The sequence below is a fragment of the Mercenaria mercenaria genome, chromosome 14 (genome assembly GCF_021730395.1).
Source record: "Mercenaria mercenaria strain notata chromosome 14, MADL_Memer_1, whole genome shotgun sequence".
NCBI classification, from domain to species: Eukaryota; Metazoa; Mollusca; class Bivalvia; order Venerida; family Veneridae; genus Mercenaria; species Mercenaria mercenaria.
Window position 1 is genome coordinate 34755271 of NC_069374.1, and position 122328 is coordinate 34877598.

Sequence of the window (122328 nt, forward strand, 5' to 3'; positions counted from 1 at the left end):
CAATCTCTTCCTGAAGTCGAATCAATGTCTATACATTTGAAAAAAAAACAAACATTTACTGCACATTATCCGTGTTAACATGAGTTTGTTTTACATGCACATTTTTAAATATCTAATGACGAAGCATTTTAATGAAAGATGCGAAATGGACTATTCGTAAAATGATTATTGTTTCAGAATACATTAAATTCGAGACATTAGCGGATTATCAAAGTAAACAAAGAACAACTGCTGCTTCTATTTAAAGGACAGAGGTCTAATAGAAATATTACTCCACCAAAAGAGAACAATACAGCTCTGTATGTATGTATGTCACTGTAAACGAAATATATCTATACACAAAAGATAGACAAAGTGAAACAATTAGGCAACAAAGCCAAAAAAAAAAGAAAGAAAAAGAAACATAGTAGAGCACCGTCTAGGAACGGACAATGGCAAAAGGCTTAACCCTGTTAATTGCACGTAAGATCTCAATAACGGGTCTCCGCGGCCGCGTGGTTAAGATCGCTGACTTCAAATCACCTTCCCCCGCACCGATGTGGGTTCAAATCTCACTTTGGGCGTTGAATTCTTTATGTGAGGAAGCCATCCAACTGATTAACAGAAAGTCGGTGGTTCTACCCAGGTGTCCGCCCGTGAAGAAATAATGCACGGATGGGTACTAGGGTCTTTTTCCACCATCAAAGCTGGGAAGTCGCTGTATGACCTATAATTGTGTCAGTGCCATGTTAAATCCAACAATTTTTCATTTCCGTTACATGGCTGTCGCGGTTGATAAGATTTAATGGATACTTGGTAATATATGTATAACAAGAGCATGATTTTGCTAACATGTAAGCTAAATTTATTTATTTTTGCATCTGACGTCACCTCTTACCTCTGTAACAAAAAGTGAATAGCTTGATGACTAATTATTGCTTAATTGTAAATGTTTTCCAAAGCATTCAAAGCATGAAAATAACGCTTTTTTATACCTTAAAAGAAGCAATGAATATTATCTTAGGTACATATTAATATACGTTTCTTCACGTCGAAATAACGGGCATAATAAACTACCCAGTCACAAAATAATGACATCGGACTGACCAGTCCTAGAACTTTCCCCGAAACGTTGAACGCTGAGTGAGAAGGCTATCATTTGTGCGACTTTGGTATTACGCGATCAGGGAGCGGGGCCATAACTTCAAGTACTCAAAGCGGACGCTCTATCACTATGCCACTAAGGCGTTGTGAAGACAAAGAAAATAAAAAAGGAACACAGTGGGACAGTCATTAGGACCGACAAATGCTTCACAAAAATGTACAAGATGAGAACAAACTCCCTGGAAGTATAGAGCACAGCAAGCATAGTCAGAGCCATACATAGCAAAGTTGGTCGGCCACTACAGGTAAGATAAATTACTTCAAATACCCATCAGTAAATATATTTTAATAAAGATATGAAAATGGGTTAAAAGTTTGGAAAGGAAAGGGAAGAGTAAAGGTATGTAAACAGGGGAGGAATCCATAATATGGATGGGGTATCAATCAGCATTTGATGAACTTAAGCGAAAATACAAACTCACTCGTGTTCCAAAGTTAGAGATCAATATAATAAATGCAAATCTCCCGATGGTTGACCATTACAAAAGTAATGACAACCCAGGGGGTACAATATATAGAATATACAAATCCTGATAAATATCCGAGATGAATTTTGCTTGATACACTCATACTTAAGAATATTCAAATTTCCACATGGAAAAGACAGAAATAACAAAATTCATTATACCGATCGGATTGGTAATTGAAAAGTGCAAAACGGAATCTTCTGCTTGCAGGTCAACCAAGAAGCCATGGGTTCGAACGGCGCCTGTGCCACAACCAGATATCATTGTTGCATTTTTTAAGTAAATCTTACTGAACTTATATCTTTGCCGTTCATTGCTATATTTTTTCTTCGGCTAATTATAGACTTCTCAAACCTTGATGCAATCAAAAACACTGTTACGGTGAAATTTCCAATTACTTTCTTTGCATTTATAGTACAAGCAACTATGATAATAGATATAAATTGTAAGTGTACGTCTTTTTATAAATTGATTATACAACCTCTATGCACAAAATTCATCGTTTAAGTTTAAGACAGAATTGCATTGACATTTAAGATATAATATCTATAATATGCAACAGCGAATGACAACAGGAGATTGTCACAGTTTTATTTTAAATATACCTGATAGTACCTGGTGATGGATTTTTTAGTGGTTCATTTCACTTATTTGGCCAGTATAAAAGTAACAATTTGACTTGATAAAGTGTTTCGGAGTTCATAAAACGAAGCGACTCGTGGTTAATTCACCAATCATATGTCTTCCAAACCACATGCGGGAGACAAAATAAGTTTAACCACTTTTGTTCAACTATGTTTACTTCCATAGCTTTGTATTTCACTGTGGTGATACAGCTACTAACTTGTCGCAGTAATGGGTCTTCTACTGTTTATGAAAGACAAACATCCATTTTGTAATGACCAATTATATGCCACTTGATTTATTGTGGTGAATACTTGTTCAGTCAATTAATGTGAAATTAGTTCTCTAATCAAATATTCGGCGGCATTCAAACAGCTCCCGCTGGATACGATGTCGTCTGGTTAGACGAAAGTAATAATTTAATGTCAGTAAGGTTTCGAAATAATAAACATTTTTTTAAATGGCGTAAGCATTGATCATAACTACGATTTAGTTTTCGAATATAGAAATGTCACATATTCGACTTCGTTTAGTTTGAATAATTTATATCTTACTATTTTTTTACCATTAGCGTAATAGTGTAAAACTGCCAACGCAATCGTAAAAAGATAAATAAATGTCTAATTAAGACTTTATTGTCATTATCGTAGTCTTTAATTATATCATGCTAATGAAAAATGCATTTATTACTGAGTTAAATTACGTTTGGTGATCTGATACATCAGATTGCTCTGATGATACTGCAGTTACATGCAATTATCACATTGCAAATACGTCATTTCAGTTTAGAATCTTATTTCCCGTTTCCCAGTACTCTAACCTTGTGTGGTTCGTTGGAATCATAGGGCCTATATTTCGCCTTTTTGTGTTATATGCTTCCAAAGGATCGCGAAGTAAAAAAATAATACTTGCCTTTATTTTTAAAATTTTGCATGTAAATTTCAAATATAAATTCCAAAATAAACTTTGACTTGGGAAATCTTCGCAATTGGACGCAATAATATTTCAGTAGTAAATTTGATAATAGTTTATAAAGTTCATATGGATATAGCAGATTTTCACTCATATAATTTATATATCATAACTTATTTTATTTACGACAAGAATAACCTAGACCCTTACACTACACCCATTTGCGTGCCAACACATACGGAGCTATTATCACAGTGATAATTAAAGTATGTGACAAAAAAAAAACATGCACTATATAAACAATACAAAGCGCATTAAAGCTTATCGTGCATTGAATGGTTACGTGTGAGCGAACTTTAACTTAATAAATTGCTGGAAAATTTCTTGAAAATATCAACTTCCAGGTAGTGGCAACTAACCAATGCTATCCCGGGAGAAAAATTAAAGTGGAGAATAGACTCAAAATTATGCGTATCACTTACTAAGCGTAATACATTTGAATATTTACATGAAACACTACTGAAAAATAACTGAAAGACGCGCCACAGAATAACTGTATTCTTTTGTACTTCCATGATGGTAATTATACATGCTTTGCATGAAAATAAAAAGAGAAATACAAGTATCTAGTTGCAAACTGACAGTGATATATGTTCGGCCAAGAAAATGTGTTTAATGTCCGAATATTCTGTTGAAGTAATGCGACAGTGTGTACGTTATTTGATGTATTAATAAAATCTGTAAATATGTATCAAGTTAAGTTTAGACTACACTTTATTTCTACAGTACAATACAGTTATCTTCGGTTTTAAATTTACACTGGAAAGAGATTGACTGAATAAATTGGCAGAGGACTTGAAATTGGCCTAAACTGTCCACCTGTCATCTTGTAGTATAGCTGTATTACACCAGCATTAAGAGAATGATTTTTCATGATGTTCATGTGGGAGGAAAAAGTAGGTCACTATAATATGATAGAATTTGATTTGTCTCAGATAAATGAATTGCAATGAATTAGTTTCCATGTTCTGCATGAACATATGAAAACCAATGATTTCCCAGTATTTTAAACTATTTATTTTGCAGTAATTATATCATGCCACTTATACAGTTTTCTCATTCAGTGGCCCATATGCTTTTATATCTAATTCGCTTTTCGGGCCTGTCTGTTCATTCTATGTCAGATGTGCTATTTATCATCTGTAACATATAAGCGCATACACCTCAAGCCAAAAACAAAACAACTACACAAAATGTTAAAACTATATTTTGAAGTATTTCTACGAAAAATATTTCCGAGCCTAATGGTTCAAAATTACTCTTTTACTCTTTTATTACACTAATTCCTCTTAGACACAGATTTACATGCTTTGATTCCTTTCAAATATTTGACATTTGTTTTAAAACTTATAAAAGGATTGGTTCGAAAGAGTTTGTAAATGTTAATTCGATACATTTTCCTCATTTTGTTTAACTAAAGCGATTAATTTGTTTGCTACGTAATTACATGTCTGTGAATCCAACAGATGTGTAAATATATCAATTTTCCCACTTTGCATTTCTATCAGATTTTAATTATTCTGTTTCAGAAAATGCATGACTTGATGACTAATAATTGCTTCATTGTCAATGTTCTCAAAACTCATTCATGTTTTGTAAATAGTGTTCCATAACTGATATGTTGAAAGTAATAAAAATGAAGTTTACATGCAAAAACCGCCTTTGTTTGCTCATGCCAGTTGTGTATGAGTACATAAAGAAATTCATAACAGTATTGGACTGTGGTTAAACTTTGAAATCCGAGCTGCGTTATAGATGCTAAAATACACAAAATAAAGTTGAATAATAATGACGTTTTCGAAAAGGGGCTAGGTCATATCAAACATGGGAAAACACATTTAGTGGTCAAGGAAACTTCTAGAGCAAAATATGTTTAAGCTCAGGCTAAACATTTGCGCCTATATTTCCGTGTTCAAAAAGCATCCGAACGTTCAGTTAAGAAAGGAGGTCTCATAAAAGTTAATTTTAGTAATTGGCAACGCCGACTGCGCCTGTTGTTAAGGCAAATATGAACAGACTTATATTTTGTGAATTTAAAACAGTAAGTAGAGTCTTATAAGTTAACCGGCGTTGAAGACTTTGTTCGCCTCTTTGACTAATTAACAAATTAACTAAACAAAATTTGAAAAGATTGATGTAAAACCAACAGGCTCCAGCGTAATATTCTTGGGTGTTTAGAAGTTACCATCAGGACGTCGATCCACCTTGATTACGGGTCGTATGCCAAGTTTATATTGTCGATATTTGGTCTAGATAAAGAAGTTCACGGCAACCCCACAACTGAAGAGACATAACTAGTCTTTAGAAGGTTTCACAAACACCATTTAATACATGTACGTGAAAGATCCTAGAAATAGTGCAAGTTTATTAAGTAAACAGACTTACCACTCAATATATTACACGAACAAATTAAGCAGTTACCAGTTTCAGACCAACAAGTAGAATTGGCTAGAAAGAGGGACCAAGATTTGCTATTTTTTTCCACCATCGATTGACATCTCTAAATTTGTTCTCGAATTTGTGTTACTAAAAATAAAATCCGTTTGAAGATCCTTTGGAATCATAGAATGCAACCAAGCAAAATAATAGAAGACCCGGTTTGATTGAGTCTGTTAATGAGATGTAATGAAATGTACAACACCCCTCACGCCCCCTAGCACCAGCTTAATCGGAATTGTATTACAGTGTAATTGTGTGGGTGTACTATATGATCCAAAAGGACCAGAAAATATAACAACACTGAGTCCAAAGTACGGGGAGACATTTTACAGCCGTAACACGGCACTTAAAGACTGCTGTCGTGATAGTAAAGAAAATCTGTTAGATCATTTGGAAGCATAGAATGTAACCAAGCAAAAAATAGCAGACCCGGTTTGATTGAGTCTGTTAATGAGAGGTAAAGAAATGTGCACCCCAAGCTTAAGCGAAATTCTATTACAGTTTAATTGAGTGTACTCCAGGAGCCCAAAGGACCAGAAAATAAATATAACAACACTGAGTCCAAGTACGGGGAGACTTTTTACAGCCATCACACGGCACTTAAAGACTGTTGTTGTGATAGTTAATAAAATCTGTTCAGAATAGAAATATTTATTTTATGCTAACTAATGAAATACTGTATTCTATCAGTTAAATATTTTTATATCTCATCACTCACACTGTGAAAATATGAAATCTATATTTTCACCCTGTGAGAGATATAGCTCCACCCCTCATACATTGTGTATAAATTATTTGCTTAAAACAGGATGAAAATTGTAGTCGCACTTTGTTCTTTATAGTATATTTCTCGATTCAAATTATTTTAGTTAATGAGAATTTCATAACGTTATGCAGCAAAAAATAAAATAAAATGGAACTTTATGTTGTGTGCGTCTTTCTAACGTCACAACACGTCTGACGTCATGTCTGTTTACGCGCGTCTGTTTCCCGCACTGAGATTAAAAATTGTTGCAAAATGCACATCTCAACGTAATTGACCATAAAATAAAAAGAAAATTTGTTTGTTTTTCGTGAATATTGAATATATTTCACCTCGAAGCTACGCGCTCGTAAAAATATTTGAATTTTTCTCACTTCTCAGTGAGATATATTCCATTTTCACTCAAATCTAACAAATATCCTCTATATATGCGGGCTGTAGCTTGATTTCTACCTATGCATGTCAATAAGATCAAACATTGGACTAAACACAGATTTCTGTCTATATACGCATATGGTTTCTAACAATGGACAAAACATGGTTCTTCTTCCTTCTATAAGATCCAACAATGGGCAAAACAACGACAGTTTTCTGCGTTATGTCTGTAGACAAAACATTGACTTTTATCCAGATAATTATATCTATATGTGTGTGCCTATAAAGTCATTTGATTTCATCTGTGCATGTCTGTGGACAATCTTAATTTGTGAAAACGACAAATTATTGGACAAAACCTCATCTTGTATATGTCTGTAGACAAAACATCAGCTTTTGTCTGAGTCTGATCATACAAGCAGTAGAGTAATCAAAGTTAAAAGTAACAGAAGAATCCCCGAGAGCACTCAGAAAGGTAGCTTGAGCCAACCACAGCAAAGCATGACTCAAACAAATAGGATATGTTGTTGGAAGATAAAACAGAGACGGATTGCTGCTTGTACTCAAACAAAATATTTTATTTATCATAATACATATCATGTGTAAAATATAGGGGTAGAACAGAGAAAAGGGCTTTACCATCAATATTAAAGACAAAATACGTCTAAAAATGAACAACTTCAAGTTTACAAGAACTGACAAAATAACCTCCATAGAATATGCGATATTCTTTAAATCTTTCGCAAGTATTACTGCTGTAGATTGTGGATAGTTTGGAGATTACATTCTTGGAGCGTTTGCGTTTGCTGTTGCTCAAGTAATGCGTACTTTACACCGCAACGAATTAAGTATTCTTTTCCTTTAAAGCGATGCCTCCAGATCGTTCGTCGTTCGACAAAAAAAAACAAAACAAAACAAAACAAAAAAAAAAAAAACAACAAAAAAAAAACAATTTTTTTTTAGATATCTTGAAATAAATGCTATATTTCTTAAGAAGGTTTTAAAACTTAATTACTGACTAACTTTACGTTACGGAAACACATGAGGATTTGCTGTTTTTACGACTTTTTACGATGAAAATCGAAAAGCGTTTGTCACGCTTAAAATTACTCCAGGTAAATTGTCTCGATTATAAATATCTATATTTTGAAGTCATTATTCACTATTTCAGCTATAGCGCTATTGGTTACGACGACGGGAAAATGTCTTTTTGCCGCGGCGGTCCGGGGTTCGATTCCCGTCACATCTTTTTTTCTTGATTTGAAATTTTTTAAAATATTTTAGAAACAAAAATTCATATTCTAATGTTCATAATATGACCAAACTTCAATTTGAAAGAAAAATTATTTTTTAGCCAAATCTGGAGGTCAGTGCCTTTAAACAGCTCATTCATTCTTAGTCACGGGTTTGCTTTCTACTTGATTTACAGACATTTGGTTGTCTAAATATAAACTTAGCAAAAGACTCAAGCTTCTATTAAGTATTTCTATAAAAGCTATGACCGGACATGTATAGTAACCTGTCCCAACCATAGATATTTTACTACATTACCGCACATCTCTAACTCTAAACGTATGCTACATTGAATCGAAAAATCAAAACTCTGATCTTGTGAGTTTTCAAAAGACATCGGGCAAAATTCTAGCGAGTTTGCCTAAATTTGAATGCAATTTCATGATTTCAGAAATAGATAATTTGATATAATGGCTTCAAATACTCATAAATATAAGTTATATTCCTATCAAACTGTCACAAAAATAATTTTATAATATATTTGTTTTGTTGAAATTCATTCTAGCATTAGGTTAATACTTTCTGTAAAATGTGCAATGGGTATTTTCAGTGAAATAAGCATATGCATTTAAGGTATGTCTATTATAAAATGTTTTAAAACAATTAATAAACTTTTACAAAGCAGATTATCAGTTTTATTAATATTTTTTTTAAAAATAACTGAAAAGCAAAAATTAAAAGTGGAACAAAACTTTTGGTCACACAATTGTTCTTAGTTTTTTTTCATCCGAGTGCCCATGATAACTGATGCATTGATCATAGCCTATTGTTTTCTATACATATATTGTCGTACTGAATTGACACATGCAGTACACATGTACAATACTGACCGGGTATTATAGTTAGAGTTATATACTATACACATGCACTTTTATAGTGGTTAGAAAACAGAGTAATGTGCTTTGTGTTACTCAAGTACTAAAAAGAATAAAACAGCATATAATGGTAGGAGAACACTGAGTGGCACAGTATATCAATGGCACAGAACCTATCTAGCTAGTAGAACTTCAATATTATGCAACTCTTACATTTGCAAGTTATACAGGAAAAGAAAAAGGTTAGATAGTTCTGCCAGTTGCACCGGGGTTGGGATAAGTGTTGGCTAAGTAGGGGTTTGTTCTAGTGATGTCGTTTTTACTTGTGTGGATGTCGGTGTTAGTGCTTGTGACGTCGGGGTAAGTTCCGGTGAACTTGAAGTGAGTTCGATATATATACTATAGTGTTTTCTGAGTTTGAAATATTTATAAAAACGAATAAAACTATTGATATGTAAGGTTTTAGGAAACATATGCAATAATTGTCAAAAATATTTTATGTAATAATAATATACTCACACCCTGTAGGTAGATTTGTTTTTAATTTTGAACTCTTTCCTCCCTGTGACCAAGCACCATTTTTGCATATTTTTATATATTAATTATCTACAAAGACATGTAAAATATTTTAATGCGTTACTGGGGGAAGGATGTTTAAAACGGAACAATGATTATTGTTCACATTTAAATAGAAATGGGAATGAGAAATGTCAGTAAAGCCATGTTTTCTTTTGTTCACAAACTTGTACAAATTACTAGAATACATCCAGAAATAATCTTTTACTATCTTTCTTACGCTCTTTCAGAAGTCTGGCCCTAGCTCAGCTTTCATTTATTGGATAGGCAATCTAAATATAAAAATGACCGATGTCCTTTTCGTTAATTTCAGAGAAATGTGAAAAAGCTGGAACAACTAAGGTTATCCCCCTTTTAATCACACGTAAATCAGTCTTAGACATAAGGTACAATTTTATCCGACAGCAAATCTTCATATCGTTTTGTATGTGTCAAATCCTCATGGCGACTTTTTTTATTTATTATTATCACATCATTATTATTTTGGAGTGGGGGTGTATTTACCACTATAGAACTCTAAACTTTGATACGTATAGTAGAAATAATTAGAATTGACAAGTTACAAAAATGCGCTGAATTCCCTTATAATATAATTTAAAGCAACATATTAAAAACAAGAGCTGCATGAGTATGTGTATTTGCCAGAAATAAGTGTGAAGCATCTGCAAATATTATTTTGTTTGGAACGTTAAAAAGTTTTTTTTGTATTATTTGTGTAACTTAAGTATTCCATAAAAGACAAGCAATTCCATACAAGAGGGTCACTGACCCTAAAGCGTTCACCTGTTTACAAGGCTTCAAGTGTGATTGTATAAGTACAGAATTAGGTTTCTTCTATGTTAGCCTATATTATATACATGTCACACACACTTTTGAACCTAGGGCAATAATTTGAACAATTACGGTAGACATTACAAATCTGATATCACGCGCCAAATAACCAGGCTCTAACTATTATTGATTCAGAGAAGAAGAATTCAAATTTTCTAATATAAAAGCCTATAGAAAATACATGTCAGACACAGGGGCGTGGCCATTTTTTTTACCTATGGGCAAAAATTATTCTAAAATCAGGCTAGAAGTTTCACACAAGAAGATTTTTAAAGTTTCCACTGTATACATATAGGTAAAAGTGACCACGTCCCCTGGCGGCCATGTTTTTTAACGAATCAAAATAATTTGAATAATCTTGGTAGAGGGTGACATAAGGACTATCTGCGTAAAAATATTTTAAAATCGGGCAAGCAGTTTCACACAAGAAGACTTTTCAAGTTCCACTATATACATATAGGGCAAAAGTGACCACACCCTCTGGCGGTCATGTTTTTTGATGAATCAATATAATTTGAACAGTCTTTGTAGAGGGTGTCATAAAGACCATTTGTTTGAAATTATTTCAAAATCGGACCATGGGTTTAGGAGGAGATGTCGTTTGAACATTTTTCTATTTTTATATTTTTAGCTCTGGAGGCCCCTATGTGCAACCAAGCGGAAACTTTTGAACAATTTTGGTAGAGAACCATCCAAGGAACATCCATGCCAAGTTTCATCAAAATCCATTCAGTGGTTATGGAGGAGATGTCTTTTAAACACAATTGTTGACGACGGACGCACGCACGCACGGACGAATACAGCGTGACCACAATAGCTCACCATGAGCATTGCTCAGGTGAGCTTATAAAACTAAATAATGAGATTCCCGATCGGAAAGTTAATTTTTCAACTCGGGAAATTTTAAAATTAAGTATTCTTTATTAGGATATTTAAAAAAGAGGAACGGTAAATTATAGTTCTTAAGTTTACATTGGTGTTATTTATTTAATGATACCATGCATATTCGTATGCACCGGGCCTGTTGAAGGAAACAAGTCTAAAAAATGGTGGTTTTAGATCGACTTCCCGAACAGAAAGCAAGTTACTTGATTTAATTTCGAAAACCCTAGTGGTTGACCTACCCAACAGGAAGTTCCCCTACGAAAGTCAAGAGACGTTCCAGTAAAAAGTTTAAATGGAAAGCCAATGACAACCTGGAAAGAAACTATATATATATATAATGCACATGATATTCCCTATATAAATGACACGTTTCGTTGTTTGATCTCGATATTTTTGTTTATGGAGCAGATGTTTTGTAGAAAATTTCACCGTGAAAACAACAATAAAGTGCTGATTAGGTAAATGATCTATGATCCAACCACACATGCAAGATATTATTTATTACATTTTGCACTTTGTCTTTTTAAGTCAGCAGATTGCATTGTAACATAAAAATTAAACGGCCTGATATACGAGTTTAATTATATTTTTATTCCACATGAAACGCGACATTATCTCATCTCTCTGATAAAATATATGCCCACGGCTTGTCCTAAAATTGTTTTTGACTAGATTTATACCTAAAAATCATAATGTTGATCTATATGATTGTGAAATTTCATAATCTCCTTATATGTGTATATGACGTCATTATATAACTGCCTCGTTTATATGACTGAAAAATTGTTGGAAAAGACGATAAACCCGAACACACACACACGCATTCATTTTATACACACCCTCAAGTCCAAAATAAGTCAACTACTTACTGTATTAGCATTAGTCGTAGTAAACCTCTCTGCCGCAAAAAAACCCAACAAGGATGAATATTCAACAGGGAAAACCACGCCTCCCCAAACGCAAACCCAGCACGCGGACGCGCAAAGTCCTCTTAAATAGCATTTTCTGAAAATGTTAAAATGGTCTTTGTGGAAAATCTACCCTTACCTTTTATCTTTTATCTCTTTCATAGTGGCAAAAACCGACAGGAATTAACCATAGAAACGTATTCTAAAATATATATACATGAAAATATTGAGGGGGTACACTTTATACCATTAGCCATGCCAGTTGGAAAACAGCGACCCTGACCCTATACCATTATTGAACTATGTATTGTTAAAAAGCTGATTGAAAAATATCAACCAAACATTTTAGTAGAATTTACAACAGACTAAAGGCTGTTTATAAAATATCAATACCTAAGTTTTATCTGATATCTATGCATCATTTGAGAAATTTTAAATATAGTTCGCTATAATAATTATATATCTGTATAGATACAAAACGGGTAATGCTATGAATAACGTGAGTTAACACTCATGAAAAAGCAGTGTATATGCTTTTTAATTATATCTCAATATAGTTAGTATTCGTTTAAGTAAGTATGAATATGTGTACTGGAAAATGTATATTTGTATTGTCATTTGTGTACAACGCAGTTGTAGATCTAGACATAATGATGCAACACCTGATGTTTGAATTATAACATATATTCCCCGTTACTGTAAATACTGGTGGCGTAATTACATTCATATCACACTATTGGCTTTAATGTTGTTATACGTTTTGCAAACTATCCTGTTTTCTATACGAAAATGGACAATAACACATTACTGGTTTGCCTGATGTAATACGTATTGCAAACTATCCTTTTTTCTATACGAAAATGGACAATAACACATTACCTGTTTGCCTGATGTAATACGTATTGCAAACTATCCTTTTTTCTATACGAAAATGGACAATAACACATTACTGGTTTGCCTGATGTAATACGTATTGCAAACTATCCTTTTTTCTATACGAAAATGGACAATAACACATTACTTGTTTGCCTGATGTAATACTTATTGCAAACTATCCTTTTTTCTATATAAAAACGGACAATAAATCTATTTATTTTTTAAAGATATCGGAAATGGTTTCGATTTTTTTATTCACTGCATGTTTGTGTCTATTAATAACAAATGTTTCACAGCAGTATCCCTTATCGTACCAAGTCGTTCTGCGGTTAGCAATAATAATCTAACATGAAAAAAGTTGAAATATTTATCCATAGTCAAAGGTGTATAGTTTGTAAAATATCGCCAGTTTTTCGGTCAAGTTAGGCACTAGTATCATCTGCGGATCAATATCTAATTTAACACTCGCTTAGCCTAGCAAGTTTTAAGTCAATTATTTTTACTACCGTATTTCTATACGTAGGAAAGCGTCATCATTTTCCAAAATAACATGTCTTAGAATTATTCCCGGACATTATTCTATTTAAAAAGTTACTCTTTCCGTGTAAAACACCGGCTCCTAAAAAGACTTTCGACTATAATATCTATTAAAAAGTGATCCCAACCAAACCTAACGGACAATTTTACTACATCTACAATACCCTCCATCGCCAATAGTTAACATTTTGATTGTACTACTACTACTGGTGCCGCTACTTCTATTGCTATTACTACATGTACTTCTTCTTCTTTTACTACTACTACTACTACTACTACAACTGCTACTACTGATACTACTATACCTGCTTCCACTAATACGTCTTGTACATCTACCTCTTCTTCTCCTGCTGCTGTTGCTGCTGTCACTTATTCCTCTGCTGCTGCTGCTGCTGCTGCTACTGCAACTGCCACTACCACTGCCACTACTACTACTACTACTACTACTACTTTCTATTGTTGCCGCTACCGTACTTTACTGCCACTGCTAAGTATTGCAACTTCTATTAATACTAAGTTCTATGCTAGCAGTTTCTTGTGCAGTTTTATTCTGAAGAATTACTGAAGAATTACTTCATACCGAAATTTGCAGGGATTATTGACACTGGTGTGTTTTGTGAACGTATTGTGAATTGTTATTTTCCTGAAAAAAATGTATACACCAAGATACAGCGTCTAGAAATAGAATCCCTTTTCCCGTTGCGGAATGCTCTGATTTCTGTGTCAAGTGATGTTATCTGGGGCTAATGGTCAAACGGAAGGACGGACGAACAAGGGCAAATCAATATGCCCCCCTCCCCCGAGTGGGGGGGGGGGGGGGGATAAAATGCAACAATTAGGCCTTAGATACATGAGTTATCACTAAATTTGACCAAATGACCGGGGGTCGTTTTTTTTATGGGAGTCAATATTCTACGTGAGGTTCAGTTTACTTCACGTGGGGGAGGCATAGTACTATGATCTGGAGGTCATAATACTATGACCGGGGGGTCACTTTTCTATAGAATAATGACCGTGGGGTCATTATTCTATGGGGGTCGAAATACTTCGTTACACCGGCGTCAAATACTATAAATTATATGTATTTCACAACTTTGTAGAATAGAATCGGGTTATTCTCTGTCATAGATTGGAGAACTATGATATTCAGTTTTAATGAGAAATATGGGCTTGTATGTAAACGGTAACGAGGTTGGACGCCGGTGCTGTTGAGAAGTGGAATAGCAACAGTTTCCTGGACTTTGGTCACCAAGGAATTGTAGAGTGATAGAAAAATAGATTATCCTGAAATGTACTACCATGTTGAATTACCTCCGGTTTTGACAATAGACACATTACATTGTTTTTTTTTTATTTCTTGCTGGATTGTGAGGAGGTTCGCTATATCAAACGACACAATATGAACTATGGACTGTATAAAATTGCGACATCATTTGTCATAAGTACATGTATTTCAAATGAAACATGCTCGTGTTTTCCACATCGATGATTTTAGCTTTGTTGGTTTCTGTTAGTTCAGGGAGAATCTTGCATATTTTGTTGCAAGTTTAATTTCTTAGCAAAAGCTAACTGATATGACTACTTTTTTTAGCTCACCAGAGCACAAAGTGCTCAGGGTGAGCTATTGTGATCGCTCACCGTCCGGCGTCCGTCCGTCGTCCGTCCGTCCGTCCGTCCACACCATCCTTTAAACAACATCTCCTCCTAAACCAACTGGCCAATTTTGATGAAACTTCACAGGGATGTTCCTTGGATGGTCTTCTTTAAAAATTATTCAAAGAATTGAATTCCATGCAGAACTCTGGTTGCCATGGCAACAGAAAGGAAAAACTTGAAAAATCTTCTTCTCAAAAACTAGAAGCCCTAGAGCTTAGATATTTGGTGTGAAGCATTGCGTAGTGGACCTCTACAAAATTTGTTCAAATCATGATCCCGGGATCAAAATTGACCCCGCTCTAGGGGTCACTTAATTTCACATAGGAAAATCTTAAAAAATCTTCTTCTCAAAAACCAGAAGCCTAGATCTTAGATATTTGACATGTAGCATTGCCTAGAGGACCTCTACTAAAGTTGTTCAAATCATGACCCGGGGTCAAAATTGACCCCGCCCCAGAAGTCACTTGATTTTACATAGGAAAATCTTCAAAAATATTCTAAAAATAAACCAGAAGGCCTAGATCTTAGATATTTAACGTGTAGCATTGCCTAGTAGACTTCTACAAAATTTGTTCAAATCATGACCTCCGGGATCAAATTGACCCCGCCCAATGAGGTTACTTGATTGTACATAGAAAAATCTTCAAAAATTTTCTAAAAATAAAAAGAAGGCCTAGAGCTTAGATATTTCACGTGTAGCATTGCTTAGTGGACCTCTACAAAATTTGTTCAATCATGACCCCCAGGGTCAAAACTGACCCCGCCCCAGAAGTCACTTGATTTTACATAGGAAAATCTTCAAAAATATTCTAAAAATAAACCAGAAGGCCTAGATCTTAGATATTTAACGTGTAGCATTGCCTAGTAGACTTCTACAAAATTTGTTCAAATCATGACCTCCGGGATCAAATTGACCCCGCCCAATGAGGTTACTTGATTGTACATAGAAAAATCTTCAAATTTTTCTAAAAATAAACCAGAAGGCCTATAGCTCAGATATTTGACATGTAGCATTGCCTAATGGACCTCTACAAAATTTGTTCAAATCATGACCCCCGGGGTCACTTGATTTTACATAGGAAAATCTTCAAAAATTTTCTAGAAATAAACCAGAAGGCCTACGGCTTAGATATTTGACGTGTAGCATAACCTAGTGGACCTCTACAAAATCTGTTCAAATCATGACCCCCGGGGTCAAAATTGACCCCGTCCCAGGGGTCACTTGAATTTACATAGGAAAATCTTCAAAAATTTTCTAAAAATAAACCAAAAGGCCTAGATCTTAGATATTTGACGTGTAGCATTGCCTAGTAGACTTCTACAAAAAATTTAAATCTGAACCCCCCAGGGTCAAATTTACCCAGCCCCAGGGGTTACTTGATTGTATATAGGGAAGTCTTCATAAATTTGCTAAAAATAAACCAGAAGGCCTAGATCTTAGATATTTGATATGTTACATTGCCTAGTAGACTTCTACAAACTTTGTTCCATTCATGACCCCCGGGGTAAACTTGGCCCCGCCCCAGGGGTTACTTGATTGTACATCAGTAAATCTTCCAAAAAAATTCTAAAAATCATCAGTTTGACATTTGAAACATGTAGCTCATTGTACTCTGGTGAGCGATCCAGGGTCATCATGACCCTCTTGTTTTCCGGACGTGGCTTTAACTGTTGGATATTTATCCTTGGCTATACTCTGATACTTTCCGTATAGTAATGAAACATTTTCTAGCCATTCCGAAGAGTACCTAAGGAAGATTGACTGAGAGATTTGTTGACATGTTATTCATATATTTACAAAAACATTATTCAATTTTGCTGCACCAAATGCGAAAAATAGAAATAGTATGTTGATAATCTTTTGACATTTATTAAGACCGTTTTAAACTTTTATTACCGGGCTAATACTGACTATATTAAAATGAAAGGTACATTTCAGAAACGTGCCAATTTAATTGACATAAACAGAAATATTGGAACAAATATTGTTTAATATTTGCCGACATTTGATGACTTCAAACGAGAGTTGCACCTTTATCATATTAAATTTCCATTTCCAGATGTCTGCTTTAGCTAAACAACGACAGATAATAGCAAGCCCGAGGCAAAAGTGAATGTTATTAACCCCTCCCCTGTTCCATATTATTATATTAAGTAGGCAGTTATTTTCGAAGACCACGTGAGTACTGATGTATAATAAAGAACGGTGGATAGGTTAACGAACAATATCACTTATTTTAAACGACCAGACAAACTGTCAAGCAGAATTTTTCGCGAGGATTTAATTTTCGGTAAATTTGCGAGGCCCTACATCTCGCGAAAATTAATCCTCGCTTAAATGTAAATATTCTCCATTAGTATAATTCAAATTCAAGTAGGATACTAGTACTATTTTAACAATTTCTCGAATATTAAACCTCGGGAACATACACAAAATTCCAAATTCGCAAAATTTTGACCCAGCAAAAATATGTGCTTTTACAGTATGTATTTTACCTAACGTTTGGATAAGAGTTCCGTGTATGGATGGTTTACACCTGGCACGTTAAGGAACCACGAAACTATCTTCTGGAGAAGTCGCCCATATGGTTTTCAGGTGTCGGCTAAAAATAAGCAAAATAAAGTTTAAGAACCATGATTAAAGTATGATGTTATCAATGTAATTATGTATACTATACCCATATCCTATAGTCTTCTTGGCATTGGTTTGGTTTTATTGCATTTTTCAGTTCTGTCATTTAATGTTTTGGTTTTGAATAACAGTCTATATTAGTGCTACGAAACCTCACTCTGTATTTAGAGCTTTGTGTTGCGAAGTAGTTGTTCATAAAGTATGTGAAAATGTTCTGGTTTACCCAAGTGCCCGAAAGTGGCTAAAATGATTCCCAGACGGTGCCTCCACCATTTTAAAGCATGAAAAGCACCGTATCTCATTTTATATCATCAAGTCAAATAACTCAAAAGGTTAATGTGAGACCATAATGACATACATTTTGTTTATATCAAACTTTACGTTTGTCTAACTCAAATATATCAGTTACTTTTCTGTATGATTTTACAAGAATTAATTTACTATCTTTCTATTACAGAAAGATCATGTCTTAATACTGGTTGTTATTGCAGCGTAAAGACACGTGTATTTCGAAAAAAAATGAGACGGGTATGGTTAATGTTTGCAAATGTAATAATATATTTTGTGATATTTGTATATTTCACACGTTCAGTATTTATAACATAAAGTATTAAAACGTGACATTATTGCTAATGTTACGTGGCGAGATATATATTAATGGAAATGGTGATCTGAGATATTCCGGAAAGATAACCATGCAGAATAATTTCGTTATTGGCAAACTGCTTGTTAGTGGTGCGTTCTTCCCGATTCCCCCAAACATTCAGTAAGAACCCGGTTCTTATTTCGTAATTTTTAACTGACAGGTTTAATTGGGAAGGTCATGACAGTGATAAAGGCAATTTACTAATATTTATCAGACTCATTTATTGTGGTGTACTTTACAGGAATGCAGTGACATACTGATATTAAGTAACCATATACTAGCGACGACTATATTCTCCCAAAAAAGGAGCATAATAATGTTTTGATATTTGACCAGATATCAGAAAAAATTAAATATCTACACCTATGCCGTCTTATAATAATTGATATAAATAATGATTTTTTGTTGAAAAGACATGAAACATTTAATGTATTTTTGTGACCTTTTAGTACTGGATGAAATATAATGCCGTTGCACTATTCAATTGAAATTTTAATATGAGCCGTGTCATGAGAAAACCAACATAGTGGGTTTGCGACCAGCATGGATCCAGACCAGCCTGCGCATCCGCGCAGTCTGGTCAGGATCCATGCTGTTCGCTAACAGTTTCTCCAATTCCAATAGCCTTTAAAAGCGAACAGCATGGAGCCTGACCAGACTGCGCGGATGCGCAGGCTGGTCTGGATCCATGCTGGTCGCAAAGCCACTATGTTGGTTTTCTCATGGCACGGCTCATATGTTCTTTATAATATTCAGTATAATTAAAAAATACAAAATGTATTGCTAAAAATGACGAGATGGCGTCAGAAGTTAGGATTAGTGAAGTATTATTTGTGTGTAAATTTAGATAAAAAGTTAGAGCTAAGTGATTTAGTGAATTTTGAGCATCCTTTATTTTGCAAAAACGATGTTTACGCTCTAACAATGTGAAGTAAAAAAGAAGAAATATAGCTAGAATGAATCCCATACATTTAGGCTTTGATACTGTAGGCATGTCCAATATTCGGCGTGAAATTTTGTCAAAAATGCGTGCTGAAAGATTTAATTTACAAGTATCGATTTAATAAAAGAAATATTTCATTCAGGCGAATAAAAACAACAACATTTTTATGAATTTGTGCTTCCCATGTGGAAACTGAGGACATTACTGTTGGAATATTTCTACTGATCGGGGTAGCATATGTTTAGTAAACCTTATGTTGCAATTTTCAGTGAGGCCCAATATATTATCGTTATTGCAACGGTAAATTATGCAAAATTGAATTATACATTTGTTTCAAATATAGATAAATGCATTCTCGATTCATTTAAAAGACTATTTTTCTGTTTCTTTGTGATTATTTAGACCATCTCATTTACTAAAATAGAATTCAACTAAATTCGGAGCTAGGGGGCGTAAGAGTAAAGGTGTCCATTACCACTCATGAACAGACTCAGTCAAACCGAATCTGCTACTATGTTGTTTGGTTGAGTTCTATGCCTCCAAGTGATCTTTCCACAAATTTTATAGTAATAAACTATTTTGATAGAATGCTAAACTCATATGACAAAACATTTTGCAAGAACCTCCTGTATTTATATCAACACATTGTAAGACAAGTACGTAGGCGCTTATTGAATTATACAGAAATACAGAAGAGCAAACAGGCTGACGCCTGATAGAGGATAGCTCTAGTTTCCTGGACTAAAGTCATCGCGAGCTGTTTGAAAATTGTTGTAATATGTATGGACCATGAATATGAATATTTATTTTTATTCGTCTAATGTTCGGCCTCTTTTCAATAACTATTAATCCGTCATTCATGATCCAATCTAAATTTAGCCGTATGCAGATAAGGTTGTGTGCGTATGAATTTATGTGTAACGTTTAAAGTTATCATTGTGTTGAAAATCATTATTCTTCATCATTCATTGTATATTGTCCATACTCTTCTCATGTTTCTTTGTCGCCGCTTATGTATGCATAGGCGAAGAACTGTATATATGAGCCGTGCGGTGAGAAAACCAACATAGTGGGTTTGGGACCAGCATGGATCCAGACCAGGGTCAGGATCTATGCTGTTCGCAAACAGTTTCTCTAATTCCAATAGGCTTTGAAAGCGAACAGCATGGATCCCGACCAGACTGCGCGGATCCCAAACCCACTATGTTGGTTTTCTCATGGCACGGCTCATTATGTTCATATGCCTAATAAAACATTGAATCGAAAATTGTTACTTCTATTTATTGGGTAGATGTTTAACAGTTGAAAGTTTTTTTTTTTTCGTAACTTTCAGGTTTGAAGCTTTATACAAATTTAAACAGATGTGTACATATACCATTTACTCCGTTACAAGAATTTGAATACGTTTTTTTAAATGAAAGCACATGCCATGATGCTGATTGGTGCTATTTGTAAATCAACATGTTACCGAAAAGTTTTACAAAATAAGATGAGGATGTTTGGTTTGTAAATTTGCGTATGTATCACTTTATATTGTGTTTTTCGTATTACTCGCACGTTCAGTAATTTATTTATGATATGAAGTAGAACTTCGTGATACTTCTGCTAATATAACGTGACAATATATAATGAAGGACATGACAGATTCAACAAAGCTGAGATATTTTGTATAGATATCCTTATGCGTAAAAAGGATATTATACAGCACCCGTTAATGTTTCCGATAGTGTGGCTATTTAACAGGTTAATGCGCGTTGGTGTCCAATCTCAGTCTTCTTGAATAGGTTAGCTGGCTTTTGAAATGAAAAACAAATCTGATTTTTGAAATGAAAACCAAAAGACGTACTTGAAGGACAAAGGAAACAGAAATATATTCGAGTTGTGGCTGTGTTTGGGGTGCTCTGTGCTTCCGGGGTGTCTGTCCTTGCCTTTTGTCTTTTGTAGCATATCATGAACATGCATGTATTCTTTATTTGCTATATAAATGAGGCATGTCGTTACTTTTCTGAATACTGTTTGTCATCAGGCTATTCCTACTAATAAAGCAGATATTTTGCAATCAAAGAACCAGTTAATTTAAAATGATATATGATCAAACCTGACATGCAAAGTATAGTTTATTACAGTTTCAAATACAGGCATTTACTCAGTCTTTTAAGCTGAGTAAAGGAAGAATATGATTTTGTGACATGTTTATCACGATATCCTGCTTTACATGCTGCACTTGCGTAGATTATTTATAGGTTTCTTCAATGCCAAACACATATTACTGCAGCTGCAATTACTTTACCACTCTGCTACCATAAAACCCCGAGTATTCGCCTTTATTTATTTTTTTTTTGCTATCTCTTCTTACCTAATCGTAATCTGATGGCAATTTTGAATTCACTATTGTCTTTCCTCCTGTAAAGGAACTGAACTGTATCTATATAAGTCACTGTGGAGAGTTTTGCATTAAACGATTGTTTACAGTGCTATTATCATGAAGAGGCAAACCGCTGTGTATAATACTAGTCGTTATGTGTGATATATTCCTTTCTAAATATAACAAACGTTTTTCTCGAGCGATATTCTCTTTACATATTTCATGGCAATGTGTATACATAGACAATACAAGATTGCTAAAGCAATATTAGGTAGGTAGATTACCATATATGCCAGCCTGATAGGAGACATTTAGCATATTCGTAACCAAAGAAGCCTAATTTCTAATAGAAAAAGCAACATTATATGAACGTAGTGGCGCATTACTAATCGAAGACCTGATACGTTTTGAGTACAGGTCCCATATGTTTAGCCATATATTTAATCATTATTTTAAAACAGACTAAGGGCGTCCGTATAAGGCTAATCACACCGTTACGTTCATATTTATGTACGATGGAATATAAGATTTTTAATAACCTTTACGCCTCCACCGTTAGTTTGATTTGAAAAAAATAAAACACCCATATGCCGTCGAAGACAGCAGATAACATTCTAAGCAGGCTTCTTATATCAGAAGAAGTCAAAGAAAAGAAACACGGTCTTTTGGACTCAGTGTTGTTATATTTTCTGGTCCCTTGGGATCATTGGGATCATTATATTTACTATACTAGAATTCCACTTAAGTTGGGGCTAGTGGTCTTGAAGGGTGTTGCACATTACCTCTCGGTAACAGACACAATCAATGCCTAGTTTCAAAGCTTCTGTAAAGTTGCTATATTGTTAGTGTGTGTTTTGTAGCGCTTGTGATCAAAGCAGCCGAGGCATATACCTCTTTGTATCTATGACAGAGTTCATGAGATCACCCATTGTTATTTTGACTCAAACGTACTTTATTTTTCACCATACTGCAATCAATGGCGGCTATATACACACACAATGAGAAAAGTATTTTGACTTTTAAAGTAAAGTAGCGCTAAAAGGGTTTACGCCAATATCAGAAAAAGCCCGGACTCATCAAACCCAGATACATGTATTTGGTAACTGTTGTAATATAAATGACCTATTTCCTTTTTCATCCGAGAAATAAAAAAAACTGAACTACTATACTATATCACTGGCTCAGATGGCTTAGAAACAAATTAGCACATTACAACGTTAAAGTTGTCTAAAGAAACAGAGTTTGAAAACAATTTATGTATCATGTCAGACATGTTATATGTATAATGTATTACTGTTGCAATTGCAGACATGTACTTTGTCTTTTTAAGTAACGTAAGGCAGCAAAGGCATGATGATGACAACAAATTTTGTATAATCAGTTACTTTAAGAATGTTGAAGCTGATCTCAAGTATGGGCTTCTTCCATGTCAGTCACATCTAAAGACAAATGTTTGCACTGGTCATGATGATACATGTATATGACTGATTTTTATAAACGTTTATACAATACATTTATCATCTCTGTAAGCCAACAATACACTGTGAAAGGTTTTAATAAACTAAGTGTGTCTTCAGATTCCGATGGTAATCTCAAATATGAGCAAATCGAAGCAATAATACCACATTTTATATATAATATTAATATATTCGCATAAGTAACTGTATAATCAAATCTATAAGAATGTGCGCTTTTGAAAGGAGTGTTTTGGGAACCTTTAAGAACTAGAAGCGACAAAACGATACAATGGCAAAAATGATGCTTTTTCAGAAATGTTCTGTGGTATTTTACAGACTGACTTGCAATGAAACATGTGGTATGTTTTATTCCAATGTATCTTTCCACAAATTATGTTTTATTCATGTACTTCTTGATGGACTTTTAGAAAAAATGTGGAAAATTTGAGATTAAATACGCGAAAGAAAACTTGACCTGAAGAGAGTTATAAACAACATGTGAACGTATCTAAGGAATAGTTTTGCATTTCGATAAATAATTGAACCGATTATACTGGATTGTAGTATGAAAACAAACGTGTAGGAAAAAATCATACAACACCAGTACACTATATAGAGGGCCTCAGTGGTAGAGTGGTGAAAGTCATTCAAATCATTTGCCCCTCACCGCTAGGGGTTCAAATCTCGCTTGAGTTGTAGAATTCTTTCATACAAGGAAGCAACCCAGCTAGCCCATGGAAGCTAGGCGGTTCTATCCACGTGCACGTCCGTGCCTTTAATAATGTCGGTGGGGTACCTTTTGTCTTCCTCGATCATCAAAAGCAGGAGAGACACCTATAATTGTTTTGTTATCACGTTACTTACATACGGTAGCTAGATAGATAGATTTACTCACATTTAAATGGATGGAATGAGTATTTACATAAAACTAACATAAATCAAAATTTATATGGACTGGAAAATGTCAATGGCTTCGTCCTGAATGCAAAAGTTCCATCAACTTTGTAACAACCTGACACTGCTTAAAGGAAACATAAAAACATAACAAATATTAAAAATCCTTAATTAATATATATTCCCTGACTTTGATCATAAAAACTTTCAATATTCATAGGGAACTGTGCCATAAAAAACATCCATTACACGCAAACGATTTAGAACTAAACCTTTTAGCCTTAGGTAAGGAAACCCCAACCTTTTACTGTAAAAATCTAACTTTATTTATCCAATTGTTGTGACACTAGCAGATACCTGTATTGTACAGACTGAGATAAAATGCTTTTTGTGTTCCTTCAGTATGCAGAATTCCTTCTAATGAGAAAGGTTTACAGCTGAATTGTGGGAGGGATGTCATTCTACTCAGGTGGCTCACTCGCCAGAAATACTACACGGACGGGAACCTTGCGTCTTTCTACACACGCAACCTGTCGCCATTTGACCTACTTGGAACCCATATGACACCTATAAAACTGATGGCTCACTAAGGCAACATGTAGTCGTTTAAGTTTTGTTCAACGTTCAAAATTTAAACATAATGATTTAATAATAAAATCTGTATCTAATGAAGGTAACATACTAGTGTACATTTCTTGAAAATGACATACATAATTCATTCATTTGGTATGTCCTTCATTTGAAAATATTTAAAAAAAAATTCTCTTGATGACGTTTGTTTCACAGTTTGATACAATCATTTGTCGTTTAATTTCAGGATTAAAACCTTATGAAAAACTAACAGATGTGCAAATATATCTATTTCCCTACTTCGTGATTTTTCAAGAATTTTATTCTCTCTAACGGGTAGTGCATGGCTCGATACTGATTGTTGTTTATTGTAAATAGACACGTTTTCGAAAATATTCCAAAGTGATTTCACAAAATCAGATGAGAATATTTGCTTTGTAAGTTAAGAAATCTAATATTTAGTATTGTGGTCTTTGGTTCACTCGCACGTTCAGTTATTTAATTATAATACAAACCTAAATTATATGACATTATGCTATTATTACGGGACGATATTTAATGAATGATATGGCAGATTCAACGCGTAATCTAAAATAGTCCGGATAGGCAAACATTCCGAGTGCCTGTTGTGAGAAGAGAAAGAAATAAACATATTATAAAGTGCCTCAGAATCAACAGGTTAGGTCTGGTAAAACGGCTTCGAAACCCGACCTAGGATACTTAAGGTGGCCTACCTAGGATGCACTCAGGTGACCTGTCTATATACCAGGCATACTCAACGCATATACTGGCCTAGTGTATAGCAACGATGGTCTGCCTGTATACCCAGTTTTTTTTACCCAGAAAGGCTTATTATGTAAAACCGGGATATCCATAATGGCCAGTATATATGGCCACGATGACATGTTTGTATATCCAGGCTACACAGAGTGGCATGGCTTTATACCGTGGATACATAGGTAACCTGTCTGTATACCAATGCTATACATTTATGCACAAAACACACAGAGTGAATGATTGTATAACTAAGATACCTATAGTGGAATGTACATGCAAGTATACCCAGGATAATTTTCCTGTATAACTAGGATACCAATTTTATCTGTCTCTGTATCAAGGCTATCTATTGCTGTCTATGTATAGCCAGGTTTTCCCTAGATGTCTGTATGTTTAGCAAGTAGGGCAGGTCTGCATACACAGGATACCCAGAGTGGCATGTCTGTATACCCTCGATACCGATAGTGGCATCAATATTTAGCTCGGATGGCGTGTCTGTAAACAAACGATACCAATACTATATATCACTTCTACACAGTTTGCCTGTCTGTATTCTAAGAATATCCATAGTGGCATGTATGAAAACCAAGTTTGCCTGCCGATATGCCAAAGATACATATTTGCCTTCTCTATACCACTAGATACGTTTAGTGCCCAGTCGTTATACCAAGTATACTATTGATACCAATTTAGGCTATCCTGTCTGTAAACCCAATATATGTTTTAAATAGTATATCGTTTAATTATCCGTCAAAATACTTCAAAACCTTACATAAAACCTTTTGTACATTCTCCAGTAAATTAGAAAAACTGAACATACTGACTTCTTGACGGTCATTGGGAAACGTGGCTGTCTTATTGGTTGTCTGAGATGGTGTCAACCTGATTTAAAATAGTTATGTTTTTCAATCACAATACTGTTGTAAAAGTTGTAGTAATGGTCTTATTATCAGTTGTATTTATCAATCTTAATATTGCAATAAATTACATTAAAACTTTTGCAAACGCTCATATATATACATACTTTCGAACATACTTACCTTTGGGGGTTGTTTTGGTCGCCATTTTGAAAAAAAAAAATGGCAGCCATATTGGCTGTGTGACATAGGTTCACAGTTTGAAATAGCCGGTAGATATGTACCTAATACAAAAGAATTGCCTTGCTTTTGTGAAAACAACTACACAATTATGCTTAAGATAACTGTTGGTCAGAAGTCAGCTCAACCCACCCACTACTAGCAGTATCTACACATAAAACACTTTTGATGGCGATATAAACAGTTGCGTTTATCAAGAAATGAGTATCCCGCATATTATTTGTTACCTTTCTGTTTTTCAAATCATGAAAATTATATATAAAACAATAAATATTGTACAGCTGTACATACATGCCAATTTCTATCGTAATTTTGTACGATTTTGTCATTTTCATTAATATTAGTAATATGCAAATGAGCTAATTTGCATATAGTGATTTATTTCCATAGTTAAATACATTGGCTTCAATTAAATACCATTTTTTCTCACTTATTTCATCAAAATGGTGAAGATATGATGCCATATAAGTGAAATTAGTAAAAACTGCACTTAATGACCTTTGGCCTAATTTCTTGACCTTAATTTGACCTTAGAATTGTGACTACCGGCATCAATGAACTACTTATATCATATACTTTACATATAACACATAAAACTTTCATCTTCACGAAATGCCTACGTAGGTGTTTTCCAGCCACATATATGAAAATAATTGGTAAACTATTACAAACGCAGGCATGTACTGTCTCTGTTAAAGTGATCAAAGACAATTACCTGTATAAACGTCATCAAGCTGCAGTAATTTCAAAGCAAAACACGCTTACTAGTTCCGAGAAAAACTCTTAACTTTGCTGACATCTGATCTTCCGAGCAATAGGTTTAACGACCGTATGTTTTGATGAAGTTTTTGGAACGTTTCCTCAATGCCAACAGTGCCATTTTTATTGCAGTTTTACTCAATTCTAAGACGAAAGATTGGTGTACAACTTTGAAAATGTCACCCCAGAGCCTTAAATACAGCAGTATGCTCTCTTATTTGACGTATCATTTTGCTCGTACAACTTAGAATATTTCTATCCAAAGTAAATGTGTCTATAAGATATTGTGATAAATAAAGTGCAATGCAACATGTGGAAAATCTTGTGTATAACTCTCAGAAATTTATGTGCAATAGTGTTATAATGTTCAATTATAAGTAAAAAAAGCTTCTTTTATGACTAACATATGAACAACAAAAGGGCCACCATGGCCCTTTATCGCTCGACTGAGTTTAACATTTTGCTTGAACAGTTTTGACAATAGGTCAAGCAAGGGAAATATTTTTGAAATTATTTTTAAAAAAGATTTTATATTTATAGGGTGGGTGAATGAAGACATGTTACTAAGAAAAACAATTAAATTACATATAAACTTGTGTGGTTGTATTGTGGTCGGAGTGTATGACATGATACTAGAAGGTAATATCAAGAAACATATGAAACTGAAAGCAAAGTGTGTGTGTTGTGGGAAAGAGAGGGGTTTTGTATGGGCGGGATCTTGCAGTCAATTGTTTAACGGTCACCCAAGGAACATATGTGTGTTTTTTTTTTATTTTTGTGTAAGCAATTTCAGACAAAGTCTTTCACATAACTATATATGGAAAGCTCCGTCCCTGGCAGCCATGTGTTTTTACCGAAACAAAATGATTTGAATGAAATTTGTAATGAGTCGTCCAAAGAACATTACTGTATCGAGCCGGCAATTTCTGGGATGTACATTCTCAAAGTTCCCCATTAAGCCATATAGGGAAAATCTAGCCCCGCTCAATAGCGTCCTTAATATTTAAAAAAGGAATACGTAAAGAGAGTCTTCAGACAAAATGCTGTGAAATAAAGACAGCAGTTTTAGAGAAGATTTGCAAAGTTTTTAATATAACCATATACAGTACAGTCTCTAGAATGACAAGTTTTTTTTTAATAAATCAATATTGCTTGAAGGAATTTGGTAAAGGGTTACATAAGAAACACTGCTGCGAAATTATTTTGAAATCGGGCCTTCAGTTTCAGAGAAGATAAGTTTCAAAGTTTTCCATATGGCTTAATAAGGAAAGATATACTTACTCCCTGACAGCCATATATTTTATCGGAAGGAATTTTGTAAATTGTACCAAAGGAAAATTTCTGTACAAGTATTTCAAAACCAGGCGAGCGGTCTCTAAGAATAAGATTATTAAAACTTTTCCTTTTCCTTACTACGGCAACAAGAAATCTGCATGAATTGCCTAGAAATAAAAGCGTCTGAGTGAGGTTGGTTTCGGAGGAGACGTTCTTTAAACACATTTCTACAACGAAGACGACAGACGGAGGACATCCAAACGATCCCAAAAGCTAATCAAAAGTCCTTCGTGTCCAGATGAGCTAAAACTACATAGAATACGGACGAAACGAACAAATAAAGGAACACAGTGGGGCATCGCTTTGGAATGGTCAATAGGTACGAGTAATATGACCCGGGAAAATGCCTACGCCTTTAGTATCTTGAGCAATGAAAGGTGTCCAGTCGTTAAGGTGACTATGTCTCAGACTAGCTGACAAACTATGTAGAATGTGCTTTGTTAGAACGTAGAGTTGGTGAGACCATATATCTCATATATATTTTTTCTCTGGCTATCTCGCCTCGTGTACCAATGAATCATAAATAATTTTAATTCTGAGCCAGATAATTTCAGGGATCAGGCAAATCACTCAATGTTTCATAACTAACAACAATCAGCGCTGGAGATAATATACTTGACTGGTCCTTTTGTCGAAGTTCCCGTCAGACGATGTCTTAAGAGTCCTATCGCATAAATGTTCAGCCTATGTCCTCATAATTGAAGCTGCAACTCAGAATGTTTGCCCTGACTCCTGGACGCTCAGCGGCTATATGCTATAACATATAGCATCAAACTACCATATAGGTATGACCCCGATACCTTGACTGTACTTCGCCGATAATGTTGACCTGCGTCTGTAAGCTGGAACTCTCCTACTTTCTCAGCTGATTACCAAAGATAATAGGTAAGAGTAGATTTTTCGGAAGCACAGAGCACCGCAAACACAGCCTCAGAGCCTCGCATTTGCAAAGTAGAACGTAGAACTGCCAAACCATATGTCTCTCAGCTTTCCGATGCTCAGCCTGTATTTGCTATCGTCTTTAGTATTCGACTATATCGTATAGGTTTAACTTCTATGCACTGACCCTACAGCTCAAAACCTAGTTACAATACTGCAACTTTTTAGTCTCAGTTAATTTCTCCGCCCTGACAGTGTAGCTACAATAGCTCACTTATCAAGGTACTGGGATAAATCATAAGAGTTTACATCAATCGCTAACTGTCATTCGTCTACCTATTTAAACCCTGACAGACGTGCACTTTGATTGGTACTATTTTTCGGCGACGCCGTCTAAATTCGTTTTCGTTACCTATGCCACGTGACTTCAGTTTGCAAATCAAACTACTTGATAACGCATTATAGATAATTTATCAAAATGGAAGATTTATGTAACACTCTGCCTGATTGGACGAGAGTGTCAATTTCCTTCACTCTGTTGATTGTGCTACGCTGAGTGAAATGTAGACAAAACGTTTATCCTAAACGACGCTGTTCACAATTTTAAATCTAACTTTGGCTCAGTATATTTAGCAAGAATATTGATATATCTCAAAATGATAAGTAAGTTTAATAAATATGATAAAAACCTGTTCAAATACCAACATATATCAAATTAAGAAAAGAGCTGAATACGGTCTGCGTATCACATGAATAAGGGTGTGATAAGAGTCTTTTATGTAGAGAAGTGCATTTTAAAAGATTTTCCTTGTTACAATTGTCGTCTGTATATGAAAAGGTTTCTTGCTTTTGTGACTTATTCAGATTGCATATTAGTACTTGTTTGCTTTGATATATTTGTTATAAATTATTTAACTGATTTATTATATATGAATATTTTTCTTTAGTATGTTATGCAAATATTGAACTCAGTTGAAATCTGTTTTATTATATATATGCTATATAATGACTGAATATCATTACTCTGAAATGAAGGTACGCTGCATACAGTTTATTTATGTGATATGACTACGGTCAAACTTTGCTTATGAAACAAAAATATTGAAATAATTATTATTGTATGTTTTGCTTGACATTCACTTTTTTATAGGTGTGACGTCATTGTCCAAAGATTTATGAATAGCGAATATGCATTTGTTAAAGCGGGATCAGTTGGCCTATTTTAGAAATAAATAAAAATAATAAATAAAAAAATCCTTTAATTGATTTTTTCTCATGTATTCTAATCAAACTTGATTTGTAGCATCTTTATTAGGCCCGCAACCAACTTTGTTCAGCTGGGACATTTAACCCCTTTTAGGGGCTGCTAGAGCTAAAACTAGAAATGCCTTTATACAGCGTCTCATGAACAGCTTGGTGGATCTTTGTCATACTTGGTCTGGAGCATCATTATAAGGTCCTCTTCCAAATTTATTTATATAGGAACTTGGGCCCTATTAGGGACCACTATAGCAAAAAGTAGATATGCCTTTCTTCGCATTAACCACTAAAATGAAATGGATATTTTTTATCAAACTCGATGTGTAACAATATCGTAAGGTCTCCTGCTATTTTGTTACAAATGGGGATAGGGACCAATTTAGCTAAAAATATAAACACGTTTAATGACATCTTCTCATGAACCACTTCATGAATCTTCATCAATCTACTGCTATAATTATTCCTCTAAGGATAAACGAAACAAAATTGCAACCCTACGAAACCTTTGCGAAAAATTAAAAGAGAACCATTTAAATTGTTAAAGTGCGGTGTTTAGTTTTGCAATTTGAAAAATGTTAGATGAAAGATGAATGATAGATGAAAAATTCATAAACTTCTTTCCTTATTACAATTCGCCGACCATCATTTTTAAAGATATTTCTTGTTAAAACTTGTTTCTGATTTGCCCAAATTCGTACATAGTATTTTGCAACGAGTACTTTGCCCTAACAAATAGTTGGTTCTCTTTTACTATTGTAAATAACATAATGCGTGGTGATGGAATCCAGTTATCACTTTAATTAACAAAAATCGTCCATAAACGACCCAAATACAATTATTTACAGCATGTCAACTTTATTTATAGCAATAATAAGATGCAGATTGAATCATGCTCTATCTGTGCTTATGTATCACGTTTTCGTTACATCAAAAATACAAATTATTGTGACACTGCAAAGCGTAAACTAAGATGAATCACACTGGGAGATAATATTTTTCAGAAAAAAAGAACGACACAGTGAATGAAATATGACCATATTCCTGTGATAATTTTCAGTATTTGTCCAGTTAGTATAAAACAAATAATAACCCATTAACGTTTTAGTGCCATTTTTCAGGAAAAGGAAACTTGATAAAAGACTAACAGTAGAATCCTAATGCAAATGCCATGCAACCTCCCTTTCCTTCCCGTTTATTTACTGTTATTTATCTTCATGCATTATAGAGTTATGCGCGTATTGATATAATTGTGGTTATTTCTTAACGGTCCAGACATAAACTTTGTGATTTATGATGGTATAGAACATTTACTACAAAAATAAAATGACAGACAAGCTCCTAAATTACAACTTACTTTGATATTTATGTTTCTGTTCGTATGAAAGCGGCATAATTTCTCAAGATGACGTGAGCAAATTTAATCACATGTTGAGAATCAATATTCGTAACAAAAATCGTGAGTTATTGATAAATAATTAACTGAAATAGTATATGCCAGTCTGAGGAAGTCAAATGTTTAAAATGTTACATAGACAATTGTTTAGATATTACCCTACATCGTATATATGAATAGTGACTAGTGACTCAGTTGACTGAAGAACTGGTCATAACATTTACTAATTGTAAACGAAAACGACATTGGATGCCAGACAAGGTAAGCCAAAAGTTAGAAAAGGTGGTTAAGATAAAATCTGTTTTTCAGATATGTTCAGTAATTCATATCCATAACCAACAACTTCCGGTCTTTAGAAAGTCTTCTGTAGTGTCTTTTAGTTCTTGCTCGGCTATAAATTTCGCACAGAGCTAGAGTGCTCGTAAAACAAACAAAGCGAAAAATAAAATGTAAATATTTATTTAAGGGAATGTGTATGTACAGGTTTTCTTAGAGACCCAAAAGAGACCTTTTCTAAACGAAAGGTGTTTGATATCGTTAGTATGCAGCGGCATATGAACTATACTATGTGTTTTACAAGGATAACAATAACAAGTCATTGAAAGTGGAATGTAAATCTTAATCAGGCTAGATATTTGTAAATATAGGAAACACGTTTATAGAAGAAAATTATCTATATCGAAACGAATCACAAATGAGTATAACTGTTGTTTATTCATTTATCTGGCCCAGAAGTTCATTTACTGTATAGCTTATTATAGGTCTCATTTTTCTTTGCTTGTTCCTGCTTAACCATTAGCTTGCTAAATTTCTAAAATGGACTGGTCCATCATTCAATTTGGGCAATATCATTTATTATTCCAAGGGGTGTTCACCAAAAATTTACTGACTGAATAGCGAACCGTGCAGGCTAATCTTGGTCTGCACTGGTCGCAAAGGCCGAATCACTTGCCGCCAGCAGGCTATGGGTTAAACCAACATTAGAAAATCTTCAGTCTTGAATATTTTGGACAATAGCATGAAAATATAGGCCACTGACTCATAATGGTGAAGGTACCATTTTCTGGAAGCGTATAACACCGCAAACACAGGCAAAACCATATATCGCAAAATAAAATAAAACAACAACTCGCAGAGCACTGACACATGGGTTTAACCCTTATTCTGCTTAATTTCTATAATGAGCTTGTCCATCTTTCAATTTGGACAGTAGAATTAACTGTTAAAAGGAGTGCTTACCAAAAAGATACTGACTGCATGCGAACAGTGCGGATATGCAGGCTGATCATGATCTACACTGGTCGCAAAGGCAGACACAATCGTGTCCAGCACGAAAAGGGTTAATGAATAAAAGCCTACGGAGGAAGTATAGGGAAGCACATCAATTTGAGTTATTTGAATGAATAACAAATACCATTATGATATCAATAGTGATAAAAAGGTGACTGTCACGTGTACCATTTTAGAAACTGCATAGACTTCATAAACTTTAAATAAAGTATTAAGTTATGACTTCTTTTATATCATACCCAAAATGTTGTTGACAGTTGTCACTTCTTTACACTTTTATTAAACATTACTCAATATAGGAAATGTCCGTTGTGCAACGCTTTCGAAGTGCCGAATGACGTATCGAGTTGTCAAATGCGCAGTATTTGCTTGCTTAGAATCCAGATAGTTAATATGTTCTTATAATTATTGTATAAGTAAATAAGATACAGGGACAAATTTATTTCCTAAGTAAAGTATAAGTGGAGAAAAACAATATTTTTTATGTTCCTTTTTATGTTTGTTCTCACCACATGATTATCACATTTTCTTGCTATCACAAGATTATCCAGTAAATACATTTAGCGCCACGAAATCCATTCATTGTGAACAGAGAACGGCTCGGACTGCAGACAGTTTCCGTTCGGATAAGAGATTAGAACTAGAGTCTTAATGCGGAAAAGAAATCCGAATGTGAATACAACATCCGGTTTTTTTTCTATGACTGACGTTTGTCGCCTTTTACTCCTTTTGCAGGTCTGCACGTCTTGATAAACTAGGAATGTTGATTTAGTGGTCCCGGAGTAGACAGACAACTTGTTATACGTTATGTATTATATACTTGAACGTTATGAAAGACAACCTCAGCTTCTTTGAATTAAAGCCCTCCAAAGTATAGGACAAATGCAGATTTTATTCATTGAGATTTTACACTTCGGTGCAACTCAAACGCCAGCGGACATTTGTATTATTATATGGGGTTCTGTCTTTTTTGTTTGTTCATACTTTGAATAACAACTTGGTGTTAAAACATTTTAAAAGAGTTTGTTTGCAAAATATTGAAATTTTAATTAAAAAGCATACTTTAGCAGTTTACTAAACCGATAGAAATAAATCCATAAACAGTTTTAATTATCTGTTGGTTTGATTGAGCAATAAAGGTATGTTTTTCAATTTCCTGGGATCCCAAGTAAGGATTACTTTTTTTGTGTGTCAAACTGCATTACCTATATTGATATATTAAGTACTTATATAATGATCTTTGTGGACATCAATTTCATGTATCGTATGTTGTCGCCGAATTAGAAAACATAATGTGTATAGTTAGAGATTTAAATGCTTTATTTCCTGAATATATAAGGTTGCAAGATATTTTCCCCCGACGTTTAGTATCACATTTCATGTTTAATTTAGGCATCTTATGTTATAGAGATAAAATAATGGTAATTATAATAAGGATGATTAGTTGTTTACTCCAGGAATTATCGTAAATTACAATTTTTGTATTTATGGAAACAAATAATGAATTTTTGTTACTATACTCCAGGAATTATCGTAAATTACAATTTTTGTATTTATGGAAACAAATAATGAATTTTTGTTACTATGAGAAAACAAACGTTCTTGAATATATGTAAGTTAAACTTAATTTTAACATTCATTTTCCGGATTGAAAGAGGAAGATTAATTATTATTTAATAAATAAATAAATTAAACAAATTATTTTTAGTTGAACGCCAGAGCAAATGACTATGCTTAAAGGTTTACATATTCCTTCTTGTTATTTCTTTGACTTCTTGTCTTCACTGTTACATTTAGATACTTAAATATTCTCATATTTATTTGTGTTATAATGACGCTCAAACAAACATTTACAAAGACAATAAATCCGTATGTAAAGGCAAATGATAAATTAACAAAATGTATGTCTTGTAATAAGAAGATCCTTTGCAAGCACAGAATGCAACAAAGCCAAAAAGAGGTAATGAAAAGCGCAACAACCCTCATGCCCCGCAAAACTGACTAAAGTGACTCTTTACACAGATATTGAATAGACTTCATGATCTCAAAGTACCAAAAAAATATAACAACATTGAATTAAAACACTGGGATACATTTTACAGACGCCGCCACACAGAACTTACAGATTGCTGTGTGATGCTTAATAATGTCTTAAGAAGATACTTTGAAAGCATAGAATATAAACCTTGCAAAATAATAATAGACTCGGTTTGGCCGAGGCTGTTCATATGAAGTAAAACACCCCTCACGCCCCTAGCACCGGCAAGGCGGCAGTCTGTTACACAGTCATTGAATGAACTCCATGATCCCAAAGAACCGGAAAATTTAACAACAATAATAAAAATGGCTCGTCATTGTCTACCCTATATATCATCTAAAAATATAGCAATTCGATATTTATTTTAGTTTGTTTAATATGTAAAAGTTAATTTAGTTATCTTGTCGTCAACGTTGAACAAATTATTTGATAACATCTGCACAAAGTATTACTTTTTATTCGAATTTCGTTTTTTTTCTATGTCTCGAAATAACAAAAGCGGACCCTCGGAATTACCAAGTTTCAGCTGCGTCTGGTATTTAATGCAATATGTATGAATCGTAATTATGAATGACGTATTTCTTTTTATACAAGTGGTGTTTGACTTCATGCTAATTTTATCCTAAGAGCAGATGTTTGACAGCAGACCAGCTAGGTGCCATCGAAGAAACTGTTTGGCAATGATATATTGCAAGAAACATCTGCTTTCTGTACTTAAATATAGACATGTACTCTATCTTATGACACCAAGAAAGGTTGTTGGCATAAAAAACAAGGATAAATATCCAACAGAGAATGCCACGTTCCACAAACACAGCTTCCCCAAATCGTAACTCACAGCACGCGGACGTGCACACAACCATCACACACACTCATATACAAAGGAAACACACGAGGACAAAACAAGCAAATAAGTAACACAGTGCGCAACAATAACTTTACATATGTAGTCGCTAAGTTAACACACGTGTCGTTTCCATGTTAGATGCATATTGGTGAATATAACAAAACTATGGCCACAAACGAAGCTTAAACCTAAACCTTTTGGTTTCTTTCAATCAAACAGCGAATTCTGCTTTTGTACTTTCGGAACCACAAATAATAGAGTTATGCTAATATGAGAAAAGACAACGTTCTGGTGACTTGGTATCCAAATTACTTTCGAGCATAGAAAGAAAGTCCCAAATAAAATTAAACCGGCTTCTAAGTTGACAACATTTAAATACTTTGATTACATTTTGTAAAATCGTCTTAGTATTCTATGTATTATGATATTTTATGGTAATGGGAATAACATGTAAGTACCCTATTTCAAACATTGGTGATTGATGTCAGTAAATCAGTATGTAATCGCAAGATACATGTATATAGTTACTGTATCGCCTATATCACATTGTGATGAATATATTCATTATAAAGCTGTCATCGCGATATGAAAGATAGATAGCTGATGGACTAATACATGCCACCATGTTAATGAATATTTTGTTAAGATTGTTGAATACATTGAAGAGCGATATTGTGTCAAAATCCAATCTTTATCAAACTTGAAGTGGATATTTTATTCATATATTCGATATAGCATAATTCAGCGCAAGTAATATTTGCTATCAATCTATGAATTAGTTTCTTTGATCTGCTATTGATCTGTGAATTGGTTTTTGATTCATGATTTGAATTGTTTAAGTATCAATATGATTCAGCCAGTTATCTCAGAACAATTAGAATTTACATACTAAACAAAATGTCATATAGTTATCTATCTATTCTCGTAAGAATTTACAACACCGCAGTGACTGCATGTATATAGATTAAGTGTATCGTTCGAGCAAAATGGATGGACTGTATCAGTGATCAGAACACTGACATGTGTGTTTGTGTGGCGGCCTTGCAAAGTCTCTCCGAATTTCGCTTAGGACCGTGTTAGGAGGCGTCATGCGTGTTCTCTCACGCTTACACTCAGTCAAACAACTTTTTATTGCGGAGAAAGACCCTGAGTGCCCCTTCTGGCGTTTTTTAAAATGTAGAACCATTGACCTTCCTTAAGCCAGCTGGACGATTTCCTCACATGAAGAATTCTATGCCCAAGTGATGTTTCGAACCCAAATCGGTGAAGGTCAAGTTAATCAAAGTCAGCGACTTTCACATTCAAACCTCGGAGGCCCCAAGAATGAAATCTTTACTTCAAGCATCAATTTAATTACAGTAATTGTAAAACTGGTGTATGCTACAGATATTAAAAGATCGTTGAGCACTTGACCGTTATGTTACGCCTGCTTTGACCTTAACTACAAAGAGCTCAAATTTAAAGGTATTTCAGTATTATCGGTCAATATCATGCGCTGTTATATCATTTCACACAGATATACAAGTGTTGTTGTTGAATTAACTTAGTGGAAACAGATATTCTTTATTCAATAACAATAGTTTTTTATAATAAATATGTTATAATAACATGATTATTTTTATAATGGTTATTGGTATGCCATGTAACATGTACAAAACTATATGTTCGGCATGGCTTACAAATTCACGCAATTGAATGTTTAATTAAAGAAAAAGAAAGGAACAAATTATATTCCTATATATAGGAATTAAAATAAGTTTTGCTTCTATAACACTAGGTGTGTCTGATATTAAGTACATACATCTGCTTCCAGAATAAAAGAGGGTCTTCCGGTCTGTCTCTTTTTTTTCCAAAATGCGGAGTTTTTACCGGTGAAATTCGCAGCAAAAATATAAGAAATCGCAGACCATAGAAACAGAAAATCAAAACTTTTAATACACTCTTGCTCATGTTTGAAATAATTTGTTCATAAGTATGAACAAAATGATACACACCAGCAACGTTTTGATTAAATTCATTGTGGATGTACATTTTAGTAAGCAAAAAGCGAGAATGCACTTGGTAAAGTAAAACATAATTTTAATGCGCGTAATAATGCCAGATCACAATAACTTATATGTGATTGTGTTACATGTATGAATAAATGTGACAGGAAAACTCTCTATGAACAAATATGACCTCAAAATTTATTCCTTATTTTATATCAGTTTTAATACAGTTTGAAGTGAAGTAAGGAATTGTAATCCTAAATGGCTATGTGTAGCAACATTGAACATTTTCTATACAGAATATGAAGGGAATAATAATTAGTTGATTTCAGTCATGTTCCAAAAGTAATCCGTATGGTAGGTAACTTTAGCAACGGTTTGACACCCCTAAATGTTACAAAAAATCCAATCTTTAGTTTATTTGTTCATCACACTGTTAACTTTTACAGCATTCTCTACAATTCTGAATGTACTTCTGAAAATATCTTATGATATTTCTGCAATCTTGTAGGCCGTAGTGATTTTATGTCCGAGGTAGTATAATGTATAATGTAAACTAAAAATTGTACCTATTTAGAGCAATCTGGGTGAAAGCACACACACTTGTGGAAATACTAACACAATATGACATTTTTAAGTCACTCTTATTACTGCAATAAATCCTGCAATATATAACTATTATATTATTACCAACAGAACCTGTGAGTTACAAGGAGAAAGTCACCATCATCAAGGCACTAACGAGACCAAGGATGGGGGAAGATGCTTTTCATCTCCTTGATCGGTCTGAACAAGTGATGATGGTCAGGCTCCGCTCAGGGCACAACAAGCTCAATGCCCACATGTACAAGAAATACAGACTGACATCATCGTCAACTTGTCCATGTGGTGAAGAAGATCAGACTGCGGAGCATATACTTCAGAGATGTAAAAGGCATGACCAGGAGCGAGTTGCGACTTGGCCGATAGGTACCTCAATCCACCAGAAACTGTATGGAGGCATTGAGGACCTTCGGCAAACCACAAGTTTCATCGAGGCTACTGGTCTGACAGCGTAGATGCGAACGACAAGATAACTATTATAGTAGATATCACAACGTTAACCAGAATACGGTAGAAGGTCTCAAATTTTAACCAGAATACGGTAGAAGGTCTCAAATTTTAACCAGAATACGGTAGAAGGTCTCAAATTTTAACCAGAATACGGAAGAAGGTCTCAAATTTTGTCATAGAAATACATCAACGAATGAAAGGTCTCTAAAATTTAGCAATACACCAGCAGTTGTGTTCGTTTTACTATAGCCTATATCTGATTTGAAATTATTACGATGGAAGGACCCACATCATTCTAAATTACTAAAATTACTATTCTAACACTTTTAAGATTTTCTTTATTATAAACAAAGAAGGATTTTACTGTGTATTGTCTTGTGGATTAGAACACGTTTCGCAAATGACTTACTTTTGGCTATTCCGGTTTACTCCCCCGTATTTAAAACCGCATTTTATTCCAGATTAGTGTCCCTTCCTGGTGTAATTCGAACGTGCTAGAATGGAAATATATTTAAGTTGTGCGTGCTTTTTCGGCTTTTGTGATTAAATTACTACGCATCTGAACTCAAAACCGTGTTTCATTTGCCAACAAAGCACGCAAAACTAAAATCTATTTCCCAATTAACAGTGGGGGGAACGGGTATTCCATCCATCTGAGACGGTATTAGTTGGATTAGAATAACTAGTTAAAGCGTATCTCTTTATTATTTTAATAAATGTTCTAGTAATGTGACCGCTTCTATCTACGAGTGAGTATTATATAACTCTCTACACTAATCTTGTACAAACATTATTGTCAGCTTAATGAAAACAATTCTATAAGACATGTTTCACAACGATTTATCTCTTCCTCAATATTATGCTAACATATGTTGTAGTTGTATAAATATATAATTATCATGTACTTTTAAGAAAAAAATGTTTAAAGAAAAGCGTATCTGAGACGCTACTGTTTAATAGATTTACCTTGCATGTACCATGATTTGATTTGACAAATGCAGAAATATGTATCATTCAGGTATTCATTGTTACTTTTCGTGCTGAAATATACTGATTGAACATTGTAGTTTCTTTTTTGGACAGCTCTTTTATGCATTAATTTGAATTTTTTACAGCTTTAAATTGGAACACAGGAGTTGCAGATCTGTAGTAAAACACTTAGAATGCCAATTAAGACAAATCCTTACGGGCACTGGATTTATTGAATTACTCTTAACATATACAGTACTAGTAATACCCCCCCCCCCCCCCACACACACACACTCCATTCCTAAATCCTGTAACTTTGAAGCCGTGTATCGGAACCAGAACGAAATAGCTAGGCTATGTTAGTATGTAGGTCGGACATGTCTACATTGTTCTCTCTCTGTTAACCCTTACTCTGCTTAATTTCTATATCTTTCAGTTTGGAACGTACCATTAACTGTTAAAAGGGGTGATTACCAAAAGGATACTGACTGAATGGCGAACAGTGTAGATCTTGATCAGACTGTACGGACGTGCAGGCTGATCATGATCTACACTGGTCGCAAAGGCAAAACCAATCGTGTCCAGCATCATAAGGGTTAAGGATCTATATTTCGCTCAGTCTCTCATATTAGGTCACCCTGTGTCTATACTGTAGAGTGCAACCTTTTGAACGTGTTTATCATGAAAGGAGTGCTATGTAATTGTGGTCTTTACCTTCGTGGAAAGAAGCTTACACAAAGTCAGACAGAAATCACTATGTCTGCATTTAATCTCACTATGTTAATAAAACATGATTTCTACTGAATATCTATAAGTGGGGATTCACGGATTAATTTGTCAGGGTATTCTAGATCTATTAACAACTTCAGAGGATGTTATTTGCTACCGAATGTGACGTGTATGGAGAAATAATGAGGTGTTCGGAGGTTACAAATCATAATTCATGTGAACAAGATGACTTTCACTCACATATGTCTATTTTCGTGAAACCGGAAGCATACCAGGCGTTGTCATCAATAATGATTACGAAGAAGACATACTCTTTCTCGAATTACGAAGTATATAAGGCCAAATGGAACAGTATCATGAGCAAGACGGATATAACGGAAAGTCGATATCAGGGGAGACAACAGCTATATGGCCGATCGTTATTGATGATAATGCGATGCCGATTTTTATTGCCTCCGGGTATTGTCACCTGGATTATTGGCGTTTTTTTTTCAATTTCAAATATAATAGAAAGGAGTTTTTTCATAAGAAATTAAACACGCTTAATTTGACATGTCACTTCAGTTACAAACTATGTAAAGAAGGGACTTTTCATAATGAAATGAAACAACAATTAATACGTTATTACTTGAATTAGTATTATAAACATGTTACTTTGTAATAATAAAATATAATTTTATAGTCAAAATTGCATACTAAAAATCTACGTATTTTTTATCTAAGAAAAAAATATATTTTAACAAACAAATTGTAGGAAATTTGACATATAACAAGGTTTTCGCTATATGGCTCATTTTGACATAAAAAGTTGTATACTTAGTCATAAAATGTACTGCAACTGTTTATATTTCTAACATATTTACATTGTATAAAACAAATATATGGTAAAAATAACATTATTTACTTATCAAAAACTCGAAAGTATTTATTAATCTTGAAGAATATTGAGCTTGACATTACAATATCAGTATTTGCAATTACATATAGTGGTGTCTAACCTAAGAGAGTGGCGGTTTGAAAAACGTGGGACATTTATTTGAGAAATTCTGTGTGTTAGACATCAACTTGACTTCTGTTACTAGTGCCATACAGTGTATAAACATTCATGTTGTAAGCTGTTTTAGTATGCTTTGTTCGAAAACGTGCTACTGATTGAAACTTTGTCATAGAGTTAGCGAGGCGGATCATCTGCCGGATCATCCCCGTACCATAACACCGGATTCTTGCGAAAAAAATAAGTTTTCGCGATCACATTATTTTGGCTGATTTGTGTATAAACATTCATGTTGTAAGCTGTTTTAGTATGCTTTGTTCGAAAACGTGCTACTGATTGAAACTTTGTCATAGAGTTAGCGAGGCGGATCATCTGCCGGATCATCCCCGTACCATAACACCGGATTCTTGCGAAAAAATAAGTTTTCGTGATCACATTATTTTGGCTGATTTGTGGTTAGAACTATGGCAGAAGGCGGTATTGTTGATTTAGTTGACGCTAGAGACTATGTTAATTCTGTAATGGGTAGCTCTGGTGTTGCAGTAGAGTGTTTAACCCCTAGAAGTACCAGGAAAAGACATCGAAGTCACGGTAGTCTCGAGAATGACATTTTAACTGCTTCTAAGAAAAGTAAATGCGATTCTGGTGATGCTCCTGATAGTGTGATCGCACAGGCCAGGCGTTAATTATATGGCTTAACTCCTAAGGAAAAGAAGAAAAGTGTTTATAATGATGGATCGTGTAACGATAAGAAATCGACAGTGAATGCAGTAAATGTAAGTGAACACTCGGAATCTGAAATGGTGCGAATATCTAAATTGATCGTAAAACTTTCGGAGGATGTGAGTGCGTTAAGTGTTAATTTGAACGACCGTATCGACAAACTTGAAAACTCCCTTGAGGCTCGCATTTCTCATAGAATGGCAAACATGTTTGATAAACGGATTAATACAGAGGTGAGTCGCATAAAAAAAGACTTGGACACAAATTTGCAGTCTTTCAAAATAGACATTCGAAATGACATGAGTGAACTTGAGGATAGGATTCAGCAAATCTCGGCGGATCCTGATGGTAATTATAACTCTAAGCATAATAGTGTTGTAATAAGAGGTCTTGCTTATCACGAAGGGGAAAACCTTCACTCTAAAGTGAAAACGTTCATCAAGGATGGACTAGGGTTATCGGACATGGGTATGGTGAATTCAGAACGGAAAGCTTCTGATCGTGTTGAAATACCGGGCATAGTTATATGTACCCTCCAATCAGTTGGAGACAAAAAGAAAGTTCTATCTGCCAAATATAAGTTGAAAGACTCACAGCAGTACAATAAGGTGTTTCTGTTCAAAGATCAAAGTGTTGAAGAAAGATCGTTAAACCGAAATTTGAAAATAATTGTAAGTGCATTAAGAGACAAAGGTTGTGACATAGCTTTTCAAGGAAATCGTGTGGTTACCAGGAGGGAGTCAGAGGACAGGAACTATTTGGGTTCCAAATCACAGCAACATAGACATTATGGAAACAGTCGTAATTACAGGGGTGGAGCGGATTCCTACCCAGATCGTTCATCTAATGAGGGAAAACACAAAGCATCTCACGGTGCCTCAGCATGGCGGTCATCCGACAGAGGTGGAAATCGCGGTGATAAATATAATGACAGACTTGATTCTTTTTCAGGGCAAAAAACAAGTGGCTCCTATAGCAGGTCTTCTCTTAGCTATGCTAGAGGTGGAAAGTGTGAGGAATATGACAGACACTCTTTTTCAGGTCATCAGGGAGATTCGCGTGATACGCCTTTTAATGATACACAGAGGCGTAACAGGCACAGTGGATACAGAGGTGGGAGACGCTAGGTGGCAGCAGGTTTTTGGAACGTGCGTGGGTGGAACAAAAATCAGGCATCGGACAATCACGTGTTAAGAGAACACTGTATTAATTATCTAAATTTAGAAATTATTGGAATTGCAGAAACACATTTGTTAAGATCTGATTCCATAAATGTAAATGGTTTTACGTGGTTTGGTAATAATAGAAAATATATTCATATGAATGCTAAGCTTGGTTCGGGCGGGGTTGGTTTTCTTGTTAACAATAATCTTTTACAAGAATTTGACATTTCTGTTGTAAACGATACTTATGATGGTATTTTATGGTTACAAATGATACATAAAGAAGAAGGTTATTTTTTGTTTCCTTGTGTATGCTACCTTCCACCGGAAAACTCTTCACGTTACACTGATGTAAACCGATTTTTTGATACTTTATTGCAAAACATGTATGAATATCAAAATAAGGGATTAACTTTTATAAGTGGAGACTTTAATAGTCGATGTGGTGATAACGAAGACTTTATTGCAGGGGTTGACAAAATTATGCAACGTAATGTAGTTGACTTTAAATGTAATGCCTATGGGGATCATCTTGTTCAATTTCTTATTGATAGCAATATGTGTATGCTGAATGGCCGCAATTTTACGCACAATGATTTTACTTCTGTTTCTGTCAAGGGATGTGCGGTTGTAGATTACTGTTTGATAAGCCATGAAAATTTGCAGCATTTTAATGATTTTAGTGTTAACCATGTGAGTGATATTTTAAATAGTATTGGTATTAGCAACATTTTTTCAAATAATATTCCTGACCATTCTGTCTTATCATGGAATATGAATGTCAAGGTTGGACCTTGTTTTCCGAACCACACAGTGTCTGCCCCCAGTTTTGACAAATTTGACCTTAATTGTGTCCCAGAAGCGTTTTTGTCTGATAATGGCATATTAGCTGAAATCAATTGTATCATTGACACACTAGAACAAGGTATGAGAACTCAGTCTGACCTTGATATTGCATATACTGGATGGTGTGATATTGTTAAAACCGAAATGTATAATAAGTTGTCTTACAAAACTGTAAAGCCAAATAATTTTTCCTCTAAGAGATATAAGAAATGTAAACCCTGGTGGAATGAAAAGCTATCAGACATGTGGAAGAATCTGCATCTGGTTGAACGTGAATGGTTAAAATGTACAAATAGGTCACAGAAGAATGTACTTAGGCATAGATATGTAGATACTAGAAAGAGATTTGATCGGGAAGTGCAACGTTGTAAACGTTTTCATTGGTTCAAAGTTCAAAATGACCTTTTGTCAGATTTGGAAAATAATCAGGAAACATTTTGGAAAAGTATTGGTAAAACTGGTATTGTATCAGATCGTAATAAATTAATACCGATGCAGGTTATCCTCGAAGATGGAACCATATCAGATGATGTTAAAATTGTACTCTCTAAATGGCAGAAAGATTTTTGTACATTGCTGAATACAAATAATACTGTAAGAACTGACGAAAATGTTAGTACAGTTTTTGTTAGAAATGAGGACTTAGATACAGATATAAGTATTCTTGAAATAGTTAAAGTTGTTGAGAAAGCAAAATTAGGAAAAGCAGCAGGTATTGATACGATTCCAGTCGAAGTGTTAAAAAATGATTCTTCGCTGTTAGTTCTACATTGTCTGTTTAACGTGTGCTTTCAGTCAGGTCAAGTACCAACACTATGGTCAAAAAGTATAATAAACCCTATACCAAAGTCAAATGGTGCGGATCCAAGGGATCCACTGTCATACAGAGGTATTTCTTTGGCATCTACTATGTACAAGTTGTACAGTTGTATTATTAATGAGCGTATTGTTAAATGGACAGACTCCAATGGCCTTATTGTGGAAGAGCAAAATGGTTTTCGCAAAAAACGTAGCACTATAGACCATTTGTCTAGTTTATCAAATATCATTGAAACACGTAAAAGTAATAAACAATCAACTTTTTGCGCCTTTATTGACTTCCGCAAGGCGTTCGACTCCATTGACAGAAATTTACTTTGGCGTAAGTTAAGCGACATTGGCCTGTCAACCAAAATGCTCTCTGCAGTAAGGTCATTGTACCATAATGTTTCTTCTTGTGTCCGTGTTAATGGTTTACTATCTGATTGGTTTAATGTTAATACTGGTTTACGACAAGGCTGCTCCTTATCAACCGTTTTGTTCAACTTGTTTATAAATGATTTAGCTGTCTCACTAAAAAGCCTACACAAAGGCGTTGATATAGGTATCGAGCGGATATGCATACTATTATATGCCGATGATATTGTGTTAATTGCAGAAAATGAAAGCGACCTTCAGGCTATGCTGTCCTGTTTAAATGATTGGTGTATTGCAAATGGTATGTCAGTGAACACCAGTAAAAGTAACATTGTTCATTTCCGCCCGAAGTCAGTAATGAGATCTGATTATATTTTTAGGTGTGGTCAGCTTAATATAAACTATGCTAGTAAATACATGTACCTTGGAATTATGTTAACTGAACATTTAGACTACAGTATTACGGCGAAACATGTTGCTCAAAGTGCTGGACGTGCCCTGGGTCTTCTTATAGCTAAATTCAAAAATTTTGGTGGTCTTCCTTACAGTGTATACACTAAACTGTACCGTTCGTGTGTTGTTCCAGTTATAACCTATGGGGCATCGGTATGGGGAAGTAAACAGTTTTCTTGTATAAATGCCATTCACCACCGTGCCATGAGATTTTTTCTAGGCACTGGTAAATATACACCGAATGCAGCTGTTCAGGGTGAAATGGGCTGGAGGCCAATTTTAATCGATCAGTGGAATTCTATTTGTAACCATTGGCATCGTTGTCTTAATTATGATAACACAAGAATTAATAAGAAGATTTTTAACTGGGCATTAAATAAAGGTAATTACAGATGTAAAAACTGGCCTTTTAGGGTTAAAGACAGGTTAAGTGCTCTTGGTTTACAGTCTTACATGCAGTTACCTTTTTCTCCTAAACAGTTATCAATCGATGTTTCAAATGTTCTTATGAATATGCACATTGAACAGTGGAACAATGATATTCAGAGAGTCACTAGTGTAAATGGCAATGGACGTAACAAATTAAGAACATACCGGATTTTTAAAGACTGTTACCAGGTTGAACAATATTGTAAACTTAGCCTTCCATTTCCACATAGATCAGCTCTTGCTAAATTCAGATGCGGTGTTGCACCAACAAGGTTAGAAACTGGGCGTTATGAAAATCTACCTGAATGTGATAGAACATGCCCTTTGTGTTCAAACGCCATTGAATCTGAATTACATGTACTCTTAGAATGTCCTACTTACTTAGAAGACAGGAGGCTATTGTTTGAAAAAGCTAACACTGTAAACAGTAATTTTGTAGTACTCAGTGATATTGATAAACTCAGGTTCGTGTTTACCCACCCAGATATGATCAGAACAATAGCAAAAACCTGTTGCAATATTTTAAAAGTGAGAAACAATACATTGTACAGTAAATCATAAGTAATTTTAGAATCATCTAATGTATTTTAAGACTTGTATGTAGTGTCTTGATTTACATTTGTGATTTGCTTTTATTCTAGTTTGAAATATCTGCTAATCTACTCACTTCTTATTTGATCAAAAGTGATATCTTCTTAAAATTGTGATAATAACATAGAAGTGTTAGAACTTTTCTGGAACATTTGGTATTTTTCATAAATATTTACCAAAATTGTTTTTAAAACATTTTAGTTATAAAGTGTGTAATGATTAGCAGAAATATTCTTAGCTTTTTAACTCAGTTTTACTTGTACAGATAAAAGAATTTAGAGTATGTATAAAAGTAATTATAGTGTACTAGAATGGAATGTCACCTTTTATTGTACTTAATAGTTTTGTCTTAAGAATGGCTATGTGCAATGTGGTATTTTATTTAAACTTACTTGCTTACATGAGGCTACATAATAAATATAAATTGAAAGCATAAGGTCAATAGTGATTTTATGTACTCACCTGGTTATTTACTCATCATCGATACACTTGTGTACTCACTCGGTCACTCAACAGTTGTACACTCGTATGTTCATTCGGTCACTTACTCAACATCTGTTTATTTACGTATTCCTTTGGTCACTTACTCAACATTCATACACTCGCATACTCTTGGTCACTTACTCGGCATCAGTAAACTTGTGCAATCCTTTGGTTAGCTACTCTGCATTTGGATAGGTAGTCACTTACTCAACATCCGTACAGTCATGTACCCACTCTGTTAGATACTCACTATTCTTGTATTCATGTATTCACTTAACGTATGTACACGCATGTATTCATTCTGTCAGTTTCTCCACATGTGTACACTCAACACTCAACATCCGTACACTTGTGTCATTTGTATGTGTATTCATGTACCCACTTAGTCGCTTACTCAACATCTGAACAGTCATGTATCCACTCTGTGCATTCAGATACTCACTCAACATTCGTACACACATGTACTCATTCTGTCAGTTACTTCGTATCCATACACTCCGTACACTCGTGTACTCGCTTGGTCAATTACTCAACATTCATGCATTCATGTACTTACTATACATTCGTACATTCATGTACTTACTTAGTAAGTAAATTCATGTACTCGCTCTACATTAGTATATGTATACATGTAGTCGCTGTCAATATTTATGTAGTTTTATGCGGGTGATATTTTATTCATAAACCATGTTAAATATAATACACATGTTTTATATTCTAATTCTTAATTTGAATTTGTAAGTTTTATCTAGTGTGTTCAATTTGATTAAGTATATTGTCTCTTGTAGTTCTATTTAGAACGGTCATTTACAATTGTTTTAATGTTGTCTGTAAAGTTTTACTTGTGTAAATGAATGAGACATAAATAAAAATAAAATACGTATATCATGTATTCCTTAACTATAGCACGTTGGGCATATACTGCATCAGTAAATCTTACAGTTTTTCCTCTTCTAGGTTTTGTTGTAATTCCTACTTCATGCAATTTCTGTTTGACATCATTTACTCTTTTAGCGAATTAGTATCCATCTTGAAATTAAATTAATTTAATTAATCGAACATTAATATATGTTTGTAAAACAAATCAAAGGGAGGATTGTGTCGCCCTTGGTCAAATTGGTGATTTTCTTTTAGGCTGTCAGCGTAGTACATGTATTTTGCCATCTATAAGCACACATTACAGATATATATATAGATATACCAACACATATTTCACATATATTGCAAACTGTTGGCAAAATAACAAATGTTGCGTAAAATTGAAATGGCATTATAATTATATCTTGAAATTATAAATAACTACCTGTAATTGATACTCATTTATAGCCTTATCAGTGTTGTATGTATAGGTAATAAATTGAATACAGCAGTTGTAAGAGGTTGTGCATTGGTTGTAGGACAGTTGCCCCCCTATGAAAAAATGTACTACCAGGCATTTGCCCCCCAGTTGAAATGGCAGATAGGACATTTGCCCCCACTTCTTATTTTTAGAATGGACATTTGCCCCCCCCCCCCCCCCCCCCCCCCCCAACATTTTTGTCCTATGCGCCAGTAGATATACTGTGTTTTATGTTGTTTTATTATAAAAATTACTCTAAAAGGCAATTTTCAGTGAAAAAAAAACAACAAACTATTTCATTGATAAAAATTTGATGAATATGTTAATTACGTTCAGGTGTTAAGGTATATAATATACTATTATGGAGTTATAAAAGTGCTCATAACAATGTTATAATTTTTAATTTGTGCAATGTTTCTAAAAAAACAAAGAAAAATATCAAACAGGGAGTGCCACGCACCAAAAGCGCAGCCTCCTCAAAACGAACCCCCAGCACGCAAACGCGTGCACCACACACACACTCAAAGCTTACACATCAGGACAACACTTAAACTTGTTAATTTGGCAATTATCTACTAGAAAGATGTAAGAAACAAAGACATTGTTATCTGCAATATGATAATTATCTTCTACTAAGTTCCTAAAAAATCACTAGGGGACAAAAATATTGGGTGTGTGTGTGTGGGGGGGGGGGGGGGGGGGGCAAATGTCCGTTTCAGAAATAAGCACGTGGGGGTGGGGGGGCAATGTCCTATCTACCATTTCAACTGGGGGGCAAATGTCCTTCAGTCTACTTTTTTAATAAGGGGCAAATGTCCTGGGAGGCAAATGTCCGGATCCCGTTGTAAGATATTAATTTCGAGCGAGCGTTTAATACCTTAAAACTGCTATATTTCAACTTATAACCGTCTTACAATTAGCTCCGACCAGTTAACATTTAACAATTAAATTTAACACATACTGATGTGGCAACTGTATGTGAAATAGAATCGCCAGATTTGAACGAAAGCAATTCAATTGGCAGAACTGTAAATGTCTTTGTTGTTTTAACGCTCGTTATCTAGTGTTAATTGGCAAGTATGAAAAGGTTATACGCGTGATGCATAAAACATTTTATTATTTTAATCAGCTTTAACTTAAAAAGCTTACAGTCTAGAAATAGGTTTCATGTAAAATAATTTTGAATTGAATATACAAAAGTAGATTTGTACAATCATTAATGAAAATGTCATACAAATTATCTCTGTATTAAATCAACACACTTTATAAACATTTTGACAGATCGTGCCATGTTGTTTTTCTCCTTTCCCCCCATCTTATGTTGATCTGTTATCATGATATTGTTTAGTTTTCATGAAGCCCTCATTATTATTACGAAAGTTTTCATGAACATTAATTGTTACGAGGTGTAAGTTTCAGTTAAATCATTTCTTTAAATGCAGATATTGTATTTACATTACAAAAATATTCTTGTGCATCAAAATCCTCCGGACATGACCAATGCGGATTTTGATTTTATTAAATAAAAATTTAAGATAAAGTACATGTATATAATAAATTCTACGTGCAAATATTTACTTTGCGTTCCTTATTTTAATTTTTGGTCAATATTAGAACGTGGTCGCAGCAAAGACGCCATTTTACATAGAAAAGTGCTATTTGATGACACAACTGAAACACTTCTGTCTGTTTTATCTTTTTGTTCTGCAAATGAGTAGAAAAATACCGACAGTTTGCAGTTGAGATCCAAAGGCCGATAGAGAAAGCTATCTCTGTTAATATCTAATTGACATAATTGACACTGATGTACAAATCTAAACAAAGAAAAAGTGATAACAACATCATAAGAAGAAAATGTGCCTCCCTTTTTTTTTTTTTTTTTTTTTTTTTTTTTGATTGGGTTTAGAATCGAAATATCATTAACTGCAATATTTAACTGAGCAATTTCTTATGTTGCAGAATTCGTGATATAACACAAAAAAGAATTGTTCGCGAAGTAAAATTGCATTAAAACTCAGACTCAACATTCAAACACAAATTGATTAAGTGATTAAGTCAATTACTTTAACCACCGCATGTTCACGCGGCATTATTGTATCGTTTGCAATTCTACAACACCAGCCTCGCACTGAAGTTGATTTTTCTTCAAAATCAGTGGAAATAAGCAGACTGTGGGTTCATCAAGAAATCGCTTGCACCGTAGCTTTCATAACAATGTTTTATACAAAAAATGCTTTAGATAAATGCATATATGTGAATTTTACATATTTTATATAGAAAATAGAAGGAAAACATGACGAAATTATGGCATTATAATTGGTCGCGTGGGTCAATCAAAATTAAAGATAAACTTTATTTTAAAAGTAGTGTGTGATGAATCACATGTTGAACATGGATAACTATTTTGCACCTAAGGATTCTTATTTTTAATATTTTTGTTATTAAGTAAAATGTGCACATGCCCTTCTTACTTCTATATAAAGAATCTGACCGCTATCGATTATTGGCCGGAGGAATATTCTCCAGTATGTTTTCACTTGATTTATGTAGATTTATAATGGATTTAATATTAATCTTAAATTGAATGTTACCACTTGACACAATTAACCAATATTTTGGAGAAAAAAAAATCAATGCAAAAAGAAAAAATATTAAACATGAAACAGCTTTTAATTAGATTATAAAGTATATAAAACAAAACACCATATTTCATAGTGATCCCTTGGTAATGACAACCGACACAAGTAACCTTAAACATTAACAATATTGCTCCATGTCAAACAACACAATTTTATATGTAAATAGTTCGTGTAACCCCAACAATTAAAAGTGGCTGAATTCAATTCATAATAATATAAAATTTGCAAACATGCATATTTTCCAAAAAAGTATCCGAACCGTATAATTTAAACCGAATATGTAATAACACTTAAAATGAGTTACTATTATAACCTAATAAGGAACCCTTCGCGAAAGGCAGTTCAAATCAGTCGCCATATTGTTGTCCATTGAAATGTGGTGAATTTTCATAGAAGAATTGATAACGTAAAACGTGCGTGGTGAGAAGGCACAGTAGAAACACGCATTTTCATTTACTTAGTTCATTGCTTAAGAAAGTTTGACAATTTAATGTTGATCTTTGTTTCCATGAAAGTTAATCCTACCCACAGCCAGGGGTGACGTGTTTATTCATAAATTTACAAAATGACGTTGCATGACATGTTTAAGCCAATGGAAAACAACTTTGAGATTGAGTTTGAATGATCTAGCTATGACTTATGCTTTAAAAGTTAAATGATTATTCAACATTATAGCAAATTTTAATTTGAAAAGTAGAGTTTTGCTTTTCTTTGGCATGGTTCAGTAATGAGGTTGTATTTTCCTTCTGTTTCTTTTTGATAGTAATCAAATGACATGGCAAAAGGAATGAAGTATTATTATTATACGCAATGTTGCTGAAAGCTACGTTAGATCATAGCATAAGTTGAACAAAATATTTTAAAGATATGATTATGTAAAATGCGATCTAGATATCTACATTTTGCTTACTAATACAGGCTTTCAAATTTAGATTTTAACAAGGTTGTCAGTAAATGATCAGTAAACCAGAACAACCTGAGACAAAACAATGAAGATGTAAGCAACAAAGAAATGCCAGCCGAAGAATGTTTGTTTGAAGTTCAAAAGTGTTTTCAGGGGCAATAAAGTGATTGGCGAGCTAAACATAATGTTTTGCAGAAACAAATTCGAAAATGATATTGTTATTTTTTGGCTTAAATCAAAAGCTTTTGACAGAAATATATATTTAACCAAGTAATTTTAAAATTCAGTATGAAAGGAAATGCATTATATATTTCCTGGTTACTATTAGGTTATTTAACATTGTTCTGTACAATACGGAGATATATTTGGACTCGCACCCAGCTGAGAAAACCATATTGAACTCGCCGCTAGGTTAAATAACCTTTTTATTCTATATCTATTTTATCTTACTATAATAATAGTTTAAATTAAGAATATATCAATATTTTGAATATTGTATTCCTGCCTTTTCTAGTTTTTCCCAGCTTGGTATGAGTGCAAATATATATTATACAGAACAATGTTAGACCTTAAATAATCTTTTTATTCTATATTTATTTCACTTCATACATAATATACGTAATTCATTGAATGTTGTTTTTTCTGCGTATCGTCATTAAAAAAGTAAATGGTGCAACATCCCTACAACAGCCATTTGGCGATTTGGGTGGTAATAATACTTGGCTGAGATATTATGCCCACAAACATTGTCAGCAAGTTTGGTGAAGATCGGATGAAAACTGTTCGACTTAAAAGAGCGGACAAGGCTAAATTCCCCGTTTTTCGAGTAATTCAAGGACTATAATCAAAGAGTGCCTGGTACAATTTGGCTGGTTATCGAAACTGGCCGAGATGTAATGCCCACAAACATTGTCAGCAAGTTTGGTGAAGATCCGACGAAAACTGAATTATAGAGCAGATATGTTTTGGATGCTGACCGCCCGTCCGCTGCCATTCATAATCTTCTCCATTTTGTTTCTTAACCGTTAAATAAAAACTGCTGAGTTAGCTATTCAGACAGTCAGGGCTGATACCAATTTCTAGGTTTCGTTCGGAACGGCTTCTTTTAGCGACTTTTCAAATATTCCAACATCTGATGATCCTTTTTACTGTATTTTTAAGTTTTTGATAATTAACGAACGTTTCAATATCTAAATCAGATAGCATTGTTATCTCTTGAATCGTTTTTGTGTGTTGTACCTAAACAAAAAAAAAAAAAAAAAAAAAAAAACAACTCAAATTAAATCCAGATTTCCAGACGCATAATCAAACTCTGAACATAGAGCGCCTTCTTCATCCGATTTACATTCGGAACATTTTCACGCGTTTCGGGCTTTATCGTATGTTTAACATGGGACTATTGAACCGTCCAAATACAGAAAATACAGGCTTTTTTTGTACGCGCGTGCGTCCAAATACAGAAAATACAGGATTTTTGTACGCACGTGCATCCAAATACCGTAATATATTGTACGGTCACGTGTTGCAAATGAACGTTCGCGATCGGATAGATAAAATAGGTATAGAATAAATCTCAATAATTCATTAAAACATATATTAATCATTAGTCAGAAACAGTTCCACGGTATTTTCTAAACAATAAAATTAAGTTTTATAATTTTATGTTTTCAATCGAGCATGCAGTTGTCACGGGGGCCACATATTAGGTTTGACCACGACATTACAAAGATGAAGAACACTGGACTTTGTATGTGTAATATAATCAGTTATCACGTTAAATGGAAGAATGGAGGATCACTTCAAGTAAAAGTACAGGTTTAATTTTGACTGATTATTTGATGTATTTATTGATGATTTTAATTACCAGTTCTTAAATCACTTGGTCGCAAAAACTGGGGTTATATAACTTACTATAGTCGGATCAATGGAATAACTACGACACATTAATTATGCATGATTATTTTTAAATTAATAGAATCTGTAAGAAGATCCTTTTAAGCATATAATGCAACCAAGCAATATAATATCAGACTAGGTTTAATTGCGTCTATTCATACGAGGAAAGTGCAACACCCCTCACGCCCCCTAACAACGACTTAAGTGGAAATCTATTACATAGATATTGAATGGACTCCATAATCCCTTAGGAATAAAATACAACAACACTGAATCCAAATACGAAAATACATTTTACGACCGCCACCGCCGCACGGCACTTAAAGATTGCTGTTGTGGTAGTTAATACGATCTGTAAGACAAAGATGTTTTACGGTACGTTTTCATTACATGTTTCTAGAATTGTGTCATCCGAAGAAGAAAGACTGCAAAAAAAAATCACTATATAATTAGCATCAAAATTTTAACTCTTGTAAGCATTTTAAACTTTAACTTTTGTCGACTTTTGGAACTTTACCTTTTGTCGACATTTGGAACTTTAACTTTTGTCGACCTTTGGAACTTTAACTTTTGTCAGCAATTGAAGCTTCAACTTTCAGTGTAATGCATTTCGGTGTGCATCATTCTGGTCTTAATCATGCAAGATAAACTCCTTTGCAAGGATTTATTGTAGTGTCGTTTTCTGTTTAAATGATTCTGAATAACATGCATACCCGAATGAATGATACAGGTATAACACAGCATGCAACATACCTTTCAGTCTTGCTTTATCGTTTGGAAAAGTCATGTCAGTGTAATGCCATTATTGAGTTCAAGCCTTAAATGGTTGTGTTTTTATGATGGAGTATTATCTGTAAGCCGGATATACGTTTTCAGTCCATTAAAGATGTTGTTTTTTAATAATATGAGGGTCATGATGGTCCTAAGTCGCTCACCTGACATTGACTTTTTGATCTTAAATATATATTTGACACACTATATCATAAATGAGAACAGTTGTGTTTAGTTTCAAAGAAAAACGTATATGCTGCAATGCGCGGAGGTATTACAAAGACAAAAAATACATCTGGACTTACACGCTTTTTTGGCCTTCGCCTTTAAGCTATGATCTTAAAGCTGTGTCAAGACATACTGTCACATCACCGGTAGCATGTAGCACGACAATAATGCAGCAGAAAAATGAAAATATAATTTTGAATTGACATTATGAAAGGTATACCAGTAAGTCCTAAATTACAGTTTAAAGCAAAAGAAATCTTTCATTTAGAAGATCAGCTTGGCATAATTTAAAACCATTAAGAATAAATGTATCTGCATACAATCATCTTTTATTAACTCCATTCCTCCTCTCCACTTAAGGTTTTAGTGTATGTCTATCTCAAACTACCTGTTTGACCTACTGTGCTTCACCGATTTAGTTAAAGTTTCACAAATATGAATGATTCTAACTTTAGTCAATAGTTTTCTGTTTTAATCTCTGGCAGTCCAATCATACAAAGGCCCATGCAAGGATGCTAGTGATCCCTTTGAACGGACTTCCATCGAGCGGTTTCTGGGAAAATGTCACTTAAGGAAGTAGTATTCCATAGAATTGATGCACGTCTAACCGGAAGCAAATGTGATAATTCACGACAACATTTACATGTCGTAATGTGTCAGTTATCGTGCACAATTTATAGCTTTTATCTTAAAAGTACGTTTTTATTTAGCATTTTTTTGTTTTTTGAACTAACTTTTAACAGCCATTACTTGCCGAAATATTTTTCATGAATCTTCCGTTTTGATGATGTATAATTAGTATCTGGTAGCTTTGAATTTTGCGTTGTTGCAGTAGATATACGTACCTAATTAGATAAGACATAATAAACCTTTATATTTGTTTTATGATTTCCAGGGAAATAAAATGACAAAAAGAGAAATCTAATATTTACATGATTCAGTTAAATGTACTTGTTACGTTTTACCGAGATTGAACCATGTCGCAAATGACTAATGTTATTTTACAAATGATAAAACTGATTTTTAGTCAGTAAATCTTATATAGATTTAAAACAATTAAATTAATTAATTATACAACGTTGGCATTTTGAAGACTTCGCTGACGTGGGCCGCAATTTGTACGCCTTTCTTAAACAAATTACCACAGCACATAAACAATTTCAGAGTTGATATATATGTAGCAGAGACATTATGTTTCATTGTGATACGCGTCTTAGTCGGCTAGTTTTGAGGTTACGGCACAAGACAACGCATTTTATGAACGATCCACGTACATTGTTGATTGTTCAACTTGATGAAGTTTTCAAAATCTCTTTAATTACTCTCCAAATGTTAAAGCCAAGAATTGTAAATAATGATTTTTACAGTACTCTTATATCTTATAATGCTGCAATTATCTCCTGATACATACTAAATTTTGACAGAATTAAGAGAGACATATCGATCGTTATAATTTTGAATAAAAGTATCAAGCAACAATACATTTGAAAACATAATAAGTAATGATTTGAAATGTTGTTTTTGGAAACACTCTAGTCTCTCATTTTGTTTAACTTAGATGATAAATTTGTTTACTTCCTAATTGCAAGTCTGAAGTTCGATGTGAATGCAACAAGTGTGCAAATATAAAGATTACAACACTTTATGCTTTACTGGATTTTAAGTGGTTTCACCAAGAAGTGTAAGCCTGGACGACAACCAGTAATTGCATTGTAAATAAACCTATTCTCAAAAATTATATATTGTTACCAGCAATTATGGAACAGTATCACATTTGTGCAGTTGTATAAAATTATTTGAAGTTTCCACATTTATGTCTGTATATTAATTTATTTATGTGCAAGAGTATAACCTTTGATTTGAAATGAAATAATTTTTATCAGCAATCAATTATGTTTCTCATTCTAACCTTTGGACATTTACGTTGTGTGATACAAAAAGGTACGATACTTGAATATATTTAACAGTCTGGCATATACATATTGCAAAAGGAGATGTTTGTTAATAATAACTGAAAACAAAGTGTTTATATCGGGCGAATGGTATAGACGCTTTCAATTAAGGATGTTGTCAGTTTCCCCCGTCCTACTAAAAGTCAACATATTAATTAATCTTTCGCAATTGCATCACAATTACGTAACGTTACGGATGTAATGTTAACGTCATGACCTTTGTAGCAGCTAAGTCGTATATGTAGACGAGATGTCAAATCTTGGTCCGTATGTTGCATATCCCAGTCTACATGCACTCTATAATAAAGTGAACAGTTTAATCAACAAAAGATGATTGCAAATGTATTGAACCGATTGTTATGTCATTAAATATAGGTTCTACTTTTACATTAGAATGAAAGATACTTACATGTCAATCATACAAGTAATAAAACGAAGACATGCATGAAAAATTCTAAATTGCAGTCATACATTTGTTTGACAAAAGGAAGCAAGGAAATGATTTTGTGGCATATTTATAACCGCAGTCTCGAAGTGTGCATTATCATTTAGTACAAGTTTCTTTACGACTTCCTTGCACTATGCTGTACTTTTTAAGCTGCGGAATTACTTCAGACGCTTGAATCATTCCACAGCGGATGATCAAAGAAGATATTAATAATAACTGCGTGATGAAGTAAAAAGCTTTGACATATTTTATCTCGTTATCAGTATCCATGTTAAACCACGCATAACCACTCTTAAAGGGAATTCCTATAGTTTTTTATGCGCATTTTTCTGCGCAGCCGATACTTTCTATGGAAAACTGAACTGAAGTCAACATTTGTTGAAACATGTTACAGACAATCTTAAATATGAGGAATTTTGAATGAAATAACATTTTTGATAAGTTATGTCAGTAATCAAATGTTGAATCTGGTTTATGTTGTATTGACAAGTATCATGCCTGACAGGTATCTTGCTATTTTTGTGGTTGTGTTTTCACATCGCATTTAAGTACAAAGTCAGTGTTGTTCATATAATGTAAGATAATTGACTTAGTACTGATTAGACAATATCACCTTTCAGATTATTTAGTATTCAGTTATAGAAAGAATTAAGAATTTTTAAAACTTTTTTTTAACTTTTAGCAAACATACATGTAATCAATTAGGCCAGGTTCGCGCCATTTCCGTCCGAACAAGCGTTGTATTCTAGCTGTCTTAACATAAAATTTAGCCTGATGACCCATACATTTTTAGCCATTTTTATGCTCACAATACAATTATCTATACACAGGAAGAAAAAGAAAAAATTCTATGAAAGAGTTTTTTTCAAAATTAAAAAAAATATTATTCACTACTGTAGTATGGGTATTTTTCATTGAAAAACTTTCACAAAAGTAAATATGAAACAATTTTTTTTTTCATTTATACCCATTATTGTAAGGATAGAGTATTACAAATATGACTATGATATCAAATAAGTATATAATAAAATCTGTAAAAAGAAAAAACCGTATTGTGCTGCCTGGATGTATATTTTGGTTGGTATTTATAAAAAAGCGGATAATTATGAAAATATTGAAACATCGCTGGCAGTTTCAGCAACAGTGGGTGTGTTCAAAACAATTTTTCACAAAAACAAGCCTGGTGACCTATTGTTTTTATTTGTTCATTGTTTTCAGCACAAATTTTCCTATCATATATGTGAATTTAAAAAAATTCTATGAAAGGAAAAAAACTATAGGAATTCTCTTTAAGGTATGATGTCTAGATACACATATTTATATTGGTAAAATAAATTGTTTTGTAACTGCGTGAATCGCCTACAAGCGATAACGTAATGGAATCATTGCTGAAATATAACAGTAAATTATATCATGATAGATTACGTACTGTCAGCGAGTTCATTGTCTAAATATATAAACAATTTTTCATTTAATTCATTTTTTATCCCTTTTATACAATATTTACTACAATAACGTAAAATTTATTGCAATTATTTTCAAACCGCCTTTTTTAATATATAGGAACTTTGTTCAGGGCCATGTATTTCATTGGGTGATGGTCTGGAGTCTTTTACCTAAACTTTGCCTCTTAAACTGCTGGTCAGATGGTCCCTTTTAAGGTGCTACGAGAACTAAAAAGGAAAAACGTATTTTTCGTATTCAAACAATTTAATCTCACTTTTGTGGCTATACCGTTTTCAAATTACACCAATACTATGGGGTGAAATTACTGGTCTGCGTATTCTAAATAAATCTCAATAATGAAAAACATTGTTGTTCATATTTTGGTGGTGATAAATACCATTGTTTTAAATTTTAAGTTCTTTGTTAGACGTCAATATTTCTCCTTCGAAAACGTAAATAAGCAGATAAAAGTAACTCATGTAAAAGAAAAGATGTTTTCAACCTGTGACGTATAATGTACCTTAATATGATTGAGCTTGTGTTTAAAACTTGAACTCTAGTAACTACCTTGACCTGGTTCTGATAAGTACTACAGCAAGTAGACACACCATAACATAATGTATAGCATATGCCAGGAATGTAAGTTGACATATACTGTATAAAGGGTTGTGAGATGTTATCCTTTTGGAAACAGCAAACGTTTATGATACATTGCATTCCTGCGTAAGCATATGTTTGCAAAACCTCCGCCTATTGTGATGCTTTATATATTTGCAGAAGGTTGTCTAACCGTTTTCTGATGATTAATTATGTTGTAATATCTTCAGTCTTTTTTTACGGACATTATATCTTAACATGAATTGAAACGTATGTCTAGATAAACATATTTATATTGTTAAAATGAATTGTTTTATAACTGCGTGAATTGCCTACAAGCGATAACGTAATGGAATCATTCTGAAATATAACATTAAATCATATTATGATAGACAGAGTATCGTCACCGAGTTCATTGTCTAAATATATAAACAATTTTTCATTTAATTGACATTTTATCCTTTTTATAAAATATTTACTACTGTTACAGTAATAATAACGCAAAATTTATTGCAATTATTTTCAAACAGCCCTTTTTAGTATATTGAAACATTCTTCAGGACCATCTATTTCATTTTGTGATGGTCTGGAGTCCTTCGTCTATTGTCCTGCGTCAACATTTTTACTTAAACTGCCGGTCAGATGGTCCCTTTAGGGGGCTATAAGAACTAAAAGGGATAAACGTATTTATCAAACAATTAATTCTCATTACCAACTTGATGAACCTTCTTTACACTTGAGCTGTAATATTCCTGAGAAAAAAAAAACTCATTCAATTTTGTTAAACTAGTTTTGCCAAGTCCCTTTTAGGGGCAACCAGAGCTAAAATTAAAAATAAAATTCGAACATTCAAACGACATCTGCTCATAGTCCATTTGATTGATCCTCGCCACAGTTCGTTTTTGTCCTGTCTTAAATTTGTTCATATGTCCCGTTAGATCTCTTAAGGGACCCCCAAAGATACAAATAAAAACAAACACACTTTAAACGATGTTTTCCCATTTAACACTTGATTGATCTTCATCAAACTTGGTTTTATCACCCTTATGTAGCCCTCTGTTTATTTGTTTTTCACATGGATTTACTTGATCAGGGGCTGCCAGACCTAAAATACAAAAAAAAAAAAAAAAAAAAAAAAAAAAAAAAAAAATCCCCCCAAAATCAAAGAGTCTCATGACCCACATAATATATCGTCACCACACTTGACTTGTAGCATTTCTAGGAGTCTTCAAAACTGAAACAGAAAAAAATAAAAACGACTTTTTCTAAAACCCTCTCTAATGGATCTTCAGCAAACTTGATTCTTGGATGGACTTATCTTCCAATTATTCATATCTTTCCACGTAACCCTTTAACCCCTTTATATCGCAAAAAGAGCTGCATATATTATGTATATAAACCTTCAACAGCTCGATGGATCTTGATAAATCAATTCCTGTGGCATCCTTTAACGTTGTTCAAAAACTTTCTGGTTTCCGGTCACTAAAATACAACAGTTTAAACGACGTCTTCCCTTGACCGCTTGATAAAACATCGTAAAACGTGGCCTGTAGCATCCTTGAAATGACCTTTCCTAAGATTTATTTCATGTGGCTCTGTTTGACTACACTTAGGAGCAGTAAGAGCTTTTAGAAAAAAAAACAACTTCTTCTCTTGTACCGCGTGATGGATGTAAAGTAACCTGCCATTACAGGTTTGTGGAAATAGGTTCAGTTGAATGTCCCTTTCTTGACAGGGTTATATCTATCAAATGTAGGGATGGACGTTTTTCATTACTAAGCATTTTATTTTCACTTTATGATACATTGCGTCATGACATATATTTAAGGTTGGGTAAGCGTCTTTCTTTCAAACTTAATTATATATTTGCGAGTATCTTTAACGTTAATTGTGAATTTCTGAAAATCATTTTGTTAAAGTTTAAAATGAAAAGTAAACTTTTTGAGTATATTTTGAGACAAAGTAAAATCTACACCGTTGTGTCCATTTAATAAAGGTTCGCTCATTCAAAGCTGTTGTTAAATGAAAGGAGCCTAATATCTAAAGGTCACATTTTTAGTTACATATCAAATCTTCTCGGCTAATGTACAAGTTGTGTTCGTTGGCATTGGAGAACACACAATAAGTCTGCAAAGTTGAAAAGAAACAAAATTAAATCCTATTTTACTAAGATTATATAGAGCGTTCGGCAACAGTAATGCAGGAATAGCACACGGGTTTTGTTATTTGATGGAGAGTGTAAACTGTTAATTACAAATTTATCCTGAAATACCCGCATGATAGGTCAGATTCAATATTTTACTGCAATGATCAGTTTATATGTATTTTATTTGATTAAATTTGCTGACTTTTGTGGCTATACCGTTTTCCAATAACATCAATACTGTGGGGTGTAATTACTGGTCTGCATAGGTTTATTATATTTCATCAATGAAAAACATTGTTGTTCATATTTTGGTGGTGATAAGTATCGTTGCTATAAATTTTGAATTCATAGAAAAACGTAAATATTTCTCCTTCAAAAAGGTAAATAGGCAGAAAAAAGTAGTTCATTGATGTTTTTAACCTGTTATGTATAATTTACCTTAGTATGAAACTGTGTTTAAAACTTGAACTCTAGTAACTACCTTGACCTGGTTCTGATAAAGTACTACTGCAAGCAGATACACCATTGCACAAATGTACAGCATATGCCAGGAATGTAAGTTGACATATGTTGTAAAAGGGATTGTTGAGGGAGCTGTTTCTTTTACAGCTATGACCATTCAAAGTACTATGCCTCTTCCATGCTTGATCGAATATAAGGCAGTAATTTTGAAAATGGCAATCAATTTAATTTTGATAGTCTGTGTGACAAAATAACGTATTCCGTTGATAATTTCGCTTACTTAAATAAGGCAATTTGATAACTAAGCTAAGGGGATTTGATAACAAGGTACAGGTATTGCTACCTGAAATTTGATCAGAATCATATTTTATTGCTCTCTGTTTCAATGTTACACAAAATATTACATACATTTTTAACACACAACAAAAAACAAAAGGGTTGGGCTACGAGTTATTTCAACATCAGCATACAGCCCTTCCCATAGAAAAAAAAATGTTATATTCTATTAAACAGATTAAATATGAGCAAGTTACTTGAGAGAGAGAGAAAAAAAACAATAACAAAAAATATCAGAATCATATACAAATGAGTTAAAGCAAGTAATGAATATTTGAATGGCGTTAAATCATTTGTTTGATAGATTTGGGATAATTTTAGGTAGTCGATGAAATGATTGCAACCATTAATAAAGATCCTTACGTTTAGATTTGCTTAGATGTTGTCCTGGTTTGATTTCGTCAAAGGTTCTTGCTGTTACCAGTTTTTGCACTATATTCATGTATTTGTTTGCATCGTTAAAAGTAAGTCGTTCTGTATGCACATTTTCCAGAAATGAAACGCAAGCCATATTTTCAGCCGACTTACATTAGGATGCAAATGTATTTGATTGTTTAGTTAATAATAACTTCATTTTGTTATCTTTATTGCAAGAATGAGGATCATGTTTCTTCATAAGTGATGAAACGTTCTTAAGACTTCACCAAAATGTATTATTATAAAGTGGGTGTGGTGTACGTCGAACCCTAACGGTTTATAATAAATTAAATAGCATTTTGTAACAAAAAAAAGCAAAATGTTGTTTATTTCATGCAATAAAAGATAAGATTTAGTTATAAGAAATGTCGCATTATTTTCGTTTTCAGTTAGGCAAATATAAGGTTAAATTACATCCATTAGACACCTACGTTATAAAAATCCTCATTGAAGTTTACTGATAAAATTATGTTGCTCAGACCGATATCTACCCTTAAAAGTTGTCGCAATGATAGAATAACAGCGCGATATAACCTTTGCTTACTTTATATGTTACGACTTTGAAATATTATGTCCATGGCCAAGAGACCATTGCACTCAAATGTATTGCTCGTAAGCATTTTGCAGGATGCAAGAAATGCGGCCTATGATTGTTTTGTAAAATGAAGAAGAAGCAGAAAGAGAAGAAAGGAATGACAGTAGAAGAAGAAAAGCGAAAAAGACCCCATTTTGCCCCGCATCCCACCCCCCACCAAAAAAAAACAACAACAAACTAAATGAAAATAATCGTTTTATTGCAAGTACATCATGACAGTCCAGATAATTTTTCAATCAAAGACTGTTATTTCTTTATTACCTTTTCTCTGTATTTCAAATTTGAATTTTAAGAAGATATGACTTGAAAGACATAAAAATTGTTTCAATACCAGAATCTTTTCTTTTAAACATCAATCCCCAATCAATTATTGTAATAGAAATATTGGTTCTGTGTAATTTTCCAATTTAGCCGATTTCCTACTCGCCTACGACCGCGCAAAACCTTATATAAAAACCAATGTCTCACCGCTTCTAGTACTACAAATGAAATCCTGTGTCAGATTTCACTGCGACAGCCACGTGGGACTACTTTTTTAACGCATGCGCATTATATATATAATACAGTAGTTCGAAAACTTCTATCATTTAATCTTCGCAGTGTTAACGAAGGCGGGTAACAAAGATATTGGAAAGGAACTTCACGTGGTTGACAAATACTCTTATAAATATGCTTTTGATATTACCTTTAGAAATTAGATAACAGTTTATAAAAAGATTTGAAAACAGTCAAAAATCAGTTTTACTGCACAACAGATTTATTTGGATATTCTGATTTCTAAATAAATTTTCAAAAGAGATAAAAAGCGCTCTTTTGGCCTCGTGGTTTTAAAGTAAATTATTAATATAATCTAAAAGAAAAAGATTGTTGTGAAGTAGGAACAGATCAGAAATAAGAACAATGGAGCTACCAAAATCAAAATCTTGCTTAAATGTATGTCTAGTCGTGGTATTCTTGTTAGGCGTTTTGACGAACTTTTCAAAGGCTGTTTCTCCAGATCAGCTACAGACTGCAGGATGGTCAGATCAGGTGAGAAAGTATAAAAATGTTTGTTCATTTTGTTTCTCTTTCAAATTATTATTTGTATTAATTATTTTCCAACTAACTGTATTTTGGCAATGAATAACAGGTAAGTGTATATCGTATCTATTGTTAAGGATGTCCATTTGAAAATAAATTGGGTTTTATATCTTACTTTAAACTGGTGTTATTAAAACAGAAATTTGTCATTTGTTAATGATTTGTCAGTCAACACTATTTATCTCTATTGGCAACAAAATGACGTTGATATGGGCCTTGTTGTCTGATTCTGTTCATTTCATGCACACTTGCCTATATTATTGTTATTTCAACTGTAGCCAATAGAACTAATTTAAACGTTACATATATCCAATCGAAATTTAAATATAGTCACGCAGAGATCTATTTGTTAATTTTGCTTAAGAAATTTTCTCTGAAGACGCAAATTCAAATTCTGGCCTCTGACAGCACATGTCGAAATAAGCTGTTTCGTACAATTAGTACGACTTTAGATGTTACGAGACAATACGACGCGTATTATGGCGATTTTCAGAGAACACTAAAGGGTATAATCTCATATAGGTTGGTTTCATATCCATTTCGAAACAATGAAATTTCAAAAGTTCGAACCACTTTTTGTTATATGAACTGAATAGTGATGAAGAAATATATATCTCCAATGTACAGAAATTCTATCAGTATATTTTTAAGTAGCCCTTAGTTATTAAAATATCTTGATGTTATACTCTGACTAATTTTGTTTATTTGGTGATTATTAATAAATATCGGATTCATGGCGAAGAGACTTTGTGTTAACTCCGCACCGTTTAAAGTAAATCTAACAGCTAAATCTTTACACTTACAATTATTCCTTTTTCAGTCAACACCATAAAGATGCCATATATTTTGTCGTCTAATTAATTTTTGTGCCCGACAGGACCGTACTATTTTCATACAAGTAGCTTGGTTTTCTATCAATTCAGATACAAACTAACTTCCGTTTTAAATCCATAAGAAATCTGATATTTTACATAAATTTTAATAATACGCCTGCAACAACACTAATATTTGTTCAGTTGTCAAAAGGTACAGAAGGATGCCCGTGAAACAACATCTACCTCATTTCAAATTTTGCTCATAGAAAGAGTTAAGGAATCCAAGCCTTATTTTTCAGGTATTTCTGTATTCTTTTGATAAAATGCCACAAGTCCTTTTTATGTAACTAACCAAGTGTGTAGGGTGAAGTTAGAGCGATGTTCGTATTTCCAAACTCTGCGGTTTTGCTGTAATGATTTAAAGTTGCACATCATGGGTGGACGGATAGCTCAGTGGTTTGCACACTGGCCTTCCAATCCTGAGGTCGGGGGCTCGATCCCCGGCAGCTACTCGGGAATTTTCAGAAACGCTTTTCAGTGTTTCCCACCCAACTAAAGGTGTACTGGTCAGGAACCCAGGCAATCCTTGCGTGTATCAGTGCTATACGCTGGGCACGTTAAAGTACCAGGCTGTCTATTCGCAACGAGCTAGGCTAAGTTAGCCGGACAAGCCTGTATCTGATTTCTGATCTCTCTGTCATGGGGACTTTGTCTCACTCTGTCCCTCTGGTCAGATCGCTCTGTGTCTGCACTAGTAGAGGATGAATTATGCGCCCTGTGTGGCTGCATTTGAACTATGTAAAGCGCCTTTGAACGTGAAATTGATCATGAAAAGGGCGCTATATAAATCTGGTATGATAATAATAATAATCTTAATAATTATCCAGTATATATTACAATATATATCTATTCTTACCTTTTATTAAAAAAAAACAATTGGTTTAATCGAAAATTCTATATATTTTTATATCTGAAAATGAACGTTTTCATATAAAAAAGCATTATTTCTCAGCAAATCTTTTCCAGACAAAAAATAAAGGTTTGTGTTATTGTTATGCGGATTTAACTCAATATCATAAATGACTCTTTTAGTGTGTTAGAATGTATGTATTGCGAAATCAGTAAATAAGTAAATTCGAGTCCCTATTTCCTTTTCGATAAATTACAAACGCCTTGTTCTTACTTCGTACTTTGATAGACAATTGACTTAAAATCGATGACTATATAACAAATGTATTAAATGATGACAAGTTGTGAAGGCATACAACTGTCACAAACTATATAATTTATATCTATATGTCGGAAGCTTTTAGGATAAAGGCATTTGAATGTCTACTTCAAATTGATAAACTGCCGTTATAATAGCCTAATTGTTAATATTTAAAGCTTAATTTGTTATGTATTTATATGTTATGTATGAAGCACGCGTTTCTGTTACTGTGTTATTTGAAGACAAGAAAGCTACAACCAAGAAGTATATTTGAATGAGTCTTTTGCGTATTGTTTTCTTCTTGTATATCAATTCAAGAAATTCGTTATTGTTCACAAAGTTTTCATCCTTTTATGGACATATCTACAAGTTCCGTATACTTCCTATAAAAATAGAGAACTGCAAAATGGATGGGTCTTGATCTAATCTTATTGTTTATAAAAATATGAACTGTATCAGTTTATATTGTACCTGTCGGTTTAAGAAATAATAAATATATAAATGTGTGTAAGTTCCTTGCTGGTATGTTCAATATGAAACATATCACCGATATTTGAAGAAAAACATATGAGCCGCGCCATGAGAAAACCAACATAGTGCATTTGCGACCGCGCAGTCTGGTCAGGATCCATGCTGTTCGCTTTTAAAGCCTACTGCAATTAGAGAAACCGTTAGCGAACAACATGTCTCTTGACCAGACTACGCGGATGCGCAGGCTGGTCTGAATCCATGCTGGTCGCAAAGCCACTATATTGGTTTTCTCATGGTGCGGATTAATTATATGTTCTTAAAATGGTCATCACAGGGTCTTTATGAGCAAAGATTTATTAAGGTTTGATTACGACTACTGCAATTATATATGGTATTATGAAAGATATTAATATCAAAGAAACAACCATGACATGATGCGTAATCTGGTAGAAAAGTTTTGAAAATAAATGATATGCATTCAACAACTCATTTGTACAATTTTGCAGGCTATTTTAACTCATACAGATATGATTAAAATGTAGGTAACTTTTAAAAGCAACAAATATCGATAATAACAACTACATGGGATTTGTATTCCGATGCGCGTAATAATCAGAAATTTTCCAAGTTGTCTTTACTTAAATTCAACATCATTCTTGTTGCAGTGAAGCTGAATTTACTATCCCAAACAGTACGTTCTTCAAGCATGAGCTCAGTGTGGTCAACTTTATAATGATGTTTGTGCTAACGCTGTATTTTGGCAACATTTAAGTATTTTTTCATGATACAAGTCTAACATTGGTATGACGTCCTGTCAAATTCTTAAATCAAACATTCGTTTGTAGAACATTAACATTCTGGGCATGTTTTTACAATGTATGTAGTTTTGTGTTTTACTGCTGTTTGCAAACCCAATTTTTGCAACTTGCTTTTCATACAAGATTATTTTTTTAATGTTGCATTAAACTGATATTATGTCACATCTATCAATTTACAGTACCGTCCATATATAAGCACGGTCGCGGAGAACCGTTTCTATGTTGTTAAGGTTTTAGAAAAGAAGCATTTTTGTCTGGCACCTTTTCTGTCTGATGATGTTGAACAGGACTAATTTCTCCATCATGACCAAAGTATTTCAAAGCCGCGATTTGACTACTACTGCCACTGTGTATGGTAAAAACAATTGTTAGACTGAACGTTTTTGGCAGTTATGTCTTTATACATTTTCCTTTATTCAGTAGATTAAACAATTGCTTTTACTGCATTTCTTTTTATATCTATGAACATTAAAAAACAACTTTTTCAAATTTTCTTAATCACATCATCTACGCAAAAATAAGAATTAAAGGTGTATAATATTGATTGAACTCACAAAAGTAATTCATTTTGTATTTGGATTATTATTGAGACACTTCTCCCACATACTGCGATTTATTTGTTGCGCGATTAGTAAATTCAAGTCGACGCCCTTCCTACTTGAACATTTATTTTAGTCTTAAAGGTCGATTAAGCTTCATAGATTACGGAAAGCTTATCGGCAACAGTGGTTATGGCATACAACTGTTTTCACACATCTTAAGCTTTCAACAAATATAACCTCCTAAGGATTAAGTGCTTTTTCTCCCAAGCAGCATAATGCGGGTAACTCAAAGAATGTTAAAAACACAAATATTGTTATGGTGCTTGTGTCCAAGCACGTACCGATCCTAGATTTGTATAAATTCAGGTCATAGGTTATGACATCTGAAACATAGACTCGAATGGTTTTGTTGCACGAAACAGAATGAACTGAAAGAGCTATTCTTTAATGATATCATAGCTTTTACAAAGCTATTTTTATATCATGATGTGGAAATATCGCATTGTCTGAAAATGTCAATTAATGTACTATTCTGCACAGGTCAGTGAATTTAAAGGGATATGTTAAGCGCAAATACTGAAAATGAATTTCGGTTGTTTATACAAAAATTTCCACAAAAAAAAATCAAAATAAGCTGTTAATGACATATTTTATCTGAAGACAAAATGTCACTTTTGAACATATTACAGCAAACTTATTTTTTCTTTCTTTATGAACATCAAAATAAATATATGATGCTCTGATTTATGGAATCAAAACTTTATATAAATGCTTATATATTTATGCATTTTATTAGGTAAAGGTTAACCTACGGATGACTCATGTACGTTGAAGTATACCCTTTAATTATTTTTAAATGTTCAACAGTTATTCAACATAAAATAGTTTCTGTAGCGTACCGCCGTTTTATTGTACTATCGCGCCTTCGCATCGTGATTTCATGCCATTACATCGTGTTTTTGGGTTAACCTGTCGTATGGCGAGATGGTGAAACGACAGTGGTACACACGGAAGTTATCAGCAGTAATTCGATGTTCACGTGACTGGGATATTCAGCAAATTATGACAGTCTTCTTATATCCGCAAAATGATCGTGTTTGAATAACACTGCTGGGAGTACAGGCGAATAATTACTTATAATTCATTTCATTATAAAAAAAGAAAAAGGGGAAACCACAATTTGCCCAACACGGGTGCAGACTCGGGTTAATTGAGCCTGTAATGCAGATTTAAGCTACAGTCAGAGTCCTCTTGCCCCTGGTTGAGAACCCAATATCTGTATTGGTTACACGTACCAAAATAGAATTTAGAGAATCCGCAGATGTGTTAATACAGGGTCTACCTTAATTGATACACTAGAGTGCAATTCTATAGAAGCGTCACGTAAGTCTGATTAACAAAATTTCAAAAATTGGAAAACGCTATTCAAGCAATCTAACTTTTGACCAAAAATGATTTGACCATAAAGCCCGAACACGCCTGAAAACGGAAGCTTACGATTAGTACAGGTTTTTAGCTGCTCGCCAGAAATTGCACGAATCATAGTGCCAATTTTTTTCACTTTTGCGGCGTACGCCTTTTCGCCGCAGGCAACCGGCTGGGCGTTTGTTTGGCTTCCCGGCACTGCCCGGGTCAGTCCAGCGTACGTCGATGTGCGCCGGTTTTACGAGATAGGCAAAGCAGCAAATCATATATTTCCACAATAAACTTTCGGGTAAACATTTGGAAATTCGGATTTAATACCAGTAAAGTTAGAAACATACCACAAGACATTTTTGCTAAGTTATTTGTAACAGTCCACAAAAGAAAACTTTTTCCTTGCCACTCACGTGACCGGCGTATCCCGTGTGGTATGAAACGAATTGGCCAATAGGTAATTTAATTTATATCTATATTGAGAAAACTCCTTTAAACAACCTTTACAAATAAAGACATTTGAAAGCCACCGAACATATAACTGTCTACTTAAAATTGCTAAAATCTATCTAATGTGTTAAGAGAACGCTTAGACTTTGTGAGAGAAGCTGTTCTATGATTTAAGATTTTATTGCTTAGGTCTATTTTTATTATGTGTCAAGCACTGATGCTCTTGTTATTCGAACACAACTAGCAGGTACAATTTGTTGAGACAAGAACATTTCTTAAAAAAGAATTGTCAGTCGCTTTTCTGCTACCCATGACACATGCCCACGAAATCCAAGACATATAAACTATATGATTTTAGGTTGTCTGAACAAACAAAGCAAACAAGGCGGTGGATATATTTTTGGAACCTTAGTTAAATCTTGCAATAAATCTTCTGAGACAAATAAATCGGCCACAGCAAGACAATTATAACACACTGACATGTTTTCCCTATAGCTATACAGCTAAAAACAATGTAACACGTCCTGCAGTTGTTAACACCCACTAATCCCCAATGATCACGTGATTCCCGCGCAAATGCGAGGACGCGTCCATTTCATGATGACTGATAAAATAACAAGTCATATTGCTTGTTTACGTTACTTGACAAAAAAGTATTCATTTCATTTTAGCTGTACAGTAAGTACAATGCAAAATAGCTCAGTCGGGAAACATACAGTATAAGGAAATCGTTTTGCACGAGTTCGATTTTTTTTTCAGATATTCCAGTTGTTTTTTTTTCTACTCGTTTTCATTTCTGTTCCCGTATTATTTGTTTGTTTCTTTGATTGTTTGATTGTTTGTATTTGCATATATGTCTTTATATAACATAATATTATGTTCATTATTCGCTTTAGCACATACATTTAACTAATATCGTCTCTGATCGGATACCAAACTTTTCTCAACTGCAGTATTGGCTTCAGATATTTCTCTGTCGTTGCGTCAAAGAGAAAATGAAGGAATCTAAATTTTTTATGCAAAAATAATAAAAAAAAATTAACCCTGAGTTTCGAACACACCCAGAAAAACATCTGTAGAACAAAACAGTATGCTTTACCTCTGAGCTAATTTGTAATTGGTATTAAAACTATTAATATTTGATTTTGACAAGTTACAGAAATGCTTAATTTTAATATGTTTATAGTCATGTTTGTAAACATCACGTTATCGTTGGGGCATAGTACATTCATCATATACGTATATTCAACAAGAAACATGCATAAGTAAATTTCAGTTACCGTGCGACGAGTCATGCAAAATTAGCCAAAACATATAAAGTCTCTACATATACTCCGACATAAAATTTGTATCTTTTAGTGTCGAAGTTTTGTAACGTTTAGGGAGTCTTGTATGTTGTATCATTTAGCGTGAATACATGAGCCGTACCATGAGAAAATCAACATAGTGGCTTTGCGACCAGCATGGATCTAGACCAGCCTGCGCATCCGCGAAGTCTGGTCAGGATCCATGCTGTTCGCTTTCAAAGTCTATAAGAATTACAGACACTGTTAGCGAACAGCATGGATCCTGATCAGACTGCGCGGATGCGCAGGCTGGTCTGGATCCATGCTGGTCGCATAGCTGTTGGTTTTCACATGCCACGGCTCATATCACTTTAAGGCAGCCTCAATTAAACCAGAAACGTTTCCATTTGGAAATGATCTTGTAACATATAGATAAATAAGAAATTTCAATGTTTCAGCAGACAAAGGTAACATGTGATGAAAGAACTCTTAAATTTGTGTCTTTTTATATTGAATATAGATACCTAATTGAATAAAAATGATAGAATTGTCGGTATAGCCTTGCACTTTAAGAATGTATTATATTCGTTTATACATTCAGTGAAAAAAATCATGTAAGATGTATATGATAAACATTGAATGCATGGGGAGTTTATTTTTTAACAGTTAATTCTTGCTTAGGAGATACATTTTCTTGCATTAACTTTATACGTGGTGCTGTTGAATGAAGTAAATTAAATGTTAAAGACATCTTATTGAAACAAATTATAGCATAAAAGCTATGATCTTAAATTTTATATTACAGGAATATATGACAAAGTGTTCCCAATAAAGACACACAATTTAAATGCTGTTTTTTTCAACAGTAATTTTTACGACCATTGTATTTTTTGATAAAATGTTACTGTCCTTTGTCATGCAGTTCAGATAAACATTAGAAAAAGTATTTTTTATCCTTATGCATAGTAAAGTTATTAGCTGAATTTAGACATTTATCATCTTGTATGTATACATGGTAATATACACTTCATTTTATACCGCCTAGATACGTAACATGTTTAAAATATGTGACTAGATTGATATCGTTTTATTTATTACCATACTTCATCTAAACTGTGTTGTCACTGTTTTGTTTTAACTTTGTTATTTATGCGGATTGTCATTAATTAATGAAAAAATGTCTTTTTTTCTCAAGTTAAGATATGGCAAAGTTTAGTAATCGCAATACAGAATAAATAAACAACGGTAGTATCTCCACAACCTTTAACCAGTTGACAATCAGGAATAAATGAGCCGCACCGTGAGAAAACCAACATAGTGGCATTCGCGCAGTCTGGTCAGGATCCATGCTGTTCGCTTTTCAAAGCCTACTGTAATTAGAGAAACCGTTAGCGAACAGCATGAATCCTGACCAGACTGCGCGGATGCGCAGGCTGGTCTGGATCCATGCTGGTGGCAAAGCCACTATGTTGGTTTTCTCATGGCGTGGCACAAATATCATTTAAAATTACCGAGAGTATTCACAGACACTTTCTATGAAAACTATCTCAGATATTACTGTTTGTTCCGGTCAGTTTCAAGTCATTTCTGAAAATATGCAGGATGCAATCTTCACACTCCCCCTTTTCGTGTCTTCGCAGGCAACGTGCGCTTTTATTTGCATAACATTTGGCATGATACTCGGCCTGAATTAGCCAAGTTATAATGTTACATTGAGTGTATAAATCTATATTGAAAACAGTTGAAGAAGAAACAAAGGAACCTACAAGAAAAGCGGTTTTGATATTCAAGAACGAGTCACATTCTCAACAGAATCGTAAATATTTGAAATATATAATTGTCAATGACTTGTTTTATGAGATAATTGCACTCAATTAATCGTTTCATGAAATAGTAAAAATAAAAGTTGTCTCAATCTGATATTATCAACAGAGGAATACCCAGATATGATCAAACACTATCATAAGACATTCTCTTGATTATCATGACACTTAATGGATAGTTCAATTAGAAAGATGTAAGACGATCTTTGCCTACATTTTGCAATACTTCTATTCACGTCAGTACAAACAAGAAAGGCTGACATTCTGTGATGATTTAAAATGATTGTATGCATTCGGGAAATATTTATAATATTTCAGTCGTAAATATCAAAATGCATTGTTCGTATTACAGAAATATCAACATGCATTGTTCGTATTATATAAACCTGCGCGTGATCACGTACTCAGTTACTGGAAGTGTGCAACCACAATAGAGTAAGTTACAAATAGAATGTATTTTCTAAATACAATCCAATTGAAATCTGAGTAGGGGTGGGTGGTGGGGTCGAGGGGGGGGGGGGGTGAGGAGTCCGTGCTCAAGTGGTTAAGGTCTTTGGTTTCCACATTTGCCCCTCAACGATGTGGGTTCAAGTCTCACCCTGGTTGTGAGTAAACCATCAAACTCGCTTACGGAAGGTCGAGAGTGCTACCCAGGTGCCCGCCCGTGATGACATAATGCACGGAGGGATATCTGAGGTCTTCCTCCACCATAAAAAGCTAGAAAGTCACCATATGACCTATGGTTGTGTCGGAGTGCAGTTTAACCCTAACTTAAAGAAAAAAAATTAAATTTTGTATTTTTGCATGTTCACTCTGCTTTACGTATTCATTCATGATATATCTTACTGGAGTTTATATATTTGTGCCATAGATACTGCAAAATGTGTTCATAACTATATAACATGTACGTGTTATATAGTACAAATAAATTTTCCTTCATTAAAAAAGATTTTTAAAGGCTGAATTTTGTAAATGTGCGTCATTAGAGTTACATCAAGCGTCTTAAAAGACATGTCTGGTCACAAATAAAAATAAGGTGGGGATTGACCCAGTCATCCGGGACGGTTTGCATGCTGTGGTGCATTTCACAGGCATCATACTGGTTAATTCTGTTCAAAATGTAAGATATCTTCTCTTCTACTCTGCTCTAACCTGTCTTTTTGATAAGTCAGTTAATTTTTTACGCTATTGTATTTTGTTTCATGTTTTGATCTGCTCACCTTTAATTTAAAACGCTATGCACCTTATTACCGTAATGTAACTTTAAATTCATTCTATAATAGTTCAATTACCATTTTTATTGAACATTATATAAATGCTTTTATGTAAAGCACTTTTGAACGTATTTTTTATATCTTATATGAAAATAGTGCTATATAAATGTGGTATATAATAATAATAATAAAAACATTTCTAATACAAAATACAAAAACGTGAACAGTCATAATTAAGTGACTTTGTGAGTTTATGCAGGATCAAAATTAAACGGCTTCCCACAATAAATTCGTCTATTGTAGTAGTCAGAAAACATTCAAAACCCCATTATTTGTTGACTATAAATCTGTAATTGTCTATCAAATTTGTTCACTTGACCATATTGCTGTCATTTGTTTTATAGGAAGAATAATCATTTCACGGCAAGTATTTCATCGTGAAATAGTATTGGTTAGCCGACGAGATATGGCAATATCATGTCTAGTGCTGCCAGTGATAAACGCCGAAATGATTTGTGTGAAGTTGACGAAACATTTCCTTAACGGTATATGTAAACAACTTATTTATATTGTACCTTCGCGGAGTCTGCTTGGAGATCACTGGAAATTAATCTAACTATGATATCAGCTGGATGTTGATATGTTGCAATATACTTCTGTTATATTTGTAGAGGCGGAAACGATTATTTGATATAATTTCACAATTTAGTTACAGTATTGGTACAAAGGTTGTTTGCTCTTTCCGATATCCCATTTGATTACGATAAATCTAATATGACGAACAATTGCCAATGCGATGCAGTAATTATCGTCTTCATCAGAAAATATTGCTGACTCCAAAAGGCGATAATTTATCTCTGGATGATTTGATAGCTTGTTATTATACAACAGGACCCCATTCAGCCTAGAGTAAACAGCTGCATGTTCTATTTTCCTTGTTTGTTATTATATTGTTGTTTTTCTCTTGCTTAATTTAGCTTTAGATATTTTTAGTATATTGTTGTTTTTCTGTTGCTTAGTTTAGCTTTAGATATTTTTAGTATGTTGTTGTTTTTCTGTTGCTTAGTTTAGCTGTAGATACTCGTATTGTTAGTATATTGTCGTTTTTCTGTTGCTTAGGTAAGCATTAGATATTGTTAGTATATTGTTGTTTTTCTGTTGCTTAGTTTAGCTTTAGATATTGTTAGTATATTGTTGTTTTTCTGTCGCTTAGTTTAGCATTAGAAACTGTTGTTTTCCTATAGCTTGGTTTAGTTTAAGATATGTAACAATGAAACTTTGTTGCTAAAAAGTGAACTGTAACAGACAAGCTTAGTTTGGCTGGAAATTATTGTTTAATGAACAAGACATTTTAATTCGTCTTCTTTATTGTCCAGAAAGCTTAACATAAAATTTTTACTTAGCATTGCTTTGCATAAGCTACAATCATTGAAAGCTGAAATAATGAATTAAAATTAAAAAAAAGCTCTGTTTGTCTAGAAATGATTCAATAATGGCCAATACATTTTAATTCTCCTATATTCTAAAAAAATACCCTAACATTTAATATAAAAAGATTTGCGTTTGACTTCCTTTTCAGAAATCTTTAAATTCACTTTCGTACTGTTTTTACGCCGTGTCAGTGTTGCAGATATTGAACATTCTCTACTAAAAACCCTATTTAATGTACTATCAATTTGAAACAATAAAACTGAACATAATCACTGGCGACAGTTGCATTTCTGCAATCACTTACCGATATTTCTGATTAAACAGTTTTCTGACAAATAATACGAATCATCATTAATACAATAAAAATACAATGAAAATATATGAGCCGCGCCATGAGAAAACCAACATAATGACTTTGCGACCAGCATGGATCCAGACCAGCCTGCGCATCCGCGCAGTCTGGTCAAGATCCATGCTGTTCGCTTTTAAAGCCTATTGGAATTGGTGAAACTGTTAGCGAACAGCATGGATCCTGACCAGACTGCGCGGATGCGCAGGCTGGTCTGGATCCATGCTGGTCGCAAAGCCATTATGTTGATTTTCCCATGACACGGCTCATATAATATCACTTATTAGATTTAGTGGATTTGATTGATTTAAATATGAATATACGTCAATAGTTAGAAGATTTGAAAATCAATCGTGAATATAAAAAACAATATTTATGTATTCCTTAACAATCGCGCGCAATATTGCAACTGGTTGAAAAATAGAAAATTTCTTGATTTCATGAATCACTAACTCCAAGAACAATTTCTCCTTAAGGTGTAATAAAACATATTTTATTTTATTGAGAACTCGAATGAAAATTTATTTCGAAACGTTTGCAATAAAAGAGTAATTATAACAGCAATGTCCCGGAATTATAGAAGATCAAATCTGGCAGTCCCTCTCTGAGTTTTCATCAGTGGGTGTAGCATATTAAAAAAATGCGAACTGAAATGATCACATGGCACTTGCATTTGTTCAAATTGTGTCCTCCTGCAAATTTTTTAATTATACAAGATGCATTTTGTGATATTTCTTTGTCAGTCTTTCCTCCTACAATCTCCTAAGACAAAGACTTTTATGACAAAATCTTTTACACTAGCATAAGTAACAATAACAAATGAGCGCAAATATTAGCGGATGTCTACTGTCAATAAACAGCCAAATTGGGAAAGTCAGATAGAAATAACGTATTACGGTCTCAAAGACTTATACAGAAACATGTTGTACAATCTATAAAAGACAGTAATTGTTATATTTGAAAGATTTGATATAGCAGAAAAATGACGATGTGTCTGCGTAATATGTACTTGCATATTCAGAGAAAGCCTACAAATCGATATATATGTTTAAAATTTGAAGTAAGGGGGCCTTGTTAATCAAAACTAAATGTAAAAATGTAGCATTGAATATACAAATGTATTCTCATACTATAAGATGGTTTTCTTAAGCTTGGCTTAACCACAAAACTATTTCAATGTAAATGTATAACAACATTAGCGTTTCGTTCTTAAAGCAGCAAGTGTTTATTCTTATCAATCTTTAAAAAGAAACTTTCAGATAGGAACATACGTGGTTAATCAAATATACGTGTAGGAGATTCCATATTATGCAGATATAGCTACAGTTCTTGTCAGTTTAACTCAATGTTAATGTCTTCATATAGCTTTTGTTAAACTTAGTCAAAGGTTCTGTTTTGGTATAAGTTTTGGTCAGGCTCACATTCTGAGCAATTAGTGTAATTATTCATAGCTACAGAATGTTAGTTTATGAATGTTGACTTGCAGTCCTTATTACATACTTTGATTTGTCAACATGGCTTTGTAAATGGCGGTCGTGACTTTGCGAAAGGCAAAACAGAGTTATCAGACCTATGCATTACATGTCAAATCATCACAGTGGACGAGATTGCGGCGACTATGCTATCAGCTTACATATGAAAACATGACCAACAACTGTTAAGTCGAAAAAGGAGCATACCTTTGTAAAAAATGCAAAACAGAGTTATGGAATTTTCGCATTGCATATCAGATCATCACAATGACCAAGTTTCAATCTATTCCCATTAGTCGATACTGACTATCGACGGTTGAATACAATAGCTATTAAAAGTCTTCATATCCCAAAAAACATCAGCAATCAAGAAACAAATGTCTGAAAGCTGCGCCATTTTTAATTTTCAACAGGAAGCTGTTGAAAAATTTAAGCTATAAAATCAACTTATATTAGAAAAAGATTGCTTTTTAAAAACATATGTGTCTCATCACAAATCCACTAGACTATTGATCACCAATAACAAAAAACAAAAACATGGTTGTCCATGCCAAGACATTTGCAATGAAACCAATTTTGACATTTTACAATCCATAGGCTGACTGGTCATCTCATGCGGATACAATATTCGGGTCTGTTTCTAACAGGTCATATATTGTAAAGAAAGTGAAAAAGAGAGAAAACACTTTACTGCTCGAAAGAAGCGTACAAAATATTTTTTCACTAGATTTGCATAACATATTTCATGAAACAGGTACAACAACTTGCATTACTGATAGAAAATAAAGTTAAATATACTCCGATGGATTTAGCAAAATGTAACATCTACCAAAACCTAGGGTGTGGCTAATGTTAACAATACTGTAAAAGTAGAAATGTTCGCGAAGGCGTAATTTTCGCTATATTCGTGGGGCCCTACATCTCGCGAAAATTACTCCTCGCGTAAATATTCACCATTATTATAATTCAAATTCAAGTATGATACCATTTTTACAATTTCGCGAATATTAAACCTCGCGAACATACTCAAAATTTCAAATTCACGAAATGTTGACCCAGCGAAAATATGTACTTTTGCAGTACGTTGGACAGTGTTGCAGTCCTCCTTTTCTGTGTTTATTAGATGTATTGAGAAATTATTAGAAATTAACATTTAGTTAGGGAGTTGCCAATCTTTTTCTAATGGAAAATAAATGATTTATTAAATGGTTAATTGCTCTGTAAATGTTATCTTAGTCATAACGATAAAGACGCATTCAGTATTACGTGAATAAAACTTTAATAATGCCGATTAATATTTGTACAAATTCTATATCAGACGTTGGATTGCTGGTAAATAACAACCCATAACTCATCGAAATTTACAAAACAAAATAATCAGAAAATAAACTGGTGGATTTTATTGAAATACAGCAACGTTATCTCCTGAATTTAGTTATATATATAATTACTGTCTGGCAAAGAAAAGAAATGAGCCGTGCCATGGGAAAACCAACATAGTGGGTTTGCGACCAGCATGGATCCAGACCAGCCTGCGCATCCGCGCAGTCTGGTCAGGATCCATGCTGTTCGTTAACGGTTTCTCTTATTGCAGTAGGCTTTAAAAGCGAACAGCATGGAGCCTGACCAGACTGCGCGGATGCGCAGGCTGGTCTGGATCCATGCTGGTCGCAATCCCACTATGTTGGTTTTCTCATGGCACGGCTCAAATATCTGTGTATCACTACCTCTTTAATATTCTGTCAAAACGTCAAAACTCCAATCATCTACCAATAAAACTCTACTTAAGAATAACCACACGTATAATGCCTACTATTATGGCTTGAACACATTAATTATTTACGTTACTTAGAGCGTAATATGACAAAAACATGCGCACAATATGTAGGCAAGTGTTAATTGTATATTCGCATACAAGCATTGGTGAACAATGAGAATGGCTTCTATTAAGGAAATCATTTTTTTCATAATAATAACTGTAGGTTTGTATAGCTCATTATTTAAGTATAACGTTTAACTGGTGTTCCTTCATTGAAAATTATCAAATGTCTAAAATGACTGAGTACCAAATAGTTGTACGAGAGATAAACTGAAAAAAAAAACATGTTTAAGTGTCTAAGATACAAGCATTTAAAAACTTTTCTGTAAATGTTGTATCGTGCAAATAAACTTGGAAAATACAGATATTAATTGTGCGATTCCAGTGAAACACGTTTTAAGTTCAATATATAATTTGTAACCTTGTAAGTTCTGACTCTCGGTGCCAAAATTTTCCTGTTTCTTAACTAGACTATAGTCACTATATAGGTAATTATCTAACTAAGAAATTTTTCTTTTTCTTTTTTTGTTCAAAAGCAAAGATTTTTTTCTTCATTATTTTGCTGTCTTATATAAGTCATAACGTCAATTTTAGTTTATGACCTTTACTTTGATCACGTCATCTCAAATCTATAGATACTGTCCAGAAAACTAGATAGTCCTAAAAGAGTTAACTGTCGCTGACTTTACTTTCCCCAAACAGGGCAAACTTTTTTCAGATTTTTAATTTCCTTTCCGCTGGAAAAATGAAAAAAGAAATTCAAATCATTATAAAATTGGAATACACCAATATGAATTTTTTAACAGAAAGTAATATCAGATGGATCATCGTTAAAACATAGCACCCATTCAGCTAACTGTTTTATTGGCTTAGTTTAGACAGGCAGAATAACGTATTTAACAGCTGTTGCTCATATTACAAAAATATTATACCAATTTACTGGCCGCTCACCACTGATATGCTGCCAAAGATGTGAATTAGTGTGTAAGAATTCATGGGATAGCTAAACAAATATTCATTGTTAGAAGTTTATATCCTAATTACCTATAGATATGTTTTATGAACGTTCAGAAGTACAGCAGAAGCTAATAGATACATTCGTTTTTCGAAAAACATAAACAAGCAAGGCACATATTAACATTAAAAACTGCTATTATCTTTAAATGGAGTAATTAATGTTATAGTATAATCGGCTTTATTCAACCAAGGACTTTGGCGCAACCTTTTTTTTAAGTGTAAGGATTTCACAAAGGGTCATTTGCATATTCAGTGATAAAAGATGAATGGGTTAAATATCCACATATCATTAAAAGAATTTATAACATCTGTGCAAATGACCTTTGGAAGCAGAGAATATTCTAGTATAAAACTGCTTTTCTTGTCACTTTTTGGGGGTGTTTTAACATAAGAGAAAACGTGTGTTAACAGAGAGATTCTCGCGCTCACGTGCTGTTAAAAAAACCTTTTTACATATGCGCGTTCCTTGGCAAAGCGTAAATGTAGGACGGCCCCAAAACGGATAATTCAAAAGGAAATGGCGTCAACGTGAAAAACAACACAAATATGCCCGCGCATTTCGTGGTAATTTAATGACGTTGAGGGACTACGTATTCATTTAATGCTAGAATAGCCTCGGGATTCTGCAGATGTTATAACACGAAATGAACATGCGTTATCCCTACATACTAACAGACCCGGTTTGATTGACTCCATAGGGATTAATGAATTATAAATTTGAATATATGCACGAAATATATAATGAGAATTGAATTCATGTTTGTCGTCGTTGGAGTGAAATAACGCCATGAACTTTTTGTTTGTTTTTGGAATAATTTCACATTGACACCTCCAATTAAATATTAAGATAAAAACAATGCTGTTATTTTATTTTTCAACGAAAAGTGTCTTTTTAATTTGATGTCATTGTCCATTGTAATTTATTTCATTAAGGCCAGATCAACATGAATTTGCCAAAGATACATTCTTCAATAAAGATGAAAAGTTATCATTTTTTCTGCCTTTACAGTAATATAAAACTATTTTTGTTACGTCTTTATTAGTAATGTTATTCAAATATATAGCTACATTTATGTCGTTAGATATATTATTGTGATCGGCTACCTAAATGTATCGCACTACATAAGTAATAAACAACGGTTACGTTACCGTAAAACCTCAACAACCTTAATCCAATGGCCAGTCACCAACAAATTGGACTTGATAATTTCATTAATAAACCAACAATAGTTCTAAATATGTATTCTTAAACATTTCCTACCAAAAACGGCCTGAGATATAACTGTCTGTTCCGGTCAGATTTCCATCATTATTAAATTTGCACGATCAACCAAAAAAGATAAGGAGCAATTTTCACACTCTCCTTTTCTTAACTGTAATCAGTAAAGTTTTCGTCGGCAGTATGGACTTCTCTCAGTACTTCCTTAAACTAAATAGCAGGTGAAATTTCCTAAATAAGCCAATTCTTGCATGTGTCCTTGAATCTGCTGATCTTAAATCAAAACAAGAAAAGGGATTTTAATATTCAGTAACAAGTTAAATGCTCAACTACTCGGATTTACAGGATCAAAAATGTTTTTAAGGATCTGTTTTATGAGGTTGTTGCACTCATATTTTGTAAAAGTAAAATAAAAGAGCTGCCTTAATCTAATGTCAGATATGAGATAACCAGACAGGATTAAATACTTGAATGAGACATCTTATTAATTATCACGACACTTAATGGATAGTTTCATTAGAAAAACAGTATGAAGATCTGAGCCGATATGTCGCAGCAATTGTTGTTAAAGGCACTGACCTCCAAATTGAACGAAAACAAAAACATGTTGTATTGTCCGCTACTTGTATACTGTAGCATAAATGTCAGCTTTGAATATCGAAAAAAAAAAATCAGAAACATTTCTTGCAAGTACTGGTAGACTACATTCAGTATTTAAACATCCTTGTCGAAAAAGAGTTTCAGTCAAAATTCTGAATATAGGTGTCAAAATTCAGAACTTTTCAGAACAATTCAGAATTTCTAACCAAATTTATACATAGTATATAATACATATTTCTATATTTCCTAAAACAAAGTCATCGGAATTGCAGTTAAAGGGGATTGAGCACCAAACATGTGTATTTTAAAGTCAGAAACAAGATAAAAACATTCACAGGGGATTCGTACAACCAAAATGAACTCACAATGCTACTGAAATTATTTATAAAATAGTTCTTGAACTGCTTTATGATGTATTGCATGAATGTGAATAAAGAAACATACTAAAATTTCGTTAAATTAATTTTATTTTAGAAACAAATGCAATACTTTGTTCAATTAAAATCTAAAGAAAGCTACCCTTGAATATCACATGATCACATGATAGTTTGGCTCCGATTTTTTTAAAGACTATTTTCCTGCATTGCATAAGGAAGTAAAGATTATAAAGCACCAATGAAACTTAATGTTAGAATTAGTTTAAGGTTTTGACGTTATTTCTAGTAATATAACCGGCCTATAATTATTCCATTCAAAATCGAAAAAACGTTTGTAACGGGTTACAGGAAGTAAACTGCCTTAAATATAAAGCTTTACACTTAAAGACCGTTAAGTACATAGTCCTCCGTGGTGTATTGGGCAAGACCGCAAGAAATTGTTTATTGCCGCGACGACTACCCGGGTTCTATTCCTGATTTAGGCATGTTTGTTCTTGATTTGAATTTAAGATAGTTTAAAAAACAAAAATTCATGTTCTAATAAGAAAGAAAACTTTTTAGTCAAAATCTGGAGGTCAGAGCCTCTAAAGTCAGTTCAAAACTGGTGACGCTGATAGTTTAAAATTACTGTTTGCATTTGAGAAATACTAAAAATTACTTATTCAAAAATGTCAAAATTTATTGTTAATATTATGTTAACTTAGGTTGTTTTAAACCTAGGCAACTACTGTTATGTAGAGTTCAAGCTCTATAGATCAAATGTAAGGGTAGATTTCCCCGAAGCACAAAGCACCTAAAATACAGCCATATAGCCATGCATCAAGTTCACGGTATATATTTCTAAAAAGCTCGTATCTTTGTATCTAGACTCAGCTTTACTTATTCATTCATGGAAGATTACTAAATGTTGATGGAACACCATGAACTCTGAAATGCATATACCTCTACTTTAATGCAAATCAATGCTTATACAAATGTAATATGTTAATGCGCACTATCGAATTTACACCAAGCGACAGAAATATAAAAAAAGAAACGTTAAAAAATAAACACCCTCGAAAAAAATCTTAACGACATGTTATACAAAGCATATTATAAAAGATTTTAGATCCTTACACATTTGAAGCTAGACTCTTACGTGACTGAAAGCTTAGTTATCAATTTTATGTGTCTGCAAAACCTGTTATAATGTTGAGACAAAACAGCAATTCTTGCACATTTTAGCTATCAGACGAGAACATAACAATATTCCTTGGCGGGTTCATAAGGGACTAAAATTGAACCGCTCCGAACAATAAAGTCGCCTGGTGAAGTTATCAGAAAGCATTCAGAAACCTATTATTTGTCGACCATAAATCTTTAATTCTCTATCAAATTTGTCCACTTGACCATAATGCTCTCGTTTGTTTAACAGGGAGAACAATCATTTCACGGCAAGTGTTTTCATCTTGAAATAGTATTGGTTAGCCGATGAGATATGGCAATATCATTTCTAATGCTGCAAGCAATAAACGCCGAAATAATTTGTTTGAACTTGATGAAAAATTTCTATATCGGTTCAAACAAACACTTGATGTATATTCAATCTGCGCGGAGTCTATCATATCAACTAGATGTTTGTACGTTGCAATATTCATCTTTCATACTTTTCAATTCATTTATAGGTCTGGTACAATGGCGGCTGGCTGCTTGCATTTTGTAATATTGTATTAGATTATGATAAATCGAATATGATAAATAAGGCATGCAGTTCAATTGCAGTGCGAAGCAGTAATTATCTTCTTGATCAGAAAATATTGCTGACTCCAAAAGGCGGTAATATATCACTGTAGAAATTGATAGCATGCAATTATTATCCATTTTCCTTGTTTTGAGTGTATTTTGTGGTTGTTTTACTCTTTCTTAGCTAGCTTTGTGTAATTTCCATTTAAGTTTGGTGGTTGAAATGATGAACCTAAATAAATAGGCTTAGTTTATCTAAAATTATTCAACAGTGGCCAGTGCATTTTGATTTGTCTTCTTTATTGTCTAGAAAACCTAACATAAATATAAACATTTGCGTTTGTCTTCTCTTTCATTTTTTGTTGATACCAGTATCACGTTGGTTATCTTGCTAGGCTATGTTGAACTTTACCAGGATATTGAACCTTCTCGATTCAGAATACTATACAGTAACATTTAAATGTCTTTAAAGCACAATTTTGTTTTCTATGAAACAAAAATGTTTTTGATGGGTTAAGCACAATTTTGTTTTCTATGAAACAAAAATGTTTTTGATGGGTTAAGCATTATAGAAGATATGGCGACTTTCCAGCTTTTGATGGTGGAGGAAGACCCCAGGTGCCTCTCCGGGCTTTATTTCATCACGGTTGGGTACCTGTGTACAACCAGATATCTTCAGTAAGCCAGCTGGATGATTTCCTCGCATCGGTGCGGGGCAAGTGATGAAAGAATAAACTGAAAATTATCACTGGTTACAGTAGCAGTATATCCCTAAGCTACCACTCTGTACGATGTACAGGTTTTGTTTAATGAAGGTATGAATAGACGTAAGTAGTATGGAGGTTAGAAAAGCAGACCGTTCGTGGTTATCATAACCGTGTTGTACCAGTAATCAGCAATAATACAACTGGTCAATCGTCAGATTTTATTATTTTTTCTTTCAAAGTATTTCACTTAACCCTTTTACAGACCAGATGCAGTGGCATCAGATAACCTTTTACGTAGATCTCGCTTAGCAGCGAATAATAAAATCTATAAGAAGATCCTCTGAAAGCAAAATAATAGGGAGAGGAACTATATAAGTTTTCTTTCGTTCTAATCCCTGTAGAAGTTTGATTTGATGTTATTTTCGAAATAAATATGTTTAAACTAAACAAAATAATAGCAGACTCGGTTTGATTAAGTCTGTTCATGAGAGCTACTGTAAAGTACAAAACAATTCAGGCTTAAGCGGAAATCAATTACACAAGTACTGAATGGACTCCATGATTTCAATGGAACAGAAACTATAACATATATATATAACAATATATCAAAGTACTGGAAGACTTTAAACAGCCTACAGTCGGCACTTAAAATTGCTGAAATGATAGTTAATAAAATTTATAAGAGACGGAATGGCGAATCAAAATAGTGCATTATAAATACAGTCGTTTCAGAAAAACAATGCTATGTAAGTACATATCGAAGCTGGCATTCCCTCTGTTACATCTCAGCAATGGGTCTTACCTATATAATATTTGTTTTGCAAAAAAAAAAAAAAAAACAACAAACCCTGAGCTTTATCGTTTAATATTTAGGCTTGTACATTTTTTGGTCAAAGAGTGTCCATCTGAAATGTTTGCTTTCTCTTGAGTAACGCAATGATGCACGGATATGAATTTCATGTGTCAGAGACTACCTTTCACATCACTGATCTTGTGATCTTTTTGTCACTTTGTCCCTCTACAATAACCTTAAACAGAGACTTTAATGACAAACCCATTTACTCTAGCATTTGTTGTAGTAATAAGATGAATGCAAATATTAGCAGATGTCTACTGTCAATAAAAGGGCAAAATGAGGTGGTTCAGATGACGGTCAAACAAGATTTACACTGATCATATTTTACAGTCTGTAAAACACAGTCGTTGTGATAAATGAACGACTTTGGTATTGCAATGCATACAAATGCCGCGAACTTCATACCATATACGATGTACTTGCATATTGGAAACCGACTACATATTAATTTCTATGTTCAAAAATCAGAAATAAGGGCATATTTTTAATTCAGACTAAATGGACCATTAAATATTCTCTTACAGTATAAGAGAGTTTTCCTAATATTGGCATCACCACAAAACTATTTTATATTATTACTGCAATGTGAAGCAAAACATAAAAATAATTCAAACAATAGCAGTTTATTGATGTTTTCACATATCAATCTTCGAAAAGACAATAACAGATAGGAAAGTATTTGTAATATAATTTTGATGACATATCAAACGTAACAAAAGAGTTCTCTTAGATATTGCCTTTGCGGTTACGCTAAGCTTTTATATCAATTCGTGCGACTGCATTGTAATGGAGCATAACCATTTAGACCTGACTAATAAGAAAATAAGGTAAAACTTGCTTTACTGACAAAAAATACCCGCTAAAATGTAAATGGTCCGTTGGACTTTGTAAAATTTGTCAGCTACCAAATTTTTAAAATGAAGATGATTTTGTTTTTCAAATGAGTCAAACACTACATTTATAAATGTTTCACTTCCTTAAACTTTCCTTCTGTGACCTATGTTAAACTCAAAATAACTTTGAATAATAACTCCGATAGCTGGTACAATTCGAGAGTTAGCTCCCATATAAAATGATAAAAATATCAAGATTGAAACTCTAATTAGAAACAAATGGTTAACTGACTGGTTAGTAGCTGTATTAGGGTGATCTCTGTCATGATGATAAAAATGTTTCTAGTATTAAGTAGACAACAATTGATAATGCTGGTCAATGTTTCTATAAGAAAGGCTGCTAAATAACAACAAACACTCGTCGAAATATACAATACACCAAATTTATCTCCTAATTTTCGGGCAAGTCGGGAAACTGAAGATGTGGTTTGCTAGGAAGGAAAGAATCCTTGGCTGTTGTTGCAATAAAAGGTGTTAGGTTAAAAAAATGTTTCATTGACTGTTTGTTTTACAATAACAAAGCACCACGGAATTCTGAGCTGAAAGTTGCAAGATTTACGTGAACAACGCACATTTTGTTTCCACTGATACATTCCGTGAGACATGGACACCCATTCCAAACAAAATCACTATCTCTTACATCTCCTGCAGAAAACTCAATTCATCAAACAAAAAAATCTGCTAAAGAGTAACCGCACCTTGTAACAATCTTTTTACAAATAAGGCTTGAACACATTAATTATTTACGTTACTTAGTATGATCAGAAATACGATATATATGCAAGTGCTTATTATATTGTAGAAATAAATGCGTTGGTGTAAATTGACATGATAATCTGTTTATCATTACTCCCTTAATGTTCTCTCAATTTAACAATAAAACTATATTACGGAAGAACTGCTACGTATATTTATCATTTTATAACTAAGGCTTAAACACATTATTACAATTACTAGGGGCACAATGATCAGAAATACGCACGATATGTAGGCAAGTGTTAATAGTTTGTCAGCATATATAAGCGTTGGTGGACATTATACATTTCTTTTCTATTGACGAAAATAATTTCCTGCTAATAATTGTAGGCTTACACTTAATCATTTGTACAGAGCGTTTAAATGATTTTCACCCGCTGAAAACTGTCCTATGTATATTGATCATAACGTACCACATTCTTGCTTGCTCGATAAGGTAATTATCAGTGCTCCAGGTAGGATTAAAAAAGGGCATGGTGCTGGCACTGAAAAAGGAACTTCTAGTGTGTGTGTGTGTGGTGGGGGGGGGGGGGGGGGGGGGGGGGGGGGGGGGGGTCTAGGTCTATAATAAAAATACTCCCTGTCTTCTTGGAATTATTAATGTATATATTTACAAAAATATATAGAAAAGCATATTATGATCAAGTTGAATCGTATTTTGCAAGTCAATGTTACATCATGCATAAAACTAGGAAAATACAGACACAAAAACTATGGTATTCCATTACAATATTTTTTTCGCTTTATGTTACAATTTTATAAGTTCTAACTCTCGGCACCAATAAATTTTGTCCGAGTTTCTGGATAGAATAAAACCACTATATAGGATATGATGAAATTAAGAAAATGTGTTATCATACGGATGTATTTTCCTTATCCAGAAGCAATGCATTTATCAGTATTTCCCCTATTTTTTCTTTGTTGTATAACTATCATGACGTTAGTATTTTTTTCTTTCTGCTGTCAGTTTAACAACTCACAGTGCAATACATGTCAAATGTGTGTATTTGTCATATTTCAACAAAAATGGTGTTTAAAACAATCGTTTATAATGGGCTTCATTCTCTATTCCGATCAGTGAAATTCCTTGTTAGAAGTAAAACTTGAATCATTAACCAGTTTGTATCATGTTACGTAAATGTAAATAGCGTTTTTTTCTTATGGGCCTGTTATTTTAAAATAATATTTAAACGAGTTTTATAAAGTAATCGTATTTTGCTAAACCCGGGCATAGCTCAGTCTGAGTTGACATTCCGCTTTTACGATTTGAATACAAGGGCGCATTCTTGTGTGCGTTTAGACAATTAACCTCTGTTATTTATATTACTTCAATATTGTTGTAATTTACTAATCACTGAGACGCGTATTGAGTTGTGAATTAGGTTTTACAAATTTCAACGATAATTATCGGGCTAATCAAGTATTCTTTGTGGGTAGTTTGATTTCTGTTCTGATGATTTCGCTACACAGTTTATATCATTATAGTTGCATCGTCATACTGGTAGACATATTGTCCTGTTCGCCCGCTTAGCTCAATAGGAAGAGTGCAGACCTATGGATCGCAGGGTCTGTGTTCTATCCCCGAGCGGGGCCTATATTACACGTAACGTCTAGATAAAAGACATTGTGTCTGAAATCATTCGTCTTTCACCACTGATTCATGTGGGAAATTGGCAGTTACTTGCGGAGTACGGGTTTGTACTGGTACAGAAACCACTCCCGGTGTTACATAATTGAAATACAGTTGGAAAACGGCGTTAAGGTTCATTAAAAGTGTTTGGAGACCACTCCCTCAGGTGAATTGTAAGTTTGGAAACGTATACCCCATAGACCATTACTTTTTATAATTAATACACATAGTTGTTCAGAGGAAGTAAGAAATACACAAAGGTACGATTCTTTGGAAATATGTATCTTGTCTAATGTTACATGTATTTCGACTGTCAAATGTTCTATTTTGTAGAAAATATCAAACTTCTTTTTCAAAAGTATTTTTTTCTTTAACTTTGTTTTGGTGCTGTTTGAAACATATTTATCTAGGTACTCCCACTAAGGAAATATGGTTAACTTATATAAATTTCTCAAACATAGGAGTATTTAGTTATTTTGACAGCGCTACTTTCACTTTCAGGTGGCAATTTTTGCAACGTTTTGAAATGTATTATGTAACAATTTTCACACCCGGAGAAATATGTTAGGCACACAATAAGTATAGATATAATGTCAAAATATTTTTGAAAAAGAAATTCGATTTTTTCTTCAAACAGAATGTGGACAGGCAAAGTACATATGATATATGAGGAAATAACCGCTCTTGAAAGATACTTCTACTTTTTTCTGAACCGTTTGGTATTTATGAAGAACAAAGGCATATAAGGCCTAAATACATAAAACTAAAATTCAACCGAGGGGCAGTTTCAAAACACATTACATGAACTTTAAATTGTCCGTCTAGTTTGAACAGCAGAAACACAGAAATACAAACGTAGTATTATGTTAATAACTTACTTGATCGCGAGTTCTACTCCAGGACCGATAGGTGTCATTCATCAAATGATCATGCTCCATATAATGCAAATATTTTCGTTATTATTAATTCACACATTGGTTTGTAAACAAAGTCTGTCAAGTTTAGATTAGAGCCTGAATGTGTTCGTTAATGCCGATGAAGTTGTATTTCTGTCTAAGTGTTCACTGATCTGTTCAATTAAATTTTCTTTTGAATCATATATCATTCTCAAAAGTACATTACAATATCATGCGTGTCTTATTCTAAGAGGCATGAATATACATGTACTACATAAGTATGATGGTATATATGTAAAACATTAACCATGTGTTAGAAGTGAATAATTATTGTGTCGTCAATCCACAATTTCAATTGGAGACATGTATGTCCTTAGTAGAAAACATGGAAACTTTACTTTGACTTTACTGCTTCATTCATTTAAGAATGATAAAGTTCTGTGTTAGTAGTTCATATTTAAGATGACACTGATGTGTATGTATGATATGCTGGCCGATATTCATCGAAACTTGTGATAACTTTCACTAATATAAGATTTTTTCTTCGATTTGTTAAACTTAAACACGTTCCGCAATTACATCTGTTAAATGCTTTTCACTACATTGAATAAAACAGTCTAAAATTAGAAAGCAATGCCACAATCAATAGTACATAAATTGATATGTTTTCTGTAAGCTCTGAAATATTGCAGAAAGACATAGTTAAGAAACAATGTATATATTTTTTGTCCCATGTATACTAATAAGAAGTATTTTTAAATGAAAACATAACCATAATGGTGCAGCTAACTTCTCGACCAGGTGTGTTTACCATTTATTCAAGATAAATTGTTGCTTTACCTGTCTGGTAACTTTATTAACCGCATGAGTCTGATGTATCACAAACCACATTAGCCAGTAATATTTAGAAAGACAAAGATCAGGAAGGAATAGCCACGATAAAAGAACACAAAACAATACCACAAAACAATGTTTGTATTGATATAATTTCACAAAAGTACAAAATGCAAAGTAAACAACAAATTGACATTAAAGACAAAACCACATCTCCGACTTGACATGATTAGTGGCAAAACAGCACTTGCTAGTTTGATCTCGTAAATAGGAAGCAAAACTTCACCCATTCACCTTAATCACACCCATGCACAATAATGTAAATACAAAAATGTCCAAATAAAAAATCAAGAAAACAAAATCGTAATAACCGTATGAGCCGTGCCATGAGAAAACCAACATAGTGGGTTTGCGACCAGCATGGATCCAGACCAGCCTGCGCATCCGCGCAGTCTGGTCAGGCCCCATGCTGTTCGCTTTTAAAGCCTATTGGAATTGGAGAAACTGTTAGCGAACAGCATGGATCCTGACCAGACTGCGCAGGCTGGTCTGGATCCATGCTGGTCGCAAAGCCGCTATGTTGGTTTTCTCATGGCGCGGCTCATATTATGTACCAGTACCTTTGGAGAAGGTTGACCAACAAGAGACCCACCGTAAAGAGCGCGTCGATACATGCTAGAGTACAAAAATCATTTCAGCTAAATTTGTTTTTAATGACTTTTCTTGTAAAGGTTATATACAGTTTGATCAGCAAGCTATATCACAGGATGAATGTGCAGGCAATGTTATAATACGTATTGTTTCAATAAGTCTGTGTTTGATAGATAGAAACATCTTTTAGACATTCTGTTTTCCTCCGATGATGGATAGTTTTATGTACTACTGGGTTGGTTTTGATCTTTAGTTTGCTTTTAGATATAGTAGTTAAAACGACGACTTTTCTCACATCACACGATCATTAACAGATTTATGGCCATGCTAACAGTATTGTTTTAGGGATATCCTTGGACCATCTTATTAACATATGTCATATTGAATTCCTTCCTTTACACCGATTTTATTATCGATATTTTCTACCTAAATTTTAAAGAGGATACAAGAAGATACTCCTATGGAAAACGACCATCATTTCATTCAACAATCATAATCAACGTTTGTTAATTATCAGATCAGACACATGAGCGGCCAGTTATGATTGTATATTGTATTCACCAAAAAGCAAAACTTGTTCTACATATTCACATAAAATATCAAAATTTACATTCGTAAAAATTATTTAAAAAATGTTAACGTGGCGTAATCTATGACTTATTTCTTATTCAATCGATGTTATGGGGGCGTAAAATATACCATTTTTGTCTCGGGGACATTTTCCAAAGGTCATCAAACTTTTATTCCCCGGAACTTGATAAACGCCCATTCATACTGATGAAAGTAAAGTGCTTTGATAAATTAACACGTAACAATCAGGTTCTTTTTAGAGAAATAATTCATTACTGGTGAAGACGTTACGCCGCAGGTCACGTAGACGTGTAAGTAGACCTGTGATGAGTTATACAAAGATCAACATAACAATGCCTTGATTATTTGATAATTTAATTTAAGTTAATTTTAGGGGAATAATCCGTAGATCACATCATGGACCATTTATTTATGATTCCTAAATGTCAAACATAATTGGTACATCATTAGAAAATATACGCCGAATCAAGTGCCCGAAATATACATTGACATATATTCGTTCCAAATCTTCCATAGATATTATAAACAAAAAGTCTATTTCAATTAATTGATGAAATTTGAGCAGATCAATTTATTCACAATAAATAGTTAGTTTACAAGACTACTTATAGGAATATAATAGTATCTCTTCAAAAGTAATTGAAATAAATAGGTAGCATGAAGGCATCTTTAAACAAAAGTATTTGCAATCTGTATCAAAGGAAACAACTGAAGATACGTGTTTATCACTGACATATGAACTGCTGATCTTAGCATAAATTATGAAAAACTCGTTAACCATTAATAGAACATACTAGTTTAACAAATACTAGTATCATGTCAATGACCTGACTTTTCATAGGTATACCTCCCAGGTAAATTATATCTTACTGATATTCGGAAAACATCAGAAAGTTTAAAGCCCTGCTCCGCGGCTATTCAAATTCTATTGTGTATATGCAACCCATGATTACAATAGGTAACAGTTAACGGCCACGCGCCACACGCCACACTTTAGCACGCAAAACCACATGTATTTTATATAGAAATTTAAATAAAATAAACTCTATTTTGACAGGCGTCACTGTTCATAGTCAGGATTTTCATGCTTTTTCAGTGACAATTTAAGGTTAAAAGGTAGGACTGGAGCAGGTCTTTAATTGTGGTATCAAAGTGCATTTATCGTAAATAAAGAAAATAACTGAGAACGAGTTAATTTCTCTTTAAGATCGTTAGACTAATTCCAGTCTAGTATAACATAATACTGTATGGACATCCGGTGTAGGACAATGTCCTTGCGATTTTGTAAGATAAGAAAGCCATTAATTGAGATTGCTTTTATTAATCAGGACAATTTAGGTCGCATTTTCTACACACATGTAGTGATGCTGACTTATTTTGGCCAGAGGCTATCAAATAAATTGCAAACACAATCAGGGCAAAGGGTAATCGTACTAAAAGGTTCTCTTGAATAATCTTACCTCCTTTCATCTATGTCTCTTTATCTGTTATCTACTAGAAGTTCCTGTTAAGTATAATTCTAACAAAATTGCGTTTTCATTCACTTAATTGGAAAAAAAAACACTTAAAGTATAAAAAGAAACTATTCCTCATAATACTGTACTATCAATAAAACAAAATAGGCGTTACGCTGAAACGCTTTGAAAACGTACACTTAAGATAACTATAAATAACTCCATTCTAAAGCAAATGTTGTTATTAGATCTAAGTTAACACGTCATATATTCTCGCGTATTTGCCAGAAGACACCCATAGCGAAAATGAAAGTCATAAATTTACACAAAATTGGTAATGATACTGACCTTCACCTGATACGAGGAGCAGGTAAGCAGAACCCAGTAGTCAAAAGAACTATTTTTGTAACTGTTGATGCCTTTTAATGTTTTATCGCTGCAGCCTAAATTTATAGTGCATGTTAACTTTGAATTCTATGAGTTAATCAAAGAACTCTCGTTAAGCTGGATTTGTTATCCGTTTTGAGACTCATAGCTGGAGAAACTGGATCGAATTTTAGAACATTTTTAAAACGCGTATTTTTTCGTTTTAAACATATAACACGTATATAAAAGTAACCTTTTTTAATTAAAGCATTTTGAAATTTCCAATGTTATAAAATTAATTCTCGAGAATTCAGCATGTGGAATATTCTGCTTATAACTGTAATCTGAAAAGTGTTTCTTTCAGTGCGGCAGATGTATGAGAAGAGATTTTCATCAGTTTTACTTCAACTATCGGAAATTATTATTCATTTTCATGAATTAATTATTTCAAAATTAAACATTAGAATTTCCAGGTAATAGGTCTATCCCAACAGATGTTAGGAGAACTAAAAAAACGAAATGAAATGTAAATTCAGTCATAAAATCTTTAGGCGTAAAAATATTTGCATCCTTATTTGTATCATATTTTCCTGTGTTTCTAATATCTTTCAAAAGAGCCGCCAATAGTATAAACACGTACATTTTGCCATATACAAAATTTAAAAAAAAATCAACGGTGTGAAAGGGAAATTGCAAAAACGAAAGCAAATTTCGATTAAATTGGCGTGTTTAGAATGACAAAAAAAGGACAAAGATTCTGATTCAATAGGAAAAGCCACATTCAAAGAACGCAACTGCACTAAAACAAAACTCTTTCGGTTTAAAGACATCAATAGTATAATGATCAAAAGGAAAGCAAATACTTAATTAAAAATTAATTATTCTTATTTTTTTAAAACGTATTTAGACTGACAAGAACAAGGAGACTAAGATTACGTAGGACAAGCCATGTTCCACTAACGCAACCTGCCCAAAACAAACCCCACACAGGAAAGTATAAATAATACTACTCTGTCAAGGCAATCCCTATTTTTCATAGCTGTAACAAAAGGCAACGTATATAAAAAGCAAACCTAATTAAACACGTTTTATGGCGACTACCGTAGCAAGATTTAATACGATTCCTTTTCCTTCAATTATCTGAGAAAAATGATATAAATAAATCATTGACATATTCCTTGGAAAACAAACTTAGCAACCATTAATAAGTGTTTAGTATAAATATCAAGTATGTTCAATAAAAGCCCTTAATCAGTTTACTTAAATCTTTTGAAAACTCTTTGCTTATTTTTAAGTCTGAATGAAACCGTCAAGTAACATTCATTTCTGCGCGTTATAAGCCAGTAAATATACGCCTAAGAACCAACGCTTAAGTAACTGCAATATAATGTCTTTCCCAGACAGGGTCAGAATGTATCGTTAATTTAACAAAATGCATATATTTTCTCCTTTTTAGACATCAAAATGTATTGAATTTTGCTAGATATATATTTATTGGTCTCAGCGTATGTGAAAAAATATTTTCCGGAGGAGTAAAGACCAAGACATAAACATTTATTTGAAAAGAATGGAAGATCGCAATGAAAAATAAAAGAAGCTTTTATTCGACGAAACATGACAGACCATGCAATTTATCGTAATGGAAGCATTTTTACGTCAATGTCACGTTGTAATAAAAACATACTAGGAACATTGGATTGATATTAAGGTCTACAAAGTACCGTTAAAGTGTAACTTTATTAAATTATTTTAGGTTGTTTAGCTCAGATATTGTCAACCATTTAAAAGTACCCAGTATAGTAATAGCAGCATCAATTTGGTCATATTTAAAAGAATAAAAAATAGTATTAAAACAAATATTTAAAGCGTATTTTAATTACTGATTCTGATTAGAACATTCTTTTCTTACTTTAATAGTTTGCCACTATCAGATTTCGTATTGGACGTTTTTCATATGTTTTTGCAGCTTAACCTTTAATCAGTAAATGATTTTAGCAGTAATTTGCTTGATAAAATGCACTTTTTTCCAATTTGTTGAATGGAATTATATACATAACATACCTTTCAAGATAAAGTTGGTGGTAAGATTTTAAGACATTGAACGATATAGTAAAAAAGACAATAACACACAACTTTAGAAGGATTTAGGACCTAAGACGTTTATAGTATCAAAGAAGAATGACGCGTTATATCTGTTACGTTATATGTCAGTGAAGCAGTTACTGATTACACTGACTGTGAAATACAGCTGGCCCTGTACCATGTAATGAATATCGTCCATCATTGTGTCAATTTCTCTCATCAAGCGTCCCAAACCTTTGATTATCCGATCGTTTTCAAATATTTCATTATCGGTATGCGCTGAGATTTTCAGTCATTGACGGCTAATGTTGACAACGTATTGCACTTGTCACAATATTTCACAATATTTCTCCATGACTAGAATATTAAGTACGTTATTGGCGAATTACAGGGGCTTTGGCTAAACTGAAGCAGGCAGAGTTTTTCGGTTGTTTTTGGTTGCGGGTTTATCCGCTACCAAAGTTAAGTGTATTTCTGACAATCATGTAGCATCTTTATTTGATTCCAAATCACATCCAAAGGAAGGATGTTCATGTGCTACATAAAGTAGTCCCATTCACGAACAATGCGGATGAATTATCAATGATCAAGTAGTTCTTATTCATCCTCTATCCATTCACACTGGCCATTTAGATTATATAAGATCTGTCAATGATTAGGTATTCCAGCCCATGGTTACATCACTGACTTCCAGCTGTTCATGTAAGATCAGGCAGAGTTTATCTTAGATATGAGGCACATTAGTATTTGTTTCTTATACATGTATATTTATAGATTTGCATTTTAAATGAAAATAACTCTAGCAAAACCCGCAACCACCAGACATCTCAAGGCTTTGCTTTTTAATAGTGAATACGCGTTTAAGTGTTATTTTAATATATATATGCTAATGCTAACACACAGGTATTTGAACATGAGGGACAGTGGTGAAATAGTCTTGATGCTTGAGGTGAAAATAGATAGTTGTATATGGAATGTTTATACCGGCGATAGGAGACAAAAATATAAATGTGATATGCCCTATTTGGTCTTACTAGCGGTTACTACTGTTATATATTACTATATGTTACTATGACATTGTATATCACGGTATATGCAGTATGAAGAAATAGAATCATTGTGCATTCGTGTTTTTCTTTATTTGTTGGCTTTTAAAGTAATCATTCATGCATGTTTTATCTACATTTCTTAACACTTGTATCAAACATTTGTATTTAGTTTTAAAACTTTCTTAATTTTATTTCCCATGACGTACTTTAACCAATATATGTAAAAGATGTATAACATAACATAACATAACATAACATAATATATCATTTTCATCTGGCATGAATTTGCATAGCATTTTCAAAGCCCATTTATACATATAGGAATCATGCAAAAAGATGGAAACATGTACAATAAATTTAACATTTTAAACTGAAAGTTGCAAAACAACAATATTATGAACATCTGGTAAAGTTCTGTACAACACTCAGATATCTCCTCAATTTGAAAAAAAAAATTAATTATAGATATTTTGATAAATTGTTCGTCATTTTGAATTTTTGTTTGACATAATGTTTCATTTTCTTGAAATGTCGGCCATCTGCAGAAGTAAATATTTTTTGCTTGGTACGGGGATGTTTTTATATAGTCAAACCAGTTAACTCCTGGGAAATGAAAAAAATGGTCTTTGCAAACTGCACTAAGGTTAACTGGGAAAATAAAACAGTTGCCTTTGTAAGCAGGTTCAATATCTGTGGCCTTTAGTCGGGCGTGGTCTGTATCACGGGTCTGGTTGTACATGATGCTCCACTGATATCTGATGTGTTAATCATGTTTTAGGAGATGAGTTAGTGAAAGGGATTTCGTCACTTCGTAAAACACAAATAGTTTAATAACATAAGAAAGAACCCACCCCCGCAAAAATATGTAGGATAAGGCCGTGACATCATTACAAAGTTTTAAATGAAAATAATGCCATGTTATAAATATATAACTTCGTGTATTGTAAATACAATGAGAATATATGAAAGACATTGCTCCAAAATATGCACGGAAGCAGGTCAGCAACGCTAAAATGCGGAATATAATGATATGATATATCAGTCCTATGGTATGAGTTACTAAAGATTTTGTGTAGAGATTAAAGGCTCAAAATGCTTTTGTTTAAAATGTGGCCGCCACTGTTTCCGCTATGAATATAAAATATCTCAACTTCATGTTAAATCCTATTTAACATAATTGTTTTCTCTAATACTTGTCAAAAGTTTGAATATTGATGAGCAAAGTAGAAAGATGTATTGAATCTATTGTTTGTTATTACCTCCCTTCATGACATTAACTGTAAAAGCTCATGTGCTGTATTATAAGAGCGCTTTTCTAACCATTTAATTATGCATAGCATCTATTTGGATGGCTGTTTCATCTGTTTTAACATAAAATTTAACGCCTTATGGAACTTTATCTGTGTACGCATCATGTCCGCTGTATGATTTACAGTGTTTGGTGCAGCGATCTGAAAACGTGGCTTTTTCTATCGGATATATAACCTTGTTTTCTGTTGTTGATTTTAAATGGTTCCGCGTGTAACCCTGCTGCGGAACATGTCAGTCAAAATATAATGCCTGGCTGGTCACACGGCGGCCGGAATGGGACATGATACGAATGTCGTCCATTATCATGTCAGTTTCTCTCATCAGGCGTTTAAAACCTGTTATCGTCTCGCTCAGTATGTTTCCTATATGAAGAAAGGTTCTGACAAAGCATTTATCGATGCAGTATTGCATTATATATTTATTTATTTTATCAAATTTTTAATCCCATACATGAGTATGAATTAGCTACATTCAGCTTCAAAATGCTATAATTTAGTCTTTTTATGAGAAAGAAAACCAATGCTCTTAAAGCAGTATTTCTATTAACACTTGCATCAAATATGTTTTCTACCAGTATATAGTTAGCGTAATATAAATGTTCCCATATAATCAGTATTTAGTCCATTGGAGATATCTCCTGAACATATGCTAATTTTGTATAATAATTCCCCTTGACTTCTCAAAACATAGATAATAATAGCCAGAATGGAATTTTGCAGATATAGTGGAAGTAAATATAGAAAGAACAATAAATATCTAATCGGTATTCGTAAATGTACCTAGTATAAGGTTACTGCAATACGAATGTACACCTGCTCTAAATAAATAGCTATCGCGGTACAAGTTTACATTTTCCTAGTATGTGGTAACTGCAATACAAATTAACACATGGTCCCAGTATGCAATTAATGCAATATAGATGTATCCCAGTATGTAGTTACGGCAATACAACTTTAATGACATGTCAGTTTTGCAAAATATTCTTTTAGATAACCAAAAATTACCGTACAGAAGGTAGTAAAACTTTGCAACGCTTTTGAAAAAATGCAGAAAATTTACATTCTTCCTGCATTTTTACAAATATCTAACTTTTATTTTCACCCACTTTATTAGTTTTCAGAGTAATATATACATTCATTGCCAAACTTGGCGGAAATGAAAATGTTGAAAATTGCATCTGAACAGTGGGCGACTAGCTTTAAATTGAAAAAAGTTCATGTCATGAAATGATTTTTGATTGGGCCATCATGTGAGAAAAAAAAGTCAAGTTCAGAAATAATTTCTGTCAATACCTAATTTTAAACATTTGCTTCTCAAACTTCAACTAGAGCAAATGTAAACAAACATATTACATCAAAATATAAAATAATATAATACCCAACAATCATAATTATCTTATTAATGTCTCTGATGGTTCGTTATACAGCCGATTGTTTAAACTATTCTGGTTAATATTTGCTTCAATTTGTCTTTAAATATTTACCTTTTTAAGAAAATATTTGTAAAAACACATTACACCGCACCTTTTTTTTAATGATGCTTACTATTACCTAATACGTCGAAGCTTCGTGAATACTATAATGAATGAATGCTTTTAAGGATTATAAAAGGTGAAAGAACAAAGCTTTTAAATGAAGAACAATTAGAAAAGGAAACTCCTGAGCGATTGCAAATATCATATATTGGAAGATTACATATATTTATTTAAGATAAAGCGCGATAACAATTACTAATTTCTCTAATTGTATGAAAAACTTCATTCAATTTATGTGATTGTAAAGTAAAACCATTCATCAAACTGTCTCAGTTTGACGGTATGAATCCTCTTAAGTCAACTGTAGTCAAATAGGTCAATCCCTGCTAAATAAAAAATGTGCAGCCAGCAACATGTAAATCAAACAACTCTATTAGAACTGATTGGCTATACTGACCATCATTGCGTAGCTTTTTCATCGAACACTCTTTCAGGCAATATCATTCTTAGTTAGTATGCTGCATTTGGTACGTATGTTAGTATGGTTAGTAAGTTGCATCGTCCGTTTAGTTGATTTTAAATAATTTCGCTGATGGAACTATTTTCTGCAATTAGGAAAATCTCATCTCACATTGCTTAAATCTATAATGTTTCCATTGTAATATATTTGGCTATATCTTTTCACAACAGCTTCTACATGAGGCTTGCCTATTTGGATATTTATGGCTTGGGCTGTGTTTTCTGTGTACCTTGCTTCCGGAGAGACTACACTTATTTTGTAATGTTTCATAGATTGAAAACCATTATTTATATAGATTTTGTCTGCATAATTGTATGTTCAGAACAATATACCTATTTGTTGTTGATATTTTGGTGAGGTGCGTTCTGTTAAATATACGAGCATCTCGCCATAGTTTTTTTTTTACGTTGCATGAACCTAACGCAATAGGTGACCTTCACCTCAAAACCAAAACATCATATACCTTCTCTGTGTTGACTTTATTTAATTCAGTATTTTTTATTATCGGCTTTATAAACGTTTTAATATACGGTAGTAAAGCATTTTTCTCCTTTTATATTGAATTCATAAAAATAAAGCGTTTCATTTATGGTGTATCTTTATGACGAGCGTATTATCTTCTCCGCGTGGCAATCATTTCTACTGCAGCCATGTTGATACAAGCAATGTTCAAATAATGTTAAGAGAATGTGATAAGACCTACCTGTATCTTTCAATGAATAACATGAGGTAAACACTTCTCATTGAATAGATTACACGGAGAAAAATGCTAATATTTTATGACTTGAGAAGAATAGTGTTAATCTATATTTGAATAGTTCATTTTTTTCTTTGAATGATAGAGGATTGGTTATTACGAGTGACCTAAATGATGCTGATACGTATCACTTGTTTTAGAATAATTATCATTTCATTATCTTAAGCAGTTCAAAAAATTCCATCAGGTTAATTGTAATGGTGTCTGTCAGGCTGCATCGAATGGTGATATATAGCATTAGTGATTATATCTTTCATAATTATAACTGTCATTGTTGAAATAAAGGTGGCATGATTGCATGTCATTTCTACAGACAAACAAACTTGAATGTCTCTTTTATTTAGCAATCTTCATACAGGGGGTTAATTTGATGACCTGTGGGATTTTAAAATTGACTGGAAGCAAGATAATTTTCCAATTTCACTTATCACAATTTGTATAAGGTCTTGTGCACGGTAAGAAGATACTTTTACAGATTCTTACGTATTATTATTTTTTTCAGTGGAGTTCGAGAGTTTATAACTTTCTGTAAACAGGTGTTCCTGCATTGTCACTTTGACAAGTAACAAATTGTGCATTCTTAATTTGTTCAAGAAATTGATTAATTCAAATTATCTAAATCTTACTATAAAATTGTGTTTGGTCTCAATATAATGAAAATAAAACACATACGGATATCTAGGAAACGCCATATACAATGATTTTTATGGAGAACCTAACGACAAAGACATCACAAAGCAACCCATGTAAAGGAAAATTCCTTGGATATACAATTTTGCTGTAAATGTATCGTTCTGTTAGAATAATTGTATAATATACGGTAAATGAATGATTCATTATCAAAAGTTATCAGCTTGTAAAGGAAAATAATATTCAGCGTGGGAATTAAAAATTGATATATTTATTTCTATTATTACTTATTTTTTCTTTGTAAAATATATATTCGATAATAATCAGAACAGTGATGAGGATGTATTCTGCCTCGTTTTGTATTCAGAAGCTTTAAATATCTACAAAATATTATTATTTACACTGAAATGACATTTTTATAGAATATTTAAATGTTAATAGATGGAAATATAGTAACAAGAGCAAAACTCAGTCTTTTTATTACTATTACTTATTCTATATCAATTTACAAAAGAGAAAATTTCTCAGAAATATAAGATAACAAAAGACCATATAAACGACAATCATATGATGTTTTTAACCTTATTCAGTATACCGCAATGAACCCTTTGTATTTGGCTTAATCTTCTTGAACAATGCTCAAATCTAACCTTTAGCCTGCTGGTGGCAAGTGATTTTGCCTTTGCGACCAGTGCAGACCAAGATCTGCCAGGCTGCACTGTTCGCTATTCAGTCAATAAATTTTCCGTAACACCCCTTTGAGTAATAAGTGACACTGCTCAAACTGATGGATGGATTTTAGAAACTTAGCAGGGTAAAGGCTAATTACGAACAATATTTCGAAACCTTCCAATTATCTGCCTGCCTCTGTTTATCATTTTCAAATAGTAGAACACTCATTGTTGACCTCCATGAAGCACATAATAATACCGCCTAACGACATCACAAAGCAACCCACGTAAACGAAAATTCCTATGATATACAATTTTGCTGAAAATGTATCGTTCTGTTAGAATAATTGTATAATATACGGTAAATGAATGTTTCATTATCAAAAGTTATCAGCTTGTAAAGGAAAATAATATTCAGCGTGGGAATTATGGAAGCAGATGAGAATAAGTTGCCTTTAGTAATTTTTCCAGTTTATAACGGTGTACAAGGGGTAAGCTGTCTTGATTTTAAAGGCTTATATTCAACGGTCATAAAGTATGAATTGCTCCCTGGTGTATTGTTTAAGAAGGTCGGAAATTTTTATTGCCGCGGCAGTCCGATTTCGATTTCCGACTCGATCATGATTTTTTTTTATTTCGCATTTTTTGAAGATATCCAACTTTCACTAAAATATTTAGGTATTTGCTTCAAATGTAGAAAACTATCTATATCTGCATCTAACTTAGCTAAATATAAATAAACTGTGTATTTAGAGCGCTGTTCATAATTAATTGTCACGATGCAGGAGTCGATCGGTTAGAAAACTTCCAGTTTTTCGGTGGTCGTACACATATTTTACTGTGTTTAGCTACACCAGTACTATTTTTAACATGTTAATTTCATGTTTTCTTAAACAGTGTTTGTAGTAATTGTGCATATTTTCAAAGATAAAATTTTAACCTAATATACTTTAAGAAAGTGTAGAAACAAAAACTCATGTTCTAATGTTCATAATATGACCAAACTTCAGTTTTACAGAAATATCAGCTTTAGCCAAACTCTGGAGTCCAGTCTATATAAACTCGGTACACGGTACCGTGTATATATGAAATATGTTAATATCAGGTTTACATATATTCGATGAGGTAATGGTTAATATTTTCAAATATGAGTTTTGGTGTAATATATCTTTAAAAACAATGCCAATGACTGACATCATTTTAATACAATTCAAAGTACAATGAATATTACAGCGGAAGCAATGTTTTTATTGAAAATTCTTGGTTATCCTTGAAGAAAGTGAAAATAAAACGTTTTCATTCTAGGTTTGACCAGAAATGTATAGGATATGGAACAAAATGGTATAGTTATTGTGAGGTATGCGAGCAAAACGTTTTTGAAATAGAATCCAAGTTATATTTTCCTTCAAATTGACCTTGCTTAAAGGCCTATATGAAATGTTATTTTTTGGAATTGTTATTGGGAGTGAGGCGAGCAAAAAGAATCTAGAATGTCATACTTGGAATTGATTCAAGATAATTTATTTTCGGCGTAACATTTACTTACTTAAATGACAGACTAGAGTAGTTAACATTTACATTTTCGTTCAGCCTTACACCCACCTAATTTTACACTATGTAATTTAGTTCTTCTTGGAGGTCGTCTTATGCAATTCAATCATCAATTGGATATAGCCGTTGTACATGATAACACTACATTTTCGAATAGGCTATCCGTTCATGAAATTAGTAAAGAGAAAATGATAGTTAGCCTGATTCTTTGTCAATCTATTTAACGTTTTCTACCGTATCTCAATACAATCCCTGTGGCTATGATGACAGAGACAATTTAAGCTAATCTTATCAATATCACTGCCTCTCTCATACGGCTGAATTACAAGGTTATTGGCGTTTGGAAAGAATAGCGTTTCAAGAAGAAGTATCAAAGTAACTTTCACAATACATGCTTTGGAATTAAACATAATTTAACTCCGCATCCCCTCAACTTAACGCAATTATAAACATTGTCTAGATTTATCATTAATTTTGAATGTGTATAACAATAGCTAGATATCGCCAGTTAAGAAGGGAAATCTATCTCTTTTTTTTTTTTTTTTGGTTATTTCGTCACAATCCATACTACAACTTACAGAATGCCTTAGAGTAATTTAAAGCATCATCCTTTTTTAATAACTAGACATACATCTTTAACATCAAAGATGTTTGACTGCTTAAGTATGAACATGTGATTCCTGAGGGACTATAATAAGATGCAAATTACAGCACGTTCAGAGGCAAGTTATAAATTTTTCCATTCGTTACGTCAGCATCTCGTAGCTTGCGTTCCAAACCGTGGATTATCGTATTATTTTCAAATGTTTCATCATTTGGGAGCATTCTGTGCGTCGCTGCGATCACCATGGAATCTGATTAAAGCGTTGTTTCAACAACAATCTCTTTCCCAGACTTAAATACTAAAGATGTTGTTGGATAATATGTCGTTGATGTAACAAAACGTTAAAGTACTTTCCAGTCAGCTTTAATATACACATTTTTGAGAACAAACCTTTAGCCAATTTGTTTACATATTAATGAAAATGTATTTGAAATAAAGTTCTAAAATGATCAAAAAGAGTTATTTGAATTATTTTATTTTGTAATTTTTATAACAAATTTCAGATTTGAGTGCTAGCGTTTTTAAACTACTGAAATGGTGGATAAATGTTGTGCAACTGCTTCTCCCTAATACAACGGTCTGTTACAAAATCATAACCAAATATGTCGAAGTCTATATTATATTTCCTGTATTGCCGAAACAAAATCCACCATCAAAGAACTCATTTCTATACAGGCATGTTGATGCCTCTTTGCTCGAAATGTATGAAGTTGTCAATAAGCCACTTTAGAAATCTTAGTATTTACTTTTTAAATGCTGTAGTATTTTATTAACATACAAATTAATGATAGGAGTTGACTCGTTTGTAACATTGAGCACAGCTTACACACGCAGCCAGATCCACACATCGCAAAGAAGACTAACCACGAGTAGAAACTGTGGTGGAAGATATATATAGTAGACGAAGCATTATTTAAGAAGTCAGAATGATTTTATATCTACAAATATAAGCGTCTTTATTCAGCGTTAACTCTTAGCCTGCTGCAGGCGAATTTAACAGCCTTTGCAAACAGCTTGGAACCAGATCAGACGCCGATTAAATCGGCGTCTGATCAGGTTCCAAGCTGTTTGCTACTCTGACAATATTACTTCCAATTTTGGAGCAAATTGAATGAACTTTACTATTTTAGCAGATGACATTTCCAGCAGACGACAATTTATCTAGCATGCTAAGGGTTAAAGCGCCGATGACCTATGTTGAATCCTTTTTTTAACCTTTGAACAAATTTAAGTCTTTATCGTTTACAGATATTTCTAAACGACTAATAAGGTCACAAGAACAATATAATTAGCTATTTGACTCCTATGATTAGGTTAATGTAAACATGTAAGCATGCCGTAAAATTTCTGATTAAACCATGTTTGTTATTACCTTGGGAGTCATTGAATCTACGACAGATTCATTTCTAGAGAGATATTGCCATGATAGAAATGTAATTAAATTGAAGAGAATATTCCGTGTGAACTGTCGAGCGATTATACAGGCCAGCATGGAACCTGTAAATTCTATTTTGTAAGGATAACATTATACCTTTTTCTTCGCCTGTAAACTGCATAAATACCCAAACAAACTATTAATTAATTCTTCTTGTGCAAGTTACTATTTATAATTACTCTTTCATTTTCTGTCAAAATACAGTTGCCATGACTTTGGTATAAGATTTTCATGCCCGAAATGCGTTAAAACAAAATTAATAATTTGCGTTTTCGAGCCGGTGCCACTCCTTGTCTTGTTGATAGATACATTAAAAGCTGAACGTAAACTTTTATCATTGGAAATGCAATACTGGTCAAATTATTTATCTTTAATATGTCATGCAACCGTACAGCTTTCATTTGTGTGGTGTACGATTGTGGGTGTGTTCCTATGCTAAGTGATTTCAGGAGTAGTTCGTTCTAAACTCTGTGCAAAACAACCCCATAAAATAAAAATGATCGCTTTCTGGTTGTATCCATTTTAACAAGTTATTACTATACATATTTAAAAAATTAACTTCGTTTGTCGTAATCAGAAGGCGACTTTTTTACTATGGACAAGTAGTGTAAGAATGAAATGTAAATGTTATGTGAACAAGAAAGAAAAAACAAACAAGCAAATTTACCAACAGCTAAATAATTTAATTTGAAACACCGTAGGCTAGAAAGAATTTTGCCAAGTAGTTTTATATTGCACAGTTGTAATGAGCGTATGTGACCATGATTTAAAATTGTTAGAAATTACATGTTACCTGTATTTAGAAATTGGTAGAAATTTTGAAATTGGTCTGATAAGCAGTTTTAACAAAAATGCTAGGTGATATTTGGTATTATGTGAAAATGTAATCATGCACATATTCAATTTTAATTATAGATATCTGAACATAAAATAAAAGCACAACAGGACTCTAAATACTATTCTACAGAGCCATTTAATGTTAATTGCCTCCGCGTGATATTGCGTGACTTCATCGAGAAAATAAATTATTCAGTAAAATCATAACATGTGCGCATCTTGCCACATCCCAGTATCACAACAGTATCATCTGTGATATATCATTTGACATTGCTTTATAAACCAGATTAAGCATTTTTTATTTAGTAACAGTCTATGTATTATTTTAAATGGGACGGGACTAAATGCCGCTTTTCACGGAATTACACTCCAATAATTGAAGGTTCTATGTACACCGCCGTATGGAAATATCTGCGGATGTCTGATATTTACAATATATGCAAGTATTAAGGTCTGCTCAACACAGGGCTATAGGGCGTAGATGGTAGCATGCTATTCCATTACCGTCCATGAACAGGATCATTCTGAGAGATGAAAAAAGATTGTTACAATTATAGTCACAGTTCCGGACAGAACCATAAATGACAGAAGACAGCTTGGTCAAAGAGTTTATAGCACGATATCAATTTAAACAAAATGTAACTTTCAACTATCATGTGTGTACTACATCCTGCCACTCTGCCAGAACGCAAATGGCCATTGACTGTAAAATAAAATAGCCGAAATAATCAAACGGTATTGTTTTAGGCCGGCATTAACATTTCTTTTGACAACACATGTATCACAGCCATTATAAAACTTGTATACTATGAAATCATTAATATTCGTGGGGGACTAATTTTTGTGGATTTCGTGGTTGAGCCAATCCACGAAATTTAATTCCAACGAACAAGTAAAATTCTCATTCAATTTATATTCAAAAGTTGAAATCCACGAATTCATATCCCCACGAAATTGCCGTTTTGACCAAAACCACGAAAATTTCATGCCCAAGAAATTAAATGATTTTACAGTATCAGCTCTTTCATACTGGCAGTATGATAATCAAGATTTGCATATCTGTCTCTCGTTTCAGATAAATTCAGTCAGAATAAAAATAAAAATTCCCTCTGATGAAAAATTGGCAAATGTTTACACGAAGCCTACAACTTGAAGATATCATAGAATGATAGTGTTATGATTTTAAAAACAAGACTTGTATAATTGTTTCTCGTTTCAGATATAAAAATTTTGGATTAAAAATCACCAAAAAATATCTCTTTGGTGAAGGTGGACAACCTACAGCTTTGAAGATATCATAAGATGATAGTGTTATGATTTATTCGTTCTCTCGCCTTGAAAGGAAAAAGCAAAAATGGACGTTTTCAGCATTATATAAAATGTCAAATAACCGTAGTTATTTTTGTCGTTGTCATAAATGCCGATATCTTCGTATGTTCTTATTTTAACATATAGTTATGTTTTGTGTATCCTCTACTTTCCTTATTCATAACTAAGATGTTGCTGTGAAGATCGGATTTTTAACGTCGCACCGACATTATTATAGGTCATATGGCGACTTTCTACCATTGATGGTGGAGGAAGACCCCAGGTGTCCCTTATCATTCTAACAGCAGAAATTTAAAGTAAGAAAAACACTTTTATGATATACTGGAAAAAGGTTTTAATGAAACAGTAAACGGTTTATAATAAGAGCATATTATCAATATTTCGCATTTGATTAGTATATGAACGTTGTATATTACTATGTTACCATGATTATACGTTAAGTGTCTGTGCTACTCATTGCCAAAGCACTTGTGACCCGGCCCTTTTGCTATAATCACGTGACGTTGTATTTCAAGCATGTTATAAAATTGTATAAATACATGCAGTAAAGGCAAAACATATGTTTAAACTAACTCAATTCCATTACCTTTAATACCTGGGAGAAATGTATTTAACGTAGAATAAGTTGTCGTGTGGGTTTTTTTTCAAGGTCAAAGGGGCAAGTTGTTGGTCTGTTCGATAAGCGGATGTACTTAATCGAGGGTACATGTATACACAAACAACCAAATTACATATCGACATTTTGAAAACGTGCACTCGTTTTGCTAAAATTCGAATCGCAGCAGGGTTATGGACATATGTAGTTGCTGTTATGCTGTTATGTTTACCGTGCTAACAATTTCCTCGGAAGTCTTAGATTTGTTTTAAATATCTTTTAAAGCGAAGACTTTAATAGATAAGTCAGCTGGAAATTGTATGCATAAAAACTAAAAGCATTTCTGCTGACAGCGTTATCAATTTGGATAATATCAATTATCGTTTAGGAAGATTATTTTTAAGCACTGAATTGTTTCAACATGGTATTGCGTGAGAACTTTTGTAGTTTACATTCGATAAAATACTGTAATGCGTGCGTCTTTTGTCTGTCTGCCCGTCTTATCATCATGCAAATTATTCCGATCATGGAAGACTTAATTTCACGAATTTCTGATATTTGCGTCTATTGGAGTATCAAATTAGATTATGATTTCTTTTATAAATAGTTTATGTGGTTGTAGAGCCACGAAAATATCTGATAATTAATCATAGCATTAAAAATCCACGATGCCGGAAAGCATTTAAATTTCTTTCTTGAAACGTTATTAGTTCCGGCTCCCAGAATTGTACTGTCGGTTTGATAGTACCTGCTAATATGAAACAGGATAGTCAAATGCAATTAAGTAAACTAACGGTAGGTTGTTTTGGTAAAGCATGAATGGCAATACAAGCAATACACCGACTAAAATTACGCCCCCCACCCCCCAATCCCCAATCGGATCATTTATTTGAATAATACATGAGAGATCGCCGTGTTTAGAGAGTAAACAATTTCACTGGCGCTTAATATCTGTGGACCAATTACAAACAATTGTGTATTGCTTCCGCAATTAATTAAGTTTGTAGATGTTCGAGTGAACCCTTTGTTGACATTTTGAGGATTCATACAGCTTCGTTAAATGTGACCAATACCTGTATTTAAATAAAGATGTAGTCAAATATTGTTGAATATCCAATTCATGGAAAACAAGACTTAATGTTAAATAAAAACAGCGTCGAATTTCACCTGTTGAGTACATCAACATTGTAATTAAATAAAAATAGAATGTATTGACGCAAGGTACCTCTAGAACAAATAAATGCATATATCCACACACAGTACATAAAAATTTCAAATATTGTGTAAAGACTGGTTATAATACTTAACTAATGATTGATTAATTCCTCATTTGAACGAGATGGAAACTGTAGGAGGATTGGCTTGAGTACACACAGACGGACGATCATTTCAAACGCTATATGCCTTCTGGATCTTCGACACCGAGGTCATAAAAACGAAGCAACTTATGCTTGTTGAGTGTGTCATTGTTTTTAATCAGATTTCAACAATAATAAATTTCATTTGGCATCTGTGATTTCGATTGCAGCGTGGATTTGACAACCGTTACAAACAGCGTTATCAATTCTGTTTCAAAACATAAAGGAGGCATTCATCAGTGGCTCTCGTTTCAGATAAAATCTTTTAGAACAAAACCAACAAAAGCTGTTTAATGAGAATTGTGTCGATATTTACACTTAACCTGCAAAGTTTAAGATATTCTTAAATGATAGGGTTGTCATTTTATGCGGCCCTGCGTGATATAATTGTTTTGAAAGAGATGCATAAATGATTGTTTTCAGCATTCCATTAAGCTGTCATTGCCCAGTATTTGATATTTTACGAAACAGAATTCACAAGACTGAAATATCGTTTCTGATTGTGCAGTTACGCCAGATTCGTTCTTTTTGTCACATCTATGACTACATTGAAATAACTAAGCTATCAGTGAAATATATTAAGTCTCTCTATTTTATATTCAGAATCAGCAATAAAATGTAGTTAATTGATTCATTTTATTATTTAAATACTGAGAGGTCACCAAATACAACTAAAGTCAAAGTATATCATGCAACCGCCTTCGTGAAAATATTCAGTTGTCTCCCTTATCGGTGAAGATATATTTCGATATCACACTGCAAACAAACAAATATCCTCTATTTATTTTATGCTTACTGGTGAAATACTGAAAAATATCAGTGAGATATTTCTCTATATCATTCACAGTGCCGAACTTCTTTTTTTTTCAGATAAAATTATCTCCCTTGAAATATATTCTATAATTAACTCCCTTTGTTGCCTTTATAATTGCTGGTATCCTATTATTATCATAACATTCAAGCCATACAGGAGACATGTACAGCTAGATAGTCCTTAGGGCAAACTAGTTATAACAAACTTTACAAAAGAAATAACAGTAGTATAATAGATAATGCTCTAGAAATGCTATCTATCTGTCTATAAATACTGCATGACAACCTTGTGAGTATTTTATGCATGTAATGTTACCTCGGTTGCTTGGCCTTGCCGTTAAATTATGTAGCTATAGATACGTCTTTCCTCCACTTTACATCGGTTCCTCATTATCGTATGGTAGATTTTACTGGCGACAGCACATTTAGTTGGTTGTTGTCTTAGTTTATTATCACAAGACATCAATTCAGCCTTACGTAATATGCCAGCATTTTCGTCGAAGTTCTTCCCCACCCACCAGTTGTCCAATTCCATCCATTCGTTAAGTTACAGCTCATAACCAATATTCCTTAATCCATGATGATATTTAATCTGCATCTTGATTCATGACTTCGAATATTCCAGTTGGTTTAGTTTTCGTTGTTTTATTAAATGACATCAGCGTTTGTAAACAAGCAATCTTCCGAATTATTCAACGACTGACGGCCATGACCGAAATTGCTTGCCGGTACTTAACTTCTGTCTGTTGGCCGCGGATTGTGCATTTTTAACAAAATGTTTTAAATGTAGTTTTTGTTTTTAAAAACAAAATGGCGTCGTGTTGATTTAACGGACCTAATCACCAATATTCGATATGACTATGCCTGAGTGTCCATGATAAATTAGCGGATGCATCATATGTAACACGGTAGCCTAAATAAATCCTAATATCATCATGAAGTATTGGTCTTATTTGAACATGTAAACATGTAATAAACAGAAAATTTGTTGATATTCACCAATTAGCATAAAATAAAAAGAAAATTTGTTTGTTTGCAGTGTGATATCGAAATATATCTTCATCGATAAGGGAGAAAATTCTGATATTTTCACTCGGGCTCCGCCTTCGTGAAAATATTCTATTGTCTCCCTTATCGGTGAAGATATATTTCGATATCACACTGCAAACAAACAAATATCCTCTATTTAATACAGATTCCACATATTCAGCAACGATTGGGACTTATTCTAGCATTAGGTCATAGTCAGTTTTTAAGTTACTAGTAAAATATTAAAAAGATCACTGCAGCGACCAAGATGACCAGATTTTCTCAACAAGTTAAAAAGTAACCAGATGTAAAACTAACACAAGAGGAAGAACTGGGGGAAAAACAAAGAAAAAAAAACCCTACAAACTCAAACAAACGTGTACGCAGTACTCTTATACCAAACACTCTGTTAATTTGCTTTTATTCGGTTAGCTGGTACAGCTCTTTGATATTTAAATACTGAAAATATTTCCTTAAAAACCTAGAAAGGAATTAGATGTTATAAGTTTCTTAAATTATTAAAAATGTAGGCTGTGTAGAACGTTACGAAACGCACCAGGTAAAGTCTGAGCAACAGTCATGTAACTATCGCTGAGGGGCGTTTTTATATTAAAAACATTTTTTTCATTGTAGCTATATTTTTGCATTGAACAAACCCATTGCTAACAATCCCTATTCATATTTCCTTTCATCTCTGCTAATTCTAATGATAAAAGAATCGCAAGACGGTAGGGTTTCTTAAAGTATTTCCCGCACTTATAAATAATTAAGTGCTAAAAACATCATGCCTAATTCAAGAGTAACAGAGGCGGTAATGAAAAATTGTCTTGTCCGTATTTCGGCCATTTGTAATTAGAACAGATTGTGTAGTTAATATGCGTTTTTTTTTTTTCGTTTTTTTTTTCATTTTGATTGACTTAAATCTTGAATTTCATATCGCTAAAAATCATGTCTCATGCCAGAATAATTGATTGCTTTTTAACAAAGGTTTTTTTCTTCTTCTTTTGCTAATTATTTTTGTTAACGGTTGCCGCTGCATGCGGAAGTTAACAGTCCCTAGCCCATTTAGCTCACTACCGCACCTCACAGCAATACGCTAGTACTTCAGAGTTCTTGCACAATCAAGGTTTGAAAACTATTATAAACTATACCTAAATATTGGCTGAATAGAACTTGGATACTTATTATTAAGCGATGGAGGAAGTGAGCCGATTGGTCTAAAGAAGTAAATTGCGTGCGTCGTCATCAAATTATTGTAATATGAACCGCTTGCATCATTCTAAAAAGCTATTTATTACTTTCATGTTAATTTAGAACAACTGACAAAAAACGACACACAACAATTAATTGCTGTAAAAAATCAAATTATTCATAGCACAAAAAGTAATTTCCCGTCGTTATCATGGATGTTACGGCGGTAATTGCACACAAGGAGTGATTGTATCTTGATAATATTTGTCCAAGAAATGAATGCACTGCAAATTGAATCGTTAGACGAATAATGAATTGCTTGATTTTTCTGCTTAAAATGACAATATGCGATTATATGTAATTGAATAAAATAATTACTATAAACCTACATACTTTTCTAAGAGAATCTGAACGTCATCTCGATTAAACAAAATAACTTCCACACCACTCTGCTGCACAGGTTATTTGATGGTTTACTTTTTCCAATTTGACGTAGTACACGGTCACGGTATGGGTAGAAAGTTTGAGGCGCTTCCGTGGCCGAGTGGTTAAGGTCGCTGACAATAGAACCAATTACCCCTCACCTATGTAAGCCCAAGCTTACTCGTGGCGCTGAATTCTTCATATGAGGAAGCCAGCTTTCTGGCTTACGGAAAATGTGGTTCTACCCAGGTGACTGCCCATTATGAATTAATGCATTGAGGGGAACCTGCGGTCTTCCTCCACCATCAAAGCTGGAAAGTCACCATATGACCTAATATTGCGTCAGTGCTGCGCTAATCACAACAAAAACAAAACAAAACGAAAGTTTGAATGTGTAAAATTACAAAGAGTTTGACATATTGTCTGTTTTTACGAAAACAAGTATTAAGGTACAGAACCTGAAACTACAATCGGCAATGTCCGTACGGTTATGTATATGTATTCTTCTATGTCTTCGGCATTTTTCGGTCATAAATATAGTTCATATGAATACACAACTCCCCATTACAAACCGGGAAATGCCGAAATCGCAAACGGAGAATACGTATTTGTACGGAAATTACCGAATGCCATTTCGCATCCAAAAACTTTTGTTTTGTTCAATATTCTGAAATTATCTATTCATTTTAATCCTTCTATTCAAAATTATATTTCATTTTTGTATGGACACAACAAAATATTTCATATTCATGAAAGAGCGCCGTCATTTCTGTAGATAAGTAGATAATGTCACAAACGTATTACGTGGTGTTAAGTTTGTCTTTCTAAAGTAAACCGTGTGACAAAAATCTTCAATTAAGATGTAAATGAATGGAAACTACGTGAATTTAAAATATAATGTATATCACGCAGAAAACTTTGTAAGTAGTCAACAACTTTTGAGGTCAATATTGCAATTTATATGAGCTCTCTTTCAAGTGGGTTCAAGCCGCACTTTGGACACAACCAGACTCTCTCATGTGTCACCAGTACTGTAGGCGCAAAACGTATCACTTTTTTGTATAACATTTGTAAATTCTGCGTCATAAAATAAAATGGAAACACAATGAGTGTTCATCATATTTATCAATAATTCATTTTAAACATTCCGTGAAAGTTTGTATATTTTCCCTATTAATAAAATTAAAAAAGAACTTAGAGCAACTTTTTCCCCTCTGTAATGCACAATTCATGACAAGATCTAATACATATTCTCACAACAACACTATTTTATTATAAAGATCCAAAGATTGTTGAAAATGCATTTTCGATGTCATATTGCGTACACAGAAGAATTTTCCATTATACAAATAAGGTTGATAATGAAGCTAAAGCAAATATTTTTGACTGATGAAAATGCCTGAAAGTGTTTGCATATAATCGTCACATCCATTAACTTTGAACGAAACTGATTTATATGAGGATACATGTACTCACAAAATAGGACAATTAAATTAATTAGACGAAAGTCACAGAAACAATTAACCAAACGGTTGTATACTTTGTTTCCAACAGCGTTCATCATCAGTAACGTTAGACACAGTGTATTCCATGTCTATAGGCTGGCAATTTTTCTTTCACACGGTTTTCAAATCAAAGTTTAGAATTTTGCATTTCTTCTGTTAGTGATATTTAGCGATGTGTTAGGTTCATGTTTCCAAGTTGGCTTCTTTTAGGCAATGTGTGGCTTTTAGTGTAATAACCAGCTAATTCATTCATTCATTCTTACCAGATACTGAACAAAATCAGTTGTAAGTGGTCGTGACTAACAATGGTGGTTAAAGGACACATTTTCGTTTTGGATATTATGAAGACATTTGCAATGTTTGACTATTGTGATTGTTTTAATTAAGCTTTTTATTTCATTTTCAGTCAGTAACTAAGGAAAAGTTGCAAATTTATTAACGTGTAACTATTCAAATTGTGACCCGTCAGTAAAATCTGTAATGGTTCGTTTGATATCCTAGAATTACAAAGGTGTGCCTATTTATTGAGATAGTGCCTAAAATTTTAAATTATGAAAAGCAATTTAAAAATTAAGTTTGGTTATTTTAATATAACATTTAAGATCGAATATAATACATAAGTCTTGATTTGATCATTTTGAAGCATGTTGTGTAAGATTTTCTTAAACTTTTTATTTAATTTATCCCCTCTTGCAGGTAGTCCTACCTATCAAGTCATTGATCAACATTTAATCCCCAATTATACCAAGAATTTAACTCAATGCAAAATAATTGTCAAAAACATGATTATTGTATGACATCGGAAATTGTTTGAAGTCTAATAAAATAAATTCAGATCCATTATTTAAGCTGAATTTTGGATATAATGTTATTTCTACCACATCACACATCATATATAAAAACAAGAAAAACTCTTCAGCATTTACCTTGAAATTTGAAATTGAAATAAAATGACTTATCACTAAGTTTTTAATTATACGGTTACTTCATTCTTCCTATTTACTGGTGTCATACAGGTGTTATGTTAATGCAGGGAAGGATTATTATTTGTGTCATTGATTGATCTCTATTACTATGTCTACTATTTAGGTAGTAATTACAAGCATGTTTCTAATGCCTCCGTATCGTAGGACTATTTAGTTTCCAACAATTTTAACAGGCAGTGCTTGAAACGTTCATTGATTTATATGTCGAATTAACGTCACCCTAAAATCAAATAATATGTATGTCTCGAATATATCTTGGAAATATCAAGAGATCAACGATACATGTGTCCAGTATTTAACCTGAATCTGTCTTTCAGCCCTAATAACTGTGTGCTAGAAATTGTCGTTCCGTTTTTCGGAAACACTGGTGATGCGACACTAGTTGGATTGATCAGTTATATTCATTTGTTGTTTTGTTTCGCTAAGGACTCTAAATAAAGCAAGACAAATCTAATACAAAATCGTGAAAGCACTATCAAAACATGTTATAGAGAAATATTCACTCAGACAATTTGAATTGTTTTTTACAACGTCATTGATATATAATACCATGGCGGAAAAACAGAAACTTATTAGAACATTTTGGCGAAAACTGTTTGATTTAATTATATTTTATTATTCTTTGATATGAAGTTATTACAATAACAATTTCAGTATATATAATCAATGGGTAAATGGGTCGGACATCAAGTTCTGACAACATTAGAAACTGTCCTTTCCTTTAGCAGTAGATAGAAAACGAACACAAAAATAACATTGTATGATCTCGAGTAAGATTACTCTACAAATGACGGCTTTTCAAGCTTTTACAAACAAATAAATACAAAAACACGTTTTCACGATAAAAATAATCGATGTGATAGCATGGATCTCTCTGTCTATACGGACAGTTTAAATTTCGACCATCGAGCTTGCTTTAAGTGCAATCCTAGATTGCAAATCACCTTGTTTTCAAAATCTGAGCAGATTCAAAAGTTACAGCTATCCCGAAATTCAGTGACAGCACGATTTCTGAGTTTGAAACTGTATTTTTCGATTTTTTAGCAGGCTCGAATTTCTATGCCAGGATGGTGTTTTTTGTTTAAGAAAAGTTAAATTTCGATAGTCTTGCTAGATCAAATTTCATTATCACCTCGAGTTTCAGTTTCTTAAAAGTATGTATTCCGACCGTTGAGCTGGTTTGATATGCAATGCTAGATCGAAATTCAAATATTAAAGCACAATATCCAATTTTGAGAAGGTCCGAAATTCAAAGCTGCATTGAAATTCTGTTGCTTTTCGCCCAAAATTTGAATTTCAGTTTTTAAGCTGACTTTTTGAAAATTCGATGTTCAGGCTTGCTCGCAGCTCATTGCCAGATCGAATTTAAAAAGGAAATAAAAAAATTCAATTTCAATCTCTGAGCTGGATTCAAATTCAAAACTAGCCCAAAATAGAATGTTGATATTCTATATTTTGTGACAATTTCTCAAGGGCAACACGCAATACTATTTAAAACGTTAATTTATTTAAAATATATACACAACTATTATATAGCAAATTCTGAAATAGAGTTTGCTATTTACGTTCCTGATAAAAGAAACAATTTTGGTGAACTGATTAATTACTGGTCGTAGTAACTTATGTGAACCTTTATAACTTGGTGGCACGTGTTATATTTATGATTTAAATCTAAATTTTGAATATATCAGAAACTGGTGTAAGAGGCTACCAGTTTGATACATGCTAGTTGCACTCGTTGACTTAATTTTATCATATGTTTGATTAGTGTAAAGTAGATGTGTTTTAAACACTTTAGATATCATTTAATTGAAACGTTGTTTTTTTATAATCACAATTGTTTAGATGCAATTTAGAAAATCAGATTTCTGTTAGAACTGTTTATTGTCTTTATGTTTTGTAATTATATTATTATTGTATATTGATATTTCTTCAAACAAAATACATAGCACAAACGATAATTGCTCACAAAAAGGCTAAATTGTATTACGGCTTTATTGAATTATATTGTATACAGAACAGCTAAATTATATTTTTGTAAACAAAATGACTTAATTGTATTAATGTGATTCCAAGTTTTGAATTTCCACTGACTAAGAAATAGACATTTAGTTCTTTTCCAAAAATGATAACGTTATTGTTCAACTTAATGATTTTCTTTTCCCATCGGAAACGATCAAGCTTTTGCACCTTCATTACCAACAATAAACTTAATTAAAAGAAATCTTTACGTGATTTCAGTGAGCTTCACAGAACAATTTCAAGCATAGCTATTGATATTGAACTTAAAGTAATTTTACACACTACAATGTCCTTCCAAGATACTTACAAAAATGCGTATGAAGAAGGGAGAGAAAAATAATTCATCTATTGACAAAATTTGACAGGTGGAAGATGACCTAATTAAAAGTTTGCTGTTATTTCTAACTTCCAGTTCGATTTTATTTAAAAAAAAATCATCTATATTGTAGCTGACTTAAAACAATTAAGGAACTGACTATAACCAAACAGTCGTTTTCTCTATCCAAGTCGCGTAAAGATCCATATATACATGTATACACTGACGAGATATGAAAACGCAACCAACATTTTTACTACAAAAAGTATCACCTTGAAATGTTCAATACATACATACCCATTGTGTTAATTTTACGGTCTGTTGTGCTGATTAAATTTGAACACAATGAGTATAGAGTATCGAGATGTGCATGTGTTGAACATTTCAAGTGATGTTTTTTTGTAGTTAATAATATATTCAGGCATATGTTTGGTGCGCTTTCATATCTCGTCAGTGTAGATATTGAGGAGTTATGACATATAATGGTAATAAAATGTTGATGCCTACTGTGTATTGCAATAAGGCTAAAATGTCTCAACTTGGTACAAAGAAAGTCTTAACTGTATAACTGACGGCTGTAAGTGACGTTTTAGAGCCATAGAATTACAGTTTCACGTCAGCTGTTTTACATGAAGTTCTGTCTGTTTGTTTAGAGCATTTGCTATGATGAAGGGGACATTGAGTGAAAATACTTTGCTCTTATATCGTTACAATTTCATCATCCGGAAAATATCCCATTTTATTTAGATTCTTGAGATACCTGAGAACGTCTTTCTTTCGTTAACAAGTCTGCTTCAGATCTAATGTCGCCAACCCACATGCCATTTGGATACCTTACACACGGAAGAAGCGTCTAGATTGAGTACTTTTCCCAAACACTTCGCCAAAATGGAACAAAATGTGTTCTCATTTTGCTGTCTTGCACGCTCTTTATCTCGTGAAAAATCATCAAGTAGGCAGAATGTTACCTGAATCAGGACGTGTTCTCCGTATGTATCTAAAAGTCACGTGGGTACCCTGGATAGTACTATTTGTACTATTTTGAACAGTTCACTAGCATTTAACTGAAAACTCGCGTTAACACTGACTATAAAAGCGCAATGTTTTATACGGATACCATTTGTACAGACTGACAATGAGAGGTGCAGTTTGTAGGAGATCATTTTTTCTCATTGATCAGCTGAACCAGTTGAGCAATACTGCACTGAATGCAAGGAATGTTTGATTAAACGAGAAAGTTATTTTATCTGTCTGTATTTTCAGGTTGACCAAGGCTCACAATGGCAAATGGCTTTCCGAGAAGAACTTAGAAGAGAATTGGCGGAATTTGCTGAAACTGAAGAACGAATCCTGGCAAAAATACGAGAATTAAACAAAGAAAGAGAAAATATCAGAACAATGAAACGCGGACATACACAGTGCTTCTTGAATCTTGTTTCTTGTTATAGGAAACGGAAATAGATTACCTCAGCCGCACATGCGCAGAACAATCATCTACAGATGATTTAATATTGTGATCATATCTTTATCATGGGGCTTTTTTCTCTATCGTTCAGATGTCTATAGTCATGTGCAGCTTCTAACTGTCTTTCTTCGATTTTTAAAAAAACAGTGTAAGCTTCTGATACTAAAAATCTTCGAACTAAATTTATTTTTTAGAAATACAAGTTAGTGTTTCAAACTCTTAAGTGTTATGATCCGAATAAGTACACGAGTTTTCTTTGAGATCTCAAACTGAATAAAGTATTCCAATGGCATATTTGTTCAACATATAACAATTTCAAATTAGAGTGGCAGCACTTGAATAATATATGTGCGACTTGGTATAAAGATTTACACTGCAGAAACAAACGGCTTCAAAATCAGATTTATACACGAGTAGGTTTAACGCTTCAAACGTCTTCTAACGAACAATGTAACATATCTCTTTATCATGAGAACGTTTAATTTGTTATCTGACCCGAAACCAAGTTTCCAACAAAAACTTTCCATATAACTTTTATTATTAAATTACATGATGCTTTTAAAAATTTGGGTTTATTTCACATCCTTTTGGTCAATAAAAACTTACGAAACCCTTTAAAGTTGTCCTAGTGGTGTTTTTCATTTCAGAATTATTGGTGGGACTTCTCGGATTCGTTATTGCTAACAGTTGTCACTATGCCAATGCATGTTTGAATTCTGCTACTGGCTTAACTAGACAAAACTAACATCTTTGTAAAAGACTACATTGTCGCGGGTTCGAATCATGCCACCATCTTCTATAAATATTACAATAAAATCCATGAATGGAACCTTTGGAAGCAAAGAATGCAAACAGGCAGAATAATAGCAGACTCGGTTTGATTGAGTATGTACATGAGTGGTAATGTGGTAATGAAATATGCACCCTTTGCACCGGCTTAAGCGGAACTCTATTACACATCAATTAAATGGACTCCATTACCCCAAAGGACCAGAAAATATAACAACACTGAAAGACTTAGTAGATACTTGCAACGTTAAGCATCTGTTAACCTTTATATAGAATATTTCTACAGAGACACAACAATCATAATAAACGAAACGATGTATCTTCATAAAATCCTTTAAACGGAAGTGCGCCATATCCATTGGTAGTTAACAATTTATTGATATTGTAATAGATGTTGTAATAAAACAAAGCTTTTGGTAACACGACATACACAGCAGCAATAAGTTTTTAAAATACCCCTGAAATACTTCGAAATAAAGTGCTTTCCATAGCCATTTTGTAACAGCGATGTCTTAGGATCGTGATACAGTAAATGTTAGAAAATGTATTACTTCCTCAAAAAATATTATACTTTGTACATTATATCATATTCCTTTCCATTGAACCAAACACAGTCACATGATTAATGAGTCGTACTTGCTTGTAGGTGGTGTCAGGAATACGTTTTGACCTACAACAGTGACGTCATGGTATTTTGACGTCTTAA

At 33.4% G+C, this 122328-nt stretch overlaps 1 protein-coding gene across 1 annotated transcript; it reads left to right on the plus strand.

The window, feature by feature from the left end:
- The first annotated feature begins 64613 nt into the window (after positions 1-64613).
- Positions 64614-121452, plus strand: LOC123528163 (uncharacterized). The gene is made up of 2 exons (XM_045307901.2): positions 64614-65144; positions 120632-121452. The coding sequence occupies exons 1-2, from the start codon at positions 65016-65018 to the stop codon at positions 120827-120829; spliced, it is 327 nt and encodes a 108-aa protein (XP_045163836.1). The 5' UTR covers positions 64614-65015; the 3' UTR covers positions 120830-121452.
- The last annotated feature ends 876 nt before the right edge of the window (positions 121453-122328 follow it).

Coding starts and splice junctions, on each gene's coding strand:
- LOC123528163 (XM_045307901.2), top strand. CDS start 65,016: ATGGAGCTACCAAAATCAAAATCTTGCTTAAATGTATGTCTAGTCGTG. Junction 65,145..120,631: donor CTGCAGGATGGTCAGATCAG/GTGAGAAAGTAT, acceptor CTGTATTTTCAG/GTTGACCAAGGCTCACAATG.